General features: G+C 35.7%; 8 protein-coding genes, 1 long non-coding RNA gene, 1 other non-coding gene and 1 pseudogene across 12 annotated transcripts in view; 4 read left to right on the top strand and 7 right to left on the bottom strand.

Annotated features, from left to right (window-relative positions):
* The first annotated feature begins 27756 nt into the window (after positions 1-27756).
* Positions 27757-29417, top strand: LOC145016891 (uncharacterized). Its single transcript, XM_078975058.1, has 4 exons — positions 27757-27973; positions 28062-28214; positions 28292-28541; positions 28609-29417. Exons 1-4 carry the CDS (start codon positions 27935-27937, stop codon positions 29415-29417), a joined length of 1251 nt encoding a protein of 416 aa, XP_078831184.1. The 5' UTR covers positions 27757-27934.
* A 1702-nt stretch (positions 29418-31119) lies between these two features.
* Positions 31120-32734, bottom strand: LOC145016893 (uncharacterized). Its single transcript, XM_078975059.1, has 4 exons — positions 32423-32734; positions 31632-32251; positions 31251-31497; positions 31120-31134 (listed from the first exon to the last, which is right to left on the bottom strand). The coding sequence occupies exons 1-4, from the start codon at positions 32732-32734 to the stop codon at positions 31120-31122; spliced, it is 1194 nt and encodes a 397-aa protein (XP_078831185.1).
* Positions 32735-33250: 516 nt separating this feature from the next.
* On the bottom strand, positions 33251-34240 carry LOC145016894 (uncharacterized). Its single transcript, XM_078975060.1, has one exon. It carries the CDS (start codon positions 34238-34240, stop codon positions 33251-33253), a length of 990 nt encoding a protein of 329 aa, XP_078831186.1.
* Positions 34241-37523: 3283 nt separating this feature from the next.
* LOC145016895 (copper transporter 2 pseudogene) lies at positions 37524-38263 on the top strand (annotated as a pseudogene).
* Positions 38264-63992: 25729 nt separating this feature from the next.
* Positions 63993-66003, top strand: TBL42 (TRICHOME BIREFRINGENCE-LIKE 42). The gene is made up of 5 exons (XM_078973316.1): positions 63993-64342; positions 64627-64798; positions 64878-65053; positions 65162-65320; positions 65676-66003. Exons 1-5 carry the CDS (start codon positions 64056-64058, stop codon positions 65965-65967), a joined length of 1086 nt encoding a protein of 361 aa, XP_078829442.1. The 5' UTR covers positions 63993-64055; the 3' UTR covers positions 65968-66003.
* Positions 65951-67536, bottom strand: EMB1473 (Ribosomal protein L13 family protein). The gene is made up of 4 exons (XM_078973317.1): positions 67202-67536; positions 66529-66714; positions 66285-66455; positions 65951-66158 (listed from the first exon to the last, which is right to left on the bottom strand). The coding sequence occupies exons 1-4, from the start codon at positions 67439-67441 to the stop codon at positions 66042-66044; spliced, it is 714 nt and encodes a 237-aa protein (XP_078829443.1). The 5' UTR covers positions 67442-67536; the 3' UTR covers positions 65951-66041.
* A 2729-nt stretch (positions 67537-70265) lies between these two features.
* LOC145015762 (integral membrane protein (Protein of unknown function DUF92, transmembrane)) lies at positions 70266-73799 on the top strand. Of its 2 annotated transcripts, none has more exons than XM_078974237.1 (5): positions 70266-70804; positions 71610-71863; positions 72113-72236; positions 72681-72811; positions 73490-73799. In XM_078974237.1, the coding sequence occupies exons 1-4, from the start codon at positions 70358-70360 to the stop codon at positions 72771-72773; spliced, it is 918 nt and encodes a 305-aa protein (XP_078830363.1). In that variant the 5' UTR covers positions 70266-70357; the 3' UTR covers positions 72774-72811; positions 73490-73799. The 2 variants fall into 2 exon arrangements, with proteins under 2 accessions (XP_078830363.1, XP_078830362.1); XM_078974236.1 differs by having other exon boundaries at positions 70268-70804; positions 72707-72811.
* Positions 73800-73993: 194 nt separating this feature from the next.
* LOC145017888 (B-box zinc finger protein 22-like) lies at positions 73994-75662 on the bottom strand. Its single transcript, XM_078975842.1, has 3 exons — positions 75323-75662; positions 74570-74989; positions 73994-74506 (listed from the first exon to the last, which is right to left on the bottom strand). The coding sequence occupies exons 1-3, from the start codon at positions 75503-75505 to the stop codon at positions 74204-74206; spliced, it is 906 nt and encodes a 301-aa protein (XP_078831968.1). The 5' UTR covers positions 75506-75662; the 3' UTR covers positions 73994-74203.
* Positions 75663-110290: 34628 nt separating this feature from the next.
* On the bottom strand, positions 110291-110397 carry LOC145019039 (small nucleolar RNA R71). Its single transcript, XR_013667358.1, has one exon. It is a non-coding gene; the product is annotated as a small nucleolar RNA R71 (small nucleolar RNA).
* Positions 110398-130540: 20143 nt separating this feature from the next.
* On the bottom strand, positions 130541-131567 carry LOC145016896 (uncharacterized). The gene is made up of 2 exons (XM_078975061.1): positions 131092-131567; positions 130541-130712 (listed from the first exon to the last, which is right to left on the bottom strand). The coding sequence occupies exons 1-2, from the start codon at positions 131565-131567 to the stop codon at positions 130541-130543; spliced, it is 648 nt and encodes a 215-aa protein (XP_078831187.1).
* An 11212-nt stretch (positions 131568-142779) lies between these two features.
* The window catches only part of LOC145017829 (uncharacterized), a 2034-nt gene continuing 634 nt past the window's right edge, over positions 142780-144179 (bottom strand). For both annotated transcript variants that reach the window (XR_013666676.1, XR_013666677.1), the window contains exons 2-3: positions 143502-144179; positions 142780-142981 (exon numbers count right to left, since the gene is read on the bottom strand). The exon at positions 143502-144179 is cut by the window's right edge and continues 183 nt beyond it. This is a non-coding gene — a long non-coding RNA (uncharacterized LOC145017829). The remainder of the gene's footprint in view (positions 142982-143501) is intronic.

Genomic DNA, 144179 nt, shown 5'->3' on the forward strand with positions numbered 1-144179 from the left:
AGTGTTTAGTGTCACCATACTGAAATTATACCATAAAAATCATCAGAATACTCATCATAACTCGAGAGATCTCACACACTACAAGTTCCCGGGGTTCATCTTAGCCTTCATTGATTTGAGTACGGATCCTCTACTTTTAGTAGTACGGGTCCATACTACCTTCCACATCTATCCGTACTTTCCTCAAGAACTGCCTTGACTCCACCAAGTCCCTTTCACTACTACTGCTTCTTGCGCTAATCTTATCCTAGGCTTTCTCTAGGGTAATCTCGGACCCAGTCTCCACCATCATCTGCATAAGAAGTCTCTACTATCTTTCCCTAACTGGCTAGCAAATACCATTACATATTACTAAGACTAGATAATTTTTCGAATGAGAGGTCTCTCTTTATAATGGTTAGACTCAAACAAGAGCTACGAAATAAGGCTAAATCGAGCCTTCTGAAAATATTTAGTCCTCCCAATATGTAACTTAGCATATTCATTTACTACTTAGATAAAGATAACTAGAACTCCTAAAAGCATAAAGCAAGCAGCATTCGGGCATCAAGTAAACAAAACCAGGCATATCCTAATAAGGCCATCATATTACGGACTAATCAGTACTAGCATGCAGTTCAATAAGTTTATACAGTAGGCATACAAGGCATCCTTCCTAGATCCTTAGCCCTAATCTAGCATGCGATTCACATATTCACATATCATAACATAAATGTGTATGGGTAATTTGCGAGAACTTACTTGATCTCGGCTAATTGCATGCACCACACCCATTTTTCTTTTCAAAATCCTTTTGATAAAAATGGTTTTCTTTTGAAAATATTCATACCAAGTCCTCAGTTTGAGTTCAGACACACCCGAGAGTGTGCCCGAATTCATCAAACCAAGGCTTTGATACCAACTTTAAACATCCCAAAAATCATGAACAAAAATTTCATTTTTAACTCATTAAATAAAACATAGTTATTAAAATCATGTTATTAAAAAAGAAACCATAATATCTCAAAACATCATAATCGGTATATCTATATGAAAAAACATGTCAAATATATCGGAGTAACATCCCAGGCTAAACATCATGGTGTGTGCAATTCAAACATCCCGATCTCTTCCTTTTGCTACCGGAAGTACCTAAAACAAAAACAAAAAACTGTAAGCACTAAGATTAGTGAGTCTCCCTAAACTACCACATACCATACACATAACATGCAACTAGGAGATACGAGCCTCGCCCACACTCAAGGAGATACAACCACGCCTACACTCAGCTAATGGGCCCCACCTACACTTAGTGAGATACGGGCCCTGCCTACACTCAACTATTTAGGAGATACGTGCCTAGCCACACTCGGCTAACTAGATATACGATCCCCGCCCACACTCGGCTACTAGTGAGATTTGGGACCTGCCCACACTCAGCTAACTAAGCATACATACAAGTATAATACGAACAACAATTATAACCAAATCTACCAATCCATTCCATATCCATACTCAAATAATGCTAAGATACGAGCCCTGTCCACACTTAGCTACTAATAAGCTCACATAACATACACGGGTCGACATGGTGCCTTCAACACATTCAAACCAGGAGGAAACTCACCTCAAATGTCGGATGATAGCTGAAACGTTTCTTCCCAGAATCAACACTACTCACTCCCTAAACTAAAGCAACCTCTTAGATACCGTTTCATGCTCATAACCTATCATACCCCCGAACCAGACGACGGAAATGTCTGAGGGCATGTGTGACTATAAATTGAAATATAATCACAATGATTATACATGAAACATAATAAAATAATCACTAAACATTATATAGTACAACTGATATTGCTTACATCAAAGACATTGTTTTACATTACATAATCCAAAACATAAATTGTACGATGATTGACATTTGCATAAAAGAAATTCCAAAATACTCTTGATGATTCTTCAGCTTATTGATTACCTGAGAATACAAATTATTTTGAAAATGGTCAACATATATAATGTTGGTGAGTTCATAAGCATGTTTGATTAAGAGAATTTGTATTGTTCGTGAGACCCAGAAAATCCGATATTTTCTGTAAATTCTCTGAAAAAAATGTAATGATCAAGTATTAATGTATGTGTGATTTCCATTTGTAAAAAAAAACATGTATAAATAAACGATCCAAAATTCCTTGTATTATATTTTTTGTAAGTAGATGGTATTGAATAATAGTATTTCCCCAAAAAATCCGATATTTTATGATTTATAAAAGTGTTGTAGTCCTTGTATCATTGTATCGTATGTATTGTTTAGTATTATTATGATTTAAGAACTTTTATTTCCGTAATGTATCGATGGTAATGGATCTCTATGTGAGTCGTTATAACCATGCATGATAATGACTAATTTTCCTGTCTTGGCATTTTTCCAAATGTTGGTTTTGATCAAGGTTTTGTCACCCTAGACTGACCTAGTCTAACTATAGTGAACAACTCAGGTCTGGGGGGTCACCCCCGTATATATCTATACACAAACTCTCGCTCTCCCTCCAGGAGACTCGGATTATAACTACAGACTACGACCATCCACTCAATGGTGTTAACTAACAAGTCTCACTAGATCCCAATTATTGCCACATGAATATGTATAATGTTATATGTATTTAGATTTACAAACCCCAGATAATACGTGAATGTGAAAAGATACGGTCCAACCAACATGAAAAAGGACAATTGTGGCCCATTAGATATGTAAGTTATTTCTAGGCTTGATAGTATGCAAATGGACACGTTAAAACCCATTAAACATATGATGAATTTTTCCAGGCTAAATTAGCATGTAATGGGCCACTAAGGACCAATAACGTGTGAGGTGAATTTAGGCCCATTAAGCATGTAATTGGATCGTGAAGTGTTAAATCATTGACGAATTTGGCCTGACATTTTTAACCTATTTTTGCAAAAAGATACATTTTCAGCCCTTTTTTTAAAATAAAAGGACATTTTCGGCCCAATTTTTATAAAATTAACATTTTAATCCATAAAAACTATCATTTTTGCAATTTGGGCCCAAAAAGCTGTGAGGCCCAAATTAAGGCCCATAATGCTAAATTTTACACTTTTGACACTTTGAAAAGTATGATTATTATAAAAACTCATTTTTATACAAATGTGACCCTTTTGATCCTTATAAAACCGAAGGTGTCATTATTGTCTCAAACATTTGTTTATTTGTCAAGAATGATCCTTAGTTTTGTTTTTCACATCTTAAGCATGTATATCACTTTTATCCTTTGAAGTATGATGACTAAAGTATTTAGTTTATGGATCTCACCCATTTTTGTTAAAGTTTTTGAGATTTGTCAAGTTTTACCACATAATCACCACATAAACCAAGAAAATCACACATAACATGCATATTACAAAGATCTACACATAAATACTTGTATTCTCCCCCCAAACACATATAAAAACCGAAAACAAGGGTGTATGAACTCACCTTGATTAGTTGTTCTCAGTTTGAAGAAAAAGTGAGTGAGTTTTCGGCTCTACCAAGCTTTCCTTGTGTTGATCTCGAGTTTTATGAAGTTCTTTAGTATGGATCATGAAATAAAATGCTTAGGAGGAATGATCTAGCATAATAATGGAGTTTATATACCTAGAAGATCTAGTAGCTTACCAAGGATTGATGACCTAGGTAAAAACCTCTTGAACCATACACATAAGCCTTGAAATTTTTGGTGGAAGAAGGAAGAGTTCTTGAGAGATAGAGAGAGTTTGGAGGAAAAATTGAAGATGTGTGTGTGTGTGTGTTTGCTTGCTCTCGGCTGAGAGTAATAAGAAGAGGGAAAAATAATGATTTTTGCATGGAGGATAATATGTTTTATGGATGTATGTGAGTTTATAGATATATGTTAGATAATGTTGTGTTGTCACCTTTTTAATTCATCCTCCTTCCTTTGTTATTATTATTATTATATTTTTTTTACAAATGGGCCGAAAATTTGGGCTAGAAGGAAGGAAGTGGATTAATTTGGGCAATTACTTGTCTTTGCTCGAAATCATGAGGCGCAATTAATTACTTTTTGACCCATTGGGCCCCTATAGATGGTTCACGGCCCAATAAAAGTCCATTAGGGTAAATGGAATCATTTATGGCCCAACAAGGCCCATTAGAGGTAAACTAATCCATTTTAGGCCCATATGACCCATAATGTTAAGTTTTATGAATGTGGACCCATTTAGAGCCCATTTAAAGGTTCAAGCCCAAGATGGTCAAATTGAGTGCTTATTGGTCCATCAGGACCAATAAGAAAATCCTAGTCCATAATGAACTTGAACTGGGATTCCTAGGGTTTCCAACCCTTAGTTGACTATTGAGGTGTTTTGTATGGAGTTTTGATCTTTACTTGGTGATCGTGAAGTGAATTTGTTGTTATTGAATAAACATAGTGCATGATATCAAGTTAGAGTTACAAATATTATCATAGATGATGTTTACATGATCACAAAATTTCGTGGCTAAAATGCTAGTTGTGACATAACCCGTTTAGGGTCAACTATGGTCAAATTCAAGGTCAAGTCAAAGTCAAAGTCAAAGTCAACGCTCTGAACTGACTCAACTCGTCGAGTTTTCCTTTTGACTCGTTGAGTTCCCATGCATCACAAAATTGTGAAATCATGAACCAAATCGTTGAGTTCTTCCCTTTAATAGAATCGGGACTCTTCGAACCAACTCGTCGAGTTTCTCCATGAACTCATCGAGTTCTTCATAGTTCTTAATCTATTAAGCCTTTTTCTCAGATCTAAGGTTCCAAAATATAGATCTATGCTGTTTCCATGGTATACATTTGTAAATTTGATAACCTGATGGCTTTGCATGCCACAAATGGATCTAAACTCGAGATATAGCAATTTACTTCAATGGACATGGTCTTTTGTTGAGCATGAACAGACTTAGGTGTAACACCGTAAATTTTCAAATAAAATTTTCATTTTTAAAATCACATAATTCTCATTAACATATTTCACAAAACCCCCATAGTGTCAAATTATCAAAAAAAAACATATCAATAATTGGTTAAATTAAATCCAGGATCCTCAAAAGCATAACTCCATCTCGTGTGCACAATCAAGCCGACGCCTTTCCGCGATCCTGAAAAGTACCTAAAACACATATCACATAAAACGGTAAGCATAAAGCTTAGTGAGTTCCCCAAATACCACACATATCTTATTAGCCTCTCATGGCTATATCACGAATAAGACCATCCGGTCAATGTGTCTTAGTGGAACCCTCCGATCCCACAACTCGGGTGGACCCTATAGTCCTAACTCAGTAAAGCTCAGAATAATACACAACATAAATCACGAAGAAACAATGCAGGATATCACAATACTCAATATAAACCTACAAGACCCATCGGTCACACAAAGTTACCACTCATAGCAAGTATAGTTACAAGACTCACCTCATAAGTAAGCAAAGAAACCACGTACCCCTCAAACGGTCTAATCCCCGCCTACATGTCATAAGCATCTCTAATTAACACTTAAAATCACAATCCTAAATAAACCAAGCTATCGCCTCTCTCTAACTCTTGGGATGGGTAAAAGACCATTTTACCCCTCCATGGTTCCCATAATCCCTGTCTTGAGAAAACCCTAAAAGTCAACAGAAGTCAACACTCGAGTCAACAGTCCATGTTGAGCCAACTTGTCGAGTGCATCTATGTGACTCGACGAGTTCCCTCACTTCTTCAATTATTTCGTGAAAATCTAACTTAACTCATTGAGTTGTCTCATTAACTTGCCGAGTTACACATGTCCAGACTCATCGAGAAACCCTAGCCGACTTGTCGAGTTAGCTCATCGACTTGTCAAGTCCCTTCAGACCATTTTCTCATCCAAATGATTTTAGGCAGAAATGGTGTCTCACACTCTAGATCTAGCCTTTTCAGGCTCACTTTTCATGTAAAGTTGCAAGCTTTATGTTCATGCATGGCATCTATGGCTCAAAATGCCAAAACAAGCTTCATATGGGTTCTCATGCATGAAAACTTGTCCAAAGGTTGATAAAGCATGGATCTTTGGGCTCATGGGACCTCAATATGTCCAGATCTAGGTTCTTCACTCCATGACAAGTTTATAATGCTCTAGAATTCAAAGAAGGATGGGAAAAGGCTCTAAACTCCTAAATATGAGGTCTAACTAAATAATGAACAAGATATTGACTTTTTACCTTCAAACAGATAATATAAGTGAATGGAAACCAGATTCAAAAGCTCTTTATCATCCAAGGTCTCTTGCTCTCTAATTCTCCTCCAATAATGCACTAAAACTCACAATATTAGCCTCTTTTTCTCACACACAAGGTTATAGTTAGATTAGTGTTTCACACAATGCTCTAAGGTGACAAGGGTGGTGGAAATGAGGGCTTAAGGCCCTTTAAATAGGAAACAAATCCAAAACATTAGGGTTTCCTCACTCAGCTCCTACTCATCGAGTTGGGGTCCTCCGACTCGGCGAGTAGACTCCAAAATCACTTGGCTATAACGGTCTCTATTCGACGAGTTGGTGCTCCCTAACTCATCGAGTTTCCCTGTCAAATTGAATAAACTAATTAAGTGCCATACCTAGGAGTCGGGATGTTACATTAGGACCCCTTTTTATGAATCTAAGGACCAAAGAACACGAAGAATGGAAATTTCTAGCATCACAACTATGACGGTTTATTATGATCCAACAATGGGGTCTAAAGGATCCATAAAACAAAACCAAGAAAGATATAAGCTAATAAGCATCAAGTTTGAGACTTTATACCTCAAAAAGTTGCCAAAGATGGTTAAGATCCCAGATCTAGTGCCTCTCCTCAAGCTCAATGACCTTCTAGCTCTTCCAATTCCTTCACCAAGCACAAGAACACACACAAATCCACTCAAAACCTCTAGTTTCTCAACAAGGAGCTCATAATATAATTTAGGGTTTAGGGATGAGGGGCTAGTTAGGAGAGTTTATGTCCTTTAAATAGGGTGCAAAACCCTGGAAATTAGGGTTTCATCCCTGCCGGTCTACTTGTCGAGTTAAGGTCGCCCAACTTGTCAAGCATGTCACTTAATTACACGACCCTTATATTCTCCACTCGACGAGTTTGGGGCTTCCAACTCGTCGATTTGCTCTTATAATTTGAATAAATAATAAATTAAATACATACCAGGAACCATGCATTATAATTATGGAAAGGAAGGTAAAGGTTTTGTGTAGCAAAGAAGTACCTTTTGTAAAGGTACGATAGCAGCACCGGAGGGGCTCCAAGTGGACTTGGGAGCCAGAGTGAAACATCCCAAAAATACAAGCCAAAAATTTCGTTTGAAAACATTACTAAAACTATAATATCCAAATATCATATAATAAATCCATAAGTCGAGTATCTCAAAATGTCATAACAAATGTATCAAATCAAATCTGATGTCATGATTGTGTTAAAATATCAGAGTCAAACTCCCAGGCTAAAACTGTGGGGTTTGCCATGCCATCAACCTGAGCTCTTCCCCTTGCTAGTTGAAGTACCTGAAACCAAAACTAAAAACTATAAGCACGAAGCTTAGTGAGCTCCCCCAAACTACCACATACCATACAATATCATGTAAAGCACCTACTGGGCATTGCCCACTGCATCAGACCGAGCCCGGAACTGACTAGGGCCTTGCCCACTGGATTGGAATGAAGTCCGAAACTAACTAGGGCCTTGCCCACTGCATAGGACCAAAGTCCGGAACTAACTAGGGCCTTGCCCACTGCATCAGACCGAAGTCCGGAACTAACTAGGGCCTTGCCCACTGCATCGGACCGGAGTCCAAAACTGTGACATCCCCAAAATCACGGCTAGAAAAGACCGGTTTTGTTTATACTTTATTTCAAAATCAGAGTTATCTTTTAAAAAAAGGGATGCCATGAAATCCTTGTATTTGCATCCACGTCCATCATTTCCTCCATTCTGGTGGTTTTGCCTAACTATCGGTGGGTTGGCTTGACCAATAGTCCCACTGTAGTTTCCCTCCTCAGTCTGCCCTTCATTCAAATCGGGTTGTTCGATCTGTATGGTCGATTCCTCTCGATTTTGCTGGAGCAAACACCTGGTTTCCTCCATTTGACGATCCAACATTGCCTGAATCATTGCTTGCACTCCAGCCATCGTTATTGGCCCGACAGCGGCTTCCAAAACTGGTATTTGCTCGATCACTGGGGGTTGGTTTCTGTTTCCATTTGCATTCACGTTTCCGCTACGGGTCCTTTCCATCTTGATCTATACACCGAATAAGGTGAATTTAGATCTTTATTGAGGATAGACATTTAAATCGTCCTTATTACTCTGAAACGTTTACATGCTAGTTCTAATATCTTAGTCGTACGTTTAGAATCCTAAACACATAAGGTTTCCAGATCCAGTCGGCAACAGACCATAGATCCGAACAAATAACAACATATCATGCACAAAGCATTTAGCACATAAAAGCATTTAGCACATAAAAGCATTTTAGGCACAATTCCTAAAATAAGCTCGTGCTCACACCTCACGATCATCGCTTAGCATTCTAAGGTTAAGTTTAGAAATCCTACAAATTCCTAGTTCGCTTAAACTAAGGCTCTGATACCAACTGTGACATCCCCAAAATCACGGCCAGAAAAGACCGGTTTTGTTTATACTTTATTTCAAAATCAGAGTTATCTTTTAAAAAAAGGGTTGCGGAATTTGTCCCAAAACAATAATATGATAAAGATTTATCAAAAGCATTTCCTTAGAAATGTATTTCATTAAAAGACTTGTGATGTCATGTTCGATACAGTACATAAGTATAAACAATACAATATAAGCCTTACTACATTATTTCATATCTATTGGCATATATCCGTAATCCCTCATCCAACACAACACATCTATGCTCATGCGCCACTACCTGTAATACATAAAACTGAGTGGGTCAGGCTTGGGAGCCTGGTGAGCACATAGGGTTTTCAACCCACAATAAATAAGTTTATTAATTTCATCAATCAACAATAACCTGATTACCCATTCCCGTTATCCTCACATTACGTCCCTAAACACCTATCATAAGGGACCTATCCTAAGGATCATCATCGGGATGGACACTACTGCTAAGGGGGTTCCTCAACAATAAATGTCCTAAAGGCAACCATGTGGGGGATGGAGTACACCGGTGAACACATCGTTCACAACACCTACAGATTGCGAGCCTGCCAGCGTTCCACTGGACTGTCTAGAAGAGTCCGTGGTCGTCATCTATACTCCGCTAGATGACTGGATCAACAACAACAACATTGAGGCCTCTCATCATTTTATCACACATCGTCTTATTACATCTACCCATGTTTACCCCAACATTTTTGTAGATATAAAATACATATACAGTTTAAATCATTTAAAACATGTATAAAAACATTCATCCAACATAGATAACAAGTATACAGATAATATGCACACATAGCACGTAATATATAAAATACTTCATATCTATGTGTAAGATGAAAGTAACTATGAACTCACAAAACGTAATTTATATTAAATACTTCATATCTATGTGTAAGATGAAAGGGACCATGCACTCACCTGAAAAGGTGGTGATTCCGAACTCAGACAGTGCTTCGCTTCTTTAAAAAGAATTTTCTTCGACGAAACCTAGTATTATTACCACTAGAGTTCAGTCTATTATTCGCCGAGACTAATTAATAGTCTAGCTATTATTATTATTATTATATAAGCGTTAAAAAAATACTTATATAACCCATAATAATAGCCCAAGTATTTATTATAAGTTCCTAATAACGTTACTATAATTAAATAAAAGCTATATTAAAATAGCGTAGGCGTAGCTCACTTACAGCGGGTTTTATAGAAAACCGGGCTTTGCTTGGAGCAGCGTTCCCGAGCCGAAAACCTCTTCTTCTCGGAGCCTTCGAGCACTCCCGGGCTTCCGCCCCGTGCTAGGGAGGTTCCCTAGGCTTTTCGGGGGATTTCGGGGCTAGAGAGAGGTTCTGGAGAGAGAGAGAGATTGTGTGTAGAGAAGAAAGAATGGGAAAGGTGTGAAGAAATGAGGGTGGAAGAGGTGGTATTTATAGGGTGAAATGTGGCTGAACTTGGTGCCACATGTCACCATTTGGTGGCAAGCCTTGGGGAGAAAGCAATGGCCAAGATTGTGCCACATCACCCATTTTCGCATAGCACACTTCCGACTTCTAAAATCCGTAGCTTTCACATACGACCTCCATTTTTGACGTTCTTTATATCCTCGGGTAGGTAATAATAAGATCTACAAGTTTCATTTTGACTCCGTCGGCTAATTCCCGACCGATCTTAAATTTAACAGTACAAGGAGATTATATTGTTAAACGTCCGCGTAAAATTCATAACTTGTACATACGGACTTTGTTTTCGTCTGTCTTTTTACCGTTGATTTCCTATTAATCAGATCTTCAAGTCTCATTTAGGTTGCGTAAGCCAAAAACCGCTCAAACTAAAATTCGAGTTTCGGGTCGTGCACTGCTAAGCCGAATCATAGAAAAATCATAACTTCCTCTGACGAAGTCAGATTTGGGCGTTCTTTTTATGGATGTTCTCGGTTTAACATATACTACAACTTTGGTTTAGATCACTAAGGCTAAAAATCCCTTCATCGTAAATTCACTAGTTACGTCTCCCAGTGCCGTGTCGGTTTTGTCGTAAAACTTCGGCGAGCCATAACTTCTTCATTATAACTCGGATTTTGGCATTCTCTATATCCCCAGAATCCTTGTTTCGACCACTACAACTTTATATAAAGATATCAGGCTTATCCCATACTTTAATTTTGATGCTTATTTTTATTCTTTATTAATTATACATTTATAATTAAATAATAAGCACATAAATACACATAATTCACATAATACTCAAATATTTCATCTTTATTACTTCAAAAAGAGTTACAATAGTTGACCTAGACTATTACATTGACAAATATGCTTAACCCTGAAACCCGGGCGTTACAAGAACTGACTGAACATATCATAACATAATTATAGCATATAACAATAACACATATATTGCATACTGCATCGGGCTGCAGCTCGCAACACATAACACATAAACATTCCTGAATCACACAGACATTCCTGAATCACACAGACATCAAGCATACTGAACTACTGCTATCTAAACGGGTTGACATTATGGCTGTAGACCCGTTCCTACTGGAAGGAAGCTCACCTCGTAAGGCTGACTACTGAAATACTAGTCGTGAACTGTCTGAATGCTGCTCTGGTAACCGACTATAATTCCCATAAAGACACTTGATCAAACATTGATAACAAATGCTAGGGTAAAGTGACTATTTTACCCCGGGTTAAAGTTAATATCCTGGTCAAAGTCAACTTCTAGTTGACCTGACTAGCCGAGTTGGGCCACCAACTCGCCGAGTCCCTACCCTATCTTTTGATCCCTACCCGACTCTACTCTCTGAGTTTAGCAAAGACTCGACGAGTTATCCTTCTTTAATATCATCGAATCAATCTTCATCCGACTGGCCAAGTTGTATGAACAACTCGTCGAGTCCACCTTCATCCTATGAACACATCCAGTCTACGACTCGTCGAGTTGTATGAACAACTCGTTGAGCCTGTTCTTGTAGGTAAGGAGTTTTCCTTGGACTCGCCGAGTGTGTTCTTACACTCATCGAGTTCCATGGTTTCCATATCATGACCATGTCTTAAAACATCGAATCACTCCTCTGGACTTGTCTAAATCCTTTCTATCACTCAGTTAAAATCCTTTGAACCACCACAGATTGGGGACTGAAGCCCCGGACTCACCGAGTTCCAAGAGCAACTCGTCGAGTCGCTTGTTTTCCAAGTCTATAACTCGATTTCTGGTGTACAACTCTCATCCAAAAGGTAGATCTAGGCTTCTAAGATTGATCTAGCACGTAAAATTATGAACTTTACATGCATGCATGGAAGTATAAGCTTTAAGGATCCAAAATGAGGTCTAAAGGGGTGCATGGGCTAATATGGCGATAAAGCTTGCATCTTTATGCCATGAACTTGGTTCTAGAGTCTAGATCTGAAGGTGAATCGACTTGGGACGTCCAAGTCTTAAGGATCAAGATTATTGACCCCAAAACTCCATAAAGGAGCAAAGGAGAAAATCTATAAAACCACAAGTCAAGTTTTGCGCTTGATTACCTGAAAGTGAAGAGAAAATGATGTTGCTCCTGGATCTAGTCCTCCTCCCTTAATCCTTCTTCCTTCTAACTCTTCTACTGAATACACAATGCACCAAAAACCCTTCAAGTCACTAAGAAAGCTCAAGGTTGCCAAAAGGGAATTAGGGTTTCAAAAGTAATGCTCTTGAGGTGATGGAGGCTGGACCTGAAGCTCATAATGTTGTTTAAATAGGGTGTAAACCCTTTAATTAGGGTTTCATCCAGACCGGTCTACTTGTCGAGTCCAAGCGTGGACTCGAGGAGTAGATTACTTAAATCCGCGTCCCAACCTCGCATCTACTCGATGAGTTAGGGTTGCCACTCGTCGAGTCACTAATACAAATGATATAAAAGTAGATCCAATACATACCAGAAATGGGGCATTACACAGATGCTGAGATGGGGATCCTTACCCATATTAGTTCACTGTAGAAGACTTCAAGGACATAGTCTAGTTCAAGTGGGGGAGAGTTGTAACACCCCGATTTATAGGTATGAGATTTGTCTCATTTTTGCATGTTTTCCTCTGAAACACGAGGTGGTGAAGCCTTATCATGGTGTGTTGAGCAACTTTTGGGCCGCGTGTTTTTATGGACCAACACGGTGTGTTGGTGGCTGGTTGAGAAAATGCCAATTTTCAGGGTTTGCATCCTATATAACTCCAACTCACCTTATCGACCCTTGAGAACCCTAATCATCTTTTACTTTCTTTTGTGAGTTAGTGTGGTGTTTTTAGAGCGAAAGAAAAAAAGAAGTTTGAAGAAGGAAGTAAGGATCTAACAAGCAATCCCTCATCTTTCTGTTGGCCCTCTTCTGGACCTTTGTAAGTATCCAAGATTTGATTTTTATTCCTCTATGTTGCTAGATCTTGAGTTTTTTCCCTTTTTCTTGTTGTTATTGAGTGGAGGAATAGTTGGATTTCATAAAGTTAGCAACTTTATGAATCTCTAGGTCTAAGTGACCTTGTAGACTCTTGGATGTGGCCTATAGTCGAGTTTTGATGTCAAGCATGGAAAGTAGGTCATAAATCCCCATTTTTGATGTATTTTGAGTTCAACACATGCATTGGACATGAATTTCTATAAAGCACCGAATTTTGGGATAGTTTTGGTGCTAGAATCTCTTCTGGTAAGGATGGGTTCCAGACTTCGAGGATTTAGTGCTTATTGGTTAAGCCCTTGAATCTTCAAGCCTTGTGGTTAGGTTTTTGGACCTTTAGAGTTGTTCCAAAGGATAAAGTTGGAAACTTTATCCTTCTTGGTAGCATTTGGGTCTGGATCTGAGCCTTGGAGTCCCTGGAATCGAAGAAAACAGTTGAATGTATTAAGTTGTTGGAACTCGGGAAAATACATCATGTTTTCACGCCAACATGGCGTGTTGGCTGGAGTTTTGCCGATCGTTTAGATGCTATCGAAACACTGCGTGTTTGCTAGTAAATACGGCGTGTTGGGTCAACATGGACTGTTGACCTTGACCGTTCACTTTGACTTTGACCAAGTTTGGCCTTGAGGGTATTTTGGAATTCTTATGGAAATTGGCCATTGGATGGAATTAGGTATCGTGTTCAGAGCTGAGATTCGAAGTCGGGACTCATCAATTCTACTCAGTTTGCGAGGTGAGTTGTCCTCACTGTACTTGCGGGTCAAAGGCACTAATGTCGGCACATTGGGTTAATATTCTGGTATGCATGCTATTGTATTGTTATAATCTGTTAGATCAGTATCCTAGTAGATACGATGTTGCTATGCTTAGTGATCTATAGATCTATGTGGTTGGCTGTAGACTGTTATATGACTATCTATTATATGTTCATAAGTTTGGTCGGTAATTGAGGTTTCACTGCTTTATGCATAAGCCAACAGGCAGAGGCATTCCAACCTGATGGTTGAGGGCCTAGGAAATTCCATCCGGAGGATGATTGGGACCATAGTATGTGGCATTCCAATCCGATGGTTGAGGGCCTAGGGTATTCAATCTCGAGGATGATTGAGCCCGTAGTATGTTGGAATTCCAACCCGATGGTTAAGGGTATAGGGTATTCCATTCCGAGGACGACTGAGCCTATAGTATGTTGGTATTCCAACTCGATGGTTGAGGGCCTAGGGTAATCAATCCTGAGGATGATTGAGTCCATAGGATGTTGTCATTCCAACTCGATGGTTGAGGGGCCTAGGGTATTCCTGTTGGAATAGTGTCTAAGGCTATAACTATATTCGGTGGTGCATGGTCCTTTTGGGTTGCCTTCACCATAGCAACTTGAAGGATGATTTGTTAAGAGAGAGTAAATATTATAAGGAATAATATTTGGCTATTTGATTAATATAAGTCATAAATTAATTGGTATTAATTTGGTGACTTAAAGAGATTAATTAAATAAGAGGGTATAAACTGTCAATTGTTTGATAGTTAGACTTTAGACTAGAAATCCATTAGGATACACCTTGGACGGATTCTAAGAGCTTTAGATAAGCTAAAATCGTCCATAGGGTTATCCATGGAATGGATTTGGATAGCCTTAAGAGAAGATTATCCAATTAGGGTTTAGGGTGAAACCCTTAAGGAGTCTAAAGGTATAAATAGGCCCTTGGGATGGGGAATTCGTGTACAACCTTGTAGAACCTGAAAGAAGGAACCTCTGGTCGAATTCCATCCCCTCTCCTCTCTCCTAAATCATCTTGCTTGCTATTGGTGTTTGTAAGCCATTAGAGGAGTGACAATTGTGACTCTAGAAGCTCCAAGACAACAAGATCAACAAGGAACTCAAAGGTATGATTCTAGATCTGTTTTAATATTGTTATTTAACCTAATTAGCCATTAGAAGTCTTGGATTCAAAAGCATGTTTATTAGAAAGCCTAGATCCAAGCAATAGGGTTTTGCATGCGCACATAGGAAAGTTCTTATGGCTAAAACCCAACAGTGGTATCAGAGCCTAGATTGGTTTTCTTTGAATTGTTGCTTGAATAACTGAAACAAACCTGCAAAATTCAATTTTTTGGGTTTTGAGTCACTGACTCGTCGAGTTCCAAGGTGGACTCGTCGAGTAGGCCTGACTCGGCGAGTCCAGGCGTCAGGAATGGCCAGATTCGGGATTTTTTCATAATTATCTTATGGAAACTTACCTTAATCATATTAGATCAATGTAAATCCGATTTTTTGATAAATATGACAATTATCTTGATCTAATTAAAGATATTTATCATCTAATAAAATATTTAATTTCCTTATATGATAATAATTAATTATTTTGGTAATTATCTTCAAAGAAATCAAGATAAATCAAATAAGGATAATTAGAATATTAATTGTTAATTGGAATTATTTGTTATTTGATCCTTCATGTTTTAAATGTTTAAAACCTACCCTAAAGTTTTGAAATTTATATTTGTGATTAAAAGTTTTAATTTAGACAACTTAAATTTCAAACCCTAGATTTTGAAAAAGTTTAAAATACAACCCTATACTTATATGATATTACTAGAATAATATATATATATAACTAAATGCTAGTCTTACTGCTAGTAGGCCTCATTCACGAAGCCGATCTATAAGGTGGGTATAAGGTTGCGGCCTATAAAATGGCGCTTAATGGGTGTACACTCACACCCACCGCTTGCTTGATTGGTGGAGGGTCGTTAGCCGAACGGGTAGGATAGGGAAACCTCATCCTCTCATTAAAAGTATAATAAGAAATACGAAGTAACTAAATTTTTTAAAATTTCCCAATCTTAGTTACTTTAGGAAAAGTGAATTGATGCAATCCCATTAAATTACACTTTGCACCTTGCTAAGATGTTAGTGGAGCGTGTGTGGTTTACCGGCACACTAATTGGTTCTAAGCGAAGGTGGCAAAGGGTGATTCATTGTTCATCATAGTTCGATGGAGCGTGTGTGGTTTACCGGCACATCGAATAGGTGATCGTTACAATGAAGGCACCATGTGAATTTGCATGGTAATTCACACCCGCTTTGTGATCCTCGGCATCCCAGTCACAAACAAGAGGGGCATATCGAGATTTAAACATGCCATTGAATAGTTCAATGAATCTCATCCGAATCTAGGAATTCTCAAAAACACTTAGGACTAAAAGTTTAAGTTTTGTGATGGAGAATTAGTGAATCGTCATTCACTTACCTTCAATTTATTTGCATGTTAGATTACGGCATCCCTTTTCTAGTATGTAAATGTTATTGTTGGATCCTAGCCCTAATTTTTCTTATTGGGAGATAATTAGGGATTCTTATTCTAATCAATCTTTGTCCTTTCTATAGATGTCAAACGCAAACAACGCTGCTGCTAGTTCTTTCACGTTGATGAGCCTTTGCCAAAAGGTCACCTTCGATGGAACAAACTTTGGCGAATGGATAAGATACATTCGCACAATTGCTCGCTATGAGGATAAAGAGTATGTCCTCGACGAGAAGCTCGAGAAAATCAACCCCGAAGTTTCTACTCCCGCCGAAATCACCGCCTTTGAAACTCATGAGCGAGATGCAACGAAAGTACATTGCATCATGATTGCCACCATGAACTCCGAATTCCAAAAGTCCTACGAGGACATGTATCCATACGAGATGCATCAAGACTTGTTGGAGAGGTACCACCAAAACGCGAGACAAGAGCGTTACGAGATCTTCACTAACATGATTTCCGCCAAGATGGGTCATGGAGAATCTCTTACCATGCACTTGCAAAAGATGCAAAGGTATGTCGACCGCCTTCGCAAGTTAAATGTTGACTTCGGCGAAGACTTGGCGATCGATATGGTGCTTCACTCTTTGCCTCCGATGTATAATCAATTTAGGGTGACCTACCACATGAACAAAGAGGAGGTCACTCTAAGTAAACTCCAAGGTCTCTTGAGGGTTGCTGAAAGCAATTTCAAGGACAAGTCTGTTGCACCAACTCCCAATCCATCCGCTGCTCCTGTCTTGGCTATTGGTCAAGGGAAGGGAAAGAAGAGGAAAGCTTCTTCAAATAACTATCGAAAGGTGAAAGCCCGAGATGGTTCCTCTTCTAGTGGGACCAAAGTTGATCCCTCTAAGCCCTGCTCTAACCCGAAGGAGGCAGAGTGCCACCACTGCCACAAGATAGGACATTGGAAGAGAAGCTGCCCGGATTACCTGCAAGCCATCAAGGAAGGAAAGATCAAGCCATCTTTCGTAGGTATATACACAATCAAATCTAACGATTCTAATCATGCTATTTCTTGGGTTCTTGACACCGGTTGTGGTTATCACATTTGTTCTAATGTGCAGGGACTAAGAAGAAGTAGGGATGTGGAGCAAGGAAGGATCAATCTAATCATGGGGAACAGAAGATCGTCGCCTGTGACCAAGATTGGAGTGTATTCTTTAGTGCTTAAGAATAGTTTAGTTTTAGATTTGAACAATTTTTGCTATTCGCCAGAAATGGCTAGAAACATCATTTCATTTCATGGTTTATATAGACAAGGATTTAGATTTTCTTTTAATAATGAGAATGGTTCTATTTTGGCTTATCTAAATGGTGTCTTTTACTTTGAAGCTATACCATGTAATGGAATATATGAAACTGTTATGATTGTTGATAACTTAGGAAATGATGTTTTGAATATTGATTCTTCCACTAGTATGGATAAAGCATCCTTGTGGCATTGTCGTCTTGGACATGTCAACAAGAAACGCATAGCCCAACTCCAAAAGGATGGAGTGTTGGAGTAATTCGACCTTAGGGAAGATGACACATGCGAGTCTTGTTTACTTGGAAAGATGACTAAGTCACCCTTCACGAGTACTTGTGAGAGGGGTGAGGGACTATTGGACCTAATACATACCGATGTATGTGGACCTTTTAGATCAACCACGAAGGATGGGAACCGCTTCTATGTGACTTTTACCGATGATTATAGTAGATATGGGTATATCTATTTAATCAAGCAAAAGTCAGAAACCTTTGAAAAGTTCAAAGAGTTCAAGAATGAAGTGGAGAATCAATTGGGTAGGAAAATCAAGATGCTTCGATCCGATCAAGGAGGAGAGTACCTAAGTCTTGAATTCCACGATTATCTCAAGGAGTGTGGAATAGTTTCGCAATCGACGCCTCCTAGGACACCACAGTTGAATGGTGTAGCAGAAAGGCATAATCGAACCTTATTGGATATGGTTCGCTCTATGATGAGTCGTGCTTCACTACCTATCTTCTTTTGGGGGTATGCCTTAGAGACTGCCGCCCATATCCTTAACCGAGTCCCTACTAAGAAGGTTGCCAAAACACCTCACGAGATGTGGACGGGGAAAGCTCCCTCGTTGGCACATATCAAGGTTTGGGGTTGCGAGGTTTTCGTAAGACGAGATACTCACGACAAGCTTGAACCTCGAAGTGAGCGATGTATTTTCATCGGCTACCCGCATACTTCCTTTGGATATCTCTTCTATAGACCGAAAGATAATGTTATCTTTGTTGCGAGGAGAGGAGTTTTCCGAGAGCGAGAACTCATAAGCCAAGGAGACAGTGGGAGGCAAATCGAACTTGAAGAGATTCAAGAATCGATAGATGAAGGAACCTCTACCGCTGGCATTCAACCCGAGGAGGAAACTCCGGTTGAACCAATTGACGAATCCTTACCTCTTAGACGTTCCGATAGAATTAGAGTTCATCCCCAGTTTTATGGTTTTCATATTACTACCGAAGGGGACACGTATATTAGTGATGGTACACTGGTAAATCTTGATGAACCTAATAGCTATGAGGAAGCCATGGCAGGCCCGGAGTCTGCGAAATGGAAAGAGGCGATGGATAGCGAGATCCAATCCATGTACGATAACCAAGTTTGGAATTTGGTTGATTACGTGCCCGAACGTAAGACAGTAGGGTGCAAGTGGATCTTCAAGAAGAAGACCGACGTGGATGGGAACGTACACACATATAAAGCGCGATTGGTTGCGAAGGGATTTACTCAAACTCCCGGAGTTGACTATGATGAGACCTTCTCACCAGTTGCGAAGATTAAATCTATTAGAGTGATGCTAGCAATTGCCGCATTTTATAATTATGAGATTTGGCAAATGGATGTCAAGACCGCTTTCCTTAACGGAAAGTTGGCTGAGGATGTTTACATGGCTCAGCCAGAGGGGTTTGTGGATCCGAAGCATCCGAATAAAGTGTGTAAGCTTGAGAAATCCATTTATGGACTTAAGCAAGCGTCTCGCAGATGGAATCTTTGCTTCGATGAGAAAGTCAAAGAGTTTGGATTTGTACGAAGCGAAGACGAATCTTGTGTATATGTCAAAGACAGTGGGAGTATAGTAAGCTTCCTCGTTCTATATGTCGATGACATATTACTCATAGGAAACGACATCCCGACTCTGCAGGAGGTTAAGTCCTGGCTCGGGAAGTGCTTCGCTATGAAGGACCTCGGAGAGGCTTCTTACATTTTGGGAATAAGGATAGTAAGAGAAAGAAGTAAGAGACTAATTGGACTTAGTCAGAATACTTACTTGGAGAAGGTACTAAAACGTTTTAGTATGGAAAACTCAAAGAAGGGAGAACTACCGATACAAGGAAATGCCAAGTTAAGTAAGACTCAAAGTCCGAGTACCGAAGCTGAGATAGCAGAAATGAGCCGAGTACCATACGCTTCCGCAGTTGGCTCAATCATGTACGCTATGACTTGTACTCGCCCTGATGTAGCCTTCGCTTTGAGCATGGTTAGCAGATATCAAGGGAACCCTGGCAAAGCACATTGGATTGCGGTGAAGAACATCCTTAAGTACCTTCGGAGGACGAAAGAATGGTTCTTGGTCCTTGGAGGGAGTGATGACTTGAAGGTGCGAGGGTATAGTGACGCCAGCTTTCAGACCGACAGGGACAACTACCGTTCGCAGTCGGGCTGGGTCTTTACCCTAAATGGAGGAGCAGTGACATGGAAAAGTTCCAAGCAGGAAACCGTAGCTGATTCAACGTGCGAATCAGAGTACATCGCAGCGAGCGAAGCGTCGAAGGAGGCAATATGGCTGAAGAACTTCATCGGTGATCTTGGAGTTGTGCCGGCCATAAAGGAGCCCATGGAGATTTTCTGTGATAACGAAGGTGCGGTTGCCTTGACCAAGGAACCGAGGGATCATGGTAGATCTCGACACATCGACAGAAAATATCACTTCATTAGACATCGTGTAAAAGAAGGACAACTCGTAGTGAAGAGGATATCATCAGAAGATAACCCAGCAGATCCGCTTACGAAGGGACTGAGTAGGGTTAAGCACTTGCAGCATGCTAGGAGTATTGGGCTGAAGGATGATATTAGCATAGATTAGATAGTATTAGAAACGTATAATAGATAAATGTTATTAATATTTGATGATTAAATAAAGGAGTTTTATTTATGAGTAAAGTTACTATCACATGTTAGTTGTTTAACTATTGTTTCACTTTGCATGTTTTGACTTCCAGAATAATTGAGTTTATTAGGAATAATCGAATTATTCAAATGGTCCACAATCGTTCATATGTTGGGAGTAGATATGAATGAAGATTGTCATGAATTGGTGTGTAGAGTGTCTAAATGGTGTTAGACATAGCAAGGGTTGCTGCAACGTTCATGAGTGCTTATGAACTGGTTTTGAGCATTGGAATAAACCCGCGCTTGCTGGAATCACTTTATGGAATACGATATAAAAGGTGATCACAAGACGATAATATCATATGGTCTTAAAACCTAGATATATGGTTTATTATTTGTTAATTGATTGTGCATTGATAATGCGAAAACGCATCAGTAACTTGATGTTATAAAACGTATTGTTGTGTATAGTTGGTTAATGAATAAGTAAATGCATATAAGTCAAAGTTTATCTGTAGATTTTATCCTAAGAGGATAGAAGAGATATCTTGGCCACTCGATGATTTGATTTGACTTATGTGCCGGGCCCGGTCAGAACTGAATTGATGTGTTCGATTAAGTTCTATGTCAAATAAATCGGAGATCGAGAAATCTAAATGCTAGACTAACCATTCCATAGGATTGTCAGCATGATATCTAACAGAGGACTGTACGATCCCTTATCTAAAGGACAAGATTGATTAGATCAGAGTTGACAGCGTCTTTGAGAGCTACGATTGCAAACCGTATTGTACTTGTATAGTTATTAGACTTATCCAAGTGGGAGACTGTTGGAATAGTGTCTAAGGCTATAACTATATTCGGTGGTGCATGGTCCTTTTGGGTTGCCTTCACCATAGCAACTTGAAGGATGATTTGTTAAGAGAGAGTAAATATTATAAGGAATAATATTTGGCTATTTGATTAATATAAGTCATAAATTAATTGGTATTAATTTGGTGACTTAAAGAGATTAATTAAATAAGAGGGTATAAACTGTCAATTGTTTGATAGTTAGACTTTAGACTAGAAATCCATTAGGATACACCTTGGACGGATTCTAAGAGCTTTAGATAAGCTAAAATCGTCCATAGGGTTATCCATGGAATGGATTTGGATAGCCTTAAGAGAAGATTATCCAATTAGGGTTTAGGGTGAAACCCTTAAGGAGTCTAAAGGTATAAATAGGCCCTTGGGATGGGGAATTCGTGTACAACCTTGTAGAACCTGAAAGAAGGAACCTCTGGTCGAATTCCATCCCCTCTCCTCTCTCCTAAATCATCTTGCTTGCTATTGGTGTTTGTAAGCCATTAGAGGAGTGACAATTGTGACTCTAGAAGCTCCAAGACAACAAGATCAACAAGGAACTCAAAGGTATGATTCTAGATCTGTTTTAATATTGTTATTTAACCTAATTAGCCATTAGAAGTCTTGGATTCAAAAGCATGTTTATTAGAAAGCCTAGATCCAAGCAATAGGGTTTTGCATGCGCACATAGGAAAGTTCTTATGGCTAAAACCCAACAATTCCATCCCGAGGATGATTGGGCCCATAGTATGTTGGCATTCCAACCCGATGGTTGATGGTGGTGGGTATTCCAACCTGATGGTTGATTAGACCCATAGTATGATGTTATTATACCTGGGTTATTGTTTGTGTATTGGCATTTTGGGAGAACTTACTAAGCTTTGGGATTATAGTTTTGGATTATGTTTCAGGTACCTCAGGGGATTGCAGGAAGGCGAAGGTGTGATCGTGCACCTCCTCATGTTTTACTTTATGATTTTGGGATTTCTCTGATAATGAACTTATTTTGAAAACATGATGTAAACAATGATGGTTTTGGGGTTGTTTACAAGTTTAAAATTTTCATGAATTTTGCGTATGTTAGATCTTCAACTATCGTTTAGATTGTTTTTCCTAACAGTCAACCATTCTAAATTTAAGTTTTTATGTCGCGCACTGTTGTACTGAAACTTAGAAAAATCATAACTTCCTCTTACTATGTCAGGTTTGGGCGTTCTTCATATGTACGGGTTCGTTTTTACACCTACTACGACTTTCATTTAGATTATTTTCCCTAAATATACTTATATTTAAATTTTATATTTTTTTCTTATCTATTAAGTGTCGACGTAAGGTTTAGATATAGGTATTATATAAATACTTAATATTTAGGAAATTCACATAAACACACACACACACACACACACATATATATATATATATATATATATATATATACATATATGAATAAGTCTCTTTTATTTATTCATAAAAGATTACAATATTTGACAAACTTAATTTGACATAAAAGTTCAGGTCTGATAAATAAGCCTAGATGTAAATGCAGGCATTACACATATGAAAAGAGAAGGATTGCACTAAAATCAACCTAATCATAAACTAAAAGGTCAGACCCCAGTCCATGACCTAAAACCCTAAAATTTGACCTAAGTCAAACTTAGTCAAAAATTCAAAGTCCGGTCAAATAAGTGCATCATGCCTCCTAAGGATGCCTCACCCCAATTAGATGACAAAATAGTCGGGATCTCATGCGTAAACATACGGGTATCAGAAAAACCCCAAAGACAATGTGTCTAGACCAATTTCAAAAGGCCAAATGACTTAATCCTTTAAGTCAATACCCCAAACTCCTAGATCTGATCCTTAACAATATATTAGTGGATAAAGACTTTATCCACTAAGACACTCCCATCCAACTATATCTAGACTTTTGTCCCAAAAAAACCTAAGATGCTAGCATAACTTGCATGGCTTAATGAACAAGCGCAAGATATCAACTTTCCAAGTCCAAATGTTCTACATAACAACCCTAAGTTGTTATATAAAAAGTACATATATTTTGCGATACACTTTCCTTTTTAGCTCTGACTGACTGCATACATCGCATCTATTCCCTTTTTTCATAAAAAATCTTTCTAAAAAGGTTTGTAAAAATTTCTCAAATTCTAGTTTGAGTTTGGAATCACACGAGTGTTCATCCAAATCTCTCAAACCAGGGTTCTGTTACCAACTTGTAACGTCCTAAATTTCAAGTCAAAATTTTCATTTTCTAAAAATAAATTAAACATTCCAAAACCATGTTTCAAAAAAATACCAAGTACTAAAAGTTTGAATCATGATAAACCAAAAAAATGTATCAGAAAATACGAAAGCCAAATAACATAATAGATAGGAGATGCACGTGTCATGGTCAAGCTGGAGGTTTCCCACAGTTAAAAGCACAACTTGAAAAGCATTTAATCCATAATTGTAAGCACAAATCTTAACAAGTTCCCTAAAATATCACAAACGTCACGATAATAAATATACATGCAAGTATTGGGCCTTTTTAGCCCACGACCTGTCCCGATCTCACTATCATCATAATCAGGTACTTTTTGACTCACGACATGTCCCGGTCTTCATCAACCCACCCAATACTATTTGATTCACTGCCTATCCTAATCTTTTCATCAACCCAACAAAGCATATAGCATACCAATCAATAAGCATTAAATAACAATCCATAATCAAAACCCTAGTAGTCTAGCTAAGCATACTAACATGTCATACAATTACACAAGCATACAACAACCAGATGATCCAAACATGACGTAAGTAATATACTGAGAAGACTCACCTAAAGCGAATGAAAACAATCTCATGATTTTTAATAATAAACAACTCACCCGAACCACCTATAAGCAAATAAAGCATAGACCTTAAACTGAAGCTCTAATCCCAACAAACTTAACCAAATTTCAAACTTAGTCAAAAGTGAACGGTTTACAATCAATGTTTAATGGCTAAGTGCGTCGTGACCAAAGAGTATGTCGTGTCGAGAACCACATACCGACAAAATTATCTGGAAATCCACAAAAGTCACATCGTGACCTCTAGTTAGTCACGTCGTGAAATCTGGCTTACAACCCTTTCTTATTAAGCACTTAATCGTTAAACACATGAGCTCCAAATCTCAGATCTAAAACCGTCGTTTGTCTTAATGGATAAAGTCTACAACTTTATCTTAATCAAGCAAAATCTCAAACCCTAAATCCAGAAGTCCACTATAAGTGACAAAACTAAGTGCATGGCTTAAAGAGAATGCATGCATGACCCTTTTATTACTTCACAGAGGTCCATAATTTCAGAAATGTCATAATAAATTTCTAAAGTTCCTCAAACTCCAAGAACATCCATAAAAAGTGACCAAGACCACATTTAACAACCAATACTTAAGAGAAAAATCATAAAGGGAGGAATTTTATGACTTACCTAAGTCTCGAAACACAAGATAATGTTAGATCCTAGGTGTAGTAACACTTCTTGCACCAAGGATGAACACTTCTTCGTCTGTCTTCACCAAAACATGGAAACAACATTCAAACTCATACAACAATAGAGGCTAGGTTTAGGAGATGGAGGCTTCCAAATGAGACAAATCCTAGGAGCTGGTGCATTTAAATTGGGCCCAAAGGCTGAGAATTAGGGTTTCTCAATTAAACGGGGTCACTTCATGCATAAGAACTATCTCATCGTGGCATTCATTAAAGTGTAGCACCACAACCAGGCCCACGGTCACACTGCACATCCGACAAAACCTTAAAACTTAAGCATCCTGAAAATCGTATGTTACATCTATTAATTCATAGATTAATAAATTTTTAATTTTAAACAAAATTTTGTAATTTATAAAAGCTCAAATTTAATGTAGTAGAAGTAAAAGCTTGTATTCCAGAAAGTATAACAAAATCAATAATAAACCAAATCAAAATCAAAGTTGTAGGTGATCGAATAAAAAGATGATGAAAATTTTAATTCGTTGAATTCGTCGAAGGTTGCGGCGACTCAGATTCACGAGAGTTGGATAACTCGTCAGTGGGTCTTGGTTTGGAGAAGGTGATGGTGACGGTGACGGTGACGGTGACGGTAACGGTAATGGAGACGGAAATTGAGATTGAGATTGAGATGAAGAACTCATTGATAGGTCATAAATCTCCGGAGATGGAGAAATCAAATCATGGTTTAGCGATTTTGTATTTTTTTTTTACACAATCTTGTTATCTTCCAACCTCTTTCCGGTCACGATGATTTTGAAGTGGGTGGCCTCTAGCCATAACATAGAGAGAAAAGATTATTGGTCGGGGTTGGCCGGGGTACATCACTTATGTGATAATGGAAATTATAAGGGTAAATTACACCGTTGGTCCCTCGTTGTTATTTATCTTGCACGATTAGTCCCTATGCACGTTAACTGTTAAATTCTTCCGTTTAAGCTACCCACGTGCCTTGCACGCAGGGGCATTTTCGTCTTTTCAGGGTTTGTATACATGAACCAGTACGGCGCGACTTCGATAACCGATCATTTCTCATTTCATCCTCCGTCGACCCTTAGAATTGCACGAGAAAACCCTAGTTTTCTACGATGGTGAACTGGAGGATTAGGCAAGAATGGGAGGAATACGATCTCCAAAGCTCATACGGTAAAATTTTCTACATTTTCAGTTGATCATCCATTATACGTTCCTAAAACGTAATTTTTTTTTGGGTTCGCAGCTGACAATCCATGTATGTTCTCGATACGATTGAACTATGGTGGAGTTTTTACGAAGTTTCCAGGCCGCAAATACATAAAGGGGAAGATGAAATATATTGATGGCATTGATAGTGACTTGTTCTCGGTGCATGATATGGACGAGATAATGGAATTGCTTGATTGTGTGGAACCAGGTAAAAGTATTTATTATCATTTCAAACGACCAACCTGGGATTTAGATTTTGGGTTGTATGCTTTGGGTTGTGACGAAGATATAAACCACTTTAGGTCATACGTGTATGAACACAAGGTGATAGAAGTGTATACAGAGTTTTGGGAAACCAAGCTGCATACGTATCAAATGTCCCTAAACCCTGCAAAGATAAAGATACACGAAATTCCTGAGTCCCTTTGTCGTAAAAGCTTGTTATTGACATGGTCAAATTCAGGGGATTGTCCTAGTGAAGAAGCCCCTGTTTTTGAGAATGTAGAAACTATGGACGAACCCCCTAGTACATTACTTGAAACAACCTTGGAACAACCCCTTGTTACATTGAGTGAAACAGTTGAGTCAACCCCTGCCTATATACCAAGAATTGAAAGCCCTTTGACTGAACCAATGATAGGAAGCACATGTCCTAATGTTGATGGTTGGGATGATACATTTGAATGGTGTGAACCTTTTGGTGGGACTCCTATGGAACAAGATGAACCAAATAGTGAAAAAGCAGGTGAAGACAGTCAAGCTAGTAAAGACAGTCATGATAGTGATGACACTGAAGATAGTGAATACAGTCAAGATAGTGATTACATAGTTGATGAAGATAATTTGTTAGATGATCCAGAGGTTGATATGAAGAACTTTCACCTCAACATTGACAAAGAGGTGGAGTGGGTTGGAAGTTTTCCTGATGATCGAGATGAAGTAGTAGAAGGTGATGAAGAATTAGAGGTTATAAACACTGAAGAATTTGTATCTGCATCTTCATCAGATGAGGGTGAAGCTAGTAAAAAAAAGGAAGAAGATAAGAGATTTACGAAGAGCACATAAGAATGAAGCAGCTGCTGTCAAAGATCCATTTTACATCCACCAGACTTTTAGCACAGCCAAGGAAGTTAAACAACAAATTTATCTTCATTCCATACAGAGTAAAAGGGAGTTAGACTTCGTCAAGAATGACAAAAATAGGATTAGAGTGGTTTGCAAAGGGACAATACCAAACCTTGGGATATTAGAAACAGGTGGGACCAGCAAAAGTAATGACAAAGTGGGACCAAGTCAAAAGAAAAAGAAAGTGAAAGATGGTTCTATTCATAAATGCCCATGGGTCCTACTAGTGAGTAAGTGGAAAAAGACATTAACTGGACTGTTAAGACCTATGAAAAGCAACATACGTGCCTTCAAACAAGGAAAATTAGGGCATGTAACTACAAGTTTCTCTCTGAACAGATTGTTGACACAGTGGAGGCAAACCCAGAAATACCACTTAGAGCATTACCTGAGATGCTTGAGAAGAAATACCAACTTGGATTGTCAGACATGAAAGTTCATAGGGCGAAAACGAAAGCCCTGGAATCAATTAGGGGAGATTTTGTTGCTTAGTACTCATGTCTAAGAGACTACTTACAGGAGGTGCAGAGTAGAAATCCAAACACCACAGTCAAACTTCAAGTGCAAAGTGAACCATGTTATGCATCTGAGACCAGGGTATTTGAACGAGTATACATTTGTCTTGGTCCACTGAAAAGTGGATTTGCAGCAGGGAAAAGAGATTTACTAGGGCTTGATGGTGCATTCATGAAGGGTCCATACCATGGTATGATCCTGACAGCAGTGGTATGTGCATAATCATATTTTAGTATTTGATTAATGTTTGACCATAGTTAATTGTTTGCTTATTACTGTGTTTGACATGATAATTCAGGGTTTAGATGGGAACAATTGCACATACCCTTTGGCATATGCAGTTGTTGAAGCAGAGAACTTTAATTCATGGACCTGGTTTTTAACTAACTTAGGAGATGATCTTGGTTTGTATGCAAACTCCAACTTCACTTTCATATCAGATAGACAGAAGGTAAATAAAGTTCTCCATTCATTTTCACATGCATGTTTTACAATTCAATAAGCAACTTCACTCTTTTGATGATTTAGGGGTTATTGCCTGCACTTGAGAAACTTTTCCCAGCAGCAGAGCATAGATATTGCCTAAGGCATCTTCATGAGAACATGAAACGTAAATGGAGGGGCAAGGAATTCAAGGATTGTCTTTGGAAATGTGCAACATGTACCACCATACCACAATTCAACACTGCCATGGAAGAACTAAAGAAACTTAACAGTGAAGCATATGACTGGCTTAATTCTATTCCACCTAAGCACTGGTCCAGATCCCACTTCTCAGGTATATAATATTATGTTTATAAGTGTATAATTTTTAAATATAATCTAATACAGTTGTGTTTTATTAGGGAGGGCACATTGTGATGCTTTGTTGAATAATATGTGTGAGAGTTTGAATAGCAAGATAGTGAAGGGTCGTGATAAGCCAATTATCAGTTGCTTGGAGTTTATTAGGGAGTATATCATGAGGAAAATTGTCATGGTTCAAAAAGAAATTAATAAAGCTAATGGCCCATTAACTCCTACAGCCACTAAGACCCTTGAAAAAATTAAAGAAAGGGCAGTACAGTGTAGGGCAGTGTTCTGTGGCAATGGGAAGTACCAAGTTACAAGTGAAGGTACTAATCAGTATGTGGTTAATATGGACCAACAAACTTGTTCATGTAATAGGTGGGAACTGACAGGCATACCCTGCAAACATAGTATAGCAGCTATATGGGATATGAGGCTCAACAATGAAAATGTTGGCATACCTGAGACATGGGTACACCCAACTTATTGGCTCAAGACTTGGAAAGAAATGTATGTCTTCAAAGTTGAACCTATTAATGGGAGGTTATTGTGGGAAAAAAACACATATCCTACCAAGTTGATACCACCAAAGTATCGTGTCCCTATTGGCAGACCAAAAAAAAAGAGAAGAAGATCTGCAACAGAAGATGATGGAGTGTCCACAAAATGGAAATCTGTAACATGCACAAAATGTGGAAATGTGGGCCATAATGGAAGGACCTGCAAGGGACAATCACAGACTGGGAATGGAACAGGAGAAGGTGCAGCAGGGAATACAACAGGAGAAGGTGCAGCAGGTAGCAGTGGTGGTGTACAAAATGGAGTTGGGAACAAAGGAAAAGCCCCATGCTTTGAGAATTTGTAGTTTGGTATCATGATCATGAAGGATAACTATGTTTTTGTTAGGCATTTATTGCCATATTACTTTGTTGTTATGTTTTGTATTTTGATACTTTGTTGCTGTCTAGGATAACTATTTGTATGCCATAACACTATGTTGTTATTTTGGATGTCCCTTTATGTTAATGGTCAATGGTTATCTTGGATATTTTAGTTTTTGTCCTTTTTAATTGTTATATTGGATGCTACATGTATTGAATGGTATATTGCATATGTTGCAAATACCACATTTTCATTAAATTTGAACACCAACTGATAACACCACATTATGATTACACAATATATTGTAACTAAAATTGACATTTTTTTGTTAATACAAATAACATTACAAAATACACATACCAAAATACTAACAACTTCATTACTAAACCTACACTTTATATATAAGGACTGAAACAAAAAAAAACCCACCTAATAACTAGGTAAAGCTTCAATTTGCGATTTTGTTCTTCAAGTTTCATCCTAAACGCCATACAATCACAGTCCTGATCATAATCATTCACCCATCCTATGAACTTGCATAATGGTCCCTGAACCAATTAAAGTAGATGAAGAATTAGGGCAAAATTAGAGAAGACGAAGAACGAAATTGAAATCATTAACCTTACCTTTACTGTACAAGCATAATAGAGTTTCCCAGGGTTTCTTTTGCTATAAGATGTGCGAATCACTGCAGTGGCTCCACAATTGCATTTAATATCGATCATTGTTATGTATTTGGAAGAAATCGATTGAACGAGGGGAAGAGACGAACGAGAGGATAGCAAAGGAAAAGAGGGTTGCAGTGTTCTTTATAAGATTTAAGGTGTAACGGCATTAAATATGGACACAAACCCTAAAAAGACGAAAATGCCCCTGCGTGCAAGGCACGTGGGTAGCTTAAACGGAAGGATTTAACAGTTAACGTGCATAGGGACTAACCATGCAAGATAAATAACAACGAGGGACTGCACGAGTTAAATTTTGGAAATAGGGACTACACATGCTTTCTGGCATGTGCACGAGGGACCAACGGTGTAATTTACCCAAATTATAATTAAAATAATAATGATGATATGAAAATACTTTAATATGTATAGGTGTTTTAAATATTCATTATATAAACACGTCGTATAGTTGACAGACAATGAAATTAAGAAAATTCAATTCTTAAAGCAACTTGTGTAATATGTCAAGACGTAATATAGTTGACATACAACAAAATGTAGAAAATTTATCTCTGAAGCAACTTATACAACATTATCTTGGTGAATGGAGAGGAGACTTTTGTATAGGTACATAACCTCATTTCTTCGGATTATGGAAACAATTCAAACGAAATGAGCGGAGTTATAGAATAAAAAGATAATAAAATAATTTTTAGGAATAAGTTAGTTTGTCGTTTTAATAATAATAATAATAATAATAATAATAAATTTTTTATGATAAAAAATTCCATCCAAGTTTTTAGAGAAATTAAAAAATAATTTTTTTAACAAAATTTAATTCAAACAAACGTTTTGTACTTCATCAATGGTAAAACAGTATCCCAATTTTATTTATAAACATTGATTAAGTCAATTTTTTTGAACGGCAACAACCAATAAAATTAAAAGAAAACTAGCAAGGCGTTAGAAATACAGACCATTAAAGACTGGTTAGGATTTTGAAGCGACATAGCCTTAGAGTTACATGACGAAAACCTACGAAACAAAATATCGACAATGGAATCAAAAATTCTATCATTTCTAGGCTTATTACTACTAAGCAAAATACCGTTACAGAACATCCAAAACACCCAAATGACCACAGAAATAACCGTATCAACAATCGCCCCTTGTTGCTTAACATTCGGCCTCGCATCGATCCAGTCCATCATGTCTCTCATAGAAAAAAAAACAGGGATATCCGAATCAAGCCAAAGATTAACCCGCCTCCAAATCTGATTTGCAATGGTGCACTGAATAAACAAGTGCAACACATCTTCAGTAGCATCGTAACACAAGGGGGACAAAACCGAGTCAAGATCCACCCCTCTCTCCACCAACTTCGACCTCACAGGAAGCCTATCCATCATTAAACGCCAAATAAAAAACATTTATTTTAATTGGAACTGAACAATTCCGTTTAGTAGGCATGGAACCCGACGGAAGTCTCGAATCATCGATCCAATTCCTAGTCGATTTAACCGAAAAAGCACCCTGAAATATCAAGATTCCAAACACATTTGTCTAACTCCATGCCAAGATGATAGTCATCCAACAAAGACATCAAAGTCATAAACTGCTTTTGTTCAACCGCTCCTCTAATGTCATGACGCCAAGCAAAAACCCAACCCGTCGGAGACCAATAATCACTAACTAAAGAGTTTTGATTAGAAGCAAGCACAAACAATCTTTCTAATTGCACCATCATAGGAACATCCAAGCACCAAACATCGTGCCAAAACCGAATAGTAGCTCCATTCTCAGTCACTTTAGCCATGGCATTCGAGGGCAATAAACCACTCTCGTGAAGATGGTTAATAGACCCAACTATTCTTTGCCAAACACCACCACCACTTTGTATTCTCGAGCCCCCAGAAAAACCTCCCCCTTCACCATAAAAAAACTTCAAAACTTTCACCCATAAGGCGTCAGGCTCATTAAAGAATCTCCATTTCCATTTATATAAAACACCCAGGTTAAAAGCATCTAAACTACCAATACCCAGACCACCCTGGTCAAAAGAGTTTAACGTAAAATTCCACTTAACCCAATGAATACGTTTTTGACCCTCTTCCATTCCCCAAAAAAACCGAGCTCTCATATTTTCCAAAGCCTACAAGACAGCAACAGGAGGCCTAAAAATAGATAAGTAATAAATACCAAGGCTACCTAGAACTGACTTAACAAGAGTTAAACGACCTCCAATAGACAACAATCTAGTTTTCCAAGATCCCAATCTTTTTTTGAAGAGATTTATAATTATTTGCCAACCTTTAACACGCACCATAGATTCGCCAACCGGAACACCAAGATACACAAATGGAAAAGAACCAGTCGAGCAGCCTGTAAAAGAAGCAAGGTTGGAGATTTCAGACCTACTAACCCCCACACCATATAGACTAGACTTAGAAAGATTGAGATTTAGACCCGAGACTAAATAAAAACATCTCAACACCCGAATCAAATTTCGGACATTATTCTCATTCCATTCTCCAAGAAAAATAGCATCATCTACATAAAACAAATGAGAGATAGCTAAATCATGTGACTCAAGTTGGGCCCCCCTAAACACACCTTCCGACACCGCATCCTCCATAGCAATAATGAAGAGAAAAGGCGACAATGGGTCACCTTGTCTCAACCCTCTAAACAACTAAAACTCATCCGTAGGGCAACCATGCAAAAGCATCGAGGAACGAGCATTTGAAAACACCCCCTAATCCAAGCCCTCCATTTTTCCCCAAAACCAAGAAACAACATAATCCTATCAATATAATCCCAACTGACTGAGTCGTACGTTTTTTTCAAAGTCGACTTTAAAAATCATCAATTTCTTCTTCTTGTGTTTGAACCACCGAACCATTTCATTCATAAGAAGACGATCATCAAGAATTTTCCTGGATTTGAGAAAAGTAGATTGCTTCAACCCAATAACATCATGAAAGACCGGAACTAACCTATTAGCCAACAATTTAGCAATAATATTAAACTGCAAGCCAATGAGACTAATAGGCCGAAAATCGTTGATACGAATAGGATTGTCAATCTTAGGAATCAATGTAATAAAAGAAGAATTACACCCAATGGGAAACCTAGGATTGACACTAAATTCCTACACAAAAGCCACTACATCATCACCCAAAAACTCCCAAAAATGTCTGAGAAACCGGAAAGAGAATCCATCTGGACCCGGTGCCCAGTCCAGCCCACAATCCCAGACCACCCTCTTGATCTCTTCAGTAGAAAACACAGAGTCAAGTGAATTAGCCGTGTCCGGATCAAGAGATCTGAATCTATCATTCTTACGACCCATCGGAACTCCCTTAAACTTTTGGAATTTAGAAGCGTAAAAATCAGAAAAGGCTTTTTTAACAAGAGGGGGATCCCCAACCCACTCCCCGTCAATAGATATGCCTCTAATAAGTCTATGACATCTTTGCTGCTTCAACATGGCATGAAAAAAAAGCTGAGTTCTCAGCCCCCTCGATAGCCTATTTAAATCGAGCTTTTTGGGCTGAGTCAAGAGACCAAGACTTTTCCATGGAGGCCAATTCACCAAGAATAACCCTTCTCTCACAAGGCAAATCATCACTCGATCCACCATCATCGAAGATCTTATCAATATCAACCAATCTAGATAATATATGGTAACTAGAAACTCTAGATTCCTCCTTATAACCCGCAACCCATTTTTTATCCGGTCTTTTAAGATTTTAAGTTTATTTTTGAACACAACAAACTTACTCAAAGACCTGTCAACCACGAACTCCTTGATAGCATCTTTCACCATATCATTAAATCCATCAAGCTCTAACCAAGCGTTGAAGAATATAAAAGATGAAGGACCATAATCCACCAAAGACACATGCAAGAAAATAGGGCAATGATCAGACAACCTTCTATCAAGAATCGAAACTTGAAGATTTTCAAATCTATCATAAAAAGCTTCATCCACCAGAAACCTATCCAACTTACTTAACTTGGAACTAATAGCATCAATTCTAGTAAACCGTTTCCCAATCATAGGCACGTCAATGAGACCCATATCATCAATAAAATCATTAAAATCAAAAGCCGAACTAGAACAAAAAACCGACCCCATTCTATCAGACACCTCCCTCACAACATTAAAGTCTCCATAAAACACGTAATTCCCCCCCCCCCCCCCCCCCCCCCATTCATCCTTTAAAATCCATAAGATATTGCCACATGTCAAATTTCTCCCGGATACCTTGAGGAGCATAAATATTAACCATGTAACATGGAAAATAAAAGGAACCCAAACTCCTCCAACAATAACCACATTATCCGAACAATGAACACTGCCTTTCACAAACACATTAGGGTCCCAAACAGAAAGAATACCCCTGAAAGACCCCGAACACAACTACACGCAAAATCAAAACAAGGATTACCCCTACATACTCCTAACTTTGAACAAGTCAAATTTTGTCATTCTAGTCTCTTGCAACCCTAGAAATGACACCCTATTCTGGATACACAACGAATGAACCCAACTTCTTTTAAAAGAAGTTCGAGTACCACAAATATTAAAAGATAGACAATTCATCTATCCACTTGTACCACACCAATGCTAGACAAGATTTTAGAAACCTTATCCTTATGAGATTTCATATCATACCCAAGAAAATCACCGATTTCAATATATCGTTTCAAGACATCCTCAATATCTTCTACACCCACCGAAACTTTTTTCTTTAGCAACTTAGAAGAACCATGTGAACCAGAGGATCTCGACGCCGAGGCATTAAGATTAAAATTCCCGTGTAACTTCTCACACTAGAACCCTGGAGATTGAGATAAAGATTCTGAGGCCCCACCCCCCACTACTCCACCCTGACGGATTTCCTCATCAGCCGATGAAGAATCCCTCTCGGGCCTAGTCGGCAACTTCACCGATGCATCAACCAGGATCGATTTGACCCACTCATCATCTTCAAAGCATCTATCCACCTTCTTCTTCCTTCCACTAGTTTGAAAGAAATGAAATTTTCTATCTACAAAACCAGCTTCTTGATTACCTAAATTTGGAGTGTTATGTACATTGAGAGAATCTGCTACCTCCTCATTACCGTTACCCTACTGAAAATCTTTTTGTATATCACACGTATCTTCACCAAAAAAAAAAATCCTTGGGTTCCTCTTCATCTGATAATTCTGGATTATCCGAGCCCACCTCCCCCTCTTCCAATATATCTAGTTCCTAAATTGAAATTTCACGAACTGCCACATCATACTCAATACCTTGGGCAACCACTTTAACTGTCTCATGAATCAAACCTGGCTTGTAAGTCTTAATACATGCCCTCTTGATTGCCAATGAAGCATCCCCATCATCATCTAGAAAACATACATCACCCCACATGCTAGCCACCTTAGAAACGACATCATCATTCCATGCACAACAAGGCAACCCAATCATCTCAATCCACACAGCTCTTTCCTTAACAAAAAACCCATTTACAACAGGCCTAAACAAAGAAAAATAGGCCTTAATACCATTACATTTCTTGAACCTGGCGCAGACTTCTTCAGACAAAAATGTCAAACATACCCAATCACTAGCAACATACTTGATTTGAAGAGCATCAAAGCCTTCTTCTTTCAATAAAACAAACAAATTTTGAATCAATCTAATATCCCTGAGTTTCGCAAACATCGAAGCCTTTAAGGACATATTATTGCATATTTCCTTCCCAGACAAAGTACAAACAGTAGATTTAGGCTCTTTCAGCTCATGCATGCCCTTGCCCCCCTTAACCACAGTCGCATATGATTCTTGCCCCTTCCCATTAATTTTGGACACCACCTGATCACCATGTACATGTGAATCAGATTGCCTCTTACGATCAGATTCTCGTTGAAAACGAGCTAGTGAAACAAACAGGTGGTATGAACCCAACCAAATTTCTCTAATCTTTATTTCCAACAATTTCTCATCTGAAACTTTAATAAAACGAACAAAGGCAAAACATTTACCTAATTTGGATAGCTTCTTAGCAATGTAAACATCAGCCACAGTTGCCACCTTCGCACATGCATCCCATGATTCCTTCACTCCGAGATTAACAGGGAAATTCAATCAATTTCAGATTACCGACCTGAGTCCAAGATCGACTCCCAGGCCCAATCCCAACCATCGAGCTCGCCAAAAGAAATCGACTCGCAGGCCCAATCCCAACCATCGAACTCGCCAAAAGAAATCACAGAAGAAGAAGATCTCGTCAGAGAATGAAGAAGACGCTGACAAAAGAGTCCCTTTATTATGACATTCAGCAGTGGTTGGCGAGAGGCGAAGAAGGACCGTGACCAGCGACCTGCAAAGAAGTAGTGGCGAACGGCGATGAACGAATGGGATTTTTGAAAGCCGATTAGGAAGGATGTTAGCTATTGATTAAGTCATTATTTTGTATGTTCTTTTTTATTTGTATTATATTACTTTCAATCTTAAAAATCACCATGTTTTAATAATGGGACATGACTTTCAACTTTTAAGTTGAGAAAAAACTAACTTGTAGTAGGTAGGAGGTTGCATTTTGTTAAATGCTAGCTTTTAATTTTAAAGTGGTTTGTTTAAACTAAACACTAAAACCTTATGGTGTCAAACAAAACTTTTTGTTAAAGAAAAGCAAACACAAATTAGATTGGAAGGAAGAATAGTCAAAGAATAGTCAAGATTAGTTTTAGATATAATTTAATAAAAACTACCTAATTTACTAAGGATAAGTACATTTCAACTACATATATTCCATTACCCCTTTTATATATATATATATATATATATATATATATATATATATATATATATATATATATATATATATATATATATATATAACTTAGGAAATAGAATGATTCATGGAGGCTCTTTGTTTTATGCAACACCAATGGCTGTGGTTTTTGACCATGTTTTGAAAACCGGACCGAACCGGCCGGTTCAACCGGGAACCGGTCCTGGATCCGGTTCTTAAAGGCTAAAAAACCGGTATTCGTGTGAACCGGTGAAAACCAGTGAAAACCGGTTGAACCGGTAAAAACCGGTCCGGTTGAACCGGTTAAAACCGGAAATTTTAAAAAATATTTATTTTTTTCATTTTTTTGTAATTTTTGTATAATTAAATATAATTATGACATCATTCGGTTTTTCCGGTTTTTGAGAGGTTGGACCACTTGAACCATCGAACCAGTAAGACGACCGGTTCAGTCTCCGGTCCGGTTTTCAAAACCTTGGTTTTTGAGCTTTTCCAATGTCAAACCAGCTTGATATATATTCTCCCTATATAAACTAAACGACATGCTAACACAACAACATCCTCAAGTAGCATCAAAGAAAAAAGGTCTGTCCCACTTATCCCGTTGAACAAATGTCTCATGATCACATGGACATGCCCATGCCGATGCCCAAGGCTAATACCACCGCCATGCATAACATGGCTACGATGCACATGACCTTCTTCTGGGGCAAAGATGTAGTAATGTTATTCAACGACTGGCCTAATGGCAAGTTAGGCATGTATATTTTGGCTTTAGCTTTTGTGTTCGTTCTTGCTGTTGCAGTCGAGTTCTTTTCTGTGTTCACAACCATCAAGACAGGAGCATATACGATTTCGGGTTGTCTGACTCAGGCTTTTGTTTATGGATTCCGTATGGGTCTTGCATACCTTGTAATGTTGTCTGTGATGTCATACAATCTTGGTGTTTTTATTGTTGTGGTGGTGGGACATGCCGCCGGATTTTTTCTAGTGAAGTATCGGTTGTCTTTGAAAACCAAGGATGATCCGGTATGACACTTTACCGTTGATTCAGCTTAGTGGAGTGTAAAAAGGTGTGCTTACTCATTCGACCGTGGTAATTAATAAAAAAATAAATTTAAGATTTTGGAAGAGTCCACAACAATTGATTAGGTGAAGAAACTATGATCAAATAAATGTTCTCGTGTGATTTATTATGCAAGCTTTTGTTAACATACTAAAAAAACATGTGACCTTTGACCTAAGTTAGCAAGTTCTAACAATTTGAGTTCAAATATTTTACCTATTCGCTAACGTAGTTGTAAGATATTAGTGATATTGATATCGATTATTGATTTATATTATAGGGATAATGACTTAGGAGATTATTGAAGTTTCAAATTTGTTTAAAAAACATTAACGTTTAGTCCCTAATTTTTTTTTCTTAACTCGGACGGTCCCTAGCGTTTAAATTTATTTTGCCTTCGGACCATGATCGAGTTAAAAGACTAATATACCCTTATTATTTTTATTTAACATTTATTTTTATTACTTGTTAATTATTTACACAATTGATACATTTATAATAAATAATAACATAAATTGTATAAATAACTAATAAATAATAAAAATAATGCTAAATGAAAGTAATAAGAGTATATTAGTCTATTAATTCGATCAAGGTTCGAAGTTGAAGCAAATTTAAACTAAAGCAACCGTCCGAGTTAAAAAAAAAAAAGTTAGGGACTAAATACGTAAGTTACCCCAACCATAAAGATGGTGTTTTTGAACATAACATGTATTTCGTTGGTGTGTTTTGAACATATATCTTAGTTTGATGGTATTTTTTGAACATGTAATACTTGAATGTTTTTTTTAACGAATTTGAAACTTCGATGGTCTCTTAAATCATTTTCCCTATATTATATTGATCCATAAACAACAATTTTTTACCTTACACAACATTTTTTTCATAAACTATCAATTTTACCCTTTTTAACTTAACACTTTACCCCATTGTCTATTAAAATTGTTAAATAATTGTCTATTTAAAATTGTACGAATCAGCTCCCACATTGTTAAATAATTGTCTATTTATAAAAAATTGTTGAGTATGCTAAAAAATCGTTGTGTACGAATCAGCTCCCACATTGTTATCATTTTTTCATACCAATAGTATTAAGATATTTGCGACCACTCATTCCAATTTTTCCAACATTTCTCTATTGGCTTGATTTTTTTGTACGATCGGAATGTATTAAAAAGCTAGATAGAAGCTAGCAAAAACGAAAAAAAACCTTAGTTCATGAAAAGATTTTGCATCCACTCATTCCAATTATTCCATTTTTTCGATTTCTATTACAAAACCAATTAAACAAAAACAACACAATGGAATCAAATATCATCTCTCATATACTTTGCATTCCAAAAAACCAACGCATTTTGATAAGTCTGAAGAAACCATATCAAGGTAGCACACGTTGACTCCATGATCAATCTTATAAAGTTAGCGATCACAAAGCCAACAATCCATTGCAAATCAAATAAAACGAAGACACAAAAAGATCAACCCATGTCACAAACTTCTGCCACAAAGCCCAAGCAAGAGAGTATTTCAAGAATGGTTACTCAAAATCCTCCTGAACCTCACAATAGCAAGCACATAAGATAGAAGGAAACTTGATTTCACGACTAACAAGATTACATCTAGTCGGCAACCGACTTAGAATAGTCTAAAATATTTATTTTTATTAGAATAAACTTATTCCACGTAGTAGCGATACCACCAAGGAAAAAAGATCTAGACAAGCTGTAACATCCTTCGTCGAAAATTGGTTCTCCAAACCGAGAACCCACTCCCACGAATCCATTATATTCGAAAGCTGAAAGGAATTCAAAATCTCCATCAAAATATGAAGCTAAATCAACAAGACTCCACTAACAGTCAGTCTCTTCCAAGCAATCTCCCATATATTACTTGTCCAACAATTACTAGGCAAAGCATCACCGATTAAAGACAAGGCAAACAATCTAGGAAACCGAGCACTCAAAATCGCATCACCAACCCGCACGTCCCTCCACAACCTCATGTAATTACCATTACCCACTTGCCTTCTAATAACATCAAAAGGAATAAAACCATTGTTATGTAAATCTCACACCACTTTACAATAGCCACCCAAATACTAGGTTTCGAAATGCCTAAGGAAGGTTGTGAAAAACCACCATCAATACCATAACAAATCTTGATCAATTGAACCCAAAGAAATTGATCACCATTCAAAAAGCGCCACCTCCACTTATATAGCGAAGCTTGATTAAAAGTAGACAAACTTCCAACCACTAACCTACCATTCTCTTTGGAGGTAAGAATAACATCCCATTTAACCCAATGTAAAATTTTGTCCTCAGCAACCCAATAAATCTTGAACGAAGACTTTCTAACTGGCGACTTATAACCACATGCATCTTGAAGATCGACAAATAATATATACCAAGGTTTCTAAACACAAACTTATCCAAAGTAAGTCTTCGGTCAATGGAAATCATCCTCGACTTTCAAAGAGATAGTTTTTCACGAAATTAATCTAGAAGAACTCCCTAATCCACATCTTTATACATCCAGTCTCCAACTGGTAGGACAATATAAATAAAAGTAAAGGAGTTTGAAGTGCACCCCATATAAATAGCCTCCTTAATACACTCAACGGAAGTCACACCAATCCTATAAAGTTTAGACTTATGCAGATTGATCTGCAAACCAAACGTCATATAAAACATTCTAATGATACAAATCAAACTTCTCACATTATCTACATCCCACTCTCCTATAAAAATGGAATCATCTACATAGAAAAAATAAGAAATTCCATACATGGTGACCAATTGTAATAGCCCAAAAAATACAGGTAATTTTTTTTTTAAATACATTCAATTCATATGGTACTAATATCAAAATAGTTAACAAAGTGTCATAATCAAATGTTATAAGAGTACAAATTCCCAAAATCTCTAAATGCGGAAATCATAGGGTGATGCGGTGCGATCAAGCGGGGTCCTTCCCCTTCGAACTAGAAGTACCTAAAACATAAATTGAAGATTATAAGCACAAAGCTTGGTGAGTTCCCTCAAAATACCACATACAAAACAAACATATTGCCAAGCATATATGGGTGCTTGCCTATCCCTTCGGTTTATTTCAACTGGATGCTATCAAGCATATTTGGATGCTTGCCTACCTCTTCGATCTATTTCAACCGGATACTACGAAGCATATCAGGGTGCTTGCAATCCCCTTAAGTCTATCTCAACCAGATACCGGATCTATTTCACTAAAAGACCCACACTTTCATACTTGAGACACTGTTACTCAAAATTACACCAAAACATGCTATATGCATATTCATAAATACTATTTTACATTGATAATTTGATTACAAAAGACTGGATACAAACCGACTATTTAGATTATTACAAAATGTTATATATTACATAACTACCCAGTATATTTTAGTTTTATACATACATGTGTACAAATACAAAATTAATAGTTTTAACTATTCAAAATCTTCTATCAGTATATGACCATACAAGATGTTTATTACCTGCAATTTGTTAAACACTAAGAGGGGTAAGCGGTGACACTTAGTGAGTTTAATAATAGATACAATATAACGTTATGTCATATATATACTTCAATATGGAAGAAGCAAAGAGGAACAAGGAACAACAAAGACATATGTGAATCATGTGACAAGCTTTCCATATCAATCAATGATTTGATTCAAAGATATAAAATCAATGAGACATAACAATTTCAATACTTGATATACATTAATAAAGCTTTGGCCCAAATAGCACAGAAGACATACACTTTTTGATTTAAACATTTTGGTAGATTTCAGGCTTTTAGCCCTATCTAACCTTCTGCCAATGCCATGGGGGTAGAAGTCATTCTCTTACGATACATGCTCTACACGGCTAGAGGCTACATACCAATACCACTGTGAATCTAAGTCCTTCCACTGATCACATGGTCAAAGGTACAACTTTGCTACCATAATAGCACGGAATAATAACACGAAAAAAGCAAATAGCGCATATAACACATAACATACAATTGTTCCTATATATTGGACTCACCGTGAAATACCCGAAGAAATAAATGATAATTTGGGAAACACTTCGACTCTAAAAATGACTTTCTATGACGAAACCGGAGATTTTAGTTGAAAATCGGGCCTTACTCATGCAAAGTTTCGACTAGTAAGATGATTTTCTCAGGAACTTCGGAGCGTCGGGACTTGTTTCGAGTGTCGGAGATGATACTAGGTCTTCGGGGCGTTAAAAGTAAATTAAATGAGAGTACAGAGTGAGAGGGAATAGATTTTCTAAACAAAAACCTGAAGGCTTTGCGTTCTATTTATAGTCGCTAAAATCCAAATTACGTTGGGTGTAATCTTTAAGTACGTGGGGCGTATAGCCCTGATAGCTTATTCGTTGGGCGTACACTCCGGTACGCGGGGCGTAACGTGATGTGTGACATCAGACATGTTGAAACTGTGTGGCACGTGTCGTATGCTAAGAAGGTGTTGACGTGGCCGACTTTGGATCACAAACATGAGTATGCTCGGCGTATTTATGTACGCAGGGCTTACACTGATTTTCTAAACTTCTAAAATCCATATCTTTTGCATACAAGCTCCGTTTTTGACGTTTTTTATATCCACGCGAATGTGAGATTATGCTCTACAACTTTCGTTTAGACTCCGTCGGCTAATTTTGACTTTATTTTTAAAGTTATATTTTTAACAGACCGGGACAAGATAAGTCCGTTAAAAATTCATAACTTGTTCATCTAACGTCCATTTTAGTCTGTCTTTTTACCGTTATACTACTATTGATAAGACATTTGATTCTCGTTTAGGTTTTCTTGGCTAAAAATCACTCGATATTTATTTTGAGTTTTTAGCTGTCTATTGATATACTGAATCTTAGAAAAATCATAACTTCCTCATACGAAGTTAGATTTTGACGTTCTTTTTATGAAAGTTCTCGGTTTAAAGAATACTACAACTTTCATTTAGGTCATAAAGGCTAAAATGTAGTTTATCGAAAACTCACTTTTTATGTCATTTGACATCTTGTCGGTTCTGTCACGAAAATTTAAGAAGTCATAACTTCTTCGTTATAACTCGGATTTCGATGAGGTTTGCACGTAAATGTTTCTAACGAGATTCTTTACAACTTTCAATAATGTAATTTTACTTATTTTCAACTTTTATATTTTCGTTAATTTCAACATTTGACTTTTGTTTGAAATCTCATAAGACTTCCAAAACTTTCTGATTGATTCTAAACATAGTTTTACTTCAATTCTTGTAAAAACTATCTGTTAGAACTCAACGCTCATAATCATATAATATTTCATAATATTATTCATTACAAAACACGATAACTGAACGTGTATGTTACAAATACTTCCTCCTTTTGAGGATTTCGTCCCCGAAATTACATCGATTTAAATAAACGAGGATATTTCGCTCTTATCTCATTCTTATTTTCCCAAGTATAATTTGGGTCTCGATGGTGGTGCCATTTGACAAGCATCAACTCCACTTCTTTATTACTCAATTCAATTGTTCTTTCGTTTACGATTTCTTCAGGTTCTTCTACATATCTTAATTTATTATCCAGTTTCACATCGGACAACAGTATCGTTTCATCATAAATGCTCAAACATTTACGCAGATAACTCACATGAAACACATCATGAATACCTGCCAAATCTTCGGGTAATTTCAAGCGGTATGCTTGCTTACCAATTCTTTGGATGATTTTGAAAGGACCAACAAATCTGGGATTCAATTTTCCTTTCTTCCCAAATCGCATAATGCCTTTCCATGGGGATACCTTTAGCATTACAAAATCACCCACCCAGAATTCTATGGGTCGTCTCCTCTTTTCTGTATAGGACTTCTGATGATCATGGGCTGCTTTCATTCTTTCTCGTACAATTTTGAATCTTGTCGGTGCTGTCTTGAATCGTTTCAGGGTCTCCAAGGATTTTCTGTGCTATATCACACCAACATAATGGAGTATGGAATTTACTACCATATAATGCTTCATATGGTGGCATTTTGATTGAAGTGTGGTAACTATTATTATATGAAAATTTAACAAGAGGAAAGTACTTATCGCAGTTACCACCGAACTCCAAGATACATGCACGAAGCATATCTTCTATTGTTTGGATTGTTCTCTCCGTCTGACCATCTGTCTGGGGATGATAAGTTGTGCTGAGAGAAACTCGAGATCCCAACTCACGTTGCATACTCGCCCAAAAGTGAGAAGTGAAGAGAGTATCACGGTCAGAAATGATCTTTAGTGGCACACCATCTCTCGCAACAATTTCATCCAAGTATACTTGTGCGTATTTCTCCATTAGAGCCGTTTCACGCATGGTGAGAAAATGTGCACTCTTAGTCAGGAGGTTGACGATTACCCAAATGCTATCATTTTGTCTAATAATCTTTGGTAATTTGGTAATAAAATCCATGGATAGCTCTTCCCATTTCCACACAGGAACACTAAGACTTTCTGGAGTTCCGTAAGGCTTTTAGTGCTCTGCTTTGACTTGTAAGCATACTAGACATTCCTGCACATATCTTTTAATGTCTCTCTTTAATTCAGGCCACCAATAATCAGCCCGTACATCAAAGTATATTTTACTTATACCAGGATGTATTGACAGTTTAGATTTATGGGTTTCATCCAAAATCTTTTGTCTTAATCCACCAATCTGTGGAATCTATAGCCGATTCTTAAATACCTTTAGTCATCGTGGATCATCAAGTAAAACATCAGTATAATGTATCATCCCTTCTTTCTTCACATTTCCTGGATTTAAGGCCTCTACTTCCCATTTCACTAGTTCATCAGGAATAGTGAACTTTACTGTAGTGTGAGTAATAGTATAACACATTCTATACGTTAAACTTTTCTGCTAAAAGCATCAACAACTACATTGGGCTTTCCAAGATGATACATGATTTCATAGTCATAATCTTTGATCAGCTCCATAGCTCGTTGTTGTCTCATATTCAGAGTTTGTTAACTAAATATATACTTGAGACTTTTGTGGTCAGTAAACAATTGGCATTTTGTACCAAAAAGATAATGCCTCCAAAGTTTTACGGCAAATACAATTGCAGCAAGTTCAAGGTCATGGGTGGGATAATTCTTTTCATACTCTTTCAGTTGTCTTGAGGCATAGGCTATTACTCTACCACGTTGCATCAACATACAACCGAGTCCCAACCTTGAAGCATCTCTATACCCAGAAAAATCATTATCACCTTCTGGAAGTGATAAGATCAAAGCATGAGTCAAAAGATCTTTTAAAGTCGAGAAAGCCTTTTCTTGGGCTTCACCCCATTCGAACTTGGTTTCCTTTCGTGTAAGACTTGTGAAATGTACCGCTATATGAGAAAAGTCTTTAATGAATCTCTGGTAATACCCCGCAAGACCCAAGGAACTGCGAATTTCAAAAGCATTATGGGGTGCTTCCCAATTTTGAATGGCTTCGATTTTGGTAAGATCTATGGATATACCATCACATGAAATCATATGGCCGAGAAATTGAACTTGACGAAGCCAAAAGTCACATTTTGAGAATTTAGCATATAGTTTCTCGTTTCGAAGAAGTTATAATACCTCACGAATATGAATGGCATGATCAGATTCAGAATTGGAATAAATTAGAATATCATCAATGAATATGATGACAAATTCATCGAGCATTGGACGGCATACCCGATTCATCATATCCATGAATACAACAGGAGAATTCATCAAACCAAATGGCATAACAAGGAATTCGAAATGCCTTTAACGAATACGGAAAGCAGTCTTCGGTACATTCTACTCGTGTACTTTCAACTGATGATACCCAGATCTCAAATCAATCTTCGAGAAATAGCTAACGCCCTGAAGTTGATTGAACAAATCATCAATGCGAGGTAGTGGGTACTTTTTCTTGATAGTTACTTTATTTAGCTCACGGTAATCAATACACATTCTCATCGAACCGTCCTTCTTCTTGACAAACAATACTGGAGCACCCCAAGAAGAGGTACTCGGTCGAATAGAGCATTTGTCAAGTAATTCCTTCAGTTGAATCATCATTTCTTTCATTTCAGTTGGTGCAAGACGATAAGGAGTCTTTGCAATCGGAGCAGCACCAGGCACACGGTCAATTCGAAATTCTACTTGTATATCCAGAGGAAGTCCTAACAATTCTTTGGGAAAAACATCAGGATATTCATTAACAAAGGGAACATCATTTACAGTTTTCTTCTCCTCTTTTGAGATATCAGTTGCGTATGCCAGATAAATAGAACACCCTTTCAATATAAACTTATGAAGCTTTAAGGAAAGAGATTATTTTTAAGATTCTTTGTTCACCGTAGACATAAACAAGATTCTTCCCTTCAATAGGAATGCGTACTACCTTTTCATAGCACAAGAGTTCTGTGTGGTTCTTTGAAAACCAATCCATGTCGATAATAATATCAAAGTTGGGCGAGGAGATAGGAATCAGATTAGCAAGAAAATTGTATCCTTCAATTTCTATGACACAATCCCTATAGATTTTATCAGCAAGTAATGATATACTTCTCGCAGTATCTACGTGAAATGGTTGCGCAAGTGCATAGCAAGCAATTTGAAAAAAATGCGAAAATTCATAAGACACAAAAGAATTTGACACCCCAGAATCAAATAAGATGTGAGCAGGTCTAGAGTTGACAAGAAATGTACTCGTCACAACATTCGGGTCCTCGCGTGCCTCCTCTATGGTAATCTAGAATGCACGATCCTTAGCTTTTGGAACCTCCTCCTTTTTAGTTGGAGAATTCTTTGGTTGTTGAACAGAAGCTTGACTTCCTGTCATTTGGCTAGTAAGAGTAGGGTAGAAACACTTCCTATGGCCACTAACACAACATGCATAGCAAGTAACATCCTTCATTAGGAAAGCTGGCTTTATGTGACCCGTTTCTCCACATCCATAACAGACCACATATTCCTTTTCTATTCTGCATTTGCCAAGATGATTCTTTCCACAAATACGACATGATGGGGATTGAAACAAAAAAGATTGTGACATGTCGCGGCCACGAGAAGTATTATGAAATTGAACTTGCTTGCTAGGTTCAGATCGAACATATTGAGCTGGTGGAATAGAGGAAACAGAAACAGTTTGATCAGTACGTGGATGCTTGGGAACAGAAAGAGTGGCACCACGTATTTCTAAGTCATGCTCGCATCTTTGGGCATACTTAAAAACTTTATCAAATGACATAACATCCTGATTGACTACGAAATCGTGGATTTCATGTCGTAATCCCTCCATGAATAACTGAATTTTATCATCTTCATTTGGAACATACTTTGCAGCAAACCGTGCTTTTTGATTGAATTGAGTTTCATATTCATTCACAATCATTCCTCCCTGTTTAAGCTCGAGAAATTCTTTCTCCAATATCCTCCTCATGTCTAGAGGATAATATTTTCCTAACAAGCAAGTTTTGAACATTTCCCAAGATATATTCTCTTGGTCATACTTGTTGAGAGCTTCATATGTTGCTTCCAACCAAATCAAGGCTTTTTCGATGAGCATTGCAAAAACATAATTAACCTTGTATTCATCAACCACATGAGAGATACGGAAAACATTTTCTGTGTTCTGGATCCATGTAAGAGCAATGATAGGATTAAGAACACCTAAAAACTCCATAGCACCATTACTCTTAAATGTTTTGAATGAAAGACGTTTTGCCTCCCCTTTAGAAGATTCTCCAGTGACCTTTTCTTTTCCTTTATCATTATTTTTTGTGTTCTTCGAGACTTTGTCGAATAACACCAGTAACTTTATCCATAAGTCGCTCCTCACAAGGGGATACTTGAGTATCTCCTTCATACTTGAGACATTGTTACTCCAAATTACACCAAAACATGCTACATGCATATTCATAAATAATATTTTACATTGATAATTTGATTACAAAAGACTGGATACAAACCGACTATTTAGACTATTACAAAATGTTATATATTACACAATTACCCAGGATATTTTAGTTTTATACATACATGTGTACAAATACAAAAGTAATAGTTTTAACTATTCAAAATCTTCTATCAGTATATGACCATGCTAGATGTTTATTACCTGCAATTGTTAAACACTAAGAGGGGTAAGCGGTGACGCTTAGTGAGTTAAATAATAGATACAATATAACGTTATGCCATATATATACTTCAATATGGATGAAGCAAAGAGGAACAAAGAACAACAAAGACACTTGTGAATCATATGACAAGCTTTCCATATCAATCAATGATTTGATTTAAAGATATAAAATAAATGAGACATAACAATTTCAATACTTGATATACATTAATAAAGCTTTGGCCCAAATAGCACAGAAGACATACACTTTTTGATTTAAACATTTTGGTAGATTTCAGACATTTAGCCCTATCTAACCTTCTGCCAATGCCATGGGGGTAGAAGTCATTCTCTTACGATACATGCTCTACACGGCTAGAGGCTACATACCAATACCACTGTGAATCTAAGTCCTTCCACTGATCACATGGTCAAAGGTACAACTTTGCTACCATAATAGCACGGAATAATAACACGAAAAAGCACATAGCGCATATAACACATAACATACAATTGTTCCTATATATTGGACTCACCATGAAATAACCGAAGGAATAAATGATAATTTGGGCAGCACTTCGACTCTAAAAATGACTTTCTATGACGAAACCGGAGATTTTAGTTGAAAATCGGGCCTTACTCATGCAAAGTTTCGACTAGTAAGATGATTTTCTCGGGAACTTCAGAGCGTCAGGACTTACTTCGAGTGTCGGAGATGATACTAGGTCTTTGGGGCGTTAAAATTAGATTAAAAAAGAGTAGAGAGTGAGAGGGAATAGATTTTCTAAACAAAAAACCCGAAGGCTTTTCTTTCTATTTATAGTGGCTGAAATTCGAATTACGTTGGGTGTAATCTATAAGTACGTGGGGCGTATAGCCCTGATAGCTTATTCGTTGGGCGTACACTCTGGTACGTGGGGAGTAACGTGATGTGTGACATCAGACATGTCGAACCTGTGTGGCACGTGTCGTATTCTAAGAAGGTGTTGACGTGGCCGACTCCGGATCACAAACATGAGTATGCTCGGCGTATTTATGTACGCAGGGCTTACACTGATTTTCTAAACTTCTAAAATCCATATCTCTTGCATACAAGCCCCGTTTTTGACGTTCTTTATATCCACGAGAAGGTGAGATTATGCTCTACAATTTTCGTTTAGACTCGGTCGGCTAATTTTGACTTTATTTTTAAAGTTATATTTTTAATAGGCCAGGACATGATAAGTCCGTTAAAAATTCATAACTTCTTCATCTGACGTCCGTTTTAGTCTGTCTTTTTACCTTTGTACTACTATTGATAAGACCTTTGATTCTCATTTAGATTGTCTTGGCTAAAAATCACTCGATCTTTATTTCGAGTTCTTGGTTGTCAACTACTATACGAATCTTAGAAAACTCATAACTTCCTCATATAAAGTCAGATTTTGACATTCTTTTTATGAAAGTTCTCAGTTTAACGAATACTACAACTTTCATTTAGATCATAAAGGCTAAAATGTAGTTTATCGAAAACTCACTTTTTACGTCATATGACATCATGTCAGTTCTGTTGCAAAACTTTAAGGAGTCATAAATTCTTCGAACTCAAATTTCGATGAGGTTTTCACCTAAATGTTTCTAACGATATTCTTTACAACTTTCAATAATATAATTTTACTTATTTTCAACTTTTATATTTTCGTTAATTTCAATATTTGACTTTTGTTTGGAATCTCAAAAGACTTGCAATACATTCACCCCGTACTACTACATCATAATATCATAACAAGTGTCACATAGTCATCAAGAAAATACATGCATAACTGACAATTTTCACCAAGACTAAAGATATCAAATTGCACTTCGTAGATAAATCGTGAAATCTTCTTCCTAACCCACAAACATAAAATCCTAATTAGGAATTAGGCCACAATCTAACTTGAAAGTCCAAAACCCTAATTCTTGACATAAGGCAAAAAGGCTCCTTTACCTTTGCCTTTTTGGGCCTCCTTCCCTCCAAGGTCCAAATCCATAAAATCCCAAAAAGGCATCCAAGCCCACTATAAGGCCTCTAAGGCCAAATATGGCCCAAGAAAACCTAGCATTACCTTAGGCCCAAAAATGTCTTGTTACAATAGGTGGGCTTGAGGCCTAACCTAACCAAGTCCGAGGCCCAACACAAACACGAGCCCAAAAATATCCAAGCCCATAAACTGCATATGCGCTGCGTACATGGCTCGTACGCCCAGTGTACGCTGGTGGTAATCCGGAGTCGGGACATCGACCTAATACACGCAGCGTACTCTAGAGTACGCCCAACATACTAGCCAGTTAGTCCATCTACATTTCTAATTCTTAATCCATTAAGTCCTAACGTCCAAAATTGAGATCCAAGCCAAAAATAACGTGTTAAGCCTCAAAGTTGCGAACTTTATGCTTTTTCATGCGTGGATGGGGCTCTAACCATGAATTAAGTACATAAGCACACTTGGATGGTTACTAACACTTGCATGGTTGAGGCTTAACCATCAAGATCCGAGTTTTATGACTCAAAACACTTCCAAGAGTCCAAAATGAAGGCTCATATGGCCTAGAGTTGCTCATACTCCAAGAACCCAAACTATAGGACTAAATGATACCATTTTCTACCCTAAACTTAGATCTAAGCTTGTAATGATCAAGTTTCAAACTTTATACCTTCAATTGAATAGAAATGGTACCAAACTTTTAGATCTACAAGCTTTTTCTTCTCCTTTTCTTCCTCCTAAACTTCCTTCTTCTTCAAAACCAACAAAGATCACCAAAATAACCAAGGTAAGCTCAAAGATGCACTCAAGAAAGCTAGGGTTCAAGAATTTCACTAAAAGAGTAATGGATAGTGAAATGGTAAAGATCTTAAGTGACTTAAGGACTTTAAATAGGGTGCAAACCCTAAAAATTAGGGTTTGTCCCTCGCTTGAGTACGCCCAACGTATGCCAGGGATCCTAGATGGTGTGCATACAACGAGTACGTCGTGTGTACCTAATGTATGCCCAACATACTCACAAACCCTGCATTACCTTAATCTTGAGAATTATAAGTGGCATCCTCCATGCATGAATGCAACCCTTCCATAACATTAATAAACCAAAATGGGGATTACATATCACCTTGTATTAAAACCAGATAAATCTAAATATCATCTTTCGGATTTCCATATAGAAAAATGGACGATCTAGAAGAGCTTAGGCACCCTTAGATCCAACTGCGCCACTTGATACTAAAACCTATAGTTCTAAGAATATGATCAAGATAGTCCCAATATGTTAGGTTTTAATAGAATCAATACACATCAAAAAGGTAGCGGAATACTCTAGAGATTTACCTAAGTGTAGATACACCCTAAATCTATGTTTTATTAGTTATAGAAACATACTATTAAAAAAAGAACAACGTACTAACCTCTTGGTTTCTTGCCTGAGATCTTGTGAATTCCAATTGTTATAAAGGATGAAGGTCCCAAATTAGAACCCCTCTAATGTAGTCAGACAAACAATCTCCAAAAGAAAAAAAAAAAGAACCCTAAGATAGGGATTATACAAAATTCATTAACCCTAGGAGATGGGTTATGAAATTTTGTCCAAGGAGAGAACAACAGAGAGGTTGGAAGAATTGGTGAAGAATCAACTCTTCTAAGGTTTACCCCTAGCAATTTATTTATAGGTTGCAGATAGAATCCTAAAATGACTCAAACTATAGGGTTAACCATTATCTTATTTAAATTTCCCATGTCCCTATCCAGGATCCTTCAAAACAGTCCCATTATAAGCTCTCCAAGATCTTCTAGAGTATTCTAATTAATCTCTTAGATTAATTATGTTTAAAACTTTTAATTAATCAAAGCACTTTAATTAAATATCAAAATAACTTCTAACTAATTTATTAATTCCTTAATAAATTAACAACTTGTTTTCTCTATTTCCTTAATGATATTTTTATCATGAGGCCAACATAAGAGGACCCTACTATTATTAGAAATATTGCCAAAATAGTTATTTCCAATAGTCTCCCACTTTTACAAGTCGTTAAGTTTTCATGGTCTTAATATTTCACTAATAATCAACAGACAGTAGTCATCCAGTGCAATTCTCAAACTTTGACCATAATCAAAATTTAATCCTTAAGACAAGTGACAAATTATTCTTTTGTGTAAGGTCTAACATTATAATCTTATGTGTTAAACTTTCTTTATGTTAGTCATCTATCAGTATCACATACGTTGACTGGTCTTCATCAACACCAACATGAAGATTTCTTTTTTTACTAAGGTTTCCATACCCATAAGTGTGGAGATTAGGATCTTATTTGTGTATATTTTGTTTGTGATTCCTGATATGTAGGGATTTCCATAGATAGACTTTACTTCATAGTATATATAGTAAATTTAGGGTTTATTTTAAATTGTGGTTTTGTGATATTTCTATTTGTGAGAGAACAAGTTCTTTGTGAATTTCTTAATCGAATTTATTTTTGATTAATTCTTGTGAGATTTTCTTTTTCTTTTGTTTTATTCATTGTTGGTTGTTAACACTAATGATCCAAAAAATGGTAGCAGATCAGGCTCTCTGATTACTACAAGCAATGATCACCTTCGTAATTTCGTTTAAACCAACTCAGGCTCTCTGATTACTACAAGCATTGATCACCTTCGTAATTTCATTTAAACCAACTTTTGGATCTTCATCCTTAAAAAAGATTCCTTTTTTGATGCGAAAAACTTTACATTATGGAAAAGCAAGACTAAGGATATTCTTGAATCCATGGACTATAATATGTTGTGTGTTGTAAAAAAGGGACTCTTTATTCTTATCTTTACCGAATATAGCAAGAAGCTGATACATCTACACATTCATGCTCAAACTGCGATCGGTGATGCACTACATTATCAAATATATCAACCTTTTTAAAACTACTTATCAACAAAGGAGATGATGAATTAGCTGACATTTAACTATGGTGTTAACCAATAAATCAAAAGAAAGGAAGTTTGTGCAATGACAACCACTAATGCGTCATTCACTGAAGAATCATCCGACAACTCCAATACTTTTAAAGCTAATATTTTTAAAGCTGCTAGAGATTCCATCGATCAGAATTAGGACTCATCTTCCTTGTATCAAGTTAAAAACTATATTACTTACTCTAATAATGAAAAAGGTAACTATGTTTGAATATTTGTGCATTGACCTTTCAAAATCTAATCAGGAGAAGCTGGAACTTAAAAATAAAATTAGATCTTTAAAAATTGATTTGTTACTTAGTGAGGAGTCTCTATTATTGATGAGTTCTAAATTCTAAGAAGTATCCCTTACCAATCATGAACTTAGTGAAAAATAAACTGCTCAAAAAATCTCTGAAAATTATCAAATAATAATTAATAGTTGGGCTTGTCAAAGAATAATTAATATTTGGGCTCATCCTCATACCAAAACCACCAAAAATGTAAATTATCAAATTCTTCATCGGTGTGAAAAAATAATCGTTGGAAAAATCCAAGAACTTAAGATTTTTGAACAAATTGAAACTGAACCTTGTTTTTTGACTACGAATGAGCTTTTGCATGAATATCAGACTAAGTTTCTTAACAATGTCTTTATAAATTATCAAGACCAAATAGATAAACATTGTGTAACAAACACTGAGGGTCTCACTACCTCTATCACCCGATTAACTGTTATTGATCACTTCGCCTAATCCCCTAACTGTGAGTATGTTAAACTCAACATTCCCATTTTGATCAAGTTCCCTATCTCAAATGGTGAAATTCATGTTGATAATAATACTCTTCTTGAATTTCTTAAATGTACAACTAGTGATGATGACACTGAATCTAACCCGATGTCTTTTGACATTGATAACTCTGATTGTTCTTTATCAAGGTGTCATGTCACTATACATCAACTTGTTACACTGATAGAAAGTCATGTATTTTTAAATCAAAACAAAGAGTATTTCAAGAAAAATAATGTTTTTTAAATACTTGGAAATGTAATTTTAAATCTCGTAAGTTTTTTTTAAAAGAAAAATAAATATGGAATTTAAGTGTTATAGATATTGTGACCCTTCTCATGAAGCGTTTAAGTGTACCTTCAATGGACGTTCAAAAATAGTTGATAATATCTTTATTCAAAATGAAAATGAATAAAAGGGTACAACTCATCAAATTTTCTTCTCGCTGAGTGATATGAAATTTTTAATACTACTAAATTTTCCATTTGTTAAACCCATTACTAAATGGTTTCATAAAGTTCTCTAGTTATTTATTAGTACTATAGGGTTAAGAGCATATATGGTATCTTAATAGTGGATGGTCTAGCCATATGACATGATTTAACTTTATCCTAGAAGATTATGTTAAGAAAGATGACCCTATAGTCAAACTACAGAGACAATGGAAAAAGACATACCAAGGGTTATGGAACTATCAAATGCAAATCAATGTCATTTTCAAATGTTTCATATGTTAATGGTTTAAAACATACTCTTATTGAAATTACTCAACTGTGTGAGACTAATTACAAGGTTCGTTTTAATAAAAGGAAGGTAGAGTAATTGACTCCAAAAAGGTCACTATTCTCACTATAAATCTTCATAATGATATATATATATATATATATATATATATATATATATATATATATATATATATATATATATATATATATCCTAGATATGTTTTCTACCAACAACTCTCTTAGACGCTGCTTCCTTCTCTTGCTCACAATCTCATTTGAGGTTATGGCACAAAATACTCTCCCACCTAAGCTTAAAAACCATTTCTAAGATTGCAAATGATCATTTGGTGAGAGGAATTAAGATGAGGTTTGTCAAAGACAATTTGTGTTCAGCATGTGAGAAAGGAAAGCAAACTAAGTCTTCCTTCAAACCAAAACAATGTTCATACTTCATATAGCACGGTTCCATTCAGTCTTCTATATATGGATTTGTTTGGCCATGTTCCCATTATTTCTTATGCTGGAAAACAATGTTCACTAGTTATTTTTTATGAGCATTCATGATTTACATGGGTAGTCTTATTAAGCAATAAAAACAATCCTAAAGATGAAATAATTTCCTTGATCAAATAGTGTGAGGTATAGTTTGCACTAGAAGTCAAAACAACTTAGAAGTGATCATGACACTAAGTTTCAAAATGATACACTGGAAAGATTTTGTGATGAAAAAGGAATTTCTTAGAATGTTTTTGCAGTTTGTACGCATAAACAAAATGGTGTCCCTGAATGAAGAAAATATACCGTAATTGAAGTTGGTCGAAAAATGGTTGTTAACATTTGTAACACTCAATTCCAGGTATGAAATTGTTTTCAATTTATGATATTTTATTTTGAAGGCCACAATGTGGTGAATCCTCACCACGATGTGGTGATAAGCTTTTGGGTCGCGGGAGTTTGATGACCCATCACGATGTGATGGTTTTCGCCACGATGTAGTGGTAGCTGTTGGAGAAAACCCAAAAGTTTAAGGGTTAAGCCCCTATTTAAACTCCTTAACCTCTCATAGCCTCCCTCCTATCAGTCTCCATCTCTCCAAATCGTCCCTTGCAAACCCTAGATCCCTTGTGTGAGTTTTTAGACTCTAAGTGGCTGTGTGGGTTTGGTGCTTGTGAAGGAAGAAGGTTATGGGAGATCATATTGGGAGTCCAAAGCAACATAGATCCAGGAGTTTATCTTCCTCAAGCATATCAAGGAGGTACAAGTCTTCATCTTGATGAGTTAGTTGATAGATCTATGGATTTTGTCCACTTTTCTCTATGCCTTATTGCTTTGGAAGGTTGAATCTCATAAAGTTTGTAACTTTATGAACCTTTAGGTTATTTGGAGCATTTGGATCTTTGGATCTGATTTAGATTTGAGTTTTGAGGCCATGTATGGAATCTTGGCCCTTTTGACCTAAATTGACCTAATAAGAGTTCAAGACATGTATTGGACATGCATGTCTGAAAAGCACTGATTTTTATGATGTTGTAACATCCCAAAAATAAGACCCAAAATTGCATTTTTAAATTAGTAAACCAGTATTCTGAAAACATCATCATTTTCAAAACTCATTCAACACACAACAATCACATCAAGTAGTCAAAATGTGTCATAGAAAAAATATTATTAGAGTATAAGTCCCAAAAATCTCTACTACGGATAATCATAGTGTAATGTGATGCAATCATGTCGGCCCCTTTCCCTTCGAGCTGGAAGTACCTGAAACACAAACTGAAACTGTGAGCACAAAGCTTAGTGTGTTCCCTCATCATACCTCATACAAAACAAACATGCTACCAAGCATATACGGGTGCTAACCTACCCCTTCGGTCTATTTCAACTGGATACTGCTGAGTATATCTGGGGCTCGACCAAAGGGTCGAATAATGTCGAGTATATCTGAGTACTCGACCAAAGGGTCGAATAATGTCGAGTATATCTGGGTGCTCAACCTGCCTCTTTGGTCAATTTCAACCGGATACCGAGTCTATTTCACTTTACCACTACCACATAATATCATACATAATTCACAATATCATTAAACAATACATACACAATCGACAATTATCAAAAATACAATCATCATGCTATATCATAACTAGTCGGCCGGCCTTGGTGCCTTTAACCCACGAATTCTACGAAAGGAGACTCACCTCAAACTGTGCGTGTCAAATCATACTTAACAAATGACTTGTGAACTCCTCTCCCTATCGCACAACATAAATTTCTAATTAGCCATTAGATTACATTATCAATCCAAGATCCAAACCCAAATTCATGTCTTAAGGCAAAAAGGTTCTCTAATCCTTGCCTTATTAGGCCTCTTCCTCCCAAGGCCTAATTTCAAAAAACCCAAAGTGTCCAAGCCCAATCAAATAAACTCTAAGGCCCAAATACCATCTATCGTAGCCATAGGCCCGTAGGCCTTAATCTACAGGTGGGCTTGAGACCCAATAACCTAGAGTCCAAAAATCATTTTTGTCCACTGCATGCGTACGTGTGGCGTACTCTGTATGTACAGCCAACATACACTGGCCTTGACCAGTTACGAGTGGTTGGCCCGGTATACGCAGCGTACTGGGGAGTACGCCCAACGTACTGGCCATCTAAACCAAAAACCTTCTTGTGACTTAATCCTTTTAAGCCCTAATATCCAACGCATAGATCCAAGTCCCTAAAAAAGTCCTAAGCCATAAAGTTATAAACTTTATGCTTTTGGATGCATGGACGGGGACTAAGACATAAATTAAGTCCATAAACACACTTAGTAGATATCTAACACTTGCATGGTTGAGGATAAACCATCAAGGTCCGATTTTTATGGCTCCTAACACTTCCAAGAATCTAAACTATGGGACCAAAAATATAACATTAATCACCCCAAAACTAGATCTAAGCATGCAATGGACTAGGACAACTCATATGGATTGAAACTCCTTTAACTCAAAGAATCTAAACTATGGGACCAAAATATAACATTAATCACTCCAAAACTAGATCTAAGCATACAATGGCCAAGGTTTAAGCTTTATACCTCAAATAAGTCAGAAATGATGCCTAACTTCTGGATCTACAAGCTCTCTTCATGTCCTTGCTTCTTCCCCAAACACCTTCTTCTTCAAAACCACCAAATAACACCAAAAATGCACAAGGTAAGCTCAAAATGCATGCAAGAGGCTTAGGGATCGGTTTTAACTCTTTAAGGGCAATGGAGGCTGAGAGGATGAGGGGTATGAGGGACTTAAGGTGTTTAAATAGGGTGAAAACCCTAAAATTTATGGTTTGCCTCTGGCCAGACTACGTCCAGCATACGCATTGGTACGCCCAGCATACGCTGGGACTTCCCTAATCCACGCCTCACAAAGTGTACACCGTGCGTACACTATGTACGTCCAACGTACAAACCTTCCCAAAAATCACATTATTATATTTTTTCTTGGAGTTTGCATAAGAAAATACCTGGAAACTCGGGCGCTATAAATCTTACCCACTTGAATTAGACTTCATCCTCGAAGTCTAATGTTGTTGGGAATAACTCTGGGTAATGCTCCCTCGTCTCGTCTTCTGGCTCCCACGTCTACAAGCTCTCTTCACGTCCTTGATTTCTTCATGTCCTTGAAACATGGGGGTATTTTTTGGTATTTTGGATTATGTTTGAGAATTAGTCATTTGATGATTAGGAGTCGTATAAAGATGAGATTCGGAGTCGGGGCCTCATTAGCTATTGTTCACATTCACAGGTGAGTTTTCTTACTGTGTTTAGCGGGTCAAAGGCACCAATGTAATCCCATGGTTTATTATGTTAGGATCCTAGATGTCTGCATGAATCTTGCACGTGTATGTGTTGGTATGTATACCGAGTGAGGCTTGATGTCGGGCGAGGCCCGATGACTGTATTGTATGCTATTACCTTTGTGATTATCGTATGTGCTAGTATGATTATATATTTATACGCTTATATGTGTATCAGGCGGGGCCTTGTGATTGATAGATCTGTAATCCGAGTGGGGCTCGGTGTCGGGAAGGGTCCAAGGTCGGGTGGGACTCGATGACGGACGGGGCCCGATGAAGGGCGGGGGCCAAGTATTTGTTTATTATGTATGGTATATGGTATTTTGAGGAACTCACTAAGCTTTGTAATTACGATTTTCAGTTTATGTTTCAGATATATAACGTACATGTTAATGACCATGTATAATTGTCGTGTTTTGTAAGCTTGATAGCTTAAAAGTGAATATTAATATATAATATATGATTTTAAGCGTTTCATTCTAACAAGATAGTTTTTATGAGAATTGAAGTAAAACTATGTTTACAATCATTCAGAAATTGATGGGAAGTCTTATGAGATTCCGATCAAAAAGTCAAATATTTAAATTAACGAAAATGTAAAATTTAAGTTGGAAATAAGTAAAAATAATGTTATTGAAAGTTGTAAATTATCTATTTAGAAACATTTAGGCGAAAACCTAATCGAAATCTGAGTTACAACGAAGAGTTACGACTTATTGAAGTTTTGCGACAGAACCATCACGACGTCGTACGACGTAAAAAGTGAGTTTACGATAAACTACTTTTTAGCTATAATGATCTAAATGAAAATTGCAGTATCCATTAAACCGAGAACTTTCATAACAAGAACGTCCAAATCTGACTGCATATGAGGAAATTATGATTTTTCTAAAAATCAGCATAGCAGTATTCAGCTTGAACTTTGAATTATAGATCAAGCAATTTTTAGTTGATACAACCTAAACGAGAATCGAAAGTCTCGTTAATAGTAGTTCAACGGTAAAAAGACAGAACAAAACGGACGTCAGATGAAGAAGTTATGAATTTTTAACAGAATTTTCGTGTCCCGACCTGTTAAAAATATAATATTAAAAATAAAGTCAAAATTAGCCAACGGAGTTTAAAAAAACTGTAGAGTATAATTTCACATATGCGTGGATATAAAGAACGTCAAAAACGGAGCTCGTATGCAAAAGATATGAAATTTTGAAGTTTTAGGCACAAACTTCGAGGCTGGATGAACGCCCAGCGTACCAAGTGGTATGCTTAGCGTACAGATATATACGCCCAATGTACTTCGGATGTACGCTTAGCGTACTAGAATCGATGGGCATGTATCATATAGGTGCGACACGTCCGAGGCACGAGAACCGAACCATTGTCACATCGCTTGGTGCGCCCCGCGTACTAGGAGCATTGCTACACAGTATGCCCCACGTACTGATATTTACGCCCAACGTAAGTGCTGAACTTCGGGTAATATAAATAGAAAGCGAGGTTCTCCAATTTAAGTTTACATTTTTCCCATTTTTTACACTTCCTATTCTCTCTCAAGTTACCCCCCCCCCCCCCCCCCCCCCCCCCGCGCCGGAAGCCTAGGAAATATCCCTGACACCCAAAGCAAGTCCCGATGCACCGAAGACTCGAGAAAATAACATTTTTAAGTTGAAACTCTTCCCGCGCAAGGCCCGATTTTCAACAAAAATCACTGGTTTCGTCAAGGAAAGTCATTTTTAGAGATGAAGTGTTGCCCAAGTTATCATTTTACCATTCGGTTATTTCACGGTGAGTTCAATATAGGGACAATTGTATGTTATGTGTTATATGTTCAATGCGCTTTCCTGAGTTATTCTGGTTTTATACCATTGATCATGTAGAGCATGACTCGTATAACTTCTGGTATTGGCTTTGAGCCTTTGGCCATGTATAACATGTCTCGTATTATTCTGGTATCAGATTTATGCCTTTGGCCATGTAGAGCATGTCTTGTATCACTTCTGGTATTGGCTTTGTGCCTTTGGCCATGTAGAGCATGACTCCTATAACTTCTGGTATTGGCATAGGGCTATGTATGGCTGAAAGCCTATATATTCTAGCAAAATGATAATCCGAAATTGTATTTTCTGTGCCATTTTGGCTGAAGTTTTATTGATGTATATCAAGTTGAAATTGTTATGTCTCATTGATTGTAAATCTTTGAATCAAATTATTGGTTGATTTGGAAAGCCTGACATCTCTCTTTATTTCTGTCATATATATATATATATATATATATATATATATATATATATATATATATATATATATATATATATATGGCATGGCGTTATATTGTAACTGTTATTGAACTCACTAAGCGTCACCCGCTTATCCATTTCAGTGTTTAACTATTGCAGGTGATAAGCATCCAATATAGTCATATACTTTTGGAAGATGTAAAATAGTTAATATTATCACTTTTGTACTTAGTGTATAAATTCTTGGGAAGCTATATAATATATAAAACTTTGTAAAACTCTTAATAGTTGGTTTATATCCAGTCTTTTGTAAATTATATTATGAATATGCATGTAGTATGTTTAGAGTAATAATATGGTAAAGGTATTAGAGAAGTAGGGGTTCTCTCAAGGTACTTCTAGTTCGAAAAGGAAGAGCTCGAGATGATAGTAGAACATACACCTCCTTATTACACATTTTTTTGACTTAATTTGATATTTTATGATGCATTAACACCTTTGGTTCCACTTTGGTTTCGTGATGATGTTTTGGATTACAATATTATTAATTTAAAAATGAAAATTTTAGTCTTAACTCTTGCGACGTTACAAGTTGGTGTCAGAGCCTTGGTTTGAGGGATTCGAACGTACTCTCGGGTGTGTCTGAACTCAAACTGAGGATTTGGTTAAAGTTTTCAAACAGGAAATGATTTATTGAAAAGGGCTATCTAATACAAGAAAGGGTTTGGTGTATGCAACTGACCGAGCTCAAGTAAGTTTTCCCAAAATAACATTTCCTTTTTGAAAAACTTTACCAAATCCTCAGTTTGAGTTCAGACACACCCGAGAGTATGTTTGAATCCCTCAAACTAAGGCTTTGATACCAACTTGTAACGTCCCAAAATAAGACCATAAAATTTTTCATTTTTAGATTAGTAAAACATCAAACCACATCATTTTCATAAAACCAAAGTTATCTAAATGTATCAATACATCATCAATATCAGAGTAAATCATAAAATGTAGAACCGAGTGGTGTGTGCTCTGTAATCATCCTGAGCGCTTCCCTTTGGAACCAGAAGTACCTTAAACATAAACTGAAAAACGTAAGCACAAAGTATAGTGAGTTCCCTAAATACCACATACCATACATACATAAATAAACTTAGAATGGGCCCCACCCTTCATAGCCCCACCCCCAAGCATTTGGCCCCTCCCGATAATGAGCCTTGCTCAATATATAGATCTATCAGTCAATGAGCCCTACCCAGCATACATATACACATATAAACACAACACACATGCAATAATCACGAAGATACATAGCATATAAAATGGTCATCGGGCCCCACCCGGTAAGCATAAGAGTATATAACATATATGAGAGTCGCACAGACATCTAACATCCTAACATAACAAAATCATGGGCCAGAATTGATGCCTTCAACCCGCTAATCATGGTGAGGAAACTCACCTCGCACTTTCGAATCTCACAAAAAGAATCTCTAGCTGTTGTCTCGCAAAAATACCCACGCTATCAATCACAAAATAATCATCCAATCAATAATTGGATCCCAACTCACATAAAGAGCCTAAAATAGGGTAAAAGACCTTTATACCCTTTACCTAACTTGGCCCAAAGCCCCAATGGTGTTGTCTAAAAGCCAAAATTCCAAAATAATCACCCAAGGCCCAATCATGACCTAATTTTCCAAATTCGGCCCAACTTTGTTGTCCTTTTCCAAGTGAACCCAAAACAAGTATCAGCCCAAAAACCTGATGGCCCAACAAGGCCTTAAACATCTAAGTCCAAACATGGCCCAAATCCAAAGCCCAAGAGTTCGAAGCCCAACCCGCTGAGTACGCGGGGCGTACTCAGCACGTAGGCGCAACATACTTGCTTTAGGGATTGTACGCTAAGTGTACCTGCTTGTACGCCAACATACTCCCCCATTTGGCTAACTTCCATTTTTCTAGCTTTAATCGATTAAGACCTCAATCCAAATTTTGATCTGACTTCCTTATGATGGTTTATCACGTAAAGTTGCATGGCTTAATGAGGCTCTTAGAGCTCAAAAGAGCTCAATAGATGATTTAATGCATGCATGAGACCAAATACACCATAAAGTTTGCACCTTCAAGCTTAATAAGCCCTTCAAACATCCATATTTACAAGATTTAGCTTCTAAAACGATCTTCACCCATCAAGACCAATCAAAAGGGACTAAAATGGCCATAAACATATCCAAAGAAGATGCATAAGAGAACTTGTCAAGATAAGATATTTATACCTCAAATGACTTGCAAAATGAGTGATGATTATGGATCTCTAAGCTTTACACTAAGCAATGAACCTTCAACTTTCTTCTATCCCTTCAAAATGATCAAATAAGCACCAACTTTCTTCTTAAGAGCTCAAAAATGATGGCTAAGGGTCGAAATCTAGGGTTTAGGAGGTATGGAGGCTGATAAAGAGGCCAACACTAGGGACTTAAGGAGTTTATATAGGGTGCAACACCCTAAAATTACGGTTTCATTAAACCCTTGTACGCACAACGTACGAGGCTCAACTCTGCGATCTGATTCTGTCCTTAGTACACTAAGTGTACCATGTGGTACGCCCCGCATACTATCTTCTCAGCTAATACACTAAGCTTACCCAATGGTACGCCAAGCATACTAACCCCAAGGTCCAAAATGCAATAATTTAAATAAAAAGGCTAAAAAGAAACATACCCAATTCAAATGTTAGACTACAACAATCGTATACACCATATGCAGTAAAGACCGTCTCATATGTCCTAAGTATATGTCTAAAAGCACCACAATTTTTTTCCTTCGGTTTCTATGTGATTAAATCCATTCATACTACATTTCTAAGTGTTGTTTTTGTTACCTCAACATCTTCACTTTTATGATCTATATTTATGCTTGTTTATTCTTAGTAACATTTATAACCATTTATGGAATAATGACTTGAAAGACTACCAAACTTTTAATTTTGTTTATATTTAGTCGTTGAACTTTTTTTTTGCTTTATTTACTTTAAATTATTTAAAATTGTTTACATTTTTCCATTATAACCGTTGTAACCAATGATAAAGGTAAAATGTAAACAATCAAATAATTCAAAGATAAATCTAGCACGAAAAAAAAATCCAATGATCAAATATAAACAAAATTAAAAATTTATTTCCTTCTCAGAAGTCACTATCCCACTATGAAATTATGATTATCATGAAAAAACTTTAGAAAAAATAAATGCCTATTTTCATTTTCTCTTTCTAAAAACATGGTATTTATTTAAATAAAATTTAATTTAAACTTTATATAAGGGCAATCAGCCAATCACAGTACCCAACCACCAGTCTTTTCTGCTGTCTCTTCCCTTTCTCGCTCTCCGTGTTCACCATGTTCAAAACCACTCTGCGTACCGCCTTCGCTGCCATTTTCTTTCTACTAACGATTCTGATCTCTCAAGCTCACGACAATGGAAAAGGAACTCGAAGAAGTAGAAGTAGACAATCAAACGAGTGCAATTTGTTCAAAGGAAGCTGGATTATGGATCCATCGTACCCGATTTATAACGGATCTGAATGCCCCTTCGTAGACTCCGGATTGAACTGTCAGAAGAACGGAAGAGACGACACGATGTACCTCAAGTTCAGATGGCAACCTCATCGTTGTGCTCTTGCGAGGTTAGTAGCTTTTTCAATAATGTAGGGGATCTGTTTGTGGTTTTAGTTTATGAGCTCAAGAACAAATTGTTTTCTAGAAATTTCGAATGCTGAATTGCTGGAATAAACGAATAATCTGTTGCTGAATCAATTTATCCTTGTTTCAGACTTTCAGTTCATTCAATCAACGTTTCAAACAAATGGATTCCAATCATATCTGCTAATTTTTACTCTGGATTTCATTATAGTTTTCCCTAGCAAAAATTGCAAATAACTTTTAGTATTTTACAAATGGAAATGTACAGTTTCAGTGGCAAAAGGTTTTTGAGGAGAAATAGAGGCAAGAAAATCATGTTTGTGGGCGACTCACTGAGTTCAAACCAGTGGCAATCACTCGCATGCATGCTTTATCACTCGGTTCCTTCCACTAAGCATACTTTCACGCGTGAAGGACCACTCTCAAATCTTTCATTCCCAGTAAGTTAATGATGTAAATTTTGTGTTTATTATTTGCATTGTTTTGCAAATTTGAAGTTTTATTTTGTGTTTGTTGAAGGAATATGGAGTTTCGGTTATGTACTTGAAAAACGGGTTTCTTGTAGACCTTGTGGTGGAGAAAGAGAGTCGAGTTCTAAAATTGGACTCGATTAGTAGAGGAGGGAAATGGGAGGGAGTAGATGTTTTGATCTTCAATAGCTATCATTGGTGGACACATAGCGGATCCCTTCAAACGTGTGTCATTCATATTCTTTCTCTGTTAAATTGTTCTTTCTTTGTTTAAGTAAAAATGGAAAAGTATCATCTTATTTGAATCATATGATTTGATTTTTTTGGGTGTAGATGGGATTACTACCAAGTCGGGGAAGAGATATACAAAGACATGGGACGAATGGAAGCTTACAAGATCGCTTTGACCACATGGGCGAAATGGGTTGACTCGAACATTAATCCTAACAAGACCCGAGTCTTTTTTCAAGGGATCTCCGCCATTCATGATGAGTAAGCTAAAAAATAATTTGATTTAATCAGACTGCATTTGTTACACAAGACAAGATTAGATTGGACCAGATAAGACAAGATAAACTTTCTAAAGCTATTTTTGATGACAAAAATATAGACATTCACGTCTTTTCTCAAACTAAAGATTAAAAAGTGAAGACGTTTTCTCATTTTTTTGGGAAATTTGTCTCGTTAACATCGGTTTGTCCATCTTTTTATTATATTGTCCCATTAACATCAGTCAGAGTCCTAAACACAGACTAAGTCCAAGTCATCGTAATGCATTTTTAGGGTTTTGGTTGTAACTTGTTTTTGTTGCTTTTGTTCAAATTATTAATCGACTTTGTGTGAATAGGGGCAAAGATTGGAATGAGCCAAATGTTCGAAATTGTCAAGGGCAAACCCTACCTATTCATGGACTTCATTTTCCCGGGAAAAGATACCCGGGGCAACACGTAGTGAAGGGCGTTTTGGTCAAAATGAAAAATCCGGCTTATTTATTGGATATAACGCTTCTTACGCAACTAAGAAAAGATGGCCACCCGTCCATATACGGTGATGAAGGTCGAGATTGTAGCCATTGGTGCCTAGCTGGGGTTCCCGATACTTGGAATCAAATTTTGTACAATATTTTGCTCAAAAAATAATCTTTTTTTGCATTTAATTAGAAGGTAAGTTCAACATTTAATTTGCAAAAAAAAAAAAAAAAAAGACATGGAATCTAGGTTTGTTTTTGTATCCTTTTGTCTCTTATCGGCAAATCTATGGGCTTTTGTGCTTGATGTGGATGATCGGGTCCCTCGTACACCTTAAGATGAGTAAACAAATCTCGTCCAAGCTACAAAATAATTATAACAAATTTAACAAAATATGAAAATTGGAAGGGTGATTTTGGAAAATATTGTTTTCCTCTTTGATTATACCAAAAAACTACTCAAATCAAACAAAAAGTTTGTGAACTTACCCTTCCTTTAGGAAGCATCCCACGAACAGCATGCTCGATAATCCTTTCAGGAATCCTTTGTTGAAGTTGATCAAAAGTTTCCACTGTCATTCCACCTGGTCTTCCTGAATGCCTCCTGTAAAGTTTCTGTAGCCTCTTTTTACCCGAAACAGCAACTTTCTCAGCATTCACCTAATATTTACAAATTATGCTCATAGTTGATTACAATAGATTGTTATAAAAGATGAAGTAGAGGAATGTATACCACAATTACAAATGCTCCCATGTCTACACTAGGAGTATAGGTTGGAAGATTCTTCCCACGTATGTGAACTGCTATAGCTGATGCCATTCTTCCAAGAATTTTATCAGTTGCATCAACAACATACCATGTCTTTTCTGTGTTCACATGGTCTTCAGCTTTTGGGTACCATGTTTTGTTCCATACATCCTGTCCACAAACGATAGAAGAATGTTATAGATTCTATATACAGATTTCAATCAGACTTCATCCGATATACAGAAGTTTGGATACAGATTCTATGAAGCTCAAACACATTCTACTTTTTGATGTATAACTAGGAGCTGTAAAAGTGTAAGACTATGCAACATTCTTTCATTGATAAGATGGAGGAGCTCATGTAGGCTAGAGATAGAGTTACATGATTGAGTATTAATTTGATAAATCGATCTGTAATTTTTGAAAGCGAATCTTCGTTTTCATTTTTCGAACAATTAACCTAAATTAGGCATCGAATATCGCCGTAGGGCACAATTACGGAGTAATGTCTGCACAATTGTGCTAAACAAATGTTTACGAAATTAAGAGCAAATACTCAAACATGTAGTCAAGCAATGCTCTAACATTCGTTCTAATTTCGCTCGACAACAGAGAATTCGCCGGAAAACGACGAGAAAAGGGAGATTAAAAGGAGTACCGGTCCTTTGAAATCGGAATCGGTGAACATCCAACGCTGTTCAACAGGTGCAAGTGTCCGTTGTTGAACTTTCTGTTCTTCGCAGCGAATCTGAAAGTTCCGACTGGTTCGAGCTCCGATGATGTGCTTTGGGGAGGAGGCTGATGCTGCCATTGTTGAAAACCCGAAGAGAACTGGAGACCTGTTGTTCTGCGAGGCTCCGAACATCACAGACGATGAGGTTGCATACGCCATCGCCATTTGCTGTTAGTTTTCTCCGACCTCTGTCACCACCGTCTTCAATCTTCCTTCTTCAGGGAAGTAGGAGTAGGATAAGGTTTAGTGCAGGAAGCTCAGTTCCTAGAAATGCTTTTATCGGACAGTTGTAGATATTTTCATTTCCACCCCTAGTTTATTTTATGATACACACAAACTCCCCTGAGATTGGAGATTGAAAATTGGTAAAAAGAGGTTACAATGTCTTAAAGCCTAATATTTTCCACACTCCATGGCTCATCTAAGAATTGATTGTTGTTTGATACAAGATATTCTAATTTTTTTTTTTTTTTTTTTTTTTTTTTTTTTTTTTTTTTTTTTTTTTTTTATGAATATAACCTTTATTAATTAAAAATAAAGACAAATAATTTTAGAAATAGTATGAAATATGTTAAAAATGAATGAAGGTGATGTATATATGCTCTTATATGACAGTGTCTAGTGAACCCGATTATGACTTGTAAACCCATTTATGACTTGTGAACATGATTATGACTCACAAACATGCATGCTTGTATAATTGAATGGGTTAGGTGGATTGTGTTTGTATTTGACAAATACGAGTTAGTGTTGACCCATATGACATGTTTAAGTATACGGGTCGTGTTCGGGTTACGTTTTCGAATCTGACAATCTGAACATGACTCAGTTTTCATCCCTAATTAAAAGTCACTTTTTTTTGGTGCTTTTTTTTTCTTGTCCTCACCACTTTTTCTTCAATAGACCACCTATTCTTGTCAATGGTCTATTTTGCTTCAACGTTCTTTGGTAAGATTGTCAACTCGAATGGATGTGCTTATTTAAAAAAATATATATATATATATATATATCATTTTAGCTTTTTGAACAATAACAAAATGATTCTCAAAACCTCACATTTACAAATTACATGTCCACATTGCTATGCCAAATTGAGTAATCTCATAAAAACCAAATTTTTAAGTCTCATTAAAAAAAAAGTTGAAATAATTTCCCTAATATCATGAGAATTTCACAAACAGTTTATGAAAGTCTAAAAAACAAAGTTGTATTTCTTTCCTAAATCCACATCTTATATATTTTCTAAATTTAAGCCCGATTTAAGGTCCTGAACAAAAGTAAATATGAGGCCCTTAAAAATACCAAAAATTCTAATCACATAACTTAAACTAAAGTATAGTAAGGTTTAACAATTGGATTATAATAATGTATATGTATAATTGAACCGAAGCATATAGGATCGTATTCCAATATTTCAAACATGTATTTGATGCTTTACTACACTCCTTTTTTCGAAAACATGTCTCATCACATTAGATTAAGTTTTAGTATCTTAACCACACAAGCTTACAAGCTTTTGTACCTATGCAATTGGGGCCAAATCAGACTTCTGAACTTGAGCAACCTAACCATAAACACCATTTCATGTTGCCTTTATTAGTAAAACAAAAACAAAATCATACAGCCAATTTTGGATATCAAGATTGAATTGCGACTTATAGTCCATAAATAGATTAAAGAACAACACCTATCAAAAAAAATCTTGAAATCATACCACATTCAAAAACCTTTAATTGATTCACCTCTTAATATCCTTCAAATTATTAAAAGTTCAACATTTTTAGCAAATGATCGGTTGAACATGCAACATAAATTAAAAAACCACAAACTAAAATGAACTATAAATAATTATATACCCATGGAAAAGGTTTGAAATTAAACTAACCTTCAAAAAGAATCTACACATATAATGTTCATCGTGTCTCTCCCAATTTGTACGTTGCCTTCTCAACATCTTAATTATTTCTCAAAGCTAACTCTAACTTGAAACACCTAAAAACTTAAAAAATGAGGAAAAAAAATGATTGACATAATGAAAAATAAGTTTCAATTAATTTAATTGAACATTAGAACTTTATATTTAAGAAATAGTATTTAGAACTTGTAGAACTATATATAGAATTAGAAATAATAACTCATGTAAAAAACAAATTATCAAATTAATAGAAACAAATCTCAACAAAAACCCACAATAATATATAATAATAGTATTTTTTTAACAATAAATAATTTCAATGATAATCACATATAAATAAGAAATTTATTATTAAATATGTAAAATAAAGTTTAATATTTATATGACAAAATTCAGAAAAACATAATTGTTTCTCTCAACATTTAGTAAAAACCCTTAGCATTTTGTTTATATATAGATAAACATTTACATTTTTAGTTATTTTTCACATTATCCCAAATATCCGGTTTTAAAAAAAAATTATCGGTTGTTTTATGACATGACATTGACTTTTTCGTTTTTAGGTGAATATGAAAAACAAAAATAAGTGACGTTGCCTATCGTTTAAGGTAAAATATAAGAAATAAATCGTTATTCAACAACCATTGCTCAAGCAAAAATAAACGATGTCGTTTTTTTTTTTTTTTCATGTCAATCTAACAACGAACAAAATAAATGACATGTCACAAAACAACCGTTAATTTCTATTGAAAAAATAAATATTTAAATAAATCTGTAAAATAACTAAAAATATAAGAGTTTTTGATATATGAATATATATATTTTAGATATTGGTAGATTAATTGTTATATATATTTTTTGTTGTATTTTGCGTTGTTTATATGAATAGTTATCCATTTTTTTTCTTAAAACCCGTAAAATTTTGATTGAATGATTTAAGAATAAGTCCCACAATACTATTATTTTACCCAATAACTCATTAAAAATTAGTTACATTGTCCTATGGCCTAATTTTATTGATTTAACCCTTTTTTTATTCTGTCAAAATCTGAAGGGTAGAAATGAATTTTCATCCATATTCCATGGTAGGCTTTCTTTCTAGACTCGGCAATCGTCAAATCGTCACCGCCGTTGCTTAACATCGACGGAAACCGACCCCATAAAAAATGGCGACAATTCCATTGTCAACCATTCACACGATCCTCCCACCACTACCCCCTTCACTAACCCTCCGCCGTCGCCCGTCTAACAATCTCTCATCATTTCAAAATCTCTTCAGACCTTCCAACAAACCCCTGATTTCCACCTTCACCTCAAATCTCGTCAAACCTTCAGCAATGGACTCCATTTCTTACACGAGAGTCCAATCGAGCGGCAGTTCTAGTGTTCCCGATCTAGGGCTCATTCAACGTGCTATTCAATTGGCTCAATCATCACCACCCACATGGCAATCTGCTATTTTCAGTAATTTTGTGATTTTTCTCGTGGGATCGCCGCTTCTGGTATCGGGATTGTCTCTCTCCGGCATCGCCGCCGCCTTCTTGCTAGGTACTCTTACTTGGCGTGGGTTTGGACCATCGGGATTTCTTCTCGTCGCCACTTACTTCGTTATTGTAAGTAAAACTCAACTTAATCTGTTCAGCTCGATCAAAGTACCCCAGCTTTATATCAATTGATAGTGGGCAATGATGTTCTGATGTTCTCTTCTCGATCAAATACATTCGATGGGTTTTTTTTTCATTTTACCTCTGGAGATCTGATCTCCCCAAATCCCCAATTAAGCACAAACATAGCACTTCAAGATTTTGAATTCTTATACAATTTGCCACCAATTAAAGCTAAAGTTTTTGTATAACACTTGTTGTCATAAGATTTGAAGTTGGTGTAAAGTTATATTTACAAAAAGAAGGCAAACTTCATACCATCTGGAGCTTTAAAAATAGTTTGTTTGACTACAAAAAAGTCAAAATTTCTCTCTAATTCTCAATTCCCAATGAACCAAATTGAGAATCTTGTAGTTTTTTTGTACTTTCTGTTTGTTTCATCCTTTCTAATATGTTCAATTTGTGAAACAAGATGGCCCAATTAGGGATGTTTGGATGTATGGTCCACTTAAGGTCAATCACAGCACTTAAAGATTTCTGATTTCTCATGCATTTTGGCACAAAATAAAGCAAACATTTTTCTATAATGGTTCTTGACGTAAGATTTGAAGTGGGTATCAAAATCTATCTAGAAAAAAGAAAGTAGAATTCAAGTATCTTGATCTTTAAAATCAGTATCTTTGACCACAAAAAGTCAAACTATTTATGTGTGTCAACTATTTATAGTCAAAATAACCATATCAATAACTAATAAGTGCTCAAAGTGATGTAAATAACAACAAATTATGTGCTTTTTTAATCTTTAAAATCGAAGGGTACAGCAGTAACAAAGGTAAAAATAGCTCAAAAGGAAGCTCAAGGTATTGCAGAGAAGAGAAAAGGAAGAAGAGGACCCGGGAGTGTGATTGGTTCAAGTGCTGCGGGTTGTGTTTGTGCATTGCTTTCAATTTATGGAGTTGGTGGCAAAGTGTTTTCTAGGGTTTGGGAACTCGGATTTGTTGCTAGTTTTTGTACAAAGTTGAGTGACACTGTGTCTAGTGAGATTGGAAAAGCATATGGCCAAACAACGTAAGTAATTCTAGAATCTAGTTATAACCGTCTAGTAAGGGTTTGAATCTCAGTAGCAGTCACAGTCACAGTGTGGGAGTTTCAGTTCCAATATGATTTGGGCCGACTGTTTTGCCCGCTATCAAGTGGGCCCACTGTGTACTTGATTTACATCTCACATGAGAGCTTAGGGATTGCTGGAAGAATAATCCTTTTACAGATATAGCATTACATTTAGACTTGAATTTATTTATTTATTTATTTTTGTAGATATCTAGTAACAACGTTGAAGGTGGTCCCGAGGGGAACCGAAGGGGCGGTTAGTGTTGAGGGAACTGTTGCCGGGGTTTTAGCTTCGATTGTTCTTGCATTTGTCGGTTGTGTTATGGGTGAGGTACACATTGTTCTATCTTTATTCTTTTCACATCTTACATTTCTTATAAGGGTGTGGATACCTCCCTCCTTCCAAAACGCGTTTTAAAGTCGTAAGGACAATAGATCCCATGAAAACTCTGCAGTTAAGCTTATTTAGGCTAGAACAATACCATGACGGATAGCCACTTTGGAAGTCTGTCAGGTTGTCTAAAGCGGACAATATCTTAGTACACATGGAAAAGTTTTTTAGGCTTGACGAGGAGGGCATTCATGTTTTTGGCGCAAAAAATGAGTCATTGTCCTTTTTCTACCTTATTCTACTTTTTTGAGCAGGACAAAATTATACTTTTTGTCTCATTGTCATCATTTAGTCATGTTACCATTTCAATGCATGTTAAACGCAAAACAAGTTATTTTTACTCTGGGGGCCTTAATTGATGGGATTAAATATTCTAATTATTAGGTATGTTTTATATTTTGTGGTACAAGATTAAGGTTGCGGAAGCAGTCGTATGCGTGTTGGCATCACAAATTGCAAATGTTGGTGAAAGTGTGATTGGGGCTGTGCTCCAAGATAAAAAAGGATACGAATGGGTAAGCAAAAAAACAAGTTTGTTTATTTATTAATTATTTTTTCCATGCATTTAGAACATTATTTATTTATTGGGAGAATTTCATATATACCACTCTTAAACTTCATAATATCATATTTACCCAGCTTAATTTCTCAATATCATATTTACCCTTCATAAACCTTCAAAATATCATATTTGCCCAAATCCTTTTTTATAATGTTTTTAATATTTTATAATATTTTTTTATACCTTAGAATTATTACAATAATTAAAAAATTTAACCATATTATCCTTACGTCTATTATAATGGAATGTGAACTTCTAAATTGTTGGAATATCAGCCTCTTGATAGACAAAAAGATTCATCTTCAACCCTTTTTATGGAATGTATATTTTAATTGTTTTGTTTTTGTTGTTGTTGGTTATTATTATGTTCTAGATGAAGGATATTTTAAATATTACCATTAATATTTTGATGTTTAAAAAGTGCATATATGATATTTTGATATTTAAGGACATATATGATATTTTGATGTTTAAAAAGGACATATATGATATTTAGAAATTTTATGAAGGGTAAATATGATATTTAGAAATTAAGTTGGGTAAATATGATATTTTGATGTTTAAGAAAGGCATATATGAAATTCTCCCTTATTTATTTATACAATTCTAATTGTGCCTTTGTTTTTTGTAGCTTAACAATGATGTGGTAAATGTGATCAATATATCACTGGGTAGCATACTAGCCATCTTGATCAACCAATTTGTACTCCAAAATTGGCTTCCATAAACAACCTAGTTTAAATTCTTTCTAAGTTTGTTGTATAAATGGCTAATTTTAATGATAGTTTTATTCGCTAAAATTCTTTTTTGTTTAGAATTGAGTTAGTAATACATTTGGGTGCGTTCTACTTTGTATAGTGTAACCATTGATAGCATGTAAGATGCATAATTTGATTAGAGGTCATTATTTATTGTTTTAATATCATTACGAATTTTATAAAGTTTAAAATTTGCTTTTACTTTCGTATTTGGACATTAACTAGTCATTTATATAAGTGCTAGGGATAAAGTTGCTTATTTAGACGACTTAAATGTCAATATTTATGCAATATAGGGTTAATTTGAAAAGAACAAAACTATTTCCAGCCATTTGGAAACATATTGTGGCTAATATTAAAAATACACAAATAGAACATAACAAATTTGAAACTTGGTTACTATTTTATGAACTATATAACATCATCACTAAATTATTCATCCTTTACATATCAATTTCATTACACCACCAAGTTATATTATAACTTTTACATCGACAACACCAAGTTCTCAATCAATTCAATACATTTGTAACAACACTACACACACTACTAAACCCACAAACTTCTAGAAAAAAAAAAAAAAAAAATTAAAACTGTCGCCTCCTTTTTAAGGCACCACAATCAGTTTGTTGAGAACCATAAAAACTTGGCATAGGCAAGTAGCAAACATCCGGAACAAAAGCAGCAGCCGACTCCACCTGGCGCTGCTGATGCTGACGTGGACGCGTTTTTTGCCAGCAAAGACCAGAAGCAGTAGGCGGTGAAGAGATTTGTGGGACCGCCCATGACGCATCCGGGACCCGCCCCAACCCGTCTTCGCCATCTGGCTCGACCTCCATGGCTCGTAGAATCGGGGACCCATCTGACTCACTCAGTTTCCCACTATCAGCCTATTCAAATGAAGCTAAATGTAAAAAACGTTATTTCTTGCATGATAAGTAATTCATTTTTACCTTATTTGAGGTATTGTCAAAGTAGTTATAATTCTGATTGAAATCAGTCAACGCAAGAAAGTCATCAAACTGCCATTGTTGAATATTCTCAGTAGTCACTCCTCCTCCAGTGAAAGACATCTTATTATTAGGTACAAAATCATCAACTCTTGCAGATTCAACAGGCGTAATTGGATTAACAGTTTTCCTTATCATTGATTGTGATTTTTCTGCTTCTGGAACCCTGTCGCCATTAGAGTATGATGACTTTCCTGTAGATGATGATGCACCAATTTCAGGACCTTCGACACCTACTTTCACTCCTGTAAGTAGAAACCTCTGATGGGATGAAACTAAAGTGTTGACTTTATGTATCGCTATATCGCATTTTCTGCATAGCAAAGCTCTGTCTTCAAGACAAAAGAAGTATCCAACTGCTTCCTGTATGATTGAATTCAATGATTGTTTAACAAAAATGAATACAACATCGATAACTGATTTCGAATGTTTAGTAAGTTATTTCCTGAACATGTATGTAATTAGTTGAGATACAGGAAGAAAATTCCTAGAATCATTAGAAGTTAATCAACTGAATTACGGGTTCAATCGATAAGCCAAAATGATCGATCTATCTTCCTAATTTCCAGAAGAAATTCCTATCAACAACTGGCTGTGGCCCATACGATATAATAGCATGTGTTGTACCTAACTCGATCAAATCAAATCAAAATCATTAAGCAAAAACGAAAAACACGGGTAAGTAATCAAACATACCTGACAAATATCACACTTTGGCATTTGAGAAGTGGAAGTAGAAAGAGGAACTCTCTGATGCTTACTAGCGAGTTTGTTAGCAGCATGTACCTTCTCATCGCAAGCCCAACACAACGCCGCTTCATCGGCGCAACACAGCACCGTCGCCTCCGCCGCCTCACACACGTTGCACTGAATTTTCATCGTTCAAGAATCAAATCTTGTGACAATTCACGGATCTTATCCTCTATCTGAAAGTCTGAGATCTAGGAGAAGTATCTTAGGGTTTAAGAAGTAAATGGGCCAAAAGGAAAGGAGGTGATATAGGAAGTGGGGTTTTCTTCAGAGAACATGTACTGTTCGAATTCAATGAATCATTAAAGTGTGTATTTAATTAAGTAATTAATTTTAAAAATAATAATAAAATGGAATATAAAAATTAATTAATTTGAAAATAGTAATAAATTGGAATATAGAAATAATGATATATGTTGCGGCGTACGAATGTAATTTTAGTTATTCAGGAAAAATATAAATACTTTTGGGTTTTTTGAAAGATAATGTAATTTTAGTTATTCAGGAAAAATATAAATACTTGTGGATTTTATGAAAGATAATGTAATTTTAGTTGTTCAAGAAAAGTACAAAATATTCTTAGATTTTTTTTTTGCACCAAATGTTTTGTTTTTTAATAGAGAGGTTATATGTATAACATCACTCATAATTGGCGAAGTATGAATTAGCCTTGGAATCGTGGTTTGTTGCTCATCTTTCACTATCCACCTTTCGTTTTCATGTATTTCTTTTAGACTTTTATGGCCCCTTCCTTTCAAAATGACCGTGAAAAGATAACATATTAGGCTAATAATATTTTTGATATTGGTCTAATTAGTTGATAATTTTTTTAAATGTTTTATGACAACATAAAGTAGGTTATGACATGTTTTTTTTAATCTTTAATCCCTAAAGTCACAGAGAGGTTAACACTCCTAGCATCTTGTCATTGTTGAGTGTCATGCTATTTTACTCTCTTAACACCTATTTCTTAGCATTTGGTAGGGAGTGGTAACACTTCTAACATTTTTTTTTTTTTTTTGATTTTTTTTAAAATAATTAAATTGTATTTTTTTAAACCCAATATAATTTAATATACAATCCGTAACAAACATCTATTAATGATGTTTATAATCAACTGAAAATTATCATTTTTTTTTTATTGTTATCAACTATGTTTTCTTTCGTTGTCTTTCGTATGCTACTTTTTATAAAACCATAAGACATTAAGACAATAATACTTATTCTCTCAAACTTTTTATAAAACCATAAGACATTAAGACAATAATACATATTCTCTCAAAGCAGCATTGCCAACAGGAGGCTGGGAAAATGTGATACACTTCACATAAACTTTTTCATGCTCTTTTGAAGAAGAAGCAGCTATAATCACCCTCAAGATAGCAATGGTAGATAAACTAGCAACATGGAAAGAGAAAGAAAAGTGAATTTTAATGTTTGAAGAAAGAAAGGCCAAACAAAGAAAGTCCGTCAAGTTGTAGGGCAATCCAAACTTAATGCTCCACAAGTGAATTTCATATAAGGATATAACTACTAAGTTGTTAAAAGTTCAACATCTATAAACAAAACATATCATGGTGATTTAGTCAAAAGTTCCAATCAAAGACTAAAATTCAGTAAATTACATCTTCTTTTATTTTTCATTTCTATTTCAAGAGAACAAAAAGTATGCCATAAAACTCACAATGGTCTATTTTAAGAATTTTAGGTGTTAATTGCATTTAGCATTGGTCTTACCTTCTTGGATTTGTCATATGCAAGGCAAATAAAAATAAAATGTATGTTCATTCATTGCAAATCACAGATTATGCTATGAAAAGATTAACTTCAAAGTTTTAACAATCACATAGATAATATATATTCTTTTACAAATTCAATAAAAAAACATATATACATTTGATTTAGAAGTGTAAACAAGCAAAGGAGCCCAAAATTGGAGGAAGTTTTCATTGATGAATTTTATCGAACACTTAGTGATCATACAAAAATAAAGAGTATGTGCAAATTTTATGTTCCACACCCTCAGGGTAAAAAAAATAAAATATAAGTAATCAAAATCCCAAGAACAAAAAACAGAATGTAACATCCATAAAATTTTGAAAATTTTAAAACTTTTACATAAACCCAAAAACCATCATTGTTTATAAATTGTTTTCAAAATGAGTTCAACATCAAAGAAATCCCAAAATCATGAAATAAAAACATGAGGATGTGCACGATCTTGCCTTCTCCTTCCCGCGATCCTCAGAAGTACCTAAAACATAATCCAAAACTGTAAGCCCAACGCTTAGTGAGTTTCCCCTTAAAATACCAACAAAATACAAAAACATAATAATATCACCAACAAAATGCATTCAGAGCCTTCAGTATAACTGGAACGCCCCACCGGCCTACAGTCTATCTGGTATGCTCACAGAACCTACAACATAACTAGTACGCCACCTCGGGCCTTCATAACAAGTCGACATATATATATATATATATATATATATATATATATATATATATATATATATATATATAACAATTAAACATATAACCAGTCAACAGACGAATAGACAGATCTTACAGATCACTAAGCATAGCATCATCCTATTACCAGGATACAGATCTAACAGATCACTACAATACTCAATCATGCAATAATCATGATAACAATCAGAAAGGGTCGACTTGGTGCCTTCGACCCAACAAGTACAGTGAGGAACACCCACCTCACAAGAAGTGCTGAACTGGTATAATCCAACTCCAAAACTCAACTCCAGACTCAAATGCCTACAACCACCATGTAACCAACCCCATCAAAACCCCAAAATACCCAAAATGCACTCCAGAGTCAAACTTGGTCAACCATGGTCAAGTCAAAGTTAACAATCAAGGTCAATAGTCCATGTTTACCCAACTCGTTGAGTGCACCTACCAACTCGTCGAGTTGGTTGGATAACTAGCCGAGTTTTCCCAACTTAACACATTCTGTCACACCCCGAACTGTAAAACATATCGGCGAAAACGTTTGGAGGTGGATGACGTCATATGTAGTATCACAACAATTGCATCATAGTATTCAAAGTAAACATAACCATTACAATATATTATGAATATTTACATTTGTTTGATACAAAGTTTATATATATCAAAAGTATCAAAAGATAAAGACGAGACTACAAAATGCTCCGTCTTCTCCAAAAGTTGGCAAGGGTACCTGTCTATTATTGTCCTGAGAATACAAGCGATTTTGAAAAAGAGTATCAACATAAATCTGGTGAGTTCATAAGCATGTTTTTGTAATGAAAACTAGTCAATGAATTTGTATAGATGTTTGTTTGCTTTCCTAGAAAATCCAATATTTTCTTTAGTAAAAGTAGGGAGAAACCAGTTCCTTTCTATCACCACTTAGTTCATACTATTCACATATAAACCGACATCGAACAAACAATGGATTATGTGGATCTGCCCTAAGCCCACAACCAAACAAGGAACAGGAAATGAGGCGGAAGCCACATACTTCACAATCTATCGAATATTCTTTATAAGTAACCCTAGTGTATAAACTAAGGGGTTATAGAACTAATCATGAATGTTTGTTGTTGTGCCCTTTGAAAGGTAAGAGACGTGATAATTTGTATGTTTGGTTACTACTAGAATGTAAGTTCTGATTTTGAAAACCCTGGCTACCACCAGTATGTAAAGTAATTGAAGTTTGACTGGGGAAATCCCTTATTTTCCCTTGTATTTGTTCTGTTGCTTTAATGGCTCTGAAACGATGAGGCATAAGTATTATTCATACCTATGTTATTAAAGCAATTGTTCATGAGAAGTGTATTATTACGTAAATATGCCGTACTATTGGCGAGTTTTATGACCATATTTAAACTTGATACAACGTGAAACGGACGCTGGTATCCTTTATGACATTTGTCACCCGTAGACCTGCCGGTTTGACTGTAGCTAGCAACCAGGTGCATGATAGTTAGTCTCGTATAGATCTATACACAAAAGCCATGCTTTCCCTCTAGGAAATTCTGGTTCATAAGGGTAGTCCTCCACTTAGTTAATGTTGTAAGTGCCCAAGGACATGTCTCCCAACTACGTTAACGACTTTACGAGTAATAATATGTAACACATAATGTTCTTTTGTACTTGAATTCGATGTATGTCTTGAAGAGTAAAAATAATTACACTTAAATAATTATTAGCTGTTGTACTCTTGTAACGCGTGTTATAAACTACTCTTGTAAAACCGGTAATGAAATTCCCTAAACTATACATATTATAGTTTGACTGTTATGTTCGTGAAACTGCACTGAAAACTTATGCAATTAAATTTAGAAAACGTCCCTTATGCTCCGCGTAATACAAAAGGGATAAAGTATCTAAATGCTTTATGAAAACCATTGATTTGTATAAATTGCATGAGTTTTGATTCTTGAAAACCTTTATGTTTGGCTTGTATCCCCCCTCCCTGAAAACGTTTAAAAACCATAAAAATGTAAGGGTATGAACTCACTGTTTGATGTAGGATTCGAGTGTAAGGTCGGTATGGATGCTGAGTGTCAACTGAAGTTTTATACGCAAATGGATCCTATTTAACATATAATAACATATATATATATATATATATATATATATATATATATATATATATATATATATGTATTAGATTAGGGTATTTCATGACTAGACATGATGGGAAAACCACTCTAAGGGCCTGGAAACACTTGAACTAAGTGTCGAATCCATAAGTGGTCAAACGAGGGAGGTGTACAGCCACCCTAAGGGTGTGTACGACCATGGGTGTACGGCCCATGAGTGTACGGCCGTACACTCATGAAGGGATGAGTTTTTGAGGCGTTTCCGAGGTTCTAACTAGCATCCAAGAAGTGTTCTAGGTCCCATACTTAGTGGTTTTGCAAGTTTGAGGCCAAATATGATCATCAAAGTGGGTGTACGACCCTAAGGGTGTGTGTGCAGCCGTACAAAGGGGTGTGCGGCCGTACACTCTCCATGTTCATGCCCAAGATGTCAATTTTGAGGTGCATCAAGGCTAATACCAAGTCCAACTAGAAGATAGGGGCCAAACTCTCACTTTGGAGGAGCCTTTAAGGTGTGTACGACCAACCTTATGTAGGTGTGCGGCCGTACACCTTCAAAGAGATGAAGAACAAAGCTAAAACATGAAGAATCAAGAGATGTAACTAGTTAAGGGATGAATCACTTATGTTTTTGAAGCCTTTGGAGGGTTTCTTGGATGAAGATTCTAAAGAGAGAAAGTAGTATGCAACCAAAAGAAGAAAAGAATGAAAGAAGGGGGTCTCCTCATATATATAGGGTGGGTGACCCACCACCTCGAGTGTGTGGTCATGTGGTGGGTGTGCGGCCGCACACCCATGTGTACGGCCGTACACTCCTCCCAAGAGCGTGTATGGCCCGAATGTTGTGCTATGAATTGGAATAACTCGACCTAGAACCCAAACTTTGATTGTACTAGGCTTAGAATACTTTAACGAACCCTTAAACGGTGTTGAAAGGTGGCGGAATCGAGTGTAACATTGATAGAATTAACCAATTGTACAAGATAGAAGTTCCGGGTTGTCACATATTCAGTCGTTTTTCATAAAGTCTAACCCTTTAAAATGTAGATATGATACCCAATAGCTAAAAAACCACGTAAAGTTGCTAACTTTACGTCCATACATGACACAAAGAGGCTCCAACACTCAAGGAAGGCTTAATAAGGGACCTAAAACATGAAGGAGGCCTAGATCTAGATAAAGTTTGAAACTTTAAGTCCAATGAGGGCACAAAATGTCCAGATCTGAAGTGATAACCTCATGAAATACTCAACCCATGAACAAACCCAAAAATAAGCCAAATATGACAATAGACTTCCATGGAAGAGTAGGTTCTGGATATTTTTGGGTTTGTTCATGGGTTGAGTATTTCAAACTTTGGCTTATTTTTGGTGTCGACTTTATACCTCAAAATGACTGCAACAAAAGAGTAGGTTCTGGATCTATAGCCTTCCTTTCCAAAAAAAAACTACCTCAAACTTCAAGCTCCTTCAAAAGAACACCAAGAAATCACTCTTCAGGCTCACATAAATACAAATATAGGAGAGGATGCACGAAACTAGGGTTCTTGGATAGAGGAGACTGGTAAGGAGGCCATCTAAAGGTTATAAGGCCTTTAAATAGGGTGCAACACCCTAAAAATTAGGGTTTCTTAATCAGCCACCAACTCGTTGAATTGGTCTAAAAAAAATGCGCGGCCCAAGGCCTTTCAACATGTCGAGTTGAGGTCATTAACTCGACGAGTTCCTAGGGAAACTTGGCTTTTTAAAAATACTAAATCTCATACTTAGGAATTGGAATGTTAAAACTCTCCCCCACTTAGACTAGGCTTCGTCCTCAAAGCTTGCTGTGATAAATAAATCTAGATAATGCTTCCGCATCTCAGCCTCCGGCTCCTAGGTCCACTCGGATCCCTGCCGATACTGCTACTATACCTTTACCAAAGGTACCTCCTTGCTACACAGAAACTTAACTTTCCTTTCTAGAATAGCAACTGGCCTTTTGACATAGTTCAGCCTCTCATTAAACTGAATATCATCCAATGATACCACTACATCCTCGTCCAAAACTCACTTCCGCAACTACGAAACATGGAAAGTGCTATGAATCTGATTGAGCTCCTTTGAAAGATCCAATCTATAAGAAACCTTGCCAATTAAACTTGGAAATAACCCGGAATGGTCCAATAAATCAGGGACCCAACTTCCCCCTCTTCCTGAAGCAAATCACACCTTTCCAAGGTGAGGCCTTCAGCAACACCATGTCACCCACCTGAAATTCCAACTCAAATCGATGTCGGTTGGCATAACTCTTTTGCCAACTCTATGCAGTCTTCAATCTCTATTTGATCTGCTGGATCATCTCGGTAGTCTACAGAACCAACTTGGTCCGACCCATGACCCTGTGGCCAACCTCACCCCAACAGATGGGGGTGCGACATCTCTGCCCATATAAAAGCTCGAAGGATGGAGCACCGGTGTTGGAGTGAAAACTATTGTTGTAAGAGAGCTCAACTAGAGGTAGGAAGGAAACCTAGATCCCACTACAACCAATACTGTAAGCTCGCAATATATCCTCAAGGGTCGGAATGGTCCATTCTCTCTGGCCGTTGGTGTGCGGATGATAGATTGTGCTGAAATGCAGCCTTGTGCCCAGTTCCTCCTAGATTTTCTGCCAGAAATGGGAGGTGAACTAAACATCATGGTCTGAAATAATAGAGACCGGAACCCCATGGCAAGAGACGATCTCACGATTATACACATCGGGTAACTTCTCGATCGATGAGCTCTCCCGAATTGCCAGAAAGCGGGCACTCTTGGTCAATCGGTCCACGATGACCCAAATAGCATAAAAAACTCTTGCTGTCTTAGACAACTTGGTAATAAAATCCATCGATATCTGCTCCTATTTCCACATGGGAACCTCCAGAGGCTTTAGCTTTCCATGTGGCCTCTGATGCTCGGCCTTGACCATCAGCATCTCTCGACGTAGCAAGCTATCTCTCTCTTTATGCACAACCACCGATAACTCAATCTCAGATCCTAATACATCTTGGTGGCATCCGGATGGATATAAAAATGAGACTTATGATTCTCCTCCAACACAATCTATATGACCCCACTAGACACAGGAACCCACACCCATCCGTAACGGGTCAACAAACCACAACTTTCCGGCACAAATCTAGCGATCTCACCCCTGATCCTCTTAATATTCCACTTCTCCTCCCGAACAACCTTAGTCCGAGCCTTCCTAATCAAACCCACAAGTAGAGAATCCATATATATCCTCATACATGTAACTGGAATAGAAGATCCATCCAACTTGCGGCTCAGGGCATCCGCCACCACATTCGCTTTACCCGGATGGTAAGGGATCTCGTAGTCATAATCCTTGACTACGTCCAGCCACCTGCGCTGTCTCATGTTCAGGTTAGGCTAATCTATAAATTAGTCAAACTCTTGTGGTCCATGTAGATAGTACATCAAACTCCATAAAGGTAATGTCTCCAAACATTGAGAGCAAAAACCATCACCCCAACTCAAGATCATGTGTGGGATATCTCGTCTCATGCAGGTTCAATTGTCGCGAAGCATAAGATATCACCCGTCCTCTCTGCATGAGAACTGATCATAAGTCAGTGATGGATGCATCATATAAAACCACAAAACCCTCAACTCCCTCTAGGAGGGTCACAACTGAGGCCTCGCAAAGTCTCTGCCGAAGGGTCTCAAATGCGGATTGCTGCTCAGGGCCCCATCAGAAACCCACCCCTTCCTCGTTAGATGAGTGAGTGGTACTATGATCTTGGAGAAATCCTGAATGAATCTCCAGTAGTACCCTGCCAAACCCAAAAAAAATCATGATATCCGAAGGAGATTTCGAAACCTGTCACTGCATCACCACCTCGATTTTGGATGGATCGACCAAAATCCTATCTTGATTAACGAGGTGTCTAAGGAACTGAACCTCTTGCAACCAAAACTCACACTTTGAGAACTTAACATAAAGTCATTCTCGCTTCAAAACCCCCAGAAGCTCACGAAGATGCTTCTCATGCTGCTATCTGGTCTTGGAATACACCAAGATATCAATAAACACAATCACTAAGCGATCAAGCGTTGGACTACATACTCGATTCATCAAGTCCATGAATATCGCAGGTGCATTGGTGATCCCGAATGACATCACCACGAACTCGTAATGCCAATAATGAGTCCAAAACACGATCTTCTCCACGTCCTCCTCCCTGACCCTGACCTGATGGTATCCAGACCTCATATCAATCTTGGAGAACCAAGATGCTCCCTGTAACTGATTAGAGAGATCATCAATCCGCAAAAGGGGATAACGATTCTTCACCGTCAAATTATTCAACTCCCTATAATCAATGCACATCCGGTGAGAAACATCTTTCTTCTTGACAAATAGAATCGGTGCTGCCCATGGAGAACTGCTCGGTCGGATGAACTGCTTGCCTAGCAGCTCCTGTAGCTGAGATGAAAACTCCTACATTTCAGGTAGTTCCGATCAGTACGACGCCTTGGTAATAGGTGCCGCACCTAGCACAAGGTCCTTTCGGAACTCAACCTGCCTCTCAGGAGGCACATCGGGTAACTCCTCCGGGAATACGTTAGCGAACTCTTTAACAACTAGAACATCAACAACTGATACCTGATCCCCAACTAGACCTGTTAATGGAGCGGAATTTGACCCTGATTTACTCTAAACCCATAAAAAAATTTAAGGGTATGGATTTTAATTTATGATTCGTTTACTCGTTTATGATTCATACCTATTAACCCTTTTATTAAATGTGTTGGGTATGGATCATTGTCGATTCCCTCCATTTATAACTCGCCCCGTTTGATTATATATATATATATATATATATATATATATATATATATATATATATATATCAAAGTACAACTACTTATTTACTTTTAGCTAATCAGTAGATGTCTTTTGATTTCCCAAAAAATCCACCACCCACTCTTAACCCTAATTTAACGACTCTTTGATTTCTACAATTAATAATATTTAAAACAATCATCATTCATTCGTTCATGACGTCTTGAAGTATTAACAATCACCTGTTCATCTATAATAAGTATTCATCTCATATCCATTGCTCTCAACAGTCGAAAGAATTTAGACCTTCATCAAGAGTCACCACTTCGCTCCATTCATCACTGGCTCTTTCATATCGACAATTGGTGCTGACCAAAGATCAGAACATATCCATCCTCTTTCAATCGTTTCATTCTTGAGCTCGTATTCTTGGCAATTGTTAGTCATCACTCATCAGAGATCAACTTCTCAACTGATTAACAAGTAAGTTATACTAGTAATTTTTTCTTTTGGAAAATCGACCAGATCAAGTTGTTTTTTTGGCGTAAGTAAAGTAGTAATATTCTATTAAAAAATCATACAACCTAAGTAATATAATAGTATTCATCTAAGATCATACATGTTATGTTTATGAGATCTTTTCTATTAAAACAACCAATTTAAGTCTATTTTTCGTTTGGTTATTTTTCTGTTAACATTTTTTGTTGTAACAAATCATTAATCACTTCACCCTCTTGGTTGATCATACCTTTTTTTGTTAAAATCGGTCAGACATATTTTTGCTTGGCTTTTTAATATTATGTTTTTTGTTTGACAGAAGACGGATGCTAAAATAGGTGTTGAAAATGTTATAGACGTGGATGCTCAATGTGACAATATTGATAATGTTGTTGAGGTTGATGCTCAAGCTCAGGGGAATGTACAAAATCTAGCAGGCAAATAGAAGACTTCTCCCAAGAGAAGAAGATTGACTTATGAAGTATGGGATGACTTTGATAAAGATTAAAATCTAGGTGGGAGTGAAAGTAAAAAATGTAAGCATTGTCATAAGAAACTTGTTTCAGGTGCCAAATATAGGACAAGTCATTTAAAAAATCATATATCTAGATGCACAAGAAGAAATCAAAGAGATATAGCTCAGTATTTGTTGTCTATCAAGAAAAATGTTTCTGATGATACAATTTCTGTTGAAAATTTCAGGTCCAGTGAGCAAAAAAGTAGGATGGATTTTGCAAAGATGGTGATCAAGCACAACTATCCGTTTAGCATGTGTGAACATGAGTATTTTCAGTATTTTGTGAATGGTGTTCAACCAAAATTTCATCTTAATGGTAGAAATACAGTCATGTCAGATGTAGTTCAAGTTCATAAAATCGAAAAGGAGAAGTTATACAATTACATGGAATTGTTACTAGGTAGAGTCTCTCTTACTACTAATATTTGGAGATCTGATCATCAAAATATTAGATACATTTGTTTAAATTCTCATTTTATTGACAAGGATTGGATCTTAAATAACAAAATACTTGCTTATGGCTGGATAGAATATCCCCATGACATAGAAACTCTTTTTAGACACATTATTGAATGCATTTTATATTGGAAACTTGAAAGATAGTTGTTCTCCATAGTTCTAGATAATGCTAGTGTCAATGATGCAATGGTCAGGAATTTGAGAGGTTGGTTATGTGAGAGGTCTGTTGTACCATTGGAAGGTAAATTATTTCATGTTTGTTGTAGTGCTGGTATTCTTAATATGATTGTCCAAGATGGGTTAAAAGTTGTTGGTGAATTCATTTATATGGTTAGAGAAACTAAAAAATATTTGAAACATTCTCCATTTGCTACACAAAAGTTTAATAATGCATAAACTCAACTTAAGCTCAAAGATAAGAAAAAAGTTAAAATGGATTGTCCCCCTAGATGGAATTCTACTTTTCTGACGATTCAAAGTGCTCTAGAAATGAAAGAGGTATTTTGGCATTTGGCACAAACAGATCATAATTATAATTTCGTCCAACCAACGACGAGTGGAAAGTTGCCTAAGTGATAAGTAATTTCCTAGAACACTTTTATAAAGCAGTAAATCGGTTTTTTGGCACTTCTTATCCTACATCTAATGTGTTCTTCTCTGACATATGTAATATTAAATTGTAAATGATGAAGTGGGAGACAAGTGAATATAATTTTTTGTGGAAGATGGCTGCCCCAATGAAGTTAAAGTTTGAAAAATATTGGGATGAATGTTGCTTGGTTTTATTTGTTGTTGTTGTACTTGATCCAAGGTTCAAAATGAGTTAGGTTGAGTATTACTACAATAAGATCCATTCAACTCTTACTGTTTCTTATATTGAAAATGTTCGCAATGCTGTCTTTGATCTCTTTAATGAGTATGAAGATTGTGTTGAGTTTTGAGCATTCTAACACTCCTAAGTGTACATGCAACCCTAAATAACTTGGATCTATGTTTTCTCTATTATACATGCAAGTATGAACATCCAAGGTATTATCCTAATCTAGCATACAAAACAATGAATATAACAAGATAGAATACATACCTCTTTGGTGGAGAATGTCCTCATGAAGCTTGAGTGCCTAGTGCCCCAAGTGTGACACCTCAAATGGTTCACACAACACCAAATGCACTTGGAATAACTTGATAGAAACTTGAAAACTTCTAAAATTGGCTAGCCCTTCTCTATTCTAACTTAGTCACCGATTTTGCTAAGAGTATGATCTTTATATAGTAGTGTAAACCCTAATTATCATGACTTTCCATTTCCTTGGATCCATGGGTTCAAATACACCATGGAGCATCCTATGGGTTTTAGCCCAACTTGATAATCCATGGAGCATTAACCCACTATACAAGTAAGGATGATTTACACAATCAACCCATATATTTAATTAGTCTTCTTTTGATCACTTAATTAATTCTAGATTAATTCTTGATCAATACTAATTAAATAATCTTATTAATATATTATAACTTATAATATATTAACAAACATTAAGTGTTATTTCTCTCATTATAGTCTATCCAAATGCATGATGCCATGCAACCCAAATGGACCATGTCGGGTCGGGTCAAGTCTTACCAATTATAGTTATGGATTTAGACATTAATCTAACAGTCTCCCACTTGGATAAGTCTAAAAATATTATTGCGTATGACTTCAAGAACCAACTGGCAATCGTAGCTCTCAAAAGATTCCGTCAAACTCTGACCTTGTAGATGAACTCTAACCTTTGTCAATGACTTTTCCATTAGATAAGGGATCATATATTCCTCCATTCTAGATATCATATGGACTGAGACATGGATTGTGAATCTTTCTCTCTGTCCATCTGCTATTTCCCGATTCCCAATTTATGACGACTGACTAATTGAACAAATTAAATCAATCCTGGCTTGGCCAAGCACTCACATGTATCATCATTAAATCATTGAGGGGGCCACGGATATTGCTTTTATCCCAAAGGTAAAAGGAATGGATAAACTTCGACTCATATGGCTTATTCTGCTACTTGTTGAATCATACATAAAGACACGTTTTATAACATCGAGTTACCAATGCGGTTTCGCGCAATCAATGTATAACCAACTCATAGTAACAACTCATATATCTAGGTTTGAATAATATAAGATATTATCATCTCATGATCACTCGTGATAAAATCCATGAAGTGATTCAAATGAGCGCGGGTTGAATCCAATACTCAGAACTTATGAGCACTCATGAGCGTTGTAGCACAACTTTGTCCACCAACTTGGACCTCTACAAGCCAACCCATGACAGTCTTGATTTATATCTACTTCCAACATATGACCGACTGTGGATGGTTTAAATAACTTAGTCATTCGGGAAGAATAACCTAGTTATTATGGAAGCCAAAACATGCAAAGTGAAACACAAGAATAAATGAATCAAATATGGTATCAAACCCTGTGAATATAAATAGACCACTTCTATTTATCACCATACTGATTACTCATTATTCATTGTTTCGGTTTTATCAACTTTATACTTGAATTAAAAACACTAGTGGTCCCATGCTCCAGACATGTACACTATGTTTTTCTAAACAATAGCTTTGCCATACACCAAGTATGTACTCTATGTTTTTCTATGATCCTTACTTTGTGAAATAACCAATTGACCAAACTTTCAATGATTCTAATTTCACACTCCCAAATTGAAATCTATTAGATTATAAACTTAAATGCACTACCCTCTTGTAATGAGTGTGTACAAAGTCACAAAGACTTGTCAACAACCATTACAGGGTATTCCAATGAAGACCTACTCCATGGACACAAATCCTTATGTTCAAAGTATGCATTGCTTTGAACATGCTTCTTGCACTAAGTTCTTTCTAATCTTACACAAATTGCTTCTATCTATAGAGACAACTCTATATTCCCATTTTGACTACTACTTCTGAACAAGAGTTGCCTCTTTTTAGACTATGTCAATATGGCCCTTCCAAAATTCACACTATAATTCCAACTATCCTTGAGCAACCAATCTTTGGTAAACCTTAGATTTTCCTCGACAATTGCTTAATCAATTTAGTCATATCCAATTCTAGACATTTTCCTCCTTAATGCCCCAAGGCATTTGGAAAATTCAAAAAGAATAAATATTATAGCACAAGTAATCGATCTTATACCCAAAGTAAATGGGACACGATTCATGATGTTTCACATAAAGACATGGTTCTAGACCATTATTTTGCCATAATAATTTTTGTTTGCCATATTCTCAAAATTTTACTATGAAAAGGGATGCCGTAATCATAATCGAATTTTGAGAACGCAATATATAGAATTTTCTTAAGTTGAACCAATCCAACATGAAATTCATATATATATATATATATATATATATATATATATATATATATTCTTGACTAAAGGTGATTAAAATCTCAATATAAGCTCTTTAGAATGATTATAAACTCAATCTAAGCTTTTCATAGTTGAAATGAAGTATAATTTCCTCTCCCTTAATTATAGTAAAACAACTTTTTCAACCCCTGCAACCTCACGCATTGAAACTTTTTGTTTTCTATAATTAACATTGCTAACTTGCAATACTTATCATAATTATCGTGCTCCCACTAACATGATGATTATTAGCATAACACTTATGCTCCCACTAGCTTTGACATGTACTCAAAAATCAGCTATTGACTTTTTACCAAAGTTCAGATTTCTGATACTAGATTGCTTTGATAAGACTTTATCAAAATCATACACCTTTCATTAGATAGCTCACATGTGTGTCTAATCAATTTCAGAACTATGAAAAAGGATTCCGTAATCATAGTCTTAATTGTTTAGACCTTTTCTATTTCTCAGAAGTCCATGTTAGTGTGCCTACTAACAACTTTGAGAATGCAAAGATTGCTATCTACTTACAAATCTACTTAGTGGAAGTGTTTACTCACCATCATTTTCATGAATCGGAGAGAAACCTTATGACACTTATAGTTTTATGGTGTATGAGTTCCTACCCATATGAATTTGTCAAAAACCTTAGTCACAAGACACGGATAATGACAAATCCAAACACATATGGACTGAACTTATGCAATTTTAACTTCTTGCCACCTGGCAATACAGGGCCTGCCATTGCTTCCAAGTTGTTATGCAACCAATTGAGAACTCTAAGAACTCATATGCAAAGCCAACTTTAACTGGAATGGGCACAAAATATGTCAACACGATAGGTTATAAACCTCAAGTCGTGTGCTAGTGAAGAACCTCAGGTTTTATTCTTGATTAGTTCTTGAGACTTTCAAGACCTTTAAGACTCCCACTGTCCTCTTGACATATAAGACTCTCTTGTCAAATATTCAAGGGATAGTGCGGATTCTTTATCAAGACAAACACTTCACACAATTTGCCTAAGTTGGTCTTTGTTTTATCCAAAACATCAGAACTTACCAACTTCAAATGTCCAAGAGTAGGACACTTTTACTCTTACATTTGACACGTGTTTTTAAACCTTTCATTAAGATATATCACTCAAGTTACAATCTTAGAGTATAACTCTAAGGATTGTTTTGGAATGAAGTATGACTCATCTTCTTGATTTAACCACTTCAACAATTCATAACTCCTCTTCTTAGCTATCAAAATGCACTTAGAGGATGAATTGTGATAAAGTCTCTTAATCATTAAGATGATCATATAACATGATACTAAAGTACTCTCCTATCTTTTTCAGATTTGAGAAACTTTTATCCTTATACCTAATTTGATTCTTCTCATTCGTTCTGCCATACATCGAATTTCTCCAATGTATCAGAATTATACTTAGACTTATAAGTATAACCATATTTACTAAAATTTAGTAAATCATAACAAATAGTCTTATCGATCTTTTGCGGTAGACTTGAACAGTGCACAAGAATGTGTACTCGATCTCTTAGTCCTTTACTTGACTCACACATCCATGTGAATAAGTAATTAGTCTTAATTTTTCCAATGCTTGAAAGTTCTCATTCATCATACTATACATCTTGCATGATTCCAAGTTCCGGTCCAATTGAAACTTGGGTGATGAGAATCTTTCCTTATTTGGTAAATTTAGACATTACCACAAATGAAAGAATCAATTTCATATTTCCAGTCTTGCTATTAATGGAATCTTATAAGCAACAAAAATTTCCACAAATGACATTGTAAGGATATTTTAAAATAAATAAAATCAGAAATTTTCCTTTTATTTTAAAAACTTTGCGGAAAAACTAATCCTTACAATCCATATGAAAACTTTTTGTTATCTATTTCTAAGCAATATCTCATAACTCCTAGGAAGTAGCTCAAGAATCCGATCTTCAAACTATGCGATAGAAATCCATCTATGCGATCAGACTCAACATATTCTTTCTTTAAGTTTCTTTACTTTTCTTTGATTCTTAAAACACCAAGATGTGACCCAGTCCAATCATGTAATAAGAATCTCCAAATAGAAACTTAATAGAGTTAGACAATGGACTTTACCTGAAATAAAGTCAAACTCATTGACTTTACCATCTTTAGGTAAGTTTGGCAGCTTCGTAACCAATGCCCCTTCCTTTGGCAATTTAACATATGGGCTCTTTGATAATGGTACATGGGACTATCACAGACTTAGCATTTATCTTTACCATTTGATCAACCGAGTTGACTATGGCCGATCCCTTTCCATTGGGAAGAGAATGCTTTTCTGGATTTCCTGTGTCACTATTGTCCCTTTCCATAAAGTTTTGGGAAGTTGATCTTCTAATCACATTTGCTTTACTAGCCTTCCAAATCATTGCTGATTCAGCAGTACTAAGCAAATAGATATGATTATTAAGTGTCTTGTCATAGTCTGTTTCATAGGAGTCCCAAAGGAACTCACTATGTGACTTAGAAAGTGATTGAACCACCAACTTTCTCAAGACTTTGACACCCAACTCTCCCGGCTTGTCAATATGCGACTTCATCTCCAAGATGTGATCACACCTAGACCTTTCCTTGCCAATAGGGCTTGAGTGACCTTGAACTTGTGGGTTAGGGAGAATAATTGGAGGAGGTAGAGGAAGTGAAGTTCCAAGAGATTTGGGAAGATCATAGATGTCTGAACTAGACATCTTTTGGGAGATATTCAAGTTTAGTTGATTTAAAGTCCTTAATATAACACCCAATATGAAATATTAAGGCTAGGACCCGGCAACCTATTTATAACTGGAAGAGGGATGCCATAATCGAAGTTATAAAATAGTTGAAGGTAGGTAACTGACGATTTACCAATTTCCACCATGAAAACTGAAATATAATTAAGTTTTAATTGGATTTGAAACTCCTAGATCTTTTGAGATTCATTGAACTTTTCAATGTCATGTTTCAATCTCGAGTATGCCCTTCAGGTTTTGTGACTAGGATGCCGAGGATCACAAAACAAGGTGTGAAATAACCATGCAAAGTACTTGGTACTCTTAAATGTTTATCACCCAACCGATGTGCCGGTAAACCACACACGCTCCACCGGCCTATGATTAAACTTTAAGAAACCCTTTTCCTACCTTGTTAAATCAAGCTAGTGTGCCGGTAAACCACACACGCTCTACCAACTGACTTAAGCAAAGTGTCAAGTGTAATTTCATGGGTTAGCACCTTATTCACATTTTCCTAAGTAACTAAGATTGGGAATTATAAGTGTTTAGTTACTTAGTATTTATCATTAATACTTTTAATGAAGGGAGAACTTATAGTTTTTGTCCTACCCGTTTGGCTAACGACCCTTCACCAGTCAAGGAAGCGGTGGGTGAGAGTGGACACCCATTAAACTGCTATTTTATAGGTAGTAACCTTATACCCCCTTATAGACCGGCTTCGTGAATGAGGCCTACTAACGGTAAGACTGACTTTACTCTTATACATATATATATAAATATTATTAACTTCTAATATTATAAAGTATAAGGGTTGAATTTTAACTTTTAAAATTCTAAGGGCTAACTTGGAATTGAAGTATTCATAAGTGAAACTTTTCAAATTCCAAAACTTGAGAGCAAGTTTTGAAACTATTCAAAACTAATTAATTCCATAACTTATGAGTTTAAAGTAGTTTTAATTAAAAACTCTTCAAGTTCCATAACTTGAGGACAAGTTATGGAAGACTTTAAACTAATTAATAAAAATAAAAAAATACCTTTTTTTTATTGTAACTTATAGAACTACTTAAGGTTACATTTTTTATTTATTTATTATTTAATGAAGAGACTCTTGGTCCTCCATAACTTGAGGACAAGTTATGGAGTCATAAAGTCATTTAATTAGAACTAGACTCTTCATTTTTGTAACCTTTGCCAACTTTTATGAGTTTTATGATTCTTAAATGTAACTTTTCATCTAACTTGAGGACAAGTTACAAAAACACACATTGCAATCAACTCTTAGATTAAAATGGATTGAAAAACACTATTTCACTCAACTTTTCTATTAATCTAAGAAACTCATAAGAACAAGATAATTCAAATCAAACTTTTCCATGTAATTAGTCTAAACCTTAAACTAATACAAAACATGAATCTATTGACAATGATCTTTGAAATTGGATTAGCAAGAACATTACCACATCAAAAACAAGTTTATAAATCCAAAAACATCTTAGGGCAATGTTCCTTGTCCAATTCCAACCAAAAAAGTCGAATTTATGCTGTCTGGGGGTCCAACTCGTCGATTGCATGAACCAACTCGCCGAGTTGGATCATTTTGATCACTTTTAGGCATGGACTCGCCAAGTCTCCTGATGGACTCGCCGAGTCTGATGATCAGACAACAAACAACTTCGATTTTTTGAGTAGTTTTGCAAGTATAACAAGAAAATAAGCCTAGGCTCTGATACCACTGTTGAGTTTTGAGCATTCTAACACTCCTAAGTGTACATGCAACCCTAAATACCTTGGATCTATGTTTTCTCTATTATACATGCAAGTATGAACATCCAAGGTATTATCCTAATCTAGCATACAAAACAATGAATATAACAAGATAGAATACATACCTCTTTGGTGTAGAATGTCCTGATGAAGCTTGAGTGCCTAGTGCCCCAAGTGTGACACCTCAAATGGTTCACACAACACCAAATGCACTTGGAATAACTTGAGAGAAACTTGAACACTTCTAAAATCGGCTAGCCCTTCTCTATTCTAACTTAGTCGCCGATTTTGCCAAGAGTATGATCTTTATATAGTGTTACAATTAGTGTAAACCCTAATTGTCATGACTTTCCATTTCTTTGGATCCATGGTTCAAATACACCATGGAGCATCCATGGAGCATCCTATGGGTTTTCGCTCAACTTGATAATCCACGGAGCATTAGCCCACTATACAAGTATGGATGATTTACATAATCAACCCATATATCTAATTAGTCTTCTTTTGATCACTTAATTAATTCTAGATTAATTCTTGATCAATACTAATTAAATAAGCTTATTAATATATTATAACTTATAATATATTAACAAACCTTAAGTGTTATTTCTCTCATTATAGTCCATCCAAATGCATGATGCCATGCAATCCAAATGAACCATGTCGGGTCAGGTCAAGTCTTACCAATTGTAGTTATGGACTTACACATTAATCCAACAGATTGCTTATCTCATTCAAAGGGAGAATCAAGCCAAGAACTTCATGGTTCTTCATATGAGGTACATTCCAATGATGATGATTTAAGTGGGTTTGATTCTTGGTATGAGAAGAAATTGAATGTAGTTGCTCCATGTAAAACTAAATTAGAGATTTATTTAGATGGACCTCTTTTTCTAAGAAGCGAGTCATTTAATATCCTAAATTGGTGGAAAGCTAATAGTGCCAAATATCATACACTATCTAAGATTGCATGAGACATTTTAGCCATTCTAGCGACTAGTGTTGCGTCCGAGGCTGCATTTAGTGTTAGAGGAAGAATAATCGATGAATGTCGTTCGTCCATGCTACCTAAAACTGTAGAGGCTTTGGTGACTACACAAGATTGGCTACCCTCCAAGAAACAAAAAAATATGCAGCTCAATGTCTAAGTAAAATATAATTGTTATTGTATTGTATTTTGAGTATTAAGTGTTGTTTGTTGCATTTAATTTTGACTTTTAGTAATGTGATTCTTGTTTTAGTAAACATTTTATCTGTTTTTTTTTTAAATCTTAGTTTGTGGCACACATCAAAATTATGTAATCTTAATATTGTAACGGGTCAAATTAATGGATCGGGTATTCGTTGATTCGGTGGGTACAAGTATGGATTCAATTTTTTAAAACCCTAAGGGTTATTGGAGCGGGTTGGATCATGTTTTCAAATTTTTAAAAGGGTTTGGATCAATGGTGATTCGCTCCAAAATCCGCTCTACTAACAGGTCTATCCTCAACCTACGTGTCTAGCATAAGCCAAATAACCCACACACTCGTGCTGAATATACTGACGAGCCCTGGCTGCAGAACAAAACCATGAACCCATCTTGGTTCCCTCTCTATAATAACCAGTTCTCTCCCACTTGGAGTTTGAACTACCACTGCTGCCCCTCGCAGTCGATCATGGCACCGAAACAACTCATGCAATCCATTCCCACAATCACGTAAAAATCGACCATGGGAATAGGAATCAAATCTAAGGGAAAGGATACCCCGAAGATCTCCAAAACGCAACCCTGATAAACCGAAGAAACAAAACCTAGTGTTTGTTGGCGATAGAAACTCACAACGGGACACTCTAACTCTCCTATGGGCAAAGCAAACCCTCTACTAAAGGACTGGAAGACAAAAGACCGACTCGCACCCCTGTCAAACAATAGAAGATCAGGAAATGAGTTCACTAGAAATGTACCTACCATAGGTACAAAAAAATGAGCATAAAACAAACATAATCAATAAGATAGGGGATAGAAACATACCAGCCAAGACATCTAGAGCGGCTATGGCCTCATCGACAGTGATTTGAAAAGCACGACCCTGAGCCTTTGGGGGTTTCGCCTTCACCTGGCGTTCATCTTCAATCCTTAATGGGGCTGGCACGGGGGCCTGCACTGGCTTGGCGACGATCAATGGATACTTGACCATCATATAGCCAACCTTATCACAATGATAGCAAATCCTTGCAATCTGAACTGGGGTTAGCTGGCGGCAATCCCTAGCATAGTGCCCCTCGCTGCCACACTTGTGGCATACTCCTCCTGATCTACAAGCCCAGTCATGAACCTTTCCGCACTTCCCACAAGTACGACCACGCTGACCCCCAGACCTAGAATCAGCGACCTTGAACTGCTTTGGTGCTGGCTGCAACTATGTCGGGGCTTGCCTCTGCTCTCTCAAGTGAAGCTCTATCTTAAGCTCGCGCCGCCTAACGTCCTCCTGTAACTCCAACAAAGTATCACACCGCTGGGTAGAAACAAACTGTTGGATATCTGTCTTAAGCATGCTCAAGTAACGGGTCATCTGATTCTGCTCTGAAGCAAACTAAGGGCAAAACATGGCCCTCTCAGTAAACATCCGAGTGATCTATGTCACCGACTCTGATCTCTGCCTCAAATCCAAAAATTCCTGAGCGAACCTCTCACGCTTAACGTGCCGTATGTAGCGAGTCTGAAACATCTCTCTGAACTGATCCCAAGACATCGCTGCCCTCTACTCATCAGAGTATAATCCAGTAACAAGTCTCCACCAATACTTCCCTCCAGGCCTCAGAAGGTTTAGAGCGTACCTGACATTCTGGTCAGCATGGCATGAACAAGTGAAGAAACACCCCTCCACATCAGATATCCACCTCATGGCTACGATCGGGTCGTAGACTCCACCTCATGGCTACGACACGGCTGCAGAGGCTGCAACAACAACCATCTCAGAAATGGCTGCGTAACGATCGTCAAAGAACTCCAACATTGCGGTCTTGATAGACCCAAAAAAATCTGATATCTGATCTAGAACGATGGCCACAACCTCCTCACAGAGGATTTCCTTGATCCTGGCATCCAACTCATCTGATCTAGTCTACCTGCTGGCTCTTAATCCTAATCTAGATCCAATCTATACTTGCCTCGTAGTTACCATACTGAAAATACACCAGGAAGATATCAGATAATCCACATAAATAACGAGGAATCAACTCCCAAAAAAATCCCTAGGGGTTGTGACTTCCTTGCTACGTGTATGGGTCCTGTGCTTCCAATAGTACGGACCCATAATACCTTCCACACCTACTCGTATTTGTCTCAAGTATCATCACCTTGCCCTAACAATACTCAAAAGCATAGACGAACACTCATCCCTCACTCCCTAGAGTAAATGCTAAACATCGCACAACTGGCCGACTGACCCCTCACGACTGATCCATGAAACTTCCACCAATCCTGCAGCACTCGCGTATGCTAGCCATACATAACACTGGAACCTATAGACATTTGAATATCTGATCCTACCCTAAGCCATTCATCAAACAAGAATAGGAAATAAGGCCAACCAAACATTCTCAGGCTATAAGATCTTAATTTTGGATTAATCTCTAAGTCCATAACTATAATTGGTAAGACTTGACCCGACCCGGCATGGTCCATTTGGGTTGCATGGCATCATGCACTTGGATAGACTATAATGAGAGAAATAAGACACTTATGGTTATTAATATATTATAAGTTCTAGTATATTAATAATAAGAATAATAAGATTATTTAATTAGTATTGATCAAGAATTAATCTAGGATTAATTAAGTGATCAAAAGAAGACTAATTAAATATATGGGTTGATTGTGTAAATCATCCATACTTGTATAGTGGGCTAATGCTCCATGGATTATCTAGTTGGGCCAAAACCCATATGATTCTCCTTGGATGCTCCATGGTGTATTTGAACCCATGGATCCAAGGAAATGGAAAGTCATGACAATTAGAGTTTACCCTAATTGTAACACTATATATAGATATTATTCTTGACCAAAATCGGCCACTAGATTATTCTAGAGAGGGCTAGGCGATTTTATGAAGTGTAGAATTCTCTCAAGTTATTCCAAGTGTATTTGGTGTTGTGTGAACCATTTGAGGTGTCACACTTGGGGCACTAGGCACTCAAGCTTCATGAAGACAAGCACTATCAAAGAGGTATGTATTCTATCTTGTTATATCAATTATTTTGTATGCTAGATTAGGATAATACCTTGGATGTTCATATTTGCATGTATAATAGAGAAAACATAGATCCAAGGTATTTAGGGTTGCATGTACACCTAGGAGTGTTAGAATGCTCATAACCCAACAGTGGTATCAGAGCCTAGGCTTGTTTTCTTGTTATACCTGCAATAGAAGCTGAAAAATCGAGTTTTGATGCTGTCAGCCCAGCTGACTCGCCGAGTCCATGAAGGGACTCGACGAGTCCAAGGCAAAATGCATCCAACTCACCGAGTTGTGTTCATGCACTCGACGAGTTGGACCCCAGACAGCATATTTTCGAGGTTTTTGGCTAGAAATGGACTAGGAACATTACCCTAAGTTGTTTTTGAACTTATAAACTTTTTTTAATGTGGTAATGTTCATGCTAATCCATTTTCAAAGATAATTGTCAATAGATTCATGTTTTGTATTAGTTTAAAGGTTAGACTAATTACATGAAAAAGTTTGATTTGAATTATCTTGTTCTTATGAGTTGCTTAGATTAATAGAAAAGTTGAGTGAAAAAGTTGTTTTCAATCCAAATTAATCTAAGAGTTGATTCTAAAATGTGTTTTTGTAACTTGTCCTCAAGTTATATGAAAAGTCACATTTAAGTTTCATAAAAACTCATAAAAGTTGGCAATGGTTACAAAAGATGAAGAGTCTTGTCCTTAAGTTATGGAGGTTCAATAGTCACTTCATTAATAAATAAATAAATAAAATATGTAACCTTAATTAATTCCATAAGTTATAAAATAAAGAAAAGATTAATTCTTTATTAGTTTAAAGTCTTCCATAATTTGTCCACAAGTTATGGAACTTAAAGAGTTTTTGGATTAAAACTACTTTAAATACATAAGTTATGGACTTAATTAGTTTTGAATAGTTTCAAAACTTGCCCTCAAGTTTTGGAATTTGTAAAGTTTTCTCTTATGAATACTTTAATTCCAAGTTAGCCCTTAGAATTTTAAAAGTTAAAATTCAACCCTTATACTTTATAATATTACAAGTTAATAATATTTATATGTATAAGAGTAAAGTCGGTCTTACCGCTAGTACGCCTCATTCACGAAGCCGGTCTATAAGGTGGGTATAAGGTTGTTGCCTATAAAATGGCAACTTAATGGGTGTCCACTCTCACCCACCGCTTGCTTGACTGGTGGAGGGTCGTTAGCCGAACGGGTTTGACATGACTATAATTCTCCCTTCATTAAAAGTATTAATGATAAATACTAAGTAACTAAACTCTTATAAATACCCAATTTTAGTTACTTAGGAAAAATGTGAATAAGGTGCTAATCCATGAAATTACACTTTGCACTTTGTTTAAGTCGGTTAGTGGAGCATGTGTGGTTAACCGGCACACTAACTCGTATTTAACAAGGTAGGCAAAGGGTAACTTAATGTTTATCATAGTATCGATGGAGCGTGTGTGGTTAACCGGCACATCGATTGAGGGATAAACACTTAAGGGTACCCAGTAATTTGCATGGTTACTTCACACCTTGTTTTGTGATCCTCGGCATCCCAGTCACAAAACCTGAAGGGCACACTCGAGATTGAAACATGCCATTGAACAGTTCAATGAATCTCAAAAGATCTAGGAGTTTCAAATCCAATTAAAACCTAATAATACATTTCGTTTATCTTGGTGGAAATTGGTGAATCGTCATTCACCTACCTTCAAATTGTTTTATAGCTTGGATTACGGCATACCTCTTCTAAGTTATAAAATAGTTTGTTGGGTCCTAGCCTTAATATTTCATATTGGGTGTCATATTAAGGACTTTAGATCAACTATCTTGAATATCTCCCAAAAGATGTCTGGTTTAGACATTTATGATCTTCCCAAATCTCTTGAAACAAGCATTCCTAATGAAGATGATGTCCCATGGAAATCATACTTCTTTCACCTCCTCCAATTATTCTCCCAACCCCACAAGTTCTTGAAAAGTTTAAGATTACTCAAGCCCTAATGGCAAGGCAAGGTCTAGGTGTGATCACATCTTGGAGATGTAGTCACATATTGACAAGCCGGGAGAGTTGGGTGTCAAAGTCTTGAGAAAGTTAGTGGCTTAACTACTTTCTAAGTCACATAGTGAGTTCTTTTGGAACACCTATGAAACAGACTATGACAAGACCCTTAATGATATTATCTATTTGTTAAGATCAACTTCCTCAAAACTTGATGGATATTGACAATAGTGACACAGGAAATCCAGAAAAAGCATTCTCTTCCCAATGGAAAGGGATCGGCCATAGTCAACTCGGTTGAACAAATGGTAAAGAGAAAAGCTAAGTCTGAGATAGTCCTGTGTACCATTATCAAAGGGTCCATATGTTTATATTGCCAAAGTAAGGGTCATTAGTTGCGAAGCTGCCTAATTTACCTAAGGATGTTAAAGTCGATAAGATTGACTCTACTTCAGGTAAAAGTCCACTACTCTAACTCTGTTAAGTTTCTATTCTGAGATTCCTTATACATGATGTGACTGGGTCACATGGTGATGTTTTAAGAATCAAAGAAAAGTAAAGGAACTTAAAGAAAGAATATGCTGAATCTGATCGCATAGATGGATTTCTATCGCGTAGTTTGAAGATCGGATTCTTGAGCTACTTCTTAGGAATTATGAGATATTGCTTAGGAATAGATAACAACAAGTTTTCATATGGATTGTAAGGATAAGTTTTCTGCAAAGTTTAAAAATAAAAGAAAATTTTGATTTTATTTATTTTAAAAATATCCTTACAATGGCATTTGAGGAAAAAAAATTGTTGCTTATATGATTCCATTAATAGCAAGAGTGGAAATATGAAATTGATTCCTTCATTTGTGGTAATGTCTAAATTTACCAAATAAGGAAAGATTCTTATCATCCAAAGTCTCAATTGGACAGGAACTTGGAATCATGCAAGGTGTATAGCATGATGAATGAGAACTTTCAAGTATTGGAAAAATTAAGACTAATTACTTGTTCACATGGATGTGTGAGTCAAGTAATGGACTAAGGGATCGAGTACATAGTCATGTGCACTGATTAAGTCCACCACAAAAGATATAAGGCTATTCGTCATAGTTTACTAAAGCTTAGTAAATATGATTATACTTACAAGCGTAAGTGTAACTCTGAGACATTGAAAAAGGTTTCAATGCATAGCAGAGCGAATAAGAAGAATCAAATTAGGCAGAAGGATAAAAGTTTCTCAAATCTGAAAAGATGGGAGAGTACTTTAGTATCAGTTTTGTGATCATCTTAATGATTAAGAAACCATATCAAAATTAGTTCTCTAAGGAAGTCTTAGTTCATTCTTATGACTAAGAAGAAGGGATCTTGAATTGTTGAAATGGTTAAATCAAGAAGATGAGTCATACTTCGTTCCAATACAAGTCTTAGAGTCATACTCCAAGATTGTAACTTGAGTGACATGTCTTTAAGAAGGTTTAAGAACACTTATCAAATGTAAGAGTAAAAGTTTTCTACTCTTGTACATTTGAAATTGGTAAGTTGTGATGTTTTGGATAAAACAAAGACCAACTTAGGCCAATTGTGTGAAGTGTTTGTCTTGGTTAGAATCCACACTATCTCTTGGATGTTTGACAAGGGAGTCTTATAGGTCAAGAGGACAGTGGGAGTCTTAAAGGTCTTGAAAGTCTCAAGAACTAATCAAGAATAAAACCTGAAGTTCTTCACTAGCACACGACTTGAGGTTTATAACCTATCGTGTTGACATATTCTGTGCCCATTCTAGTTAAAGTTGGCTTTGCATATGAGTTCTTAGAGTTCTCAATGTGTTGCACAACAACTTGGAAGCAATGGTAGGCCCTTGAGCTGCCAGGTGGCAAGAAATTAAGATTGAGTTCAATCCATATGGTTTTGGATTTGTCATTATCCTTGTCTTGTGATTATGGTTTTGACAAATTCATATGGGTAGGAACTCATACACCATTAAATCTAAGTGTCATAAGGTTTCTCTCCGATTCATGAAAATGATGGTGAGGAAACACTTTCACTAAGTAGATTTTAGCTAGATAGCAATTGGGATATTTGCATTCTCAAAGTCGTTAGTGGAGCGTGTGTGGTTTACCGGCACACTAACTTGGACTTGTGAGAAATGGCAAAGGTCAAAACGATCAAGACTATGATTACGGCATTCCTTTCCATAGTTCTTAAAATTGTTTTGACACACCCATCAGCTATCTAAGGGAATGTGTATGTTTTTGATAAAGTCTTATCAAAACAATCTAGTATCAGAAATCTGAACTTTGGTAAGAAATAAAGTATTGATTTCTAGAAGTCCAGCTGATTTTTGAGAACATGTCAAAGCTAGTGGGAGCATAAGTGTTATGCTAATAATCATCATGTTAGTGGGAGCATGATAATTACGATAAGTATTGCAAGCTAGCAATGTTAATTATAGAAAACAAAAGGTTTCAATTGGGAAAAAGTTGTTTTGCTATAATTAAGGGAGAGGAAATTATACTTCATCTCAAATCTATAAGCTTAGATCGTGAGGTGTTAATCATTTAGTCAAGAATATATATGAATTTCATGTTGGAATGGCTCAACATAAGGAAATTCTGTATATGGGTCCATTATTTGCGTTCTTAAATTCGATTATGATTACGGCATCCCTTTTCATAATCTGAATTATGAGAACTTGGCAAATAGAAATGGAAATGTTATAGCAAAAGACTGGTTTAGTCTTTATGTGAGACATCATGAATCGTGTCCCATATGCTTCGGATATAGGACCGATTACATGTGCTATATTCATCCTTTCTAAAATTTTCCAAATGTCTAGGGCATTAAGAAGGGAAAAGGTTTAGAACTGGATATGACTAAAAGGATTAAACAATTGTCGAGGACAATCTAAGGTTTACCAAAGACTGGTTTCTCAAGGACAATTGGAAGTATAGTAATAATTCTGGAAGGACCATATTGACATAATCTGTAAGGAGGCAACTCTTGTTCAGAAGTGATAGTGGAAATGGAATCTGGAAATGTTTCAAAGTTAGAATTTTCAATATGTGTAAGATTAAGGAAACTTAATGCAAGAAGGATGGTTCCAAGGACTTGATCTCCTTTGGAATGCTCTGTAATGATTGTTGTTAAGTCTTTCTGACTTTGTGCATAATCATTACAAGAGGATCAATGCATATAAGTTTAGAATCTAACAGATTTCAGTAAATGACATGAATTTGGAATTCTTGCATTTGCAGTAAGGATTTGGGAGTGTGAAAAGAGAATCATTGAAGATTATGTTCAATTGATCTAGTTCACAAAGTAAAGATCATAGACAAACATATTATGCATACTTGGTGTATGGCATGACTAGTGTTTAAAAAACATAGTGTACATGCTTGGAGCATGGGACAACTATTGTTTTAAATTCAAGAATAATGTTGATAGCTGAAACAATATACAATAAATAATGTGTAATCATATGGTGATAAATAAAAAGTGTTTTATTTATATTCATAAGCTCTGAGACCATATTGGATTCAATTATTATTGTGTTTCACTTTGCATGTTTTGACTTCCCGAATAAACTAGGTTATTCTTCCGGAATGACTAAGTTATTCAAACCATCCACAGTCGGTCATATGTTGGAAGTAGATATGAATTAAGACTGTCATGGGTTGGCTTGTAGAGGTCTAAGTTGTTGGACAAAGGGCTACAACACTCATGAGTGATCATAAGTTCTGAGTATTGGATTCAACCCGCGCTCATTGGAATCACTTCATGGATTTTATCACGAGTGATCATGAGACGATAATATCTTATATTCTTCAAACCTAGAGATATGAGTTGTTACTATGAGTTGGTTGTACATTGATTGCACGAAACTGCATTTGGTAACTCGGTGCTATAAAACGTGTCTTTGTGTATGATTCAACAAGTAGTAGAACAAGCCATATGAGTCGAAGTTTATCCATTCCTTTTACCTTCGGGATAAAAGCGATATCTGTGGGCCCCTCGATGATTTGATGATGACAAATGGAAGTGCTCGGCCGGGCCAGGACTGATTTGATTTGTTCAATTAGTCAGTCGTCATAAATCGGAAATCGGGAAACAACAAATGGACAGAGAGAATGATTATAATCCATGTCTCAGTCCATATGATATCTAGAATGGAGGAATATATGATCCCTTATCTAATGGACAAGTCATTGACAAGATCAGAGTTCATCTACAAGGTCAAAGTTCGACAGAAGCTTTTGAGAGCTACGATTGCCAGTTGGTTCCTGAAGTCATACGCAATAATAGTTTTAGACTTATCCAAGTGGGAGACTGTTGGATTAATGTCTAAGTCCATAACTATAATTGGTAAGACTTGACCCGACCCGGCATGGTCCATTTGGGTTGCATGGCATCATGCACTTGGATAGACTATAATGAGAGAAATAAGACACTTATGGTTATTAATATATTATAAGTTCTAGTATATTAATAATAAGAATAATAAGATTATTTAATTAGTATTGATCAAGAATTAATCTAGGATTAATTAAGTGATCAAAAGAAGACTAATTAAATATATGGGTTGATTGTGTAAATCATCCATACTTGTATAGTGGGCTAATGCTCCATGGATTATCTAGTTGGGCCAAAACCCATATGATTCTCCTTGGATGCTCCATGGTGTATTTGAACCCATGGATCCAAGGAAATGGAAAGTCATGACAATTAGAGTTTACCCTAATTGTAACACTATATATAGATATTATTCTTGACCAAAATCGGCCACTAGATTATTCTAGAGAGGGCTAGCCGATTTTATGAAGTGTAGAATTCTATCAAGTTATTCCAAGTGTATTTGGTGTTGTGTGAACCATTTGAGGTGTCACACTTGGGGCACTAGGCACTCAAGCTTCATGAAGACAAGCACTATCAAAGAGGTATGTATTCTATCTTGTTATATCAATTATTTTGTATGCTAGATTAGGATAATACCTTGGATGTTCATATTTGCATGTATAATAGAGAAAACATAGATCCAAGGTATTTAGGGTTGCATGTACACCTAGGAGTGTTAGAATGCTCATAACCCAACACTTAATTATATATAACCATGATGCATACACTAAGCAACTACAGTAATGATGTCAATTTCATAAAAGAAAGGCCCTAGGCTATCAACAACATATAATCAGGCAATTCTATTATGCAATTCCTGAAGGTCCATAGCCTATCACTAGTGTGATGTTCTAACATATCTTAATAACAATATCATATTTTGGGGTCTACTTACTGGCTCTGGCTGATTGTACACGTCGCATCCTCCTTGAGCATTTTGAAAACCATTTGAAAATCATTATGAAAATCTTTTCCTTAGTTTGAGATTGGATTCACACGGGTTTTCCTACAGTTCACTCAAACCAAGGCTCTGATACCAACTTGTAACATGCATAAAATTTTGAAAATTTTAAAACTTTTACATAAATCCAAAACCATCATTGTTTACAAATTGTTTTCAAAATGAATTCAACATTAGATAAATGCCAAAATTGTGAAATAAAAAGATGAGGAGGTGTGCAATCAATTCTTCTCCTTCCCGTGATCCTCAGAAGTACCTGAATCATAATCCAAAACTATAAGCCCAAAGATTAGTGAGTTTCCCCCCAAAATACCAACACAACTCAAAAACCAATAATATCACAAGCAAAATGCATTCAGAGCCTTTAGTATGATTGGAACGCCCCACCAGCTACAGAATATATGGTATGCTCACAAAACCTACAACATGACTAGTATGCTACCCCGTGCCTTTAATCTATATGGAACGTTCTTTGGTCCTTTGGCCTGACTGGTACGCCCCATTCGCTTTCAGTTTATCCAGGATGCCCTGGATCTGTTGGCCTTCAGCACAAAGCAGGTCCGCCTTAACTCAACTGCTCATAACAAGTCGACATATACATAGCAATTAAACATATAACCAATTAACAAACAAATAGGTGGATCTTACATATCACTAAGCATAGCATTATCCTATTACCAGGACAAAGATCTAACAGATCACTATAATACTCAATCATGCAATAATTAGGATAACAATCAGATAGGGTTGGCCTTGGTGCCTTCGACCCAACAAGTATAGTGAGGAACACTGACCTCAAAAGAAGTGATGAACTGGTAGAATCCAACTCCAAAACTCAGCTTCGGACTCAAATTCCTACAACCACCATGTGACCAACCTATAAAACCCCCGAAATAACCAAAATTCCCTCTAGAGTCAAACTTGGTAAACCATGGTCAAGTCAAAGTTAACAGTTAAGGTCAACAGTACATGTTGACCCAAATCGTCGAGTGCACCTAGCAACTCGTCGAGTTCCTCCAGTACTCAGAGAATCGGGAAAAAACCCTAGCCAACTTGCCGAGTTGGCTAGACAACTTGCCGAGTTTTCCCAGCTTAAAACATTCAGTCCTTTTTCATCAAGTCTAATGCTTTAAAATGTAGATTTGATACCCAAGAGCTGAAAAACCACGTAAAGTTGCTAAATTTACGTCCATACATGACACAAAGAGGCTCCAACATTTAAGGAAGGCTTAATAAGGGACCTAAAGCATGAAGGAGGCCTAGATGTAGATAAAGCTTGAAACTTTAAGTCCAATGAGGCCACAAAACGTCCATATCTAAAGTGATAACTTCATGAAATAATCAACCCATGAACAAACCCAAAAATAAGCCAAATATGACAATAGACTTCCAAGGAAGAGATCTAAGCAATAGATAAGAAAGGTTTCGAATTTATACCCCAAAATGAATGAAAAAAAAAGAGTAGGTTTTGGATCTATAGCCTTCCTTTCCAAACATGCCACCTCAAACTTCAAGCTCCTTCAAAAGAACACCAAGGCATCACTCTTCAAGCTCACATACACATAAATATGGGAGAGGATGCACAAACTAGGGTTTCTGGATAGATTAGACTGGTAAGGAGGCCATCCAAAGGTTATAAGGCCTTTAAATAGGGTGCAACACCCAAAAACTTAGGGATTCTTAATCAGCCACTAACTCGTCGGGTTTTCCTCTCTAACTCGTCGAGGGTGTCCAATAAGATGCGCGATTCAAGGCCTTTCAACACGTCTAGTTGAGGCCATCAACTCGACGAGTTCCTATGGAAACATCGCTTTTTAAAAATACTAAATCTCATACTTGGGAATCGGGATGTTACACAGAATAAGAAATCTGTTAGAGTTTATACAACATGTGTGTGCATATCAATGTTTTGTAAGGTCCTGTATATTAATTATGAAAGAAAAATGGAAAGTGCAACATTCACATAGACAATCATAGCAACATGATTGTTGTGGCCAAGTTACCTTCAAGAGCTCATTCTTTGATCTCTGATCCACGATTCTTGTAGCACCCATAAATTTAAGGAGCAACTTTGGGTATAACCACCTTTCTAAGGATTCGACACGACGTGTTGGAGGCACCAATACAGCGTGTCTAGATAAGTAAAAACGTGGCTTTCATCAAGGCCAACAAGTCGTGTTTGTGCCATGATATTGCCATATTTATACCTATTTTTAGGCAATATTTAAGTACATTTTTATTAATAAGTTGGTAATTTGTCTAGAATAATGGTACTTATGAGCTTAAATGTTATTTGCAGCAAAAAAGAAGACATTTTGAAGAAAATGGACTAAAAGCGTTGAAGAAAGAAACTTTGGGAATTAAAAGATTAAGAGAGAAGAAAATCTAGAAAAAAACGTTCTCACGACGTAAGAATTAAACGATTCACGACGTGAAGAGCTGTGTCTAGAAGATATGTACACGGGTGAAGGAATCCTTGAAGGGCACGGTTATTTACAACTCACGACGTGAATTTCTTATTATTCATGACGTGAATTTATGGATATCAGCAACTATATAAATCCTTGACCATTACGAATAGAGAACTTTTTGGCTGAAGAAAGGAGTTCCAGAAGGCGATTTAGAGCAGAAGAAAGGTTTTGGGAAGAGGCTTTCAACACCAAAAAGAGTAAAAGGTCCATATTTTAGTTAATTAAGAACATGTTTTGTAACACTTTGATTTGTGTTAGTTTGTTAGTTACCATGATGAGCAACTGAATCTAGCTACTCTTGTTTAGCTAGATGAAGCTTCCAACTTATGAATAGTTTAATTTTTATGGATTTATTTAGTTGGTAAAATTGCTCGTGTTTGATTTGTATAACCTAGCATGCTTATGTTTGTTTCTTCAATTGCTTGATTGCATGTTCTGTGTAGCTTAGTGACCATTAACTGCATGAACTTGTTTACCTAACGATTTAGTGAACATTGAATTGTTAGAGCTAGGATTGACCAATCTTAGTTAGTAATTAGAGTAAATAAGCTTAGCTGTGCTAGAGAACGTGTATTGTGACTATAATTGCGTTTATATAACAAATCTTATATAGCATATTTACATTCATAATTAGTTCTGTGTTTGATTGTGTGTGAACATACATAGTTTGACATGAATTAGTTAATTATTGGTAAAGTTAGAACTAAATCACTAATATAATTAAAACCAACTCAATAATCCATAATCATTAGCTAGCCATAAGGAAGAAGTGGATTCAAACTAGACAAGAGTGTGTTTTTACTTATTGAGTTTGAGTTAAGTTCGTATGATCTTGTAAAATCAGATAAAACCCCTTTTAAACTTGTTAATAATTAGGTTAATTTAATAGTAAGTAGATTAATTAGTAACACCGTTCCATGTGGTCGACACCCGACTTACCCAAGCTATACTGTAATCCGACTAGGTACACTGCCTATAAGTGCATAGTTAGTTTAAGTTTGTTAGGTTATAAATATTAAAATTAGTGGGTACTTTTGTGCATATCAAGTTTTTGGCGCCGTTGCCGGGGAACGGCGCGTTTATTAGTTTATTTAGTTGCATTAGATTAATCGACCCCTTTTGTGGAATAAAATCTGCAAAAAGGTTAATTGGTTATTTAGTTTTGTTTATTAGCTTAGCTTAGTTAATTGGTTATTTATTTTTGTTTATTAGCTTAGCTTATTTTTGTTAATTGTTTTTTGTCACTGTTACAGAATTCACGACATGAGTTTTAATAAACTCATGACGTGAAAGTTGAAATTTCAGTTTTTAGTATTTTCTTATTTTAGTTCAGTTTTACGTTTTTAGTTTAGCGAGTTGTAGGAGTTCATGACCAGAGGCTCAAACACACCCTTAGTGCCACCACTTGAAGATCCCGAGTCTGCAGTTCACAAGAAAAAGACGCCCTTACAAGAATTAAAGTCAGCTTTTTCAAGGAAGTCGGGAAAGAAGACAGGAGAGTCAAGTTCATCCTCGAGGCACACAAGCAATTTTGAGCACTTGGATCATATACCCGTCCAAACCGAGTCCGAATACGATACCAAGCCAGAATTTGAAGAACATACGAGCGAACCCGAGAACGAGCCAAGGAACAAGATGGCAGCAATTGAAGAGATGTCCATGGGAGCTTACAAGAAGCGGATCCGAGAAGATGTGGGTCCCGGTTTAGTCCAACCTGCAATACCTGCCACTGCCACATTCGAGTTGAAGGGGCACATATTGACTGCACTGAAGGATATCCCATTTTTTGGGAAAGATCATGAGGATGCTTTTAAGCATCTATATGAAGTCAACGACATTGCAGATTACTTCAATGTCCCAAATGTCAATAGAAACACAGTCTTGCTTATGATGCTTCCCGTCACTTTCAAAGGAGCTGCTAAGGAGTGGTTAAAATCACTTCCACCGGGTACAATTACCACTTGGGCTCAAATGCGTGAGCAATTCCTGGACCAGTTTTGCCCGCCATCCAAGATAGCCAAACTCAAGAAGGCAATAGCCAACTTTAAGCAACAGACGGGGGAGTCATTATACAAAGCATGGGGGCGGTACAAGGGCTTTCTCAGAAATTGCCCTCAGCATGATCTAAATGTGCAACAAGAGATCTCAATCTTTTATGATGGGGTCAACGTTATGACGAGAAAACTCCTTGCTCTCAAGGACCGTTGACAAAGAAAAATCCAAGGGAGGTCAAGGAGTTGATTGAAAAATTCGCGAAACACTCTCGCGAATACCACAACCCTAGGCAAGATGGAATCAAAGGCGGTGGAGGGGCCCAAACTGAAGAAATAGCAGCTGTGATGGCTATGCTGAATAATTTGGATCGAAGGATAACTCAAATGGACTAGTCAATACATGCCATAAGAGTGGGTTGCGAGAGATGTGGTGGTCCACACTTGACCAAGGACTGCAATTTAGATGAGTTTGGGAACAGAAAAGCTCAAGTGTGCTACTCGAGTGGGGATAAGTTTGATGAGGAATGGAGGAAACCGAAGAAGGAGTGGCTGCCATATGAAGAGTATAAGAAGCAAAAAGAAGAGAAGTATAGGCAGACAGGTCGAGGCTTCTATCAAAAGGAGCAGCTACCAGTTGAGAAGAAACCCGATCTAGAGACCATGTTGTTAAAGTTTATGGAAGCTTCGGAAAAGAGACACGATGCCACTAATTCTGCTATTAGTGAACAACAAACTTTAATAAAGAATCAACAAGGTTCTATCCATAACGTTGAAGTACAAGTTGGTCAACTAACTACTCTAGTTCATGAGAAGTTATCCCCGAAAAATCCCGAAATGAAGACCCAATCTTATGTAATGGCCATAGAAACTAAAGAAGAAGCCATCTTTGAGTTCCTGGAGGCATTGGAAGAAGAACCACAGTAGCCTGATCCAAAGCTGAAAAAGACCAAGCTCGAAAATCATGAAGCTGCTGAGTTCGAGAATTCACGATGTGAACCATATAAGTTCACGACGTGGGTCCGTCATGAATAGAAAAATTCTGTAGTTGGTTCGATTTATCAGCTGCCTTTGCATTTTCCTTACCAAGCTACCCTTAGTCCACTGGAGAAGGAGCATATAGAGTTTGTCAAGCATGTGAAGACGATCCCGATTAATACTCCCTTTGTCGAGTCCATATCCAAAGTTCTTGAGCACCAGAAATTAGTGCAAGAATTGATAGACACTCGCAAGCAATTAAAGCAACAATCTAAGGTGGTTCTAAGTGAACAAAGCTCAAAAGCTATGTTGGGAGAGACACCAGAGAAGATGGGGGATCCTAGACGCCTCACTCTTCCGTGTGAGTTTGGTAATAAATTGAAGGTTAATGCTTTAGCAGACTCTGGGGCTAGCATCAATTTGATGCCTTTTTCATTTTATCAAAAATTGGAAATTCAGAAGATGAAGGCTACAAAAATGAAAATTCACACGGCGAACCGTTCAGTGACACAACCCCGGGGCATAGTGGAGGATATTTTGGTGAAAATTGGAAAATTTGTTTTTCCAATAGATTTTGTAGTTTTTGATATGAAGGAAGATCCCGATGTTCCAATTATCCTTGGACGTCCATTGCTTAACACTGCTGGAGCTTTAGTTGATATTCGCGAGTCTAAGCTCACCCTGAGAGTTGGAGATGAAAAAGAAGTTTTTGGGATAGAAGATGTCTTCCCAAAGGAACATGTTCAAAAAGAGGTGTTCACAATCAATGAAGATAATGAACTAGAAGAACTGGAAAAGCTTATGGAAGAAGAGATCAAGGCAGTTCATCAAGTCAAAAGAACAAAACCAAGAGCATCTGTTCCATTTTTGGTAGAAGTCATAGCTTACAAGAGTTCAACTTCTTGGGTGAGCAAAGAGGATGAGGAGATGACAAGTGATGAAGAGGAGATCACTTCAAGAGTGACAAAGCCGGTGGTGAAAGAGGAGGAGGATGCTATGGAGTGCAAGGAAGAAACTAAAGGGACCAAACGCAAGCTTGAAGAAGAGGTCAAAGCTAAAAAAGAGAATTCAAAGAAGGCATACAAAAGGCGAGTTCAAGCTTATAAGAGGCGATTCAAGGAACAAAAGATCCTAGTGGTGGATTCTTCCGAGGACTCAATGTAGGAGGCACAGAGTCCAACTCCAGACTCCAAGAAAAAGAAGCGCTTCTCGGGAGGCAACCCGAGTTTGGTTTGCAAATTTTTCTTTTCTTTTTGCATTTTAGTTTTAAAACTTAGATCATGTCATCCAAATCTATTAGAACATAATTAAGCACTGAATGTAGGGACCTTAAAATGGAAGTAGTAATAATTGAGAATTTAGTTTAAAGTCAAAATTGATTTTTCCTTCTAGACCATATTCACAACGTGAAGTTTAGAAATTCACGACGTGAATAGTGAATGAACGGGATAAATACTCCATGATATAGTATAGCCCATTAGACTAACAAGCCCAAGATCAGTCCGTGAGTACATGACCCAATTTTAGCCCAGACCATATTCACGACGTGCATCATTCAGAATTCACGACGTGAATTTTTGAAAACACGGGACCACAAAATAATTCCATAGAAACTAGTAAACCCTCATTTCTTTCTTCTTCACCAAGTGGAAGCGGAAATTGGTCCCCACTTGGTCCCCATTGATGCGATTATAGCCGACAATCCACACGTTTTCCTTGTGCTTACATACTACTTCAATCAAAAGGTAACATTTCTAATTATTGACCTTCATTTATCTTTAATAGTTGAAAAAAAGGGCTAGGGTTTGTTCTTATGTTGAATTGTATGACATAGCCCTAAGATTCGTAAATTACCCTTGTAATGTAATGGATTAATGGTTAAAAATGCTATAGGAGTAAACCCCAAGCACTATCATGGCCGATTCATATAGAATCCAGAACGAATTCTTGAACCTGTCTACGAATTCACGACATGAATTCTTATGAACTCACGACGTGAATACTGAACCGAGAGTTTTCTTTGTTTCCTTTATGTCTAAATTGTGGATTATTGTTTTGGTTGTGGTTTTTTTTTTCTTGCTTTTACAGGAATGGCTCCAAGAAGAGAGATTCCAGCTGGGGTTGCGGGTTTGCACCTGTTTTACAATTTTCCCGCAATAATGTCCCGAGATGTCTTGACCCGTTGGAATAACAGATTGGGGTGACTCTACAACAGATAAATTGCAGTTGCTCCAACAATCAATTGGACATGGTTGAGGGAAGTAGGGCTCATAAACCGGGTGGGCCCATTTTTGACAAAGACATTTATTGGAGATGGGTTTTTGTTTACCTGTTCTGGTTGGCATAATCTGTTCCAGGTACAAGAGCGGGTCTACAAGGAGTTTTGTGTTGAGTTTTTCGCAACAGTGACATTTCAGGAAACTATTCAAGATCCACATTGGCCACAAGTGTTGGTGGAATTTGCTTGGAGAGTAGGACTGTATGATCGACAGGAGGCTATGACTCCCGAGTTTGGCATGTTTTTGAGTGCGGCTGATAGAGGTTATGCGGAAGGTGTCATGGGGTATTCTTTCTGGCATAATATTGCATCCGGAATGTTTAATTCCGGTGTGTCTCCCGAGAGCAGTATTAGGTCCCTGATCCATCGCTTACTCCACCGGTTCATCACATTTTCCATCAACCATAAGAGGCATGGAGACAAAGTGACTAAACAAAACTTATTCTTCTTATGGTGCATCTTACAGCCCGGTGTCTGTTGCAACTGTTGGATTAATGTCTAAGTCCATAACTATAATTGGTAAGACTTGACCCGACCCGGCATGGTCCATTTGGGTTGCATACCATCATGCACTTGGATAGACTAAATGAGAGAAATAAGACACTTATGGTTATTAATATATTATAAGTTCTAGTATATTAATAATAAGAATAATAAGATTATTTAATTAGTATTGATCAAGAATTAATCTAGCATTAATTGATTGATCAAAAGAAGACTAATTAAATATATGGGTTGATTGTGTAAATCATCCATACTTGTATAGTGGGCTAATGCTCCATGGATTATCTAGTTGGGCCAAAACCCATATGATGCTCCATGGTGTATTTGAACCCATGGATCCAAGGAAATGGAAAGTCATGACAATTAGGGTTTACCCTAATTGTATAACTATATAAGCATCTTATTCTTGAGGAAAAATCGGCCACTAGTGAGAGTAAGAAAGGGCTAGCCGATTTTCATGAAATGTAGAACTCTCTCAAGTTATTCTAAGTGTTTTGATGATTGTGAACCATTTGAGGTGTCACACTTGGGGCACTAGGCACTCAAGCTTCATGAAGACATTCTACATCAAAGAGGTATGTATTCTATCTTGTTATATTGATAGTTTTGTATGCTAGATTAGGATAATACCTTGGATGTTCATATTTGCATGTATAATAGAGAAAACATAGATCCAAGGTATTTAGGGTTGCATGTACACCTAGGAGTGTTAGAATGCTCATAACCCAACAGTGGTATCAGAGCCTAGGCTTGTTTTCTTGTTATACCTGCAATAGAAGCTGAAAAATCGAGTTTTGATGCTGTCAGCCCAGCTGACTCGCCGAGTCCATGAAGGGACTCGACGAGTCCAAGGCAAAATGCATCCAACTCACCGAGTTGTGTTCATGCACTCGACGAGTTGGACCCCAGACAGCATATTTTCGAGTTTTTTTTGGCTAGAAATGGACTAGGAACATTACCCTAAGTTGTTTTTGAACTTATAAACTTGTTTTTGTTGTGGTAATGTTCATGCTAATCCAATTTCAAAGATACTTGTCAATAGATTCATGTTTTGTATTAGTTTAAAGGTTAGACTAATTACATGAAAAAGTTTGATTTGAATTATCTTGTTCTTATGAGTTTCTTAGATTAATAGAAAAGTTGAATGAAATAGTTGTTTTCAATCCATTTTAATCTAAGAGTTGAGTATAAAATGTGTTTGTGTAACTTGTCCTCAAGTTACATGAAGAGTCACATTAAAGACTCATAAAACTCATAACATTGGCAAAGGTTACAAAAAATGAAGAGTCTAGTTCTAATTAATTGGAGTTATGACTCCATAATTTGTCCTCAAGTTATGGAGGACCAAGAGTCTCTTCATTAAATAAATAAATAAAAAAAAATGTAACCTTAATTAATTCCATAAGTTATAAAAATAAAGAAAAGTTAATTCTTTTATTAGTTTAAAGTCTTCCATAAGTTATGGAACTTGAAGAGTTTTTGGATTAAAACTACTTTAAACACATAAGTTATGGAATTAATTAGTTTTGAATAGTTTCAAAACTTGCCCTCAAGTTTTGGAATTTGTAAAGTTTTCTCTTATGAATACTTTAATTCCAAGTTAGCCCTTAGAATTTTAAGAGTTAAAATTCAACCCTTATACTTTATAATATTATAAGTTAATAATAATATATATGTATAAGAGTAAAGTCAGTCTTACCGCTAGTACGCCTCATTCACGAAGCCGGTCTATAAGGTGGGTATAAGGTTGTTGCCTATAAAATGGCAGCTGAATGGGTGTCCACTCTCACCCACCGCTTGCTTGACCGGTGGAGGGTCGTTAGCCGAACGGGTTTGACAGGACTATAATTCTCCCTTCATTAAAAGTATTAATGATAAATACTAAGTAACTAAACTCTTATAAATTCCCAATCTTAGTTACTTAGGAAAATGTGAATAAGGTGCTAATCCATGAAATTACACTTTACACTTTGTCTAAGTCGTTAGTGGAGCGTGTGTGGTTAACCGGCACACTAACTTGGACTTAACAAGGTAGGTAAAGGGTGACTTAATATTTATCATAGTATCGATGGAGCGTGTGTGGTTAACCGACACATCGATTGAGGGGTAATTTATTAAGGGTACCAAGTAATTTGCATGGTTACTTCACACCTTGTTTTGTGATCCTCGGCATCCCAGTCACAAAACCTGAAGGGCACACTCGAGATTGAAACATGCCATTGAACAGTTCAATGAATCTCAAAAGATCTAGGAGTTTCAAAAACCAATTAAAACCCAATAATACATTTCGTTTATCTTGGTGGAAATTAGTGAATCGTCATTCACCTACCTTCAAAAGGTTTTATAGCTTGGATTACGACATACCTCTTCTAAGTTATAAAATAGTATGTTGGGTCCTAGCCTTAATATTTCATATTGGGTGTCATATTAAGGACTTTAAGATCAACTATCTTGAATATCTCCCAAAACATGTCTGGTTTAGACATTTATGATCTTCCCAAATCTCTTGAAACAAGCTTTCCTAAATGAAGATGATGTTCCAATGGAAATCATACTTCTTTCACCTCCTCCAATTATTCTCCCTACCCCACAAGTTCTTGAAAAGTTTAAGGTCACTCAAGCCCTATTGGCAAGGCAAGGTCTAGGTGTGATCACATCTTGGAGATGTAGTCACATAGTGACAAGCCGGGAGAGTTGGGTGTCAAAGTCTTGAGAAAGTTGGTGGTTCAATCACTTTCTAAGTCACATAGTGAGTTCCTTTGGGACACCTATGAAATAGACTATGACAAGACCCTTAATGATCTTATCTATTGTTAAGATCAACTTCCTGAAACTTTATGGACATTGACAATGGTGACACTGGAAATACAGAAAAAGCATTCTCTTCCCAATGGAAAGGGATCGGCCATAGTCAACTCGGTTGAACAAATGGTAAAGAGAAAAGCTAAGTCTGTGATAGTCCCGTGTACCATTATCAATGGGTCCATATGTTTATATTGCCAAAGAAAGGGTCATTATTTGCGAAGCTGCCAAATTTACCTAAGGATGTTAAAGTCAATAAGGTTGACTCTACTTCAAGTAAAGTCCACTACTCTAACTCTGTTAAGTTTCTATTCTGAGATTCCTGATACATGATGTGACTGGGTCACATGGTGATGTTTTAAGAATCAAAGAAAAGTGAAGAAACTTAAAAAAAAAAAAAGAATATGTTGAATCAGATCGCGTAGATGGATTTCTATCGCATAGTTTGAAGATTTGATTCTTGAGCTACTTCTTAGGAGTTATGAGATCTTGCTTAGGAATAGATAACAACAAGTTTTCATATGGATTGTAAGGATAAGTTTTTCCGCATAGTTTTAAAATAAAAGAAAAATTTTGGTTTTATTTATTTTAAAATATCCTTACAATGGCATTTGAGGAAAAATTGTTGCTTATATGATTCCATTAATAGCAAGAGTGGAAATATGAAATTGATTCCTTCATTTGTGGTAATGTCTAAATTTACCAAATAAGGAAAGACTCTCATCATCCAAAGTCTCAATTGGACCAGGACTTGGAATCATGCAAGTTCTATAGCATGATGAATGAGAACTTTCAAGTATTGGAAAATTAAGACTGATTACTTGCTCACGTGAATGTGTGAGTCAAGTAATGGACTAAGGGATCGAGTACATAGTCTTGTGCACTGATTAAGTCCACCACAAAAGATATAAGGCTATTCGTCATAGTTTACTAAAGCTTAGTAAATATGATTATACTTACAAGCGTAAGTGTAACTCTGAGACATTGGAAAAGGTTCCAATGCATAGCAGAGCGAATAAGAAGAATCAAATTAGGCAGAAGGATAAAAGTTTCTCAAATCTGAAAAGATGGGAGAGTACTTTAGTATCAGTTTTGTGATCATCTTAATGATTAAGAAACCATATCAAAATTAGTTCTCTAAGGAAGTCTTAGTGCATTCTTATGACTAAGAAGAAGGGATCTTGAATTGTTGAAATGGTTAAATCAAGAAGATGAGTCATACTTCGTTCCAATACAAGTCTTAGAGTCATACTCCAAGATTGTAATATGAGTGACATGTCTTTAAGAAGGTTTAAAACACTTATCAAATGTAAGAGTAAAAGTTTTCTACTCTTGTACATTTGGAATTGGTAAGTTGTGATGTTTTGGATAAAACAAAGACCAACTAAGGCCAATTGTGTGAAGTGTTTGTCTTGATTAGAATCCGCACGATCTCTTGGATGTTTGACAAGGGAGTCTTATAGGTCAAGAAGACAGTGGGAGTCTTAAAGGTCTTGAAAGTCTCAAGAACTAATCAAGAATGAAACCTGAAGTTCCTCACTAGCACACAACTTGAGGTTTATAACCTATCGTGTTGACATATTCTGTGCCCATTTCAATCAAAGTTGGCTTTGCATATGAGTTCTTAGAATTCTCAATTGGTTGCACAACAACTTGGAAGCAATGGCAGGCCCTTGAGCTGTCAGGTGGCAAGAAGTTAAGATTGAGTTCAATCCATATGAGTTTGGATTTGTCATAATTCTTGTCTTGTGACTATGGTTATGACAATTCACATGGATAAGAACTCATACACCATTAAATCTAAGTGTCATAAGGTTTCTCTCCGATTCATGAAAATGATGGTGAGGAAACACTTCCACTAAGTAGATTTTAGCTAGATAGCAATTGTGATATTTGCATTCTCAAAGTCGTTAGTGGAGCGTGTATGGTTTACCGGCACACTAACCTGGACTTGTGAGAAGTGGCAAAAAGGTCTAACCATTATGATTATGGCATCCCTCTTCATAATTGTTTAGACACACAAGTGTGCTATCTAAGGGAAGGTGTATGTTTTTGATAAAGTTCTATCAAAACAATCCAATATCAGAAATCTGAACTTTGGTCAATAAAATATTGATTTCTAGAAGTCCAGCTGATTTCTGAGTACATGTCAAAGCTAGTGGGAGCATAAGTGTTATGCTAATAATCATCATGTTAGTGGGAGCATGATAATTATGATAAGTATTGCAAGTTAGCAATGTTAATTATAGAAAACAAAAGTTTCAACTGGGAAAGAGTTGTTTTGCTATAATTAAGGGAGAGGAAATTATACTTCATCTCAAATCTATAAGCTTAGATCGTGAGGTTTTAATCATTTAGTCAAGGAAATATATATGAATTTCATGTTCGAATGGCTCAACATAAGGAAATTCTGTATATGGGTCCATTATTTGCGTTCTAAAATTCGATTATGATTACGGCATCCCTTTTTATAATCTGAATTATGAGAACTTGGCAAATAGAAATGGAAATGTTATAGCAAAAGACTGGTTTAGTCTTTATGTGAGACATCATGAATCGTGTCCCATATGCTTCGGATATAGGATCGATTACATGTGCTATATTCATCCTTTCTAAAATTTTCCAAATGCCTAGGGCATTAAGAAGGGAAAAGGTTTAGAACTGGATATGACTAAAAGGATTAAACAATTGTCGAGTACAATCTAAGGTTTACCAAAGATTGGTTGCTCAATGACAGTTGGAAGTGTAGTGATAATTCTGGAAGGACCATATTGACATAATCTGTAAGGAGGCAACTCTTGTTCAGAAGTGATAGTCCAAATGGAATCTGGAAATGTTTCAAAGTTAGAATTTTTCCAATCTGTTTAAGATTAGGAAACTTAATGCAAGAAGGATGTTTCTAAGGAGCTGATCTCCTTTGGAATGCTCTGTAATGATTGTTGCCAAGTCTTTGTGAATTTGTGCATAATCGTTACAAGAGGATCAATGCATATAAGTTTAGAATCTAACAGATTTCAGTAAATGGCATGAATTTGGAATTCTTGCATTTGCAGTAAGGATTTGGGAGTGTGAAAAGAGAATCATTGAAGATTATGTTCAATTGATCTAGTTCACAAAGTAAAGATCATAGACAAACATAGTATGCATACTTGGTGTATGGCATGACTAGTGTTTAGAAAAACATATTGTACATGCTTGGAGCATGGGACAACTATTGTTTTAAATTCAAGAATAATGTTGATAGCTGAAACAGTATACAATGAATAATGTGTAATCATATGGTGATAAATAAAAGGTGTTTTATTTATATTCATAAGTTCTGAGACCATATTGGATTCAATTATTATTGTGTTGCACTTTGCATGTTTTGACTTCCCGAATAAACTAGGTTATTCTTCCGGAATGACTAAGTTATTCAAACCATCCACAGTCGGTCATATGTTGGAAGTAGATATGAATTAAGACTGTCATGGGTTGGCTTGTAGAGGTCTAAGGTGTTGGACAAATGGCTACAGCACTCATGAGTGCTCATAAGTTCTGAGAATTGGATTCAACCCGCGCTCATTGGAATCACTTCATGGATTTTATCAAGAGTGATCATGAGACGATAATATCTTATATTCTTCAAACCTAGAGATATGAGTTGTTACTATAAGTTGGTTGTACATTGATTGCACGAAACTGCATTTGGTAACTCGGTGCTATAAAACGTGTCTTTGTGTATGATTCAACAAGTAGTAGAACAAGCCATATGAGTCGAAGTTTATCCATTCCTTTTACCTTCGGGATAAAAGCGATATCTGTGGGCCCCTCGATGATTTGATGATGACAAATGGAAGTGCTCGGCCGGGCCAGGACTGATTTGATTTGTTCAATTAGTCAGTCGTCATAAATCGGAAATCGGGAAACAACAAATGGACAGAGAGAATGATTATAATCCATGTCTCAGTCCATATGATATCTAGAATGGAGGAATATATGATCCCTTATCTAATGGACAAGTCATTGACAAGATCAGAGTTCATCTACAAGGTCAGAGTTCGACAGAAGCTTTTGAGAGCTACGATTGCCAGTTGGTTCCTGAAGTCATACGCAATAATAGTTTTAGACTTATCCAAGTGGGAGACTGTTGGATTAATGTCTAAGTCCATAACTATAATTGGTAAGACTTGACCCGACCCGGCATGGTCCATTTGGGTTGCATACCATCATGCACTTGGATAGACTAAATGAGAGAAATAAGACACTTATGGTTATTAATATATTATAAGTTCTAGTATATTAATAATAAGAATAATGAGATTATTTAATTAGTATTGATCAAGAATTAATCTAGCATTAATTGAGTGATCAAAAGAAGATTAATTAAATATATGGGTTGATTGTGTAAATCATCCATACTTGTATAGTGGGCTAATGCTCCATGGATTATCTAGTTGGGCCAAAACCCATATGATGCTCCATGGATGCTCCATGGTGTATTTGAACCCATGGATCCAAGGAAATGGAAAGTCATGACAATTAGGGTTTACCCTAATTGTATAACTATATAAGCATCTTATTCTTGAGGAAAAATCGGCCACTAGTGAGAGTAAGAAAGGGCTAGCCGATTTTCATGAAATGTAGAACTCTCTCAAGTTATTCTAAGTGTTTTGATGATTGTGAACCATTTGAGGTGTCACACTTGGGGCACTAGGCACTCAAGCTTCATGAAGACATTCTACATCAAAGAGGTATGTATTCTATCTTGTTATATTGATAGTTTTGTATGCTAGATTAGGATAATACCTTGGATGTTCATATTTGCATGTATAATAGAGAAAACATAGATCCAAGGTATTTAGGGTTGCATGTACACTTAGGAGTGTTAGAATGCTCATAACCCAACAGCAACATCCTGTATTTTTTAGCCCGTTTTCTGGCTGGATCTACCGCAAGTTCACGCCCTGGGAGCCCCATGTATGGGGGCACTTGGTTACACGTTTGGCCCGCTCGTATCATTTGGTTGTTCCTGATATTACTAGATCCATGACGTGTGTGGACGAGCATGAGTTTGGCATGGGGTATTTGGAAACTATGCGGGTGGTCAGAAATTTTAGGTCGCATTGGGGCATAGTACCGTCAGATGGTGAGGGTGTTGGTGATGACGAGGAGCCAGCCGACCAACCTCTGCCAGAGCCGAGACCGAGGTGCAGGAACGTGAGAGGAAGAGGAGACCACGGGCAGCCAATACACCCACCTGCTTCCATGGTTGGTACGCCTTTTGGGAGTGATATGGCTGGTTACTTTGACCAGTTATCGTTGAGTTTCAATTGGATAGGTGGCACTGTGGAGAATGTTGTCCGACATCTTGGGGTGGAGCAGCCGCCTCATTTAGGGTATCATTACCCGATTTGCCCACGATGGTCGGAGTTCAGTGGACGCGGAGGTGATGGAGCTGGAACCAGTGGAACACATGATGATGAGGAGGATGATTGATCGTTATTTATTTTTATTTTTAGTTTGTTTGTTTTTATGGGATTGTAAGAACTACTTTGAATATTATGTTACTTTTATTCTTCGTTGTTGGTTGTTTCTCAGAAATTGCTAGGAGCGCCTAGAGAGGATAGCGAGTTAGGAGTGCGTACGTCTTTAGCCGGGAGTGTTTAAAGCCGAGAGTCGAGACCCATATTTTCAAAATAAGTGTGGGGTGAGTCAAGAGAGTGGAGAGTCAGCAAAAGAGTAAAAAACTGATGAATTTAGAAGAGTCTTAATACATTACGACAGTGGATTAAACTAAGACATTAGAAGAAGATTTGGGCAATATTTTCTGCTTGTCCAGTTTTCACGGCGTGAAATTTTCTTATTCGCGTAGTGAGTCCATTATCAGGAGGTTCTCAGTATACGCATAATTATGATTTCACGTCGTGAATTGTTTAAAACTCACGTCGTGAATTTGAGATTTTTACAAGTTCAAGGCCCTTGACAATTTAGTCTTCCATGGGTTGATACTATTCTTCTTGTCATGTTGAAGATTATTTTGGCTCATTTTTACTACCATACAATGTGGCGTCTGCTTTCCCACATTGGCCATTCTACTTTTGGAGATTTCCACCACGTTTGAAGATGTTTGAAGGCTCGATTTCATGTTTTGCCGGTACATTCCTTATTTCGCGAGTTTCAGATCCAAGTTTCTATTTTCGGAGTCCATATTCAAGATGCAGGTTTTCTACACTTTTGGAGATGTTTACGCCACTATCCTAGGTGAGTCTGTTCCTTTTTCTCCCTTTTCTTTAATTTTGATTTATTTATGCATACAATGAGAGCATTGTATGAAATAAGTGTGGGGTAGGGGTAGAAAAAATAAATTGCTAGATAGTGATAGAATTTGATAGTAAAAATTGAAAAAATTGAAAATTGAAAATTTTAATAATTGAATCTAGGAATAATAATTTGAACTGTAGTTGCTAGTGTTATGTGGGATGATCCGATAAAAGTTCAAATGTTTAGTTGAGCCAATACACGTTATAGTGCATTTGTGGCCTCCCTTATTTTAGTGAAATCATGGAACAAAAACATAACCCCGCTTGGTTTGAGGGATGCAATATGTTTAACAGCCTAAACCTGAAATGTATCCAGGAAAATTATTATCATTAACCAATAAAGGTTGAGGTTGAGCGCCTCTGCTTAAGCATGTAGGTTTTGAGTGAAAAAAGGTGAGGTACATGTAAAAAAAAAAAAAAGAGAATTGCAAGAAAAGTTTGAAGAATTTTGGAGCAAATAAAGTGAAGATCAAAAGATCAAAATTCCAAGAAATTCAAAAAGTTGAAGATACCAGAAATCAAATAAGGTGGTGAATCCAAAGAAATCAAAGATCAAATTATCAAGGAAGTGAAGAATTCCATTAGAGCTCCATAGTGGTATCATAGATTGTAATTCTAGATTATGTATGCTTAGGTTGCTCAACTAAAAATACCTTGAGAATAAGGAGGTTTTCTGCGGATGGATTCGGAGGGTTGTATAAAATGAGCATGGTTCGAAAAAAGTGGGCGAGTGTTTATGAAGATTGTGAGTATTTAAAGTATGGGGGGGTGTACTTTAGGAAAATTTTAGACACAAATGCATGTGTTGAGGTCTTGGCATAATGGCTGAGCTGGAGTCGGATTTTTCTATGTGATGTTAGTGATCAAGGGTTAAGTTTAAATTTGCTTGAGGGCAAGTAAAGTCTAAGTGTAGGGTATTTTGATATTGCTATATTTATACCTATTTTTAGGCAATATTTAAGTACATTTTTATTAATAAGTTGGTAATTTGTCTAGAATAATGGTACTTATGAGCTTAAATGTTATTTGCAGCCAAAAAGAAGACATTTTGAAGAAAATGGACTAAAAGCGTTGAAGAAAGAAACTTTGGGAATTAAAAGATTAAGAGAGAAGAAAATCTAGAAAAAAACGTTCTCACGACGTAAGAATTAAACGATTCACGACGTGAAGAGCTGTGTCTAGAAGATATGTACACGGGTGAAGGAATCCTTGAAGGGCACGGTTATTTACAACTCACGACGTGAATTTCTTATTATTCATGACGTGAATTTATGGATATCAGCAACTATATAAATCCTTGACCATTACGAATAGAGAACTTTTTGGCTGAACAAAGGAGTTCCAGAAGGCGATTTAGAGCAGAAGAAAGGTTTTGGGAAGAGGCTTTCAACACCAAAAAGAGTAAAAGGTCCATATTTTAGTTAATTAAGAACATGTTATGTAACACTTTGATTTGTGTTAGTTTGTTAGTTGCCATGATGAGCAACTGAATCTAGCTACTCTTGTTTAGCTAGATGAAGCTTCCAACTTATGAATAGTTTAATTTTTATGGATTTATTTAGTTGGTAAAATTGCTCGTGTTTGATTTGGATAACCTAGCATGCTTATGTTTGTTTCTTCAATTGCTTGATTGCATGTTCTGTGTAGCTTAGTGACCATTAACTGCATGAACTTGTTTACCTAACGATTTAGTGAACATTGAATTGTTAGAGCTAGGATTGACTAATCTTAGTTAGTAATTAGAGTAAATAAGCTTAGCTGTGCTAGAGAACGTGTATTGTGACTATAATTGCGTTTATATAACAAATCTTATATAGCATATTTACATTCATAATTAGTTATGTGTTTGATTGTGTGTGAACATACATAGTTTGACATGAATTAGTTAATTATTGGTAAAGTTAGAACTAAATCACTAATATAATTAAAACCAACTCAATAATCCATAATCATTAGCTAGCCATAAGGAAGAAGTGGATTCAAACTAGACAAGAGTGTGTTTTTACTTATTGAGTTTGAGTTAAGTTCGTATGATCTTGTAAAATCAGATAAAACCCCTTTTAAACTTGTTAATAATTAGGTTAATTTAATAGTAAGTAGATTAATTAGTAACATTGTTCCCTGTGATCGACACCCGACTTACCTAAGCTATACTGTAATCCGACTAGGTACACTGCCTATAAGTGTATAGTTAGTTTAAGTTTGTTAGGTTATAAATATTAAAATTAGTGGGTACTCTCGTGCACATCATGCCATAACACGGCGTGTTGGCGGCTGGTGGAGAAAACCGTAATTTTTAGGGTGTTGCACCCTATATAAAGGCCTTAAGTCCTTATGGCTAGCCTCCTTACCATCCTACATTGTCACTAAAACCCTAAAACTGATTTAGAAGTCTCTTGGTGGTGTTCTTGAGCTAGTAAGAAGTTCTTGGTGCTCATTTTTGGTCTTTGTGAAGGAAGAGAAGATCTTGAAGTTGCTTTGCTTGGGGAAAAGGCTTTGGATCAAGAATCATCATCTTATGGGGAAGCTTTCTGAGGTATCAAGTTTGAATCTTTTCTTGTATATGTTTAGATCTCTTTATAGCTAGTTTGTTGTGCCTTTCGTCCATTTTTGGGTTAATGGATCAGTTAGGTCGTTTAAATGCTTGTTCTTTCAAATCTGAGTTTGTTTTGGTATCCTTAAGCATAAAGGTGCAAGGTTTATGAGAGTTATGGTGTCATGCATGTAACGCCTATAAGTTAGGCTAAACATTAAAAGAATAATAATAATAATACATATTCTTTCTATTAAAGAATTAAAATCCTAGAATAGGATAATTTTCTTTGTACGTTTATGGGTTATATAAAAATACTTATTTATTATATATCTATTATATGAACAAATATTATTGGTATATATCTTTTTATAAAATTATCAAACAACAATAAAATAACATTTTTAAATAGAAGATTATTAAGGATAAATAATCTTAATGAAAGTTGTAACAACCCTAAAATCTCACTATATATGTAATAAGATGTATTTAGTATAAATATATTGAAGGGTGAACCCAATAATGAAATGTATTCTTGTGTTACCTTAGTTTTTCGACGATAATTATCATGTACATTTTACGATGTTAGTTATCGATTATTAAATCGTAAAATAATAACTATTATATATCGGGTAATATTCTACATTTTGATAATACAATAATTTGAAAGTTATAAACATATATATTATAAGTTCATAATTTTTATTTGTGTGTGTATGTGTATATATATATATATATATATATATATATATATATATATATATATATATATATATATATATATATATATATATATATATATATATATATATATATATAGTTATGAATTAAGCGTAATTAATGTAACTTTAAACCAAACCAAACTAGTAAACTTTGATAAGAACATTAATTGAGAAGAAAGAATATTTATAGAGAATATGAAAGTTATATCTCTTATAACTTTTTGGTATCTCTCATTCTTTACAATGGAGGGATATATATACTACAAGTTTTACTAACATATAACTGTAACTAGTTAGAAATGTTGACAAATTTACCATGCACCAAATATTATGTCATCCACCAATTATTTACAACACTCCCCCTTGGATGACATCATTTTAGCGTTCAACTTTGATGCACTGCCTCATTAAAAACCTTGCTAAAGAAAACCCAGTGGGAAAAAAAAACTTTAGCGAAGGGAAAAAGAGTGCAGTGTATAGTTGACTCCCCCTTATTTAGACATCTGTCACATTATATTCTATGCACATGTCGCATTCCGATGCCATGGACATGTTTCTTGAAGATTGCAGTAGGAAGTGCCTTCATAAGAAGGTATGCTGCATTGTTACTGGATTGAACATATTTGATTTCAACTTGATGGTACTTTATAAGCTCTTGAGTGTACTAAAAAAACTTTGGAGGTATATGTTTTGTCTTGTCGCTATTGATATATCCCTCTTTCATTTGAGTGACACATGCTGAGGTATCTTCATAAATTAAAGTTGGACATATATCCTTTTCAAGTCCACATGAAGTTAAAACTAGTTGTGTCATCGATATTAACCATGTATATTCTCTACTAGCTTCATTTAGTGTAATTACTTCAGCATGATTTGAGGATGTGGCAACAAGGGTTTGATTTTGAGAACACCAAGAAATTGCAGTACCTCCATTCATGAATACGTACCCAGTTTGAGATCTAGCTTTATGAGGATCAGGCAAATAACCTGCATCTGCATAACCAATCAAGCCTTGTTTTGAATTGTTAGGGTAAAATAACCCTAAATCACTAGTTCCTTGAAGGTATCAAAAAATATGTTTGATTCCATTCCAATGTATTTTTGTTGGGGCTGAACTAAATCTTGATAGCAAGTTTACAGTGAAAGAAATGTTAGGTCTAGTACAATTGGTAAGATATATAAGTGCTCCAATTGCATTTAGATATGGTACTTCTAAACCAAGGACTTCTTCATTTTCTTCGCATGGACAAAATGGATCATTGTCAATATTTAATGATCTAACAACCATTAGAGTGCTTAAAGGATTTGCATTGTCCATATTGAAACGTTTCAAGACTCTTTCCGTGTAATTTGATTGACGCACAAGTATTCCGTTAGGCATATGCTCAATCTGTAAACCAAGATAATATTTGGTTTTTCCAAGATCTTTTATTTCAAATTCTTTCTTTAAAAGTTCGATCACTTCAAGAATTTCTTTATTCGTTCCAATGATGTTCAGATCATCAACATAGACTCCTATGATCACATATCTAGATGTTGTTTTCTTAATAAATACACATGGAAAAATAGTGTTATTTTTATAACCTTTACTTGTCAAATAATCACTTAAACGATTGTACCACATACGCCTAGATTGCTTTAAATCATACAAAGATCTTTGTAATTTTATAGAATACATTTCTTTGGGTTTTGCACTTAATGCTTCAGCCATTTTAAATACTTTAGGGATTTTCATATATATATATATATATATATATATATATATATATATATATATATATATATGTCACTATCAAGTGATCCATACAATTAAGTTGTAACAACATCCATAAGATGCATCTCTAAATTTTAAGATACTGTCAAGCTGATTAAATATCTGAAAGTGGTTGCATCCATTACCGGTGAATAAGTTTCTTCATAATCAATTCCAGGTCTTTGAGAGAAACCTTGAGCAACAAGCCTGGCCTTGTATCTTACAATTTAGTCTTTCTCATTTCTTTTTCATACGAAGATCCATCTATATTCTAATGGTTTCACAACTTCAGGTGTGAGGATAATGTTCCTAAAAACCTTTCTGTTGTTAAGAGGATTTAATTCAACTTGCATAGCTTTCTTCCATTTAGCCCAATCATTTATTCTTTGACATTCAATGGCAGATTGTGGTTCGGGATCATCATTCATAATATCACATGCAACTGAATAGGAAAATATTTCACTTATATTGTTAGTTTCATTTTGGTTTCATATTCTATTTTCCTGACCATAATTTTGTGCATCATCCTCCTTTCCATGGGGAATTTGAATAATTCGTGTTTCTCCAGGAACACTTTTCTCATGATCTAGTCCATTTTCTATTCATCTTCTTTTTCATGGGTTCTTATCCTTAGAACCAAATGGTCTTCCACGCTTCAAGCGTGTTTTAGACTCTTGAGTGAGTTTATCATCATATTGTCCATACGGAACGTTAATTCGAGTTGGAACATTGACAACTGGTATATATGATTTAGTCACCCTTTTGTGTCAGTAAATGCATCAGGTAATTGATTTGCCATTTCTTGGAAATGCGTTATCTTTTGAACTTCCATGTCACATTGCTTTGTGTGAGGGTCAAGATATGATTAAGAAGGCCTATGCCATGACACATCCTTTTCCAGAATCTTCTTTTCTCCACCTAATGATGGGAAATTTGCCTCATCAATTGACAATCTGCTAGGCGTGATGTGAAAACATCAACTGTTAATGGTTCAAGATATCTTATAATAGAGAGTGACTCATAACCAACATATACTCCCAACCTTCTTTGAGGACCCATTTTTTTCCATTGAGGTGGTGTAATAGGGAAATATACTGTACACCCAAAATTTCTCAAATGGGAAATATTTGGCTCTTGACTGAAAGCAAGTTGTAGTGGAGAATATACATTATATGAACTTGGTCTCATGCTTATCAATGATCCAACATGTAAGATTGCATGGATCCAAACAGAAACAGGAAGTTTGGTCCTCATTATCGATGTTCTAGCTATTAGCTGGAGACATTTAATCAGTGATTCAACTAAACCATTTTGTGTGTGTACATAAGCAACTGGATGCTCAACAACAATTCCTACAGACATACAATAATCATTAAATGCTTGTGAAGTAAATTCACCAGCATTATCAAGTCTCACTCTTTTGATAGTATAATCAGGGAAATGTGCCCTTAATTTAATAATTTGGGAAAGAAACTTTGCAAATGCCATATTACGAGTTGATAATAGGCAAACATGAGACCATTTGCTGGATGCATCTATTAAGACCATAAAGTATCTAAATGGTCCAGATGGAGGGTGAATCGGTCCACATATATCACCTTGAATTATTTCTAGAAATCTAGGTGATTCCCTTTCAACTTTCATTGGAGAGTGTTTTATAATTAACTTTCCAAGGGAACAAGATGTACATGGTTTTATGCTATTGGATTGAGGGAACTTTTAGTCCTTCAATGGATGCCCATGTGTATTCTAGTTATACTTTGCATCATTGTTAATCATGGGTGGCCCAACCTATCATGCCATAAACTGAATGTCTCGGGATCACAAGGTTTTCCTTCGATTACCATATTTGATTCAATCATATGTATATATGTATAATGCAGACCATAATCAAATGTTGGTAGTTTTTCAAGCACATGGTTTTTGTCTATAATATATACATATTTCTTATTTTCAATGATGATGGTTTTTGTGTCATATCCTTTGAAATATATGTCATTGAAACTTAATAAGTTTCTATTAGACTTTGGAGAAAATAAGCCATTTTCTATACAAAAGCTTGTACCATTTGGTAATATAAAATGGACTTTCCCAGCTCCCTCTATCAAGTGTGAAGGACCTGATATTGTATGCATGACTATTTTTGTTGGTACTAATTTTGAAAAATATTTCTTTGATTTCAGAATAGCATGTGTACTACCATTATCTGCTATACAAAGATCTCCAATCTTTTATTGGTGTTGTGCTCCAGTTGGACTCATAGTAAACTTCACATATGAAAGGAATAATAAGTGAATAAACGTAATCATAATTATTGTTAAAAAGAAAGTTCATTTATTGTAGGAAAGATATTACATGAAAAACAAATGAAGGAAAAATAGTTTTACTAGAACAATATAGATTTTTTTAGTTTATGTCTTCCATGTCATTGCAGAAATCAGCAACATTTAGCAGAGTGAATTCAACATTATCAATGAGTTTTGCTTCTTTTCCTTTTCCTTTAATGGACTCTTGATAAAGTTGACAAAGATGTGCAAGTGTACGATAGGTCCTTGACCAATGGCGTGTGCTACCACATCTATAACATGAACCATCAGATTTTTTGCCTTATCTTGTGTGTGGACATTGTTTCTTTGTGAATATTAGTAATTATTTCTTTTCTGGCCACGACTATAATTATTACCTTGTCCACGAACAGAATTATTACCTTGTCCACGACCAGAATTATGGTTCTGATTATAGCTTTGGTTTCGATTAAAATAGCTACGGCCCCGTCCTCGACCACGACTACGCCCTCGTCTACGTGTATTGTTTCGATGACCAATATTTTTAGCATTTGCTTCAGGAAGTGTTACTGATCCCGTTGACGAGATTCATGGTTTTTCATCAAGAGTTCATTGTTTTGCTCTGCAATGAGAAGACATGCATTCAATTCAGAATATCTTGTGAACTTTTACATCTGATATTGTTTCATCAAGGTAATGTTTGTTGCTTGAAATGTGGAGTAAGTTTTCTCCAACATATCTTCATTAGTAACTTCTTGTCCATAATACTTGAGTTGTGAACATATTCTGAACAAAGCTGAGTTGTATTCATTTACTGTTTTGAAGTCTTGAAACCTCAGTGTTCTCCATTCATCTCTAGTATTTGGAAGTATAACTTCCTTTTGATGATCAAATCTTTCTTTCAAAAGATTCCAAAGAATACTTGGATCAATAAGAGCAAGATATTCAAATCTCAACATTTCATCAATATGCTTACGAAGGAAAACTTGTGTTTTTGCTTTGTCTTGTGCCAAACAATTATTAAATTCATATATAGCATTTGAGATTGCCATGGACTCAAGATGCATTTTTACATTTATCATCCATGGCACATAGTTTTTCCCACTAACTTCAAGTGCTGCAAACTCGAGCTTTGCAATGTTGGACATAATGTAACTATAAATTTTAAGCAAAATAAAAATTAAAATTAAAATCCATTTATTTCAATAAATATTACACAAAAAAGAAGCGGTAAACCTAACATTGCATACAAGACTAAAAGTAGATGAAATTTCATATTATGTTCAATGTTAAGGATTGGGATGAAAAGTAACATGACTATTATAGTCATGATTATCACAAAAGGATAAATCATCTTAAAGCTTGATTTATTGAAATTGATTTGTTTGATAGAAGAGAGAAATAATTGGTGTGGGTAAAATAAGTAGGGTAAAGATGTTTATTTATGGTAAAAAAAATATAGCCGTTGTTTTTGTTGTTTATAACCGTCGCATATATATTTCCTTTGTGTATATATGTATATGTATTTTATAAATCATTTAATAAGATTTATAACTAATACATAACTTTACAATGTATAATTTTACTAATTAGAAACATTAATAAATATTAGTAAATGTTTAAATAAAATTATGAAGTGTATCTAAAACATAAATAAACATTGACATGTATAAATAAATATATTTTAAATGTTAGTATGCATAAATAAATGTTAGTTGCATAATATAAATGTTAGTATGCATAAATAAAAGTTATTTGTATAATGTAAATGTTAGTATACATAAAAATTAGAATACATAGAGAAATGTTAGTATAAGAAATAAAAAATTGTTAGAAGTCCATAATGTCCATAATGTATAAGTTTTATTAACTCATTAGTATCATTATTATTCTAATATGATCGAGGTTTTATAATTAATAGTGTTTTTACTAAGTAATATATACCTTGATTAAGATAGATGTGATTTCCACTTGTTTAATAACCTTGATTAGAGCTTTCGTGCTGATAACGGGTTATGAATTGATAACGGGTTATGAATTAAGTGTAATTAATGTAACTTTAAACCAAACCAAACTAGTAAACTTTGATAAGAACTTTAATTGAGAAGAAAGAATATTTAGAGAGAATACGAAAGTTATCTCTTATAACTTTTTGGTGTCTCTCATTCTTTATAATGGAGGTGTATTTATACTACAAATTTTACTAGCATATAATTATAACTAGTTAGAAATGTTGATAAATTTACCATGCACCGATTATTATGTCATCCACCAATTATTTAGAAACAATTATTTACAATATATATATATATATATATATATATATATATATATATATATATATATATATATATATATATATATATATATATATATACACATGTTATTGATATTTTTGCATTAGTAAATATATGGATATATTTAATTAAGTAAAAATATCCATGGATTGAGGTAGAAATTTTTAAGAATAAGTTTGATCAAGTATATATGTGTAATTAATATATCCATAGTATGTAAATTTGGAGACGTGTCGATTAAACAACATATCCGTACCATTTTATATTGGTGGCAAAATTAAAGTACATGTGTTAGATTGTGAAGAATTTTAAGGAGATGACAATTACACTTGGATCTATTCAAGTACGAATTTAGTTTGAGTATAAATAAAGAGGTAACACTACATATTTTCATGAACAAATATCCGTACCATTTTAGATTTGGTGGCAAAATTAAAGTACACGTGTTAGATTGTGAAGCATTTTGAGGAGATAACAATTTCACTTGGATATATTCAAGTATGAATTTAGTTTGAGTATAAATAAAGTAGGTAGCGCTACATATTTTCATGAACAAAATAAATTATCATTTTTAGAAACTTTTAACCCGCAAGCCATAGATATGATAATGTGTCGGCACTATCACACCCAAATATATATAGACTAAAGTGTTGCATCTTCGACTTAAATTTCAAACGTTTGAGCTTACACATAGATACAAGTATTTAACTGCTTAAATGTTATATGTGTTTATTACTTCTATTTACAATACTTGTGTTCTACTTGACTTATTTGGCTGAGCCTGGTTTTTGATAAAATATTAAATTATTTATTTTATCTTATCTTAAACATATTGGGTAGCGATGAGTTGTAAAAGGTGAGGGCGTTTAGGTACTACTGTACCAATGGTGAATTGTCATATAACAGAGTATAGATGACGACCACAGACTATTCTACACAGTCCAGTGAGAACACTATCAGGTTCACAACCTGTAGGTGTTAATGAACGGTGTGTTCATTCGGTGTACGCTATCCCTCATGGTTGCCTTATTGATATATATTGCTAGGGAATCCTCAAGGTAACAATGTGTATCGTTGCTCATAGGTGGTCTCCTAAGATCATCATTATAGAACCGGAGAGTAGGAGTAACGGGAATTGTGTAATTCTGATATTTGTTTATGGCGAAATGTATAATTAAAACAAATTCATTATATTATTGTGAGTTGAAAACCCTATGTGCTCACCAGGATTTCCCATGCCCGACCCACTCAGTTTCATTGTATCACAGGTAACGGTGTAAGAGCACAAGTGTGATGAGTTTAAGTCTGGAGTGAGATTTAAAGGAGTATAGGCCATTAGAATAATAAACTGTTGTTAGGACTGTTGTATTACGTTTGTGCTTATGTTGTTGTATTGGCCATGACATCCCAATGTTTTTAAGTATATATGAAATAAATTTCCTAGGAAATGCTTTTATAATGACATTGCCATGTTTCTGGGAACAAATTCCGCACTATTATTCTTTTGAAAAGAATACTTTGATTTAAATAAACATAAACAAATCGGTCTTTTCCAGCCGTGAAATTGGGGATGTCACAGTTAGTATCAGAGCATTAGTTTAAGCGAACTAGAAATTTTCGTACATTCTAGACTTAAAATTAGATTGCTCTGTGATGATGGTGAGGTTTGTGTAGTATACTTTAGCTTGAATACCTAAATTAATATTAAATAAACACAAGCACTAAAATATTTTAGGATATATTCCTTTATTAATATTATGTGCTAATAGAATCGTTTTATCGCATGTCTTAAGTTGAATACCTTACTTGATATAGTGTGCACTAGCATACTTTAGGAGATATTCCTTATATGCTAATATGTGCTAAATGATAAATAATATAGCATGCCTGAGGTTGCTTACCTATATTGCTATTACTTATGGAAGTTTTAGGTCTATTGTTGACCTTGGTTTGGAAGAGGAAATTTTATGTGTTAAGGATTCTAAACTTTTAGTTACTATATTAGAACTAGCATGAAACTTCTCGAGGTGATAAGGAGACTTACGATAGTTGACATCGATAACTTTGTAAATAAACCGATCAAGGGACGTCGTAAAATAATACCTATCAATGGATATCGTAAAAAGGGTATTGATACCTATAGAGTGGTATTGTACCTTTAGAGTACGTTTGATGATAGTAACTTTGGAGGAGTATTGTACGTGTGAAGTACACTTTCAACTGGCAGGATGATAAAACTTTGGTGTAATCCATGCAGTCGTCCCACAGCTTGGGGATTCCATAATCGACTAGATTGAATAATAATTACTTATAGATTCAGAAGAACTGGAGATGGTAATGAATAACTCAACAATATCAAATTTGATGTTATGCAAGATTTAGAAAAAATAATAATGAAGATTAAAGGAAAGGCTAACAAGTTTTCAGACTCAATATGCCAAGACCATGTCTTACGTTGTGATGTAGTACGCATTTCGAGCGATATGGTAAGACCTGTTTTGTACCCTATATAGGATGCTCGGACTTAGTATTTAAATATACATAGTGACAATTGACTTCTATCGCATCCTTATGAAAGTTCCATAGTATGTTAAGCTGACTTTAACATACAGGATTAGGGTGGTGAAATGAGTCATTAGGTTGTGAAATGCTGAGTGGCTTACTTGTCTAAGTAAGGTAGAATACTTAGCTGAAGAAACAGTATGTAACGTCTGCAGATATGAGCTAGTCAATTTAGAGACAATAAGCATCAAAAATGAGTTTTTGATGGAAGATTATTTAGAAGGATTAATCTTAACCAAGTTTTAGTATGTGTTACAAGGGTTCAGTACATATAAAGAATGCCGAAATCCGAGTTATAATGAAGAAGTTATGACCTGTCGAGGTTTTTCGGCAAAACCGGCACGGCATCGAGAGACGTAAATAGTGAATTTACGATAGAGGACTTTTTAGCCTTAGTAATCTAAACAAAAGTTGTAGAATATGTTAAACTGAGAGCTTCCATAAAAAGAACGTCCAAATCTGACTTCGTATGAGGAAGTTATGAATTTTCTAACATTTGGCATAACAGTGCACGACCTGAAATTCGAATTTTAGTTTGAGCGGTTTTTGGCCTACATGACCTAAATGAGAGTTGAAGATCTCATTAATAGGAACTCAACAGTAAAAAGACAGACGCAAACGGAGTTCGTATGTAGAAGTTATGAATTTTACGCGGACATTTAACATTATAATCTCCTCCTACTGTTAAATTTAAGATAGGTCGAGAATTAGCCGACGAAGTCTAAATGAAAGTTTTAGATCTTTTTTTTACCTACGCGCAAATATAAAGAATGTCGAGACTAGAGCTCGTATGTTAAAGATATGGACGAAACTTGGTCCCTACTCTTCGAGCGCGATAAATTCGATATAATTTTGTAAATCTGAGATAGAATGAGAATTAGCTGACGACATCTAAATGAAAGTTGTGGTACTTGTAAATACCAATGCATGGATATAAAGAACATTAAAAATGGAGTTCGTATGAACGAGTTACAATTTATAATAGCATATTTATGTATTAAAATAAAATATAAATCATATATACATACATATATATATATATATACACACACACACACACACACACACAAATGTATATATCATTAGAAAGGTATCGACGATGCGGTTATTATAAGAGTAGTGTTGAGTGCTTTTGACATTAGTTTAGTAAAAATATCGTTAAATCTATTTAAAATAGTATTATGAAGGGATGTTTAGTCGTTTATATAACTATAAGGTCATTCAGTAATTATGGAGGGTAGTTTTTTTGTAAATTCAATTACTATAAATAAGTGGCTTGGGCTCCCATATTTCTTGCACCATTCTCTTGATTCAAGAGTCTTTCTTTTCTTATCCCCCGAGCATTTCGGTCCTTCGTGATTTGACTTCTATTTCTGTAGTTTTAGTATAGTAAGGTGATCGCTGAAGCGCTGCACGAATCGTTCTTAGAAAGATTCAACGACGAAGTTCTGCCCCTGCAAAGCCCGACTCCTAGCTAGAATCTCCTTGTAAGTAAGTTATGCTTACCCTATTTTAATATAGCGTATATTTAAAATTAATACTATTATTATGAACTTATAATAAATATTTGAGCTATTATTATATAAGTGTCGTTATAATATATTTTTAACTACTCGCGGTACGGGGAATCTGGTTTAAAGGGCCGCATAGGGTTGTTGGATTTCAGAAGTGATACGTGCCAAAATGGTCCTGCCCTCCGGTGTTTTATGTCTGGCCCTGTCTGTACATAGTGGTTGGAAAGTATTGTTTAAACGCTTATATAATAATAATAAGACTAATAATTAGTCACGGTAAATATTATACTAAAATCTAGTGGTAATAATACTAGGTTTTGTTGAAGGAAATTATTTTAAAGTAAACGAAGCACTGTCCGAGTACCGAGTCACCACCTTATCAAGTGAGTGCATGGTCCCTTTCATCTTACACATAGATATGAAGTATTTAATATAAATTACGGGGTATGTGTGCATATTGTATGAATACTTGCTGTCTATGCTGGGTAAAATATTTTTATACACGTTTTAAATGATTTAAACTGTATATATATTTTATATCTACAAAATGTGTTGGGTAAAACATGGGTAGATGTAATAGCTGTTGTGTGACCAAATAAAATAATGAGAGGCCTCGATATAGATGTTATTGATGATCCAGTCATCTAGAGGAGTATAGATGACGACCACGGACTATTCTAGACAGTCCAATGGAACGCTAGCAGGCTCGCAACCTGTAGGTGTTTATTTGAACTGTGTGCTCACCAGCAGTACTCCATCCCCCACATGGTTGCCTTATTTGACATGCATTGTTGAGGAACCCTCGAAGCATGTGTTGTCACCCCGATGGAAGTCCTTAGAATAGGTCCCTTGTGTTAGATGTTTTAGGGACGTAAAGTGAGGATAACGGGAACATATAATTGGGTTTGTTTGGTTTGATAAAGTTAATAAACTTATTTATTGTGGGTTGAAAACCCTATGTATTCACCAGGTTTCCCAACCTAACTCTCTCAGTTTATTTATATCACAGATGTTGATATGAAATCACATTACACTAAGAGATTAAGGAGATATAAATCACTAGTGATAATGAATGTAAATCCTGTATTGACGATGACATCCCAAATGTTTTAAAATGAATAAAAATACTTTTCTTTGAAAATGATTTGATAAAGTATTTATCATGTTTTACTGGGAACAAATTCCACCAATTTTTTATTAAAAGAGGTACTCTGATTTTTATAAAGCATAAACAAAAATCGGTCTTTTTTGGCCGTGAAAATGGGGATGTCACACAATACACCCACAGTATTGCATGAGACGATAGGTTGGTATCAGGAACGACAGAGAGCCAAGTTGAAGCTAGTAGAGCATGCTGAGATGCAACTAAAATGCAGAATTCCTAGGATTGACTCCTATGAAGTAGACTTACAAGATACACCAGCAAGAAGAAAACTTTCTCGTATAAAGGAATGACAATGACATGGAAGGATAATGAAATGAAGAAATGGAATGATGTGCATGGTGACTTGCATGAGTTAGAAGATGATACAAATAGTTGGAGAACGTTTGTCTCCATACCGCTAAAGTAAATTCTAGTTTAGTGTGTCTTGTAGACCAGACACTACTCGAGAAAGAATTTTTGTGAAAAGTTTGGAAGTGAAATTCCTAGAGTCATACGAAAAGTATGAGAATATGCTAAATCAAGCATATGCGTGAAAAGGGTCCCAGAAGGCGAGTCTAGGAAAGCCAAGACTTGCTTGATAGAGACGCGAAATCCCTAGTTAAGTCTAGGATAATTATTGTATGTGCTTGTTTGAACACACTCATGTATGATAAGTTGCTTTGTGATTTTTTTTTTGTATGGTAAATTGGGGAGTGCAAGACAATTCTTGGGACGAGTATGAGTAGATGTGAAAGGTAGTAGAGGTCTATAATAACCGAAGCACAAGACTCGTACTTGGATCAGGAAGAGTCACAAGGTCTCTAAGGAACTAATAATTGAGTTCATTTTTTTTGTTTCCGTTGTTACTTTTGTTTCAGTGATGACTAAGCATATAATTTTTCTTCAGACCCAAGAGGTCATAAAGAATCGAGTCCAATTAATATAAATATGTGAAGTGAGTTGATTTGGTTCAGAGAACCACATCCTGTGTGGTGACCAAATTTAGTCGAAAGATAAAAGGAGAAGATAATCGGGGCGATCGACAGAAGTATCGCAACCGTCGATAAGGCTGAGCAATTAATATCTAGGAATGCTACCTGCTATAATGTGATTGTACCACATTAGAACATGAAGGAAGGTTTCTTCTGTGTTAGTATTTGACTCGTATAAATAAGGGTCTAGTTCATTAAGTATTTTTGTGACATTTAATGGAAGGTCGTTGGAATATGACTTCGATTTCTATAGCTGAAGTAAAAAAAAAAAAAAAAAAAAAAGAACTTATCTTGGGTTGAGACTACAAACCAATTTGAGAAGGAGCTGGAGTCTTCGATGAGAGTCAAGTTTGTAATTTAAGGGTTAGGACTGAAGGTCCAGAAGAGGATGATGAGCGAGTGCAAGTTTAGGCACCACCAACAGCTAAGAAGCCCAAGAGTTTCATACTTGTTTAACAAGATAGAGAAGTTAAAGTTGAAGTCGAAAGGATAAAAATAGGCATAAGGATGTTTGTTGTGTGTCTGTGTCCAAGTACTTTAGATGTGGTCAAGATGATCAATTGAAGAGCGACAAGTTAATCATCCCAACAAAGAGGAAAATAAATTATTGAGTTTAGAAACCGTTGTTGTTGCTAGTATTGCCCTCTTACACCATTTTTACACGAGTATGTTGGTAGACGACTTCATGCTTATCGTGGTCTTGATCAGACCAATGTTGTGATATATGAGAAGATCACTCGTTGTGAGAACAAGCATTGATACTACGTCATCGATATGACAATTAGAAGTTTATTCCAAAAAGGAAGGCAGCTACACGTCACATGGTACAAAGACAATTCTTACTTGGGAAAAAACGAAAGCGAGTAGCAGAGATCGTATGTATTTGTTGAGTTTGTGATTTCGGGGACGAAATCATCCTAAGTGATTGAGAATTGTAACGCCCGTAAGTTAGGCTAGACATTAAAAGAATAGTAATAATAAATATTCCTTTTATTGTTGAATTAATATCCTCAAATATGATAATTTTTCTTTGTACGTTTTATGGGTTATATAAAAATACTTATATATTAGTTATCTGTTATGTGAACAAATATTATGGGTATATATCTTTTTATAAAATTATCAAACAACGATAAAATAACATTTTTAAATAGAAGATTATTAAAAATAAATAATCTTAACGAAAGATATAACGACCATAAAATCTCACTATATATGTTATAAGATGTATTTAATATAAATATATTGAAGGGTGAACCCAATAATGAAATTTAATATTGTGTTACCTTAGTTTTTCGACGATAATTATCATGTACATTTTCCGACGTCAGTTACCGATTATTAAATCGTAAAATAATAACTATTATATATTGGGTAATATTCTACATTTCAATAATATAATAATTTGAAATTTATAAACATATATATTATAAGTTCATTTCGATCTAAAAACACATATATAATCGATATATATATATATATATATATATATATATATATATATATATATATATATATATATATATATATATATATATATATATATATATATATATATATATATGGAAAAATGAATATACCCTTAAGGATATATAAACTTAGGTACCCGAACTCATAATAATATGTCGTTTTGTTTGATATATTCACTATAATATTGTTAAACTTCAATCCTTAACTTGATTTATATTCAATATTTTTAAATTTTCACTATTATCTTCCTCTTACATCACATCTTTTTTTTTGAACACTTACTAGGCTATATATATTATTGTTGAAAATGACAATTATGTAAGAGGGGGATAAATATGAAATTTATAAAAATCTTTTAAGTAATTCAAGTTAGAAGTTGAATTATAAGAACATTGGAAAATTATAATGTCTATATACGATACCAAACGATGTAGTATGGTGAGTTTGGATACGTAAACTTATATACCCTTAAGGGTATATATATATATATATATATATATATATATATATATATATATATATATATATATATATATATATATATATATATATATATATATATATATATATATATATATATATATATATATATATATATACTAGTGGTGTATTTGTACAAAGCGGCAACAATTAATAGTTTTTTTTTTTTTTTTCTCCTGCCGATTATTTTTCCTTTTGAGAACATTTTATATTCCAAAAAATACATTGGAAAACATCATTTACCATTGATTTTTTTTAACTATCTTCGAAAATCGAACCTCCAACACTTTCAAAACGATATACATCGAACCTCCAAATTGTCAAACATAAAAATAATTCCTTGAGCGAACGTTTTCTTTTTGATGATTAGTTATTTATATTCTAATGTAAATCCGTACAATGCAATGACGCCAGATAGTTAAATTTCCGCTCATAGTTTCATTTCCATTATGATATTTTTTTTTCGTTTTGTTTAACCAAACATGTAAAATATTTGGTTTTTCTGGTTTGGTTACTACTCATGATTTCTGTTGTGTACGGCCACTGAAAAACATATATTTATATATTTTATTTTATTTTGGTGATTTGTTTCAATTTACAGTTTAAGAATCTAATGGAATGACAAAACTAAAATATTTCTCTTTTCAATTAAAATGCCTATAATCAAAAGCTATTTTATTTTTTTGGTTAAAACATCGTCAAACAAAAAGTATATTGTTTTTGGTTTTTTTTTTCCTATAAAATACCTTATATTTTGACTATTTTTTAGTTTTAGACTTGAAAAAATATATTTTTTGAAAAAAACCAAACTTTTACGGGTTCTTGTTATTTTAAACCCCAACATGTCAAGGGAAATTGAGTTTTTTTTTTTTTTTTTTTTTGTGTGTGTGGGAAAACCTTAGAAAAACCCAACACATTTTTATCAAATCTTAAAAGTAAACCACTATATTATTTTTTTTGCACGTTAAAACTCTTATATTTTTGTTAAATGTCTAATTTTAAGCTTTGAGTTCAATAAACCTTAGATATAACAAAAAATGTTAGGTAATTAATTCTTCAATGGTTTGATGGTTACAATCCATTATATTAAAATTTTTCCAAAAATAGAGCTTTCATGTACAAAAAAATAATATAGTGGTTTTATAATGCTTAGATGAAAACATATTGAGTCTTTCTAAGATCAAAAACATTTAAATGTGACTTTTAGAAAATATAAGTTTTTGTGTGTACTAAAAAAAATAGTATAATGAGTTTTTTTAAGAATCAAATGAAAATATATTGGGTTTTTATGGGGTTTTCCCTTTTTTTTTTTGTTTAATAAAAGATCTTATATTTTGCATTTTTTTTCATGTTAGACTTAGAACTTTTTTTCAAAACAAACCAAAATTTAACTTATTCCTTATTATTTCATTAATTGAATAGGTTATCTTTTGTCCCAAGGTTAAAGATGCACATACATTGGTTTTGAACTAGTTTTGTTTTTCTTTTTAAAGTCTGTTTAAAACAAACTGTATGCCTACATAGGTTTTGGTTATAATTGGTTTGGTTTTTTTTGCTTTTTAAGTTAAATTGCGTTAAAATCCCTTGTTTTCGGTAAAAATCAGTCCACTTCAGCTATAATAAAAAGTTCGAAAAAAAAAAATCCAATTTCAAATATTTATTAAAACTTAATACTAACTGGCGGTTTAGTTTTTTCCTTTGGTTAAAAAATTTAGTTTGAAATGTATAAAAGTTGCTATGTTGGGTGTGATTCAAATAAATCTATAAATAAATATAAAAAATGGTGTTATGATTCTCACGAACTCACTATCATTTTACATTTTGTAAAGCGATAATTTAATAAGACAAAAAATACATATGACAAAATTACATTGTAAACTTTTCTTTATAATAATACCGAATCAACAATATAAATTAGGTCCCTTACAATATTTGTTGACCATTTTGGTCCCTAAAACATTTTTACAACCTTATGTGTTGAATATTTCAAATGAAAATTCATAATCTCAAGCTCAAACTCATTTTGATTCATTCAAAGTAAGACTTTAAACTCAAGCTTGAAGGTGTAATCATTTGGATAAAAGGTTTCATGTATATGGACACCTACAAGTATAAATTTCAATGTTAAAAAAGGGAAAATGGTTAGAATTTTCCAAATTCCAAAAAGATGAAAAAATCCTAATAAGATACCTTCACATTTGATTTTTTTAATAGCATGTTGTCACTATTGCCTTTGTAAAAATTGTTGCAATCATTTATGAATAATCAACTAAAAAGAAAGGTTTCCCCCTTGTTTAAGAGTAACAATGTCCCTAAAATTTGAAATGAATGTTTCCTAATCATATTTGGTCTTTGAGAACCTGAGCCATTGACTTTTCAAACACATACACAACAAAAGGAACTTCAACTTGTTGGAGTAAAAAAGAAAAGACTAAGTATATTCACTTATAGCATTCTACTTCGAAAGTACAATGCTTTAATAGGAAAAAATAAAAGTAAAAATAAGAATAAGGTACACACATTCTACCTAATTTAAGTGCGACATTATCATTGAATACTTTTTCAAAAAAAAATGAAAGGTCAATGCCATCAGGAAATAATCAAATTTGAAACTAATTTATACCTGAGTTTTGACCACTATGTTTTGGCATATGATTTTATTTTATTGATGCTAGCCTACTCCAACTTTATCGGTTAAAACTGCAAGATCAATTCATGAACCAAAATAGTAAAATTGAAACTATAAAAAGAGGTGGAATCCATATGAGAAAACGAAGATGATGGTGATTTATAAAAAAACAAATAAAAAAACATAGATATCTAATAAATAAACTTTAGATGTCGATCGAGTTAAATAAAATGAAAAGTTTAAAACCTGAAGATTAACAAAAAAACTTTAGGAGTAAATTACACGAAGGGTCCCTATGGTTTAGGGTAATTTGTGCGTTTGGTCCCTAACTTATTTTTTTAACTCGGAAGGTCCCTACTGTTTGTTTTTATTACGCGCTTGGTCCCTATCTTACCTAAAAAGACTATTATACCATTGATTTTTTTAATTTATTTAAATAAACACACCCCTAATCCCACCCCCTCACCTACCCCATCATTTTTTCCTCTTTAAATAATAGTCTTTTTAGATAATATAGGGACCAAAGGCGTAACAAAAATAAACAGTAGGGATCAAACGCATAACAAAAACAAACCATATGGACCTTCCGAGTTAAAAAAAATAAATTAAGGACCAAGCATGCAAATTATCCCAAACCATAGGGACCATTCATGTAATTTACTCAAACTTTAG

The sequence above is a fragment of the Lactuca saligna genome, chromosome 9 (genome assembly GCF_052625555.1).
Source record: "Lactuca saligna cultivar CGN05327 chromosome 9, ASM5262555v1, whole genome shotgun sequence".
Classification (NCBI taxonomy): Eukaryota; Viridiplantae; Streptophyta; class Magnoliopsida; order Asterales; family Asteraceae; genus Lactuca; species Lactuca saligna.

What these genes read in the sequence shown, in the direction of transcription:
- LOC145016894 (XM_078975060.1), bottom strand. Translation starts at nt 34,240, where the DNA reads ATGGGGTCGGTTTTTTGTTCTAGTTCGGCTTTTGATTTTAATGATTTT.
- LOC145016893 (XM_078975059.1), bottom strand. Translation starts at nt 32,734, where the DNA reads ATGGAGGATGCGGTGTCGGAAGGTGTGTTTAGGGGGGCCCAACTTGAG. An exon ending in TTCCGGTTGGCGAATCTATG is followed by an intron (nt 32,252 to 32,422) that starts GTGCGTGTTAAA and finishes GCTGTCTTGTAG; the next exon opens with GCTTTGGAAAATATGAGAGC. An exon ending in TGGAATCTTGATATTTCAGG is followed by an intron (nt 31,498 to 31,631) that starts GTGCTTTTTCGG and finishes AATGATGGATAG; the next exon opens with GCTTCCTGTGAGGTCGAAGT.
- LOC145015762 (XM_078974236.1), top strand. Translation starts at nt 70,358, where the DNA reads ATGGCGACAATTCCATTGTCAACCATTCACACGATCCTCCCACCACTA. An exon ending in TCGCCACTTACTTCGTTATT is followed by an intron (nt 70,805 to 71,609) that starts GTAAGTAAAACT and finishes TTAAAATCGAAG; the next exon opens with GGTACAGCAGTAACAAAGGT. An exon ending in TCGGTTGTGTTATGGGTGAG is followed by an intron (nt 72,237 to 72,706) that starts GTACACATTGTT and finishes TTGTGGTACAAG; the next exon opens with ATTAAGGTTGCGGAAGCAGT.
- LOC145017888 (XM_078975842.1), bottom strand. Translation starts at nt 75,505, where the DNA reads ATGAAAATTCAGTGCAACGTGTGTGAGGCGGCGGAGGCGACGGTGCTG. An exon ending in CAAAGTGTGATATTTGTCAG is followed by an intron (nt 74,990 to 75,322) that starts GTATGTTTGATT and finishes TCAATCATACAG; the next exon opens with GAAGCAGTTGGATACTTCTT. An exon ending in TTGACAATACCTCAAATAAG is followed by an intron (nt 74,507 to 74,569) that starts GTAAAAATGAAT and finishes TCATTTGAATAG; the next exon opens with GCTGATAGTGGGAAACTGAG.
- LOC145016896 (XM_078975061.1), bottom strand. Translation starts at nt 131,567, where the DNA reads ATGTCCAACATTGCAAAGCTCGAGTTTGCAGCACTTGAAGTTAGTGGG. An exon ending in TTGATGAAACAATATCAGAT is followed by an intron (nt 130,713 to 131,091) that starts GTAAAAGTTCAC and finishes TTCATGTTATAG; the next exon opens with ATGTGGTAGCACACGCCATT.
- LOC145016891 (XM_078975058.1), top strand. Translation starts at nt 27,935, where the DNA reads ATGAAGGGTCCATACCATGGTATGATCCTGACAGCAGTG. An exon ending in TCATATCAGATAGACAGAAG is followed by an intron (nt 28,215 to 28,291) that starts GTAAATAAAGTT and finishes TTGATGATTTAG; the next exon opens with GGGTTATTGCCTGCACTTGA. An exon ending in GTCCAGATCCCACTTCTCAG is followed by an intron (nt 28,542 to 28,608) that starts GTATATAATATT and finishes GTGTTTTATTAG; the next exon opens with GGAGGGCACATTGTGATGCT.
- EMB1473 (XM_078973317.1), bottom strand. Translation starts at nt 67,441, where the DNA reads ATGGCGATGGCGTATGCAACCTCATCGTCTGTGATGTTCGGAGCCTCG. An exon ending in ATTCCGATTTCAAAGGACCG is followed by an intron (nt 66,715 to 67,201) that starts GTACTCCTTTTA and finishes GTTTGTGGACAG; the next exon opens with GATGTATGGAACAAAACATG. An exon ending in GGATGCTTCCTAAAGGAAGG is followed by an intron (nt 66,159 to 66,284) that starts GTAAGTTCACAA and finishes ATTATTTTGTAG; the next exon opens with CTTGGACGAGATTTGTTTAC.
- TBL42 (XM_078973316.1), top strand. Translation starts at nt 64,056, where the DNA reads ATGTTCAAAACCACTCTGCGTACCGCCTTCGCTGCCATTTTCTTTCTA. An exon ending in CATCGTTGTGCTCTTGCGAG is followed by an intron (nt 64,343 to 64,626) that starts GTTAGTAGCTTT and finishes GGAAATGTACAG; the next exon opens with TTTCAGTGGCAAAAGGTTTT. An exon ending in CATAGCGGATCCCTTCAAAC is followed by an intron (nt 65,054 to 65,161) that starts GTGTGTCATTCA and finishes TTTTGGGTGTAG; the next exon opens with ATGGGATTACTACCAAGTCG.